This window comes from Culex quinquefasciatus, chromosome 3, assembly GCF_015732765.1.
Source record: "Culex quinquefasciatus strain JHB chromosome 3, VPISU_Cqui_1.0_pri_paternal, whole genome shotgun sequence".
Lineage (NCBI taxonomy): Eukaryota > Metazoa > Arthropoda > Insecta > Diptera > Culicidae > Culex > Culex quinquefasciatus.
The window spans coordinates 22191383-22312134 of record NC_051863.1 but is presented as its reverse complement, the minus strand read 5'-3'; the positions used below and the strand labels follow the sequence as shown (position 1 = coordinate 22312134).

The following is a 120752-nucleotide window of genomic DNA, read 5'->3' as shown; positions in this document are numbered from 1 at the left end:
GCGATTTTACTGAAAAAATGTAGAGAACTGATAAATCATCAATTTGATTTAATTTAATCATATAATAAAAAATTGTCCATGCATTCACCAAGAAAAACTTATTTTTTGAAAATCTTGTAAGTTTCAGAGCCAAATAAGTACTCATTTTTTTTAAATTTGCAATATGGGGCATATACAATTTGAATGTTCGCTACGTTTGATAATATTGCATTTTTTGAAAATTTGAGGTTTTCGAAAAAAATACGGAATTTGTGAAAAAGTTGAATTTTCCAAAAATGAAACTCTGATAAATTGAGAATGCATACGAAATTTCAATTCTTGTGAGTGATACCCATATAGCAAATTATGAAAATTTTAGTATTTTACAAAAATAAACTTCAATAAATTAATTTATTTTTTATTTGTTTTTTTTTGCAAATTTTCTAAATTTGAGTATTTTTTGAAATGTACGGAATTTTGTGAAAATTTTAGTATTTACCAAAACAAAAACTCTCTAAAAAAGCATACGTTCGTGTGACATCTATATTGCAAATTATGAAAATTTTAGTATTTTCGAAAAAATACGGAATTTTGTGAAAATTCCAATATTTTTCAATAACATTTTAACAAAGTGAATAAACATTCAAAACATCGCTTCATTGGACACCCACATTGCAATTTTTTGTTTAGTATTTCTCAAATTTTGAAATTTTTGAAAAAATACGATGTTTCGTGAAATTATGTTTAGGCCGTTGCAAATATTTTTCAAAGTTTATTTCACTCAGAACAAAATTTTAATTATAATTTTTTATGTTTTTGTTTTTGTTTTTGTTTTTGTTTTTGTTTTTGTTTTTGTTTTTGTTTTTGTTTTTGTTTTTGTTTTTGTTTTTGTTTTTGTTTTTGTTTTTGTTTTTGTTTTTGTTTTTGTTTTTGTTTTTGTTTTTGTTTTTGTTTTTGTTTTTGTTTTTGTTTTTGTTTTTGTTTTTGTTTTTGTTTTTGTTTTTGTTTTTGTTTTTGTTTTTGTTTTTGTTTTTGTTTTTGTTTTTGTTTTTGTTTTTGTTTTTGTTTTTGTTTTTGTTTTTGTTTTTGTTTTTGTTTTTGTTTTTGTTTTTGTTTTTGTTTTTGTTTTTGTTTTTGTTTTTGTTTTTGTTTTTGTTTTTGTTTTTGTTTTTGTTTTTGTTTTTGTTTTTGTTTTTGTTTTTGTTTTTGTTTTTGTTTTTGTTTTTGTTTTTGTTTTTGTTTTTGTTTTTGTTTTTGTTTTTGTTTTTGTTTTTGTTTTTGTTTTTGTTTTTGTTTTTGTTTTTGTTTTTGTTTTTGTTTTTGTTTTTGTTTTTGTTTTTGTTTTTGTTTTTGTTTTTGTTTTTGTTTTTGTTTTTGTTTTTGTTTTTGTTTTTGTTTTGTTTTTGTTTTTGTTTTTGTTTTTGTTTTTGTTTTTGTTTTTGTTTTTGTTTTTGTTTTTGTTTTTGTTTTTGTTTTTGTTTTTGTTTTTGTTTTTGTTTTTGTTTTTGTCTTTGTTTATTTCAGATCTATGTAATTTTGCACTTGAGGTTTCACGATACTGTAAAATGCATAGAGACTCAACCATTTTTATTCTTTATTTTTACAAGAACCAATTCATTAAGAGTAAATGTCTTTACTTGTAAAGATTTAAAATTTTGAATATTGGAGATTATGAATGAACTAACTTTTTCTCGTACTTATTTTTCCAGGAATAATTATTTTGAAATGGTAGGAAAAAAAAAACATTTGATGAATTCTAGTTAAAAAAATGTTAAGAATTGCACATAACATAGTTTCAACGCTTCGTTAGCTTGTCTGTGAAAGTGCGCACGAGTGGTGCCGATGAATACTAAACGAACCTCACTTAGGTTGGCAAACTTGAGCACTTTGCACTTTGGCCTTAGTTTCTTTCCCTTTTGTACACCGACGAGCTTTTCCCCGGAAGTTAACTTTAGAAACTGCATTTGCGTGTCCTCTACTCCTACGACGCAATTGCGGCAATATTTGGCTGAAATTAATTCCCAGAGCAAGTTGTTTGCACTGCATTAACGGAGGTTCACAACTGTTCTTAATTTATTGATCTTGCGCAGTTTGTTGCGTTTATTTATTTTAGCGTCATAAATCATGACTTGGAAACCGAATGGTTGTGATATTATAGCAAGTTAAACTTCTGGAATCATACTTTTTATTGTCTTAACTCAAATATGTACAAGTTCAATGTGAAAACCTCACCAGCGACGATCTGTACACACACACTTTAAAACTAATAAAAAGCGACTGCACGAAGCCATAGAGCAATATTCTTTGATTCAGCCTCGAGCACGATGAAAATTCAAAGAATATTTCCCTATGAATGTGAGATAAAAAAAAAAACACCCTCATCGTACATTTGGAAAACTGTTATACTCAAAACAGTCACGCGAGGTGATTTTTAAACTGGGACAGGGAGGGGATCAAACAGGGACAAATAAATTAGTACAGTTCTAGCGGCTAACCTAAAGTCTAACACTCTTGTCTGACGACATCTGCGTTTTACACGTGTGCAGTTCCCTAAGAAGAATTGAAAGTTTTGTTTTGTTCAACAGTTGAAGAGGAGAGAAACCTTGCATCACCCAAAATTTGCTTACGTTGCTAAGAATTTATTCTATACACATATGCTAAAACTTGCTTCCTTAAAACTTTTTGCCTTCGGCGAAACCTCACATTCTTATCACAATCAAAATGCGATTTTGAATTTCGCCTTTTAGGTTGAATTTGTCGTTTGACCAAATATCCAGTGCTTAAAAAATAACAATAAAAAAGTAGCTCAGTCCTGAAACTGAAACTAGCTCGGATTGCACCCAACTTTTCCAGCAACTTTTTCTCGCAAGTTCACCTGAAATGGAAAACTTTTCCTTTATTTTCTGCACACGACAGAAACCCTTTTTTTTCCTCGGAGTTGCGACTTCAACTTCAGTTTTGGCTTCGTGGTGGAGTTGTTTGGCGTTGGTAGATATCATGGTTCGAACGAGGTTTTTTTTTTTAAATGTTGTTCTAGTGTACTTTTTCCTTCGTGAGCTGCCGGATGATTTGCGGTCGAACTCCCCGTTTGAGCAGGTACCGGGCCAGGTAGCCGGCCGCCAGGAAGAAGCAGATCATGTCCAAACCGTAGTAGGTGAAGAAGCTGTAAAGAAGGGAAATTTTAAAGTGTTATAATTCTAGAGAAAATGCTGTTAAAGTTAATGATGATGAAAAAACTGTAAAAAAATCATTGAAACAAATTAAACCAAATCGACCAATATTTGATTGGTTTTCTAGTTCAAAGGTTCAACCGTTTTGTTTCTGCCCGCAATCAGTAATCATTCGTTGTTGGCAGGTAATCTAATTAGAATTCAACTATAATGCAGAATTATAATCAATAATTTAATCATTTTAGTCCTTTGTGGCTCAATTGTTTTATTTTCTTTCAATTTTAGTATGTTATTAGCTTTTCATTGCATCATTATTGCAAACTTATTTTCACTTAAAATGTAACACAAAACCAAGATGTTCTTTGCTATGCTTCTTTTTAGACCAAAAACATTGTTAGAAAATGTATTAAGACGGATTTGTTGATTAAATAAAGTTCGTACAGGGTTAACAGCAAACACCAATTTTAATCACCAAATTATGCAACAAATAGGCTCAACCTCTTAAAATTCGATATCCCTGGCCAGGGGCGCCGACTCTGGGGGGGCACGGTACTGTTTGCCCCCCTTAAAATTAGGCAGGGGGGGCAGCCCATACATTGTGCCCCCCAGAAATTTTGGAAGAAAAATATTCTTATTTTAAATATTACAAAAAAATCACAGGAATAATTGAAAATAATATTTAAAACTGAATTGGAATTGGATAGAATTCTTGTAAGCAATCTGTAAAATAGTTCAAAAACATTTGTTGTTTTCTAAATCGACAACGTTTCATCTATACTACTGCGCTCTCTTATGCTAACTAGGAAGGAAAACCAGCAAGCTTAGTATACAAGAGCAAACTTACGCAAACTCTTGCCAAAACAATCATCAAGTTTTCAGACGCAACATTCTGCGATTTGCCATTGTAGATCAGGATTTAGCGAAAATGAACTGAAACACTTTTCAAAATGGTCATTTGATGACAGCTTTATATTAAAAAATGCTGATAAATTCGATATTTCTTTGAGTAATTTTAGGTAATTTTTTCTTGATTTCATTTTTAAAAAATGCAAATTTTTGGTAGTATCAAATTGTCATAATGCTTTTTTTGATTTTATTAAAAACCGTATGTGTATCTTTTTGGTTATTCGTAAATTCTTAAATTCTTAAATTCTTTAATTCTTAAATTCTTAAATTCTTAAATTCTTAAATTCTTAAATTCTTAAATTCTTAAATTCTTAAATTCTTAAATTCTTAAATTCTTAAATTCTTAAATTCTTAAATTCTTAAATTCTTAAATTCTTAAATTTAAATTCTTAAATTCTTAAATTTAAATTCTTAAATTCTTAAATTCTTAAATTCTTAAATTCTTAAATTCTTAAATTCTTAAATTCTTAAATTCTTAAATTCTTAAATTCTTAAATTCTTAAATTCTTAAATTCTTAAATTCTTAAATTCTTAAATTCTTAAATTCTTAAATTCTTAAATTCTTAAATTCTTAAATTCTTAAATTCTTAAATTCTTAAATTCTTAAATTCTTAAATTCTTAAATTCTTAAATTCTTAAATTCTTAAATTCTTAAATTCTTAAATTCTTAAATTCTTAAATTCTTAAATTCTTAAATTCTTAAATTCTTAAATTCTTAAATTCTTAAATTCTTAAATTCTTAAATTCTTAAATTCTTAAATTCTTAAATTCTTAAATTCTTAAATTCTTAAATTCTTAAATTCTTAAATTCTTAAATTCTTAAATTCCTAAATTCTTAACAAATAAATTGATGTTAAATTTTCGATTTTTTGAACATTGATTGTAATTTCCAAATTTCTGATTTTTTAAATTTCTGAATTTCAACTTTTGATTTCTTAACATTTTTAAGCCATGAGTTTTTTAACCCTAGGTTTTTTAAAAAAATAAAATTTTGGAATATTTATTTTTTTCTGTTATTTTTTCTAAATTGCAGATTTCAAAAAATGTTGTTTTTTAATGTGTATTTTCCAATTTCTAAAGTTCAAATTTTTGCTTTTTACTTTTGTTTTCATCTTCAGAATATTTGTGTTGTTGAATTTTAAATACCTGATCATTTTATTATTGACTGTTACTTCTGAAAAATAAGTGAGAATATGCCAATTAGAAGGAATTCGCCTTCCAAACATATAAAAATTACCCCAATAAACATTCTCAATCACGTTTTAATAAATTATCTTTTCAAGAAAAAAATGGATTCCGGATGAAAAAACTCTTATCACATCGTAATATTCAAATTGGTAAAATTCGTGATATACAATAAACTTAAACATCAAATCGCCACTCTCACCTAACGATTTCGGAAAAAAACCGAGCCCCCCCAACATTATGGACTAGTCGGCGCCTCTGTCCCTGGCTATAATGTAATGGAATTCCAAATAATGATTACGTGATGTTGAAAATTTGTCAAATATGCTGCTTGCTATATAAATCATTTGTTATTTTAATTGGTAGGGAATCCTCGACCTCTGATTAAAAAATTACGTAGGAAGTTGTGTTTCATCTCCCTGATGGAGAATATTATGATTCGGAAGATATAGAGTTTTCCGAGAAAAAGGATTTTATCATTAATGAATTCATAACAAAAACACATCATTAACAATTTGTACAATATGGTTTTGATCAAATGAATTTTATTTTTTGCCCTGTGTCTTGAGAAGAAATGTTGCAAATGAAGAAGGCAACTTTTGGTCTGGTTTAAAATAAGGGTGGTTCACGATTTTCAAAATCTATCTTTTCAGGAATATTTTTGAGATTTTTTTCGTCATCTAGAAAAATGTTGAGCTCGCCAATCCAAGCAACTTTGTCGAAAGCATCAATTTTATTTCGCAATCTACGCCTTCTACGACCAAATTTAGAGAAAGGATCTGAGAAAACCTTCAAAAATAAGTTTTTTGAACGTAGGAATTCAGGGTTAAGTTTTAGAGAAAAGTGATGTTTAAGACACTTTTAGAGCTCTGAAAATCGAACATTTTTATTTTTTTGACAAGTCAATTTGGACTTAAGGGTCAAAAGTTACAGCTATTGTTAGGTAAAAAAGATTCAGATTTAAAACTAAAATATCTCGAAAAGGCGCTAGTCAGATTTTAAGCGCCAGGTTGCATTCAAAAGAGGATATCTAGCGCTATAATTGCTGAAAAATCCCATGGGTGTTTTTCTTTAAACTCGAGATACCTTCATTTGAAAATGAATAATTTTCAAGGAGTATGGGACCACACTAACGAAATTCAGAAATTGTCCAACTATATGTTTTTTTGTGTAATTTTGCCCGCTGAATCAGAGCCTGTCTTCAGAATTGAATTTTGGGTTTTTATGATAATTTTTCATAGAAACCTGTACTCGGAAAAAATAAACATTATCGTTGTGAACAATACTATCACAAATTTCAGCTTAGTTTTTAAAACAAATTGGTTCACCAATACAAGGCTCCTTATAATTTTGGCAGCTGTCCATTCACAAATTTTACGTAAATATTCGATATTTTTATCTTTTAAAGGAATTTTCTGATCGGTTTGGTGTTTTCGGCAAAGTTGTAGGTATTGATGAGGACTATTTAGATATGAAATGTTACACGGAATTTTTTGTCCATTGTTTTAATAAACTTAAAAAAAATAAAAAAAAGGAAATTTATTTTGTTTTGTTGAAAAGCTTAAGGGGACAAAGACTGCTCCAATGTAACGATTTTGAAAACAATATACCTTTTGAAAAAAAAAAACAAATTGTACTTGAAATTTTGTTGAGTTTTGTTATTAAAGTCAAAGGATTTTTTGATAGAGAGAACCGTTTTCAAGATATAGCCTCTTAAAGTTAAATTTTAAACTAAATGTTCTTCGAAAGTTTTACCAATTTTTTTTTCGAAGTTGAGAAAATTTCCAATGAAATTTCTTAAGAGCCTTGAAGATTGGAACTCTGGGTGCTGAAATACAGCGAATAATACAAAAATAAACCAGAAAATTTAGGTTTTCTATGTCTCATACAAACAGTTTTTTATTTTTTAGTACCAACATCTCAAAAACTAATGGTCCTAATTTTAATGTGAAAAAATGAAATATTCGTAAAAATTTTCGATCGTTTTTTAAATAAATAGATCAAAAATTCAAATATAAGACGCACACATGAAAGGGCCTACCAAATTCGATAATTTAAATTACATTGAAACGGAGGTTAAAATTTTCACTTTTGAGCAATTCCAGCTCAAATCGGGATTTTTATTGGTAATTTTATACCCGACCCCCTTTCCGATTTCATTGAAACTATGTAGACATGTTATCTTAGGCCTTTATGAGCTATTTTTGTGTATATGGAGCCAGTTGTACTCGAAAATAACATTTGAGAAGGGCGTAAGTTATATATTTTTTTGTATTTTGAAATTTAAAAATTACTGTATCTCGAAGCCGTTGCATTGTATTAAAAAGTATTCAAAGACAGTTTTTTACGAAATTGGACGGGCTTTCTGGAAAAAAAATGCACTGCCCGTCCAATTTCCTACAAGTTTGTCTTTGACCACTTTTTGATACGGTGCAACGGCTTCGAGATACAGTAATTTTTAAATTACAAAATACAAAAATATTTAAATAACTTACGCCCTTCTCAAATGTTATTTTCGGATACAATTAGCTCTATATACACAAAAATGACTTATATGGGCCTAGGATAACATGTCTACAAAGTTTCAATGAAATTGGAAAGGGGGGTCGGGTAGAAAAGTACCAAAAAATTCCCCATTTGAGCTGGAATTGGCTTTTCTAAAAATTGTCCCTTTAAACATAGCAAATTGTTTTATTTTGTGAAAAAAGGTAATTCAAAAATTAGCACAAAAAAAAATTCCGCGTGCCTTTTTTTATTTTTTTTTTCATTTGTTTGGGTGAACCAATGCCAAAGACACAAAATGGCGTCTTTGGTCATAGGGAAGGTGCCCAAAAAGTTTGAGCCAATTCAAACAAAATAGATAAAATCCATTTCCGGTTTTGGTGGAGAACTGCTTATGGAGACCTGGATGGAAAATGATGTGAGTGGACGAACCTCTCCGCACTCTGCTCATGAGATTTTTGGAAATTTCAAAAATTGGAACGTATGCAAAAATGCCAACAACCTAAATGCACAGATTTCACGGGTTCATTATTGTTCCCTCTTAAAGCAAAGGAACTTTATAACTACACGGATATAAATCCTGCTAGCAAATCCGATTACTCTGAGTCGTCGAATTTGACAACATTGAAATGTTTCCATTTTTTTTCGATTTCGTTGCAAATGTTTTCAAAATCGACAACATTGTCGTTGAAAATCTGAAAAATGTAGACGACTTTGGAAACACTTCAATGTTGTCAAATTTGACGACACAGAGTTGCCGGATTTTCTTACAGGATTTCTTTCCGTGCAGTGATAGTTGTATTAATCAGAACAAAGTTGGAAACAGAATTGGAAATTACTGCTTATTTAGGATGTCACTTATAACACTTAATGGGCTTTTAATTTCAGTTTTGTAATTAAGGTGATGATCACAACGACATAAAACATGTTGTTTTGATAAATTTTCTGTCCAACTTACGTGAGATTTCTCGCTGGCGACTGCAGATGGTACGCTCCGTTGTGTCGTATCACGTACTCGGTCCAGTAGATGGCCGTCTCCAGCGGGGTATTTCTTTGGTCCTTTAGCAGCATTTGGCGGTACCTAAAAAAATGAGAAAAAATGCTCAAGGTCCTTTTGTTGTAAATTTTCAATAATCCTCACCTCGCATCATTCCGGTACTTGGGATCGTGGATCGCCCTGTGAATTGCCCGCACCAGCTGGTCACTGGTCAGCGTTTCCAGCTCCAGCACAATGGCGTAGCCGTCCCGTTCGGCCTTGGCCGCGTTCGCATCGTGGTCGCAAAACACCGGCATCGTGACCACCGGAACGCCGTGGTAGACCGTCTCGAACATGCTGAGCAGTCCTCCGTGGGTGACGAAAGCCCGCAGCTTCCGGTGGCCGAGGATGTCCTGCTGGGGCAGCCACCGGCCCAGCATCACGTTCGACGGCAGGTCGTTCAGCATGGACGCGTTCGCTTCGTACTTCCAGAGCACCCGGTAGGGCAGCCGGGCAAACGATTGGACCAGCAGTTGGCGCAACCGGTCCGGCATGTTGGCGACCTTCACGGACGATCCCATCGAGACATAGATGAAGCCGGACTCGCCCGCTCCGGCGATAAAATCCTCCAGGTCCTGGGGCAGCGGTCCGGCCGGCTTGCAGTGGATGCACGCGATTTCGGCCACGTTCGGAAGATTTGCCCGCGGGTAGCTCAGCACGGCGTGCCCGTTTTGCAGGATGAAGCTCACGTTCCGGGACATGTCCAGCAGGTTTGGGATGTCCGAACCGAGGTGGCGCCGAACGACGGCCTGCAGCACGGTCATGGCTGGCTGCAATGGGAGCAAAAAATACACACACTTGAACGTTTAAAGCACATCAGGTTGGCCTTGACCGTCGTCGACGACATCGTCACCGTGGTAACGAGCTTATCACACGACCGACATGACCGAAAAGGTGATCCATCCATCCAAGTCGGCGAAAAAGATTGCTTTTCGATAGTGCGAAACGATGCAATCTAGTGCGCACTGACCGGCGATGGAGGAGCATTCATCTAGTTCAAGTTTAACTGGCCGTCAAAGGCGGGGAAGCGACGAGGGGAGGCGTTTATGGTCATTACGATGCGGTAGTGCATGGTCGACATGCCGGTTGGGTCGGCCGGTCTGCAAAATTTCCATCTTGGTTAATTACATGTACATGGCCTGGCATCGGGGGACAAATCGACGCACGACACGACCGACCGGTCGAGATGAAAACATTAAAGGACAGGTCATTTACGCGTCGTGCCGTTTGGTTGGTCAGAGATAAGCGGATGAGTTGTGTCGGTTCTGATTATTAAACCTTGCTAGATAATTAATTCTTCTTAACTTTTTGAATCTTTTAAAGATTTTAAAACAACTATTATCGCGGGCGTTAATAATTAGAGTTCACGCGCGCTGATATGACCGCAGAAGAATGGCCGCATGACAGCCGCAGAACAAATTTTTGGCTATTGTCAAGGTTGCCTTGAGTTTTCTGCTGACTTTTGACGTACACTGAAAAAAACCAACATAGCAAAATCAAATGTTTTTTCACGTGAGCTACTCCAAAAACCAACACGATTACTTTACGTGATTTTCCTTTGACTCTCACATGCTTTTCATTTCAAATGAATGTGAAAATCATTCAGCTCCAGCTGATCATTAGGAAGAAAACATTCACTCATCTTTCGCATGGTGTTCACGCGGGATTCAAATGAATTTCACTTTGAATCAGCTTGTCCTTTGGTTTTGAAGTGGAAGTCACGTGAGATTCAAATAAATTTCATTCTGATTTGCCCTAATCGACTTGTTCGTTGATTTCCAAGTGAAATTCACGTTAGTTTCAAATGCCATCGATGATGAAAATTAATCCTAAAGCAAAATGGCAATTTTCAATGGGTACGAGTTGGAGCTCGCACTTTTGATTTTAATTAGCTCTCGAAAAAAGTGGTTTTAATATTTTAAGTATTTCAGGATTATGTGGTAAATATTTTCTTATTAATTCTTAGCAAAATTGAATACTAAGCAGACAATGTTATACAATTTTTTCCAGGAAATCCCGGATAGACTAATTTCCAGCGAAACTTAGAGATTTCCATGGAAGAGACTTTTCCAAGGCGACCAAGGAGTCACGGATCGCTGATCGTCCAGAATGTGCGTGAATCTTATTTTTAAGTGTGAATTGTAAAACAACTGTGAAAGTTAAATTTCTCGAAAAAGTTAAGTTTGTGTATACGTTTAGAAGTTTGTTAAGTGTTATTTATATTATAAAAATAAAAGGCCAAAATCAAAAATATATGAAACATATTTTAATAATATGCTACATAAAATTTTCACTTGAAACTGAACAGAAATTCATTTGATATTAATGTGCAATCCATTTCATTCTCATAAACATTTCATGTGATAATCATGTGCAATGACACGTGAGGTTAACGTGATTTGCATTTGAATCTGGTAGCTACCACGTCGCGCGATGAATTTTGCTCAAGTGATTTGCACATGACATTCCCATGTACAGTCGTATGGGGCAGAATCACGTGTAAAACATGTGATATTGCTATGTGTCTTTCTTTCAGTGTAGACTTACGTCTTTGTCGAAGGTACTGGGGTGTCATTCCAAAAAACCCGGGCCGATGGCCCTGGATTACTGCGTCATCCGTCATACCAAGGATGCCAGATACACAGATTTGTCTGTGTTTCACAGACTTTTGAGCTTGTGTCAGACATTTTTTGAGGTGCACAGACTTTTAAAAAACTTCATTAAATTAATATTTAGTAATCTTTTTTGTCGAAACCTATTTCGTTAGTCTTTAAATGCTTAAAAACGCAATTTCTGATGGATTTCAATGACTGTGAATTGATATATTTGAATTTTAGACAAATGCACAGACATACACAGACTTTTTTACAGACATTTTAAAAAAATAAGTGGCATCCCTGCGTCATACGCTTATATCTTCCTTCCCTCTAATCGAATCGACACGATTTATGCGCCATTCGATTCGAAAATTATTCAGCAATTTGCTATAAAACTTTCATTGTTGGCAAAATAGTTTAACTATTGAAACAATTGAATGTTTTAAAATGTTTTCAAAATGCACAGATTTTGCAAGCAAAATGAGCGCTTCCCACTCACGGACGGGAATGTCAAGTACCTATTTTGAAGGGAAAATCATCCGAGCAACGCGACCGAGTGTCGGTCGCGAAAAAGGAGGGGAAGTAGCGGGCCGAAAGGCTATATAAGAACGCGCGCCAGAGCCCATTCTATCATTCACGTCTCAGACGTCGGACCGGCAGCAGCAGCAGCAGCAGGAAAGCTCAGCCCAGAGCAGCAGGAGAGACCAGAGCAGCAGCAGCAGGAGAGAGGGACCAGAACTGGAAAAGAAGCGCGCATCGCCTTCTCGTCGTCACCGTCAGCCAGTTGCGCGTGGTTGTGAAACAATCAGGAAGGGGGTGAAGACATTCCAACTCTTCGGAGTTGCCTCACTCCCCGTCCCTCGTCCCACCCGGGACGAGGCATCAACGCGATGAGGCGCGCGCCTGCTGCCTTCTGCTGAAGAGCCTCTCGTGGGTCAAGCCGTGGTTGTGAAACAACAACTAGCTCGTCGCATTCGCGACGAGCACTTCTGAAAGAATTGCGTCGTGTCCAATTCCAAACTGTTTGCCTAACTCCCCGTCTCTCGTCCCACCCGTGATGAGTCGGTGAAATGCCTTTCAGGAACTAGTGTTGGTCTTCGGGGGTGACGGATTGCACAGCTTTCTGAACCCCTCTATCCCCCACATTATGGTACCAAATTTTCATTCGGTTCGCGAAAAAATCGTTTTTCGTTTTTCTCTCCTCCATTCAATGTTTCCATTGTTTAAATAAGGCTTTCTAGTCAAAGATTTACCAACACATTCAAAGTATGGTTACATAACAGTTGAGTTGACAGGAGTGTTAAGTTCTGTTTAGTCGGGGGGTATTCCGTTAATGTATTTCAAGTATCTAGCTAATTCTTCAAAATTAAGATATGGAAAACTCAATGTCCACATCTCAAAACTTTACGTAGTCTACGCCATTCCGGTTATGTCTGTGACATAACTACTTTGACTTTTTGGAAAATATTCAAAACAAATCAGGTTGACAACCAAATCAACGCTGAATTTCAGTTCAACCTACTGATTTTTACACAGCGGTAGTTTGGCGGCTGTATCCTTCTGTCAGTCACAGCGAAGGAGAAAAGTGATTTTATCTCGCAATAAGCAATATAATTATTCATAAAAAAAAAAAAAACAAAACAAAACGGTAATAACAATGACTTACAAAGAAAAAAAACATGGTAATATTACATATGGGTATGATGACAGATTTGTTGTCAGAAAAATTGTTGATTTTTACCTCTGGCATGCGTAAGGCTTTCAACTATACGGATTTTTTCCTTACCATACCTCTTCGCGGATTTTCAACAGGCCTAAATTTTTGTAGGGAATTTCACGCATAACACGGATTTGTATGGAATGTTAACAATTTTTGAACATTAAATTGCTTTTTTGATTTGGCCAAGGCTTTTGTTAATTAGACATTTTAATTTAACTGTGAGTTTGATTTAAAAAGGGAGAGTTTTCCGGGTTTTCCTCAATTCAAACTTGATTATTTTTTTTGTTTCATATGTTAATAGGACCGTTTAAAAACACTCTAGAATAGTTCTTTTAGACATTCCTAACTAAATATATTTATCCATTAAAAGATCCAAAGGCTTTCTAAAACTTGTGAAAACCTTTGAACATTTGAATTGACAAATCTAGAGTTTTTTTATAGGTCCTATAAACTGTTTTGTTTCACATGTTATAGGCCCTTTTCAAAAAAAAAAAATCTGGAAAAGTGTTCGTGAAAACACCGAGAACGATATCATTCGTAAAAGCTAACTTGACATTTCGTAAACTTTTAAACGTTTTACAAAAAAAAAAATAATAAAATAATAAGACCATAATGGTTTGATTCAAACCACGGTTTATTTTATGAATACTTTTAAACGTGCAAGTCATAAGCACTCTGATTTTGTGAAATTTGTTAGCTGTAAAAACGACACAGTTTTATATTTTTAATTCTCAAATTTATTAACTTTAATTTATCTAAATAATTCATTGACAGTTTTTCTTATACAATAGTTGTACGGTAACTGGGCGTTGTTTAACTGGGCTGCTTTTAAAACTGGGCGCTCGATAACTGGGCCTTAGCCCAGTTAAAAAGCAGACAAACGTCAAAAAACCAAAAAAAAAAACAAAATATGACTGAGGGGTTAATGGATGCAAAAATCATATTCAATAAATAAAAAAACTTTTTTCAAACTTTTGTTTAATTTCAAGTAACAATTAAAGAAATATGAAAAGTAAGCATTAGCATAGCATAGCATTGGTGTCTACCCGTAGCTGCTACTTCGTTATTGACCAGGACCCCCAAACATTGCTCCGTGGACCACAGATGAAAAGTAGGAACCAATCATCACCCCTTCGCAATTTTCAAAGGTCCCTATCGTGCTGATCAATTATTTTTTGTTCAGCCCAGTTAACGGGCAACATTCGGAGACTGGTCTACGTTCTCAGCCCAGTTATCGAACAACTACTGTACCAAGGTGTCATATCGGCAAAGTGTACGGATTTTTGCTCAGCAAGAGTTGGTAGCCTTAGGCATGCGCAAGAAAAAACAAACGTTTTGTCCCAAAATAATATCAAACACGTAATATTTATATGCAGCTTACTCAACCCGCGCCCCAACCCGCACGGCTAACTCATCGCATTAAAAACTGGACGATTTACGCCGATGTAGCTCTACGTACCTCGTACAAGATATGCTGTGTTTACTGCATATTCGGCTCATATACGATACATGGGGAAAGTTTTATTGAAAAAAGTTCATGTTTTTCCCAAAAACAGCGCGCGGTGGGTCGAAAAAAAATCATAACTTGGAATCCTGTTAATGAACCTCACCCACTTTTTGATATGTTTGGTAAAATTGTCCGAGAAATACGCAAAAAATATTTTCAAATATAGGCTCTTTGGTCCAGACACCGTCAAAATGGCATTTGAGGTTTTTATAAGACTTTCTTAAATGTTAGGCTAGATTTTTGAAACTCCAAACTATTTTATCGTGATAGAGGAGCGGCCGTGGCTGACTGGTTACGGTGTTCGCTTTCTAAGCGAATGATCCTGGGTTCGATTCCCATCTGCTCCCAACGAGAAAAGTATAGGAAATATTAATCTTAAAACACTGAACATGAACGAAAAATCAAAGTCGCCCTAGTCGGGGTTCGATCCCCCGTCCTTTGGATTGGTAAGCAAAAATGCTAACCACTAGGCCATCACGACTTGGTGAGCGACGCCTGGAATTAGGAATACTGTTACTATCAAACTATATACGCGCTGGGTCCTTGTCCATTTGACAAGGGTTCGGAAGTTCTAAATAACGTTTGAACCCGATTGGTGCAAACGTTCTTCAGGGCGGGGCTTGTCGATAAAAGCTGAGGGACCTCGCGCTCGGCTAGCCAGCGTAGAAATGGGTCACCGAAGCTCGGCAGAGCTAACACCTTCCAAATGCCTATGCGAGTTATTTGTATGTATTAAATGAAGATCTAAAAATACATGGAAACAACTCAATTTGTAAGAAGCGACCGCGTGGTCCCGTTTGGTCGGTTGCACACACACACAAAAAAAAAAAACTATTTTATCGTGATAGACAGCTTAACTTGGTTGAAATGGAAGTTATATTTTGGACCACCCTAACACGGCGTAGGTCACTCTAATGGCCAAACAAATAATACGGGTCTCATTTGTTTGACCAGGGAGCCCCCACTCCAATTTTGAGCCAAATCGAAGCACTTTTATTTTTATTTTTTAACTTTCATGTGGAACCGCTGTATATACTTTTCATAAAATTTTATAAAAAAAACCTAGTTCAGTTGTCTGTGACTGTTCGCTAGGCCACTAGAAGTTCAAAAGCTGACTGTGGAGGTCGTTCAATACACGTGTATTTGGGGCCTCATTTCGTGTGTGTTTGTGTTTGTGTGTCTGTTTATACCCTCGTATATCGGTGGTAGGTCATTGATTGGGTTAATTGATTGGAAATTACAGCGTGGGCTGAATGATAATATTAATTCAAGTGAAAACCCAGTTGAAAGTGACATTTCGTGTGTGAAGAGAACATAATGATATTTATTAAATTCTTTATCGTTTGCTAAGGAACAATCTTCATTTTCAGAAAACTTTTCCTGGAAAGTGATGATAAACTATAGTTACACAAATGAAATTTAAAACCCACTTCAAATTCAAAAAATATTCCTCAATGAAACAACCTTGTGAATAAAGCTTATTAGCATTTCAAAACAGGTAACCGAATATTTTCAATGTAATCAATGATTATAAATCGAAAAACAAAAAAACGAACTTCATGTAATTTCAACCTGACACCCCTCCCCTTTGTGTGTCATGTTACAAAGTGGATTGCGTGTCAGCAAAATCAGCCAATCCACCAGTTGCCGTCAGATTTGCGAAAACCCATGTCCTGCGTCGAAGGGGGAGAAGGAGGTTGCAAGAAAATTACATGCAAATTAAATTTAAAGCCCCTACTTTTGCAGTACACAGCACACACTCACTCACACGCTGATTACGCTTTATCACGAGCCAATCAGAACTCGGCGACCGTGGAAATGTCACGGTTCTCATCTTGTCAATTGCACCGGCCGGCTCTCCCTTGGACAGGGGGGGCTTTCCATAACCCCAAAAACGTGTGGCTGACCTTAACCACTAATCGCATGCTAAATTGAGCTGCGTATGTAGTTACGCACATATTTATGAAGTGCGGGAGTTTTGAACTTAAAATATTTTCAGAAATAATATTTCAGAAAATGTAATTTTGTAAATATTATCAATTTCATTCTCAAAATTATAAAAATAAACAATTTTCTTGAAACTTTTTGTACTTTTCCAAATTCAAGCCTCCCTTAGGCTACCCTCACAAATCCCGTAAACGGCAAATCGGCTGTCCAATTTCAGTAATGATTAGTGTGCGCGACGAAAATGGTCAGCTCTGATCGGTCAATTTTCTAGCCCACGGCTTTCCACTATTTTCCGTTTCGGTAAGTTATTTGATGCCCACGTGGAAGCATTTGCAGGTTGGCAGAGTCGCACGAGTCGCCTTAAGTGAGTGTAGATCGGAAATGGCGGATGTAATTTTACATAAAATGTGGACGAATGAATTTGAAAAAATTGAATTACAAAAGTTACAAAAATTATAAAAATTACAAAAATTACAAAAATTACAAAAAAAAACAAAAATTACAAAAATTACAAAAATTACAAAAATTACAAAAATTATAAAAATTACAAAAATTACAAAAAATTACAAAAATTACAAAAATTACAAAAATCACAAAAATTACAAAAATTACAAAAATTACAAAAATTACAAAAATTACAAAAATTACAAAAATTACAAAAATTACAAAAATTACAAAAATTACAAAAATTACAAAAATTACAAAAATTACAAAAATTACAAAAATTACAAAAATTACAAAAATTACAAAAAAATAAAAAAATTACAAAAATTACAAAAATTGTGGGTCTCGTGGCGCAGGGGTAGCGGCTTCGGCTGCCGATCCCGATGATGCTATGAGACGCGGGTTCGATTCCCGCCTTATCCACTGAGCTTCTATCGGATGGTGAAGTAAAACGTCGGTCCCGGTTTCTCCTGTCTCGTCAGAGGCGCTGGAGCAGAAATCCCACGTTAGAGGAAGGCCATGCCCCGGGGGGCGTAGTGCCAATAGTTTCGTTTTTTACAAAAATTACAAAAATTACAAAAATTACAAAAATTACAAAAAATACAAAAATTACAAAAATTACAAAAATTACAAAAATTACAAAAATTACAAAAATTACAAAAAATACAAAATTTTTCAAAAAATAAAAAAACGTTGTTAGAAGCCCGAAAAAATATTTTTCATTAAAAAAGTTTAAAAATCGTTGCCATTTCCCATTACTCAACTGTCAAAAATCCTAAGAACTGCCATTTTATGTGAAATCTAATGAACTTTTGAAATCTGAAATAACACAGAAGTGTCATTTTCAGTAAGAACAAACAGATCTACAATAGAATGTCCCTTTAGAGTTTTTTTTTCGTGGCGTGTGCATTGCTAGAATAAGGAGATTTTTGCCTGACATGTCTCCCCCCTCCCCTAAAGTGTCCACGTGGTTTATGGACACTCCCTTAGTAGTGTCTTTTCTGTCTTTTTTGTCTTTTTTGTCTTTTTTGTCTTTTTTGTCTTTTTTGTCTTTTTTGTCTTTTTTGTCTTTTTTGTCTTTTTTGTCTTTTTTGTCTTTTTTGTCTTTTTTGTCTTTTTTGTCTTTTTTGTCTTTTTGTTTTTTTGTCTTTTTGTCTTTTTGTCTTTTTGTCTTTTTGTCTTTTTGTCTTTTTGTCTTTTTGTCTTTTTGTCTTTTTGTCTTTTTGTCTTTTTGTCTTTTTGTCTTGTTTTTCTTGTTTGTCTTTTTGTCTTTTTTGTCTTTTTTGTCTTTTTTGTCTTTTTTGTCTTTTTTGTCTTTTTTGTCTTTTTTGTCTTTTTTGTCTTTTTTGTCTTTTTTGTCTTTTTTGTCTTTTTTGTCTTTTTTGTCTTTTTTGTTTTTTTTTTGTATTTTTTAAATATTATTTTGAAATGTTTTTAACCTCTACTCACCATGAACACCGACTGCAGCATCAGGTGGTAGCCCAGGTTCCCAATCCGATCGAAAAAGCCCATCTCGTCGGTGAACGGCCGGAAGAAGATCGGCGTCACGGAGTACGGTCCCGGATTTCCCGCCAAACTCAGCGTCCCGGTGTAGAACCCAACCGTGTTGATGTACATGTACGGCGCCCCCAGCCGGTACGCCAACCCGAGCGCACACTCCGGAAAGGCTCCGTCCAGGATGAGCAGGTCGAACTTCCGGCCCAGGATGTCCAGCGTTTCCTTGTCCTCGAGGGTGGCGTCACACAGCTGCCACGAGTACCGGAACGTGTCCCACATCGAGAGGGGCCACTCACCGCGCATCCGCGTCCCGATCAGGTCCCAGTTGGTGTAGTTGCGGACGTACTCAACCAGCCCGGACGGGGTGATCTCCTGGAGGCCCTCGAGGGCAAAGTCCGCCGGGAAGGCACTCATGAAGGTGATGTTGTGACCCCTTGGTTATGGGAGAAAAAAATGGGAGATGTATAATAGTCTACTACTTAGTTTTTGCAACAAGTTGCAAAATGAAGATTTGTTTTTAGCACGAGCACATTTATTCATCGAGGTTTTGGCGAGTAGGATAAATACGGAGAGTGTCGAAAAAATCGATCATTTGTGCAAAATGTGCAATAAAAAATAGAAATAAAAATGTCTTTACAAATTGCACATTTTTGAAAGATTTTTTTTTAATTTAACCGAGAATTTCAGCTGCACAGGAAACGTTACGTATTTGCCAATTTGCCAGTTCAGCAGAAGAATTTGCGTTGATTGAATCAACTTTGATCTTTTGCACCAGGAAATGCAACTAGTTGCCACGCTTTGACATTGACCGGGATTAGTCCACCCACGGATTGCGCACAATCTATTTTGTCCACGTGGAATAGTTTTTCACTCACATTCGAGTTTACAGGGCACAAGAAAAAAAGAGGACTAATCCCCGTACAACACAGTTGTAAATGCACTTTGGGGCGCGACATAGACTGCTATTCTAGACGAAATATTCTTTTTTAATTGTTTGCTAAGTCATGAATTTTGAATCAATTTATATTTGAGTTAACTTCAAATACAATTTTCTAAATTTCAATGTTAGTTTTCAAATAACTAACTGCAACTCTGCCACCGAACAAACCTCAATCCCGTTTTCAATTCTTTCATAACGAGCCACTTGACATTGCCGGGAGGGGTTTTTAATCCTTTCCCACAGGTGGCACTTTGAACGCATCACTCCGCTTGCAGCAGCGCACAGTTCAAGGCGACTTCCGTAACGAAGCTCACGTGGCGTGTGTCCACTACCAATAATTGGTGCCAGGGCAAAACTTTGTTGTTTTTTTTTCCAACGGTTTCAATGCCACCTGTGAGTGACAATGAACCTGACTGGCAACATTGTTACAGTCCGGTGTGCTCAGGAGGGAGCAAATCATCAAGTTGACACCCCAACTTTGGCGATAAGGCCCCATTATGTGCGAATTGGGATTGTCGATGCAAGTTAGTTTGATGGCAATCAGAAGGCTTATTTTGTGGCTTATTGAGTTGTTTGTTCAGGACATGTTTGCCAAACTATTAATAATTTGACACAAATTACTAATAAAACAAATTTAAATAAAACTGACCAGACGATTATTTTAGGAAGAAAATAAATCTCACCTCGGTATCAGGCCCTTGGCCAGCTCCCAGAACGGGATCTTGTGTGACTTGGTGCCGCCCATCGTGATCATCAGGATGTCGGCGGTGGAGACGAGGGATGCGAGGGACGCCACCAGCACCAGTGGCGCCCACCCCATGGACGGTCCTATCCGCATCCTAGCCCGGCGGCGGCGGTGGCCACGCAGCCAACTGTCTGTGAAAGAGGGGGAGAAAATAACGGGGAGTTAGTTTTGAAAAATCTAGTGAAGAAATAATTAAACAACGATTTTGATCCAGAAGCAGAAAATGATAAAACAAACTCGTGTGTGAATGAAACCGTAAACGGGCTTTTATTTAATTATGAAGAGCGATGTTTCAAAATGAAGGACTCTCGAGTCTTGTATGCACAGTTTGTAACTGATGAGAAATTCAATATTTACTCAATCAATTAAAAAAATGTAGCTGTAATGGTTTTTAGTTTGTTTTCCACTTTAGCTTCATTTATGTTTTGTGGGATTTTATCGTTCTGTTGGCAGTGCACTTCATTATGTTGCGATTAATTACTGCATGACCTTGCGAGCAGAAACATGGCCTTGTAATACTTATTTTCAATTAGTCCAGAATCGATTATCCGAATAAATCACTTTAGATAATCATCAGGTATTTTTTTTTTCATTTTCTAATTTTATTTTTTTTTATTTTAGTAGAATGAAAACACAGAACTCGGAAATAACGATTTGAGTAAGAAAATAAAAAAAATACGTTTTTTTTTGTTCGTGATTCGATTTTTCGAAGTCCCAAACAAACACTCGGATAATCGCACTTTGGATAATCGAAACTTCCGATTATCAAATCTGTAATGAGAGCATGAGCATGAGAGACCACCCATGGTTGTCCTTCTCCGTTGCTGAATAAAACCGTAATATCCTTTCAGCACTACTGATCATAGGCTTCGACTATCAAGTGGTATTTCCCTTATCAACAGCATGTATGAATGCGCACCATAATTTCCAGAACAAGATCAGTTGCGAATAGGTAACAGTCATTGGCCACCAACGGCGCCCGCCATGTCAGTTTGTAGATCTCGATTTTAAGGGACGGGAATGTTAGTTAGCGCAGGTTGCTACTAGGGCAGCTGAATCTGGACTGTTGTATCTGTAATGTACTATAACTGAGCAATTCTCTATTGAGTTGGCCGATTTCCCTTTGACCAAAGAATCCATGTTGTGCATTGTTTTAGCCTGATTCATGGTAAAAATAGGAATATTTTTGTTTTTTTAAGGTCGTAGAAGGAGTCTTTCACGTTAGGGGCAATAGTAAATTGAAATGGAAAAATAATCACTATATGTAAAACAATTTTACAAACAACACAAAGAAACCCGTTTTTTAATGATACATTCTGAATCAAGATTTCAATGGTTTCCTAAAACAAAGATGGCCGCCAAACGGGCAATTGGGAAAGATTGCCTTATCCATTTCTGAAATTTTTTTTTGCTTGTCTTTGACAATTCTCTGCAACTTCCGTTTTGTACTTTTGACCCGATCTTCGAACAATTAGTTGCTGAAATACAGATTTACAAAAGTAAAAATTGATAAAATTTCCGAAATGTTTGAAATGATCTGAAATACATATGAGAGACATTTTTTCAAAAATAATCAAGTATTGTGTAATATATTTTTTTCCGGATGGTTCGGAAAATTTCACAACTATTTAGAATTGTGTCATTGAAAATCCGATGATTGCCGAGCTATCTTCTATAGAAAAAATAAGGTACAACTGGATAACATTTAGAAAAACATTTGACACGTAGAATTTATAGGATCATTTTCTCAAGAATATCGAACACAATTTTTAAAGATTTTTTCAGCTTTTCAAATACAACAATACTTTTAGAAATGGACAAAATTGAAAAAGAGCTCAGATTTTAAAACTATTGTTGGTTGCATATTCGATTTGAAATTGAAATGATAAAGTCAAAAACTTATTAAGGCAAGATTTCTACAAAACAAAAAATCATATCTTTTTGACAAAAAAAAAGTCATCACGCTTTTAAAACCGTCTTAAATAAATTTTTTCAACATTCAACTGATTCAAAGAGTGAAATGTTTCATCGTTTTTTGTTTATAATTCTTACATAATTTAAAGCAAACTTTTTAAAAACAATTCAGAAAAATTGTCGAATGCTGTGTTTCATTATTTTTAAAAATGTGCAAAATAAATCAAGCATCAACTTTGTCGAAGGTTGCAAATCGCATAACATCATGAAACTATACTTTGATCAAGTTTTTAAACGAAAATTATAAAAAGCATTTTACCTAAGTTTTGAGTACAAATATTACCAGTGTGCACGGACTTTGCTTGTGAGAAATTCTTTGAGATTTCGGTCATTCAATTTTTTTGTATTTTTTAATCCGGCTGAAACTTTTTTGGTGCCTTCGGTATGCCCAAAGAAGCCATTTTGCATCATTAGTTTGTCCATAAAATTTTCCAAACAAACTTGGCAGCTGTCCATAAAAAAAGGATATGTGAAAATTAAAAAATCAGTATCTTTTGAAGGATTTTTTCATCGATTTGGTGTCTTCGGCAAAGTTGTAGGTATGGATAAGGACTACACTGAAAAAAATGAAACTCGTTAAAAAAATGATGTTTTTTTATTTAACTTTTTGTCACTTAAGAGCGAGTTTTTCACCAATGTGTAACAGGTCGTATCGAGGTGCTCCGATTTGGATGAAACTTTCAGCGTTAGTTTGTCTATACATGAGATGAACTCATGCCAAATATGAGCCCTCTACGACAAAGGGAAGAGGGGTAAAACGGGCATTGAAGTTTGAGGTCCAAAAAACCTTAAAAATCCTAAAATTGCTCGCATTTCCGTAAAACTTCATCAATTCCAACTCTCTTAGATGCATTCGAAAGGTCTTTTGAAGCACTTCAAAATGTGCCATAGACATCCAGGATTGGTTCGACTTTTTCTCTTAGCTTTTGCAAATTACTGTCAAAAATGGATTTTTTTAAAAACCTTAATATCTTTTTGCAACAGCCTCCAACACCCATATTCTCATAGGTCAAAAGATAGGTAATAATATGAACTATAAGCCTACGGTGTTAACTTTTTGGCCAATCGCAGTTTTTCTCATAGTTTTTCGATTTTTCTAGAACAAACATTTTACAACGTTAGTTTTTGCCCTGTAGGCCAAGAAGACGGCACTTTTTGGTCTCAATTTTGTCATATTCGGAATCCTCGGACAATTTCACGTAAGTTAGAAGTATTGGAGTTGTAAATTTGATTGTAAAAATTGCCATTTAGAATGAATTAAAATATTTTTTTACAATTTGTTGGATTAGGGGTAAAACAGGTTTTCGCCTACTTGATACAGCATTTGACGTATTGATCACAGGGCAAATAAGATTTATTTCAAAAATGTTTTATTTAATTATTTTTTAAATCAAATTTACAACTCCAATACTTCTAACTTACGTGAAATTGTCCGAGGATTTCGAATATGACAAAATTGATACCAAAAATTGCCGCTATGGCGGCCTACAGGGCAAAAACTAACGTTGTAAAATGTTTGTTCTAGAAAAATCGAAAAACTATGAGAAAAATTGCGATTGGCCAAAAAGTTAATACCATAGGCTTATAGTTCATATTATTACCTATCTTTTGACCTATGAGAGTATGGGTGTTGGAGGCTGTTGCAAAAAGATATTAGGGTTTTAAAAAAATCCATTTTTGACAGTAATTTGCAAAAGCTAAGAGAAAAAGTCGAACCAATCCTGGATGTCTATGGCACATTTTGAAGTGCTTCAAAAGACCTTTCGAATGCATCTAAGAGAGTTGGAATTGATGAAGTTTTACGGAAATGCGAGCACCTCGATACGACCTCTAGAACAAACCGAGCAATATATACAAATACTGCCTCTTAAACTTGATTTGCAAAAACACTGTTTTAATTTTTTTTTCATTTTCTGAAATGTTTTAGAGGACATTAAATGCTAACTTTTCAGAAATTTCAGAAATCTTTGACCGAGTTATGAATTTTTGAATCAATACTGATTTTTTCGTAAAATCGAAATAATGGTCGCAAAAATTTTTCAACTTCATTTTTCGATGCAAAATCGAATTTGCAATCAAAAAGTAATATTGAACGTTGGCCCTTTGCAAATGTTTGTCTTGATTTATTTTTCATTTAAAATATTTATTTCAAAGTTTTGGTGAGATTTAGAAAACTTCAATTTTCTGGTTTCTTTTTCTTAAAACGGATCTATCTCAGCGACCCGAGGTCCAATCTTCAATGTGTCTTAGACAATTTTATGGAAAATTTTCGGAACCATTTCAAAAAAAATATTTTTAGAAATGGTCACTCATGATTACTATTTTTTAAAATAGAAAAAATGCAAATATTTCTCTTTAATCAAACTTTCGTTGGCTATATCTTGGAAACGGAGCCCTTTACCAAAAACTCTCTTAAGCACTTTTCGATTGCAAATTCAATTTTGCATTAAAAAATAATGCCAAACTTGTTTTTGCATGAGACTTCGATTTTTTTTCTGCCGGATTTTTGTGCCCTAAAACATATAAAAAAATCTCGTTAATCAAAAATACATATTTTCGGAAATTGTTTTTTTTTGTGAAAAAAGTTGATTGCTTAAAAAATCTGCAATTTTTTTCCCGTTTCTTTCCTACTACTTTGCCGAAGACACCAAATTGATCAGAAAATTCACTCAAAAGTTACAGTTTTTTGGATATTTACGTACCATTTAGGTATGGACAGCAGCCAAAATTGTATGGAGACTTGTATGAGTGAACCAATGACACAAAATAGCTTCTTTGGTCATAGGGAACTCCCCCACAAAGATTGAGCCAAATAAAAAAATACAAATAAAATCCATTTCCGGTTTTGGTAAAATGAAAAAATCGAAAATAAAAATCAAAACTGGTTTTTCAATTGCTCAATTATTTCAAGAATCTGCTCATTTATCAAAAAATGCAAAAAACGTATGGAAATTATTTTGGAAAAACCATTTTTTTAAAGAAAAGTTTCAGCAATTCCCAAAAATGAATAAGTTTAAGATTAATAAATCGAAAGAACTGCTCATATTTGAAAGAATGTCAAAGCTTCGTGCTTCAAATGATTACAAATCTTCAAAACAATTGAGCATCAGTCAGCTGATCGAAGCAAAGAACAAATCAACCGTTCACCTTTTTACACGGTTGTTAAGAATTCCACAAACTCCCTGCCAGCGTCACGCGATGGGTGTCGGTGAGCTATGTAGCCGTAATTCTTACATTTTTTTTTGCTCCAATTCGCAACAACGAAAGAGAACAATACTGCTGCTGGAATCTGCTGAACCTGGGATGAAATGAAACGGTGTTTATCTGGAATTTCAAACGGAAACCTTTCTCACAGCTTTCGCAGAACTGCATTCCATTTAATGAAGGTCTTGGATATCAAAGGTTGTGGGGTGGTTCTTCCTGGGAGATTCATTCTCGTGAAGAATGACAATCGTTACAAATGAACTGCAAGGATGTTTGTGAAATGCTTAATATTGACCTTTTTCTTAACAACATTAAATTTTAGTTAAACAAAATTCATAAATTCACCTTCCCTTGGCTGTGAAATGAGCATTGACGTGCAGCTCAGTGGTGCTCAACCAGTAAATAAGTTTACCAAACACTTCAAACTGACACGTGTGTGTTGATCAAAACATCATCAAACCGGCAGCAATAACTCAGTGTCAGACACGGCCAGGGGGCGGAACTCTGTCAAAGAGAAGATGATTCCAATGTTTGGATTCATCTGGCGGAATTCGTGTCGTTGAGTTATGTTGACTTTGGCGGATTAAATATTGGCTCAACGAAGCGTTCTTTGGTGGAGACTGACTGAAGATGTACGGCATGTGACCATTAATTATCGCCTGTTAAAGAACGCGAGGTGGGATAGAAGGCCCCGGAAAGTGGCTATACAATTGGCTCGTTAATTGAAAGTTCAGACTTTGAATTTTATACGCAGATTTTTTATCCTATTCTCACTGGTGGTGTAAACTTTGAACGTATTTTACGCAATTAATGCGTACAAAATTTTGCATTACAATATTGCTATCTACCAATTTTTGATAATGTTGAAAGTGTAGTAAAATGCATTACTCAACAGTACAATTGTTTTACAATGATTAGTTGTCAATAAATAATAATTTGAACAACAATTTTTTTGGGCAAAAAACAAGCTTTTTACGGTACATTTTATTGAGAGCGTCCAATTTCCCGTCAGGGAAAAAAAACGGGAATTCTCGGGATTTCTAAAAAAAACAAATATTTACTGATATGTTCTTTAAAAATAGTAAATTGAATTGAAGAATTTACTGTTTTTATGGAACTTATCAGTTCGTCAAAAAATTCCATGTCAAGGTTTATTCCAGATGATATTAGTTTATTCCAGATGATTTTAAAATTACGATATTATGGAATGAAACATTTTTTGGTAAGATCTTTAAACAACATTTGTTGCTATACCATTTGATAATAAAGTACCCTTTCCCGCCAAGATCAAAATTGAATTTCTTGTATGAATTTATTACCATCACCAATTTGGATAAAAATTCAAAGAGGGTTATCCTAGAAAAAATGGGTTAATTTGAAATTAGAATGTTTAAAGTTGAACATTTATAGAACACTATAGCTACCAAGGGCTAAGAGGTTTAAATATGAAACTATTTAACTATTTTTTTGCTTTGACATCATTTTAACCGAAGTCATTTATGATTTATTTTTTTTAAATAATCGAAAAACTATTTCTTATCATGTAAAAGATGCACAACAATTTCAAGCAAATTTAAAAATAATTATAATATCAATAATATTAATTTTAATCATGTTCTTATTCATATTTAATTATATATAATTTAATTTATAATTGTAATGAATATAATTTCAAGACTGTTCTAGAAGATTTCAAAATCATGATTTTTACTTTAATTTACATTACTGCCTAATTATATTGCTTTTGCTTAAAAAAAGTATTTTTAGTATAAAAAGGTTGAAAATACTTCAATAGACCGATTCTTAGCACTTGTTTACCAAGCAGTCATTTTTTCAAGTTGACCTTTGGATGGTTCTGGTAATTTTCCGTGTTTTCCAACTATTTGAACCACATAAAAAACAGAAGTTGAAAAATGTATGAATGCTAGAAATGTTATATAATGCAAACTTTTCAAAATAATTACTTAAACTAATGATGGAATGCAGGTATTCAATCATTCTAAACGGAATTTTCAAGTAAAATAACTCTTTTATAATCCCTCTCCTTGATAAAAGCAGAATCTGTAGGTATAAAATTATACAGGACATTTGAAAAAGGGGGATATGGAAGCGTTGTCCCGTCACGAAAAATTACAATTGTTTCGTTTGCAATGGTTCGTGAAATCAGATTTGCATCAAATTTTGGATTCTCTTCGAAAAACCATTTAAAATGCTTATTAGAAATTGAAAATTGGTTAAAAGGAATCAGAGTTTCGACTGACGCAAGTTTGCGTTGTCCCGTCACGCCAATTTTTTTGTCAACGCCCGAATTCAAAAAACTCATTTCTCGTGTCTAAAAGCAAATCGTGTAACAGGTCAGTTTTTTGTAGATCTAGACTAAATCGACCCTCCTGAATCCAAATTTGCCTGTTGACATTCTTGAGTCTCAAAGGGAAGCGATATATTCAAGATGGCGTCTAATATGGCGGCTGAATGGAAAAACCACCATAAAAGGATTTTTAAGTTCAATAAACTCGTGCAATTTAACTAATTTGGGATCGCTGAACTCGGATACGACCTCTTGAATACTTCAAAAGATACTTACACATTCCCTAAATACTTCGGAGTATTTTAGGGGTCATATTCGAGCTCAGCGACCTCAAATTAGTTTAAGTTGACTAGTTAGTAGAGATTTTCACAATTGCTTCATTTCGTGACGGGACAACGCATAGCATAGCATAGCATTCGTGTCTACCCGTAGTTGCTACTCTGTTATTGACCAGGACCTCCAAGAATTGCTCCGTGGACCACAGACGAAGAGTAGGAACCAATCATCACCACTTCGCAACTTTCAAATGTCCCTATCATGTTGATCAATACCGGCGTTGGCCACGACCAGTGGTAAGACACGGGGAAGTGGATGGGAATTTTAGTTCGGTACTTGATTGATGAAGACCGCTAAATCGGCTGCGTCTTCAACAAAGTATCACGTAAGATGGGTGTGAAGCCAAGATTCACCGTGGTAAGTGATGTGGCCAGTCAAAGTTATTTATAGTCCTTAATTCTTCGTATGTTCTTGGATTCATTTTGAAAGCTTTCCACAATTCGGTTCATCAAGCTTTTTGTGGTGAATTCTGGTCGAGTTGAAAGTTCAATATTCGCCTAACAATTATGCAACCAGTTCTTGAATTCAACTTGCATTCAATATTGCATTTCCTGTTCTTAGGTACACAGATTAAAATCAAGTTTTTTGAATTCTTATAGCATTGTTAATCCTTCTAGTAAATTAAGCCTCGATGGTCTGCTGGTTAGCATTTTTATCTGTTAACCCAAAGGACGGGGAATTGAATCCCGCCGCGAACTAATGAATGTTTCGTTCTAATTCAAGTGTTCAGGATTCCTTCTTCCCATAATTTCTCGATAGGAGCAGATGGGAATCGAACCCAGATCCTTCCGTTTACAAAGCGAACAGCGTAACCATTCAGCCACGCCTACCCCCAATTGCTTCATTTCGTGACGCGAGCAAAACCCTCTATTGTAAAATATCTGCGTTGTTCCGTCACCAAAAGAAATACCTTTCAAATCAACAAAAAAAAATCTAAAAAAACTTATTCGGAGAGCAGAGTGTGTATAATAGTAAAAAATCTAAATGATTCAATTGTACGTTGTTGTCCCTTCACGCTACATTGCACAGTGGTCCGAAACCGAAATCTAGCGTGACAAAATTGATACCGGCCACACGTTAAGATTAAGAGCTTTGGTGTCTTCGGGACAAATGATCAGGGTCAATAGGGGCATCTTTTGGTATGGTGGACATTAGGGTGGTCCAAATTTCAGGGTGGTTCAGAATTTTTATTTTGACGGGATGACGAGATAGCGCTTTGGTGTCTTCAGAAAAGTGAAGAGCACAAAGCTCTATCTTCAAACGGGAAGTTCTTGAGCCATTTTTTTAATTTAGGTTGAAGTGTTTATGAAAAAATGAGTTTTTTGAATTTATCAACTCAGGCTTGTGTCGTAGCGAGTTGGTGTCTTCTAGACATTTGTAGAGCTTATCAAAACACACATTTATCTTTCAAGAGAGCAAAAATCGGACCTTTTAAACGAAATTTTGAAATGTAAATAACTCGAAAAGGTGGTGGAGTTTGACCTCGCTCTTAGAAGCATCTGAAAGTACACATTTTAGAGTACATTTGCTGAAAATATCTCGGGGGTCTTTTTTGTTTAACTTATTTAATCTCAATTTGAAAATGAGCATTTTTTAATCGTTTTTTGCCCATTACTTTTGATAGAATTGACCAAAATTCATTTTTCAAGAATGAAAATGTTCATTTTGACAAGCTCTACAATTGTCTAGAAGGGCTCAAAAATGTACAAAATGATCTTGTGGTTGTAAAAGAAGAAACCAGTTTTGGCTGAAATATTTCAGGAATAAATTTAATTATTTTGTTGATTCCTGAAATATTTGTATGAAAAACATTTTTTACACCATCTTTAGGCTCGGGTATCAATGGGTTAATCTCATCCAATGTCGCTCAAAATTTACACAGATGCTTAAAATAACCCAAAAAACCGTTTTCCGCTTGTGGAGCAGGGGGTCATTTTTTCTGGGCACCCTACTGTGCATTGGTATCTCTCATGAATCAAACTTTGTGTTTTTTAATGTTTGCTAGAGTGAATCTTATTGGAAATTTAATGTACTTGACAAATTTGTATCGATATTGGGACAGATTTTTAAGTTATCAGCAAAAAACTGAAAACATATGCGTACAAACGTTGTCCCGTCCCGAAAGAATCGGTCAATAAAATATCTCTTATTTAGTTTATATTGCCAACGATTTGATCAGAATTTGCCATTTTTTACTATCAACATAAATTTTTGCCAATTTCATAGGATTTCAGAGAAAAAAACGCGTTACTCAAGCATGAAAAATCTTGATTAAACTTCAGAACTGATTTAAAACTACGTGAGATGAATTTCAGAGAAACATATTTTGATAATGTGCCTTAAATGTAACACATTAAAGAATTTTTAGTAGGTATGCAGCAAATACGGAAAGAATGCTTGTATCATTCTGAACTTTCAAAGCTTCCGAGATAAGTGTTACTAAATAGAATTATTTTAATGCCACCAAAGTGTAATAATCTTTCCTTTGTAAATAAATTCGTATTTAAAACTGGACTGAATTTTCGGATCATTTGGATAATTTTCTTTATTGAGCAGTTCGAATAATTTTTTTAACACGAAGTTGAAGTGCTAGTCGCATCATCCCGTACATAAAAAACTGTCTGTAGAAACAATTTGTAATAATTATCAGTTTTTTTTTATTTAAATAATTCAACAAGTATAACACAAAATTTATAACGAATTTATGTTTAAATCATAGTCAAATTACCTTAAATTATTTTCAACCCAAATAGGAATCAAACAAAGTGAAAAAACTTTGTTTCAAGAAAAACAAAAGAAAAAGAAGATTTTGCATGGATTTTGATAACTCTGAAGGTATGAATTAGTGCCCAGAATTTTGATATTGAAAATTAATCAAGAGGGGATCTGAGTACAACTTGTTAAAATCTACTGTTTTAATCGGGCGAAACATCACTTTCGGCGTATAAGCTATTTGAGCAAAACTACTCCATACTATCATTCCCCCAAACAAAGACATTTCCACATAAGTCACCCCACAAGGTTGAATTTATTGACGTCAACGTTCCCTCTCCATGTGAGGAGGGGAAAACCACCTAACCACAATCGCAAAACGACCCTATTCTCCTACTCCGTGCGCAGCTTTAGCTTTTCCAGCTCTTTCCACCGGCTTCGGCCGACTGACGAGGACAACCTTGATGATAGATTTTGTTTTCCACCTGGCTGACCCCATTTCTAGATTTCCGCCTTTTCCACCTTTCCATGGCGCGCGCCAAAGGAAGACGACGACCCACCGCCAACATCATTATATCTCTGCTAGGAAAAGGAAAAAAAAGCGAACAAGTTGCGGAAAAAGCCGCCACCCATGAGTGAGCAGCACCAGCAGAGTGTCACTTGTCACTTGGCTGTGTGTCTATCGAGTGGAGAAGCCACCCACCCGCACACGAGACACCACACCACAAGATGTGGCTTTTCAAGACTATTTCCTCTTTGGCTTTTGGTCGTGGGGTGGTTTTGATTGTAGACTGTCGAGTTCAACAGACCGGCCAATTTAAACTGATAATCAGTTTTTGAGCTTGTCAGTGCTGCCATTTTTTGCTGAGTGTAAAGGGAGATTGGAATTTTATGAGTTCTGGATCGGTTAAACATTGGCCAATCTGTAAATGGACATTCTGTTGTTCAAGTGCACGGAAAATAATAGTTTGTTTTCAGCTTGACAAGTGATTGAAAATCTATTTGTTTTTTTTTTATTATTATTAGGCCATTGCAATTTGATTTCAAGGCAAAAATATTACTGACATAAATTTAAATTTTGATTGAAAAATGTTGTAAATTTATGTATTTTTAACAACCAACCAACCTACGATATTGGCCGATTTTGACCTTTTTTGTATTTTTTGATTTGGCTTAAACTTTGTGGGTGCTTTCCCTATGAGCAAAGAAGCTATTTTGTGTCGATGGTTCACCCATACAAGTCTCCATACAATTTTGGCAGCTGGCCATACAAAAATGATACGTAAATATTAGAAAATCTGTAACTTTTGAAAGTATTTTCTGATCAATTTGGTGTCTTACGCATATTTGTGGGTACTAACGAGAATTATTCAAAAAATAGGTACCGTAAAACCGACTTTGATAGCCGGGGTGACTTTGATGATTTTTTTTCGCAAAATGCAGAGTGCAAATAAAATACGTACGGAATTCTATGGAATCATAGTAACCGGGGTAAAGAAAGGTTCAAGGTAAAATATTTTGAAAGTTTAAAAAATAACTTTAATTAAGAAAACGTTGATGAATTGCATTCTTTTCATATTCTCAAAGTGTCATGATTTTCTCAATGAACAAGATTTCCAATCGGAAAACGGAATGCATTTTCGGATTCTACGGACAAATAATAAAATTATAAAAATTGTGTGTTTTTGAAAAATAATTAAATAAAATTTCCAAATTTGAAATCATTTGCAGCAGAACAAATGTCATACAAAATGGGAAAAAAAAATCCAGAATGGGCATAAAAGCTATGACCGAGTTATGAAGTTTTGAATCAAAATTGATATTGAAAGATCGGTTGCAAAAATTTCCACTTAATTTTTCCATGAAAAATCAAATTTGCAATCAAATAGTACTCCAGTGAAATATTGATAAAGTGCATCGTTTTCAAGTTATAGCCATTTTTAGGTAACTTTTTTGAAAATAATCTCAGTTTGTTTCAAAAATGCATAACTTGGTCAAAGATTTTTTGCCCATTCTGGAAATTTTTGAAAAGTTGGTGGATGTCTCCTAAAACATATTAGAAAAGGGTAAAATAAAGTTTTTGAAAGCCGGGCCAAATTTTAAGCTCAAAAGAGCTTGCGGGCCAACTGTACAAAACATATTATTTAATAATTTAACTACGTTTTTTTTATTTAAAATACAAAATAGATCTAATAAATATCAAAATAGGTGTTTTTTTTATAAAATAGATTGTTTTTTTTTAAATTACTGTTATTTATTGAACATTTTCGTTATTTAAAAATAATAGAATGACAATTACAGTTTCCCACAAGATTTATTGATTTTATTGTTTTAGATATTGGACAAAACAGTATTTAGTTGAATGTAGTTGTGTTTTCATAGAAATTTTGAAGCTTAATTTATTTTGAAGACATAAAATCTGAACAAATTATGCGACGGCGTTATTTTATCTCTTAATTATTTTCCAAAAACCGGGCCCTACGTAATTTTTTATGTACAACGGTAAATACCAGGGGGGCGACATCTATATCTCACTACAGGCAGCTCACCCGCAGCCAACACAAGCTGTCAACTTCGGCACCAGAACAAAAGGAAACTGTCGATTACGGCGCCAGCACAAAAGAACAGCTGTTCGTTACGGAACCAAAACAAAGCTACTGCGCACTGTAAAAAAAGTACAAAAACTGCAGGCATAAAATGAAAATAAAGTAATTAGTGTTTTATGTAAAATTTTACCGCAATGTACGTTTAAAAGTTAGTTAATGTTTTTGAGGTGATTTTTATCCATTTATTTGCAAAATAAACTACTAAAGTTATTAAGATATTAAGCACACATCGGGCCGATGACCTCATTAAAAGTTTTACTTTTATCACATGAAACGTTTAACTTAACTACTGTGTAATTTGACTTTTACTACAGTAATTCTTATAACAAAAGTTGAATTATTATTAAACAAAATATTTTTGTTTTAACTGTGCACAGTTAACGCACGTTATCAATCTCAATCACCCAAGATGGCGGCTTTTAGCATCCCCTGGTAAAAACATAATTAAAAACTATTGCTGATCACTTTGTTTTCATTTTCATGCAAATAATAAATTGACAAGACAACATTTTTTCAATTGATCAACCTGTCCTACTTGACAGCTCTTTTTCTGTCAAGAAGGGCCGCGAAGTTGATTTTTTTAAATTAAAATTTATATCTTTTCCAGCCGTACAAAGGGTCGTTGTACTCAGGAAAGTAAGTTTTATCGTATTGAACAATAATATCAGAAATTTAAGCTAATTTTAGGACCCAATTAGGCAATAATGGAAAATATTTTAAAAATGTTGTAAATTGATTTCAGCCGATTGCATTTAAATTTTCATTGAAAATTTGAAGTTTTTTGAAAAATATTGTTTGCTCTTATTTTTCGAACCAAAGCTTACGATGTTTACTAGTTTCACTCATATTGAAACGTGTGTAATTGTTTCAATTAGAAAGATTTTTGAAAGAAATATTTGTGTTGTAAAATGGGGATAAATGTTTAGTTCTATATTAGCAAAAAAAAAAAAAAAAAACGTTTAAAATTAACTTTCATTTTGAAAAACAATGACTCACTTTACAAATGGTCAACGGGCAATTGTACTTGACCATTCAAAATGGGTCCGCGGGCCACAAAAAACACACCTCGCGGGCCACGTTTGGTCCGCGGGCCATACTTTGGTCACCCCTGTATTAGAAAATTAAAAAAATAATAATAAAAATAGTGTTTTTTTTTTTGAAAATCAGATTTAAGTGACAAAAAGTGAAATTCAAAATCACTAAAGAAATTTTCACCGTGTATCATTTTTTCCGTTCTTATCCATACTTACAACTTTGCCGAAGACATTAATTCGATCAAAACATTCCTTGAAAAGATACAGATTTTCGATTTTTTTAAAATATCATTGTTGTATGGACAGCTGCCAAATTTGTATGGAAAATTATACGGACAAACTAATGATGCACAAAATGGTTTTTTTAGGTATACCGAAGGCACCAACAAAGTTTCAACCGGATTGAATATTTTGAAAATTTTGGAATCAAGGCTAATTTTACGAAAAAGACCCTTTTTTGGACCACTTTTTCACTATGTTGGGCACCATAATGTAAAAAATAAATAAATAAAAACGGGTCGGATGAGTTAGCATTATTTAAACTCTTTTATTTTTTTTCTCTAACTTTAAAATTAAACTGTTGTATATAAATTTTAAGATGCTTAGATTTTGGCAAATTATTTTGCGATTTTAAAATTTGTGTGTTTTAATTGAATGAAACTTTGTCTATGTTTTAATCCAATTTAATGGGCTGGTAATACATAATGGGTAGATTTTAATTATAATAATTTAGAAAAAAATTGTCACACTTTTAAAACAATAAACAATTTATTGTTTTTTTTTCTGAGAGTGGAATTCTTAAAATACGAGCAAAATTTGATGAATTGCACCGTTTTCGAGAGTCACTTTTAGGTTATAATTTTAGAAAATTCGATTGTTTGTTTTCGACTGGTAAGCAAAATTTGTAGATTTTTGGCTTTCTCAGTCAAATAAACAAAGTTCAAACGATTTGTTGTTTGAAAATGCCCGATGTTTCGGCTCGGGGTTTGAGCCTTTTTCAAGGGGATTATAGTCTAATCGTTTTCACTAAACACTTTTGTTGCAAACGGAAGGACGTGGAACTTATGGTTTGTTGGTGGTGTGCACAAAAACGAGATTTGTTCTGAAATCTCATGGTACGGTCACTACGCACTGTTACGGTAACTTGGCTACTAGTGGGGCATTTTCAAACAACAACTCGTTTAAACTTTGTTTATTTGACTGAAAAAGCCAAAAATCTACAAAATTTTAGGAAATTTAATCATTTTTCCTTTTGAAAAACTAAATTAAAAAAGTTCACAAGGAAAAAAAGTTTTGAAAATCTAAGTAAATTCTTACTGTTTTTTCTCTGAGAATAAGATAATTGGAGAATTAATTTTCAAGATACAGCCTGACAACGGATTCGAATAGATTAAAATGAGTTTTTTTATAAATAGCCTGTATTTTTCTGACCACTGAAAAGGTGGTCGAAGATGTTTTTTTATCGGAACGTCAAATATGTTCCAATATTTTTTTGTTTAATATCAGATAATTCTTCTCCGTGTCCTAATACCCCCAGTCTGCTAAAGTTGTTTGATCTTCAACGATGCACGTGACACAATCACTTTCGCTTTCGAATCATACAAAGAGGTATCAACTCAACTCAACGCAACGCAACTTCGTGAGCATGGAGGGCTTTGCCGAGCAATCTCTCCTTCTAATGACACTGTTGTGTGTGTGTGCGCCATTAGGAGACCTCTCATCTGCTCTGGTTTGTTGCTCGATGATGATGCTCTGGCTCTTGGAGTAGAACTGGTTCGCTTTCCTGTTTGGATGGAGTCACTTGGGGGATAACGATGTTTGCAAATTTGTTTTGAACCACACTTCGATTGCGTCTGAAGGACGGTTTCGGTGACCTGCAAATATTGAATCGAGTCCGAACGTTTGTAAATGGCCAAATGTGTGAGTTTTGATTGGTCAACATTGATTTTGTACTTTTGTAATCTAAATTTTATTAATTTCATAATTAGCTTTGATCCCCAAGCAAATCTCGTTACATTAATTAAATGTATCTGCTTTCATCTGATAAGTGAATGCAAAAAAAAAAAAAAAAATACTTAAATAATTACATTTATCCTCATTCATCCGCAAAAGGTCATGCTGCGTTGCGCGTGCAATCGATGGACCAGAAAATCAATTGCGGTCATCAGCAGTGGGTCATCAACCGCGGCTCCACGCGGGGGTCCCAAATTAACTTGCCACATGGAGCATAGAGAGCGAAATTAACTAAAGCACCCAACCGGTATCAAAGCTCAGAGACGAGCATTAGTTTGGTTTTTTTGTCGATTTCGTTTATCGTACTGATCTGTGGTTTTTCTGCAGTTGATTACTTAAATGGTAGGGTTGTCAATTTTTCATCATTAACATGAGGTTGGTTTTCAAAAAATATTAAATTCATTTTTTTTTACGTTTTATTCAAATATGTTTTTCAAATTTGTGACTTTAGCAGAGTTTTAAAGTTCACTATTTGAAATAAAGTAAATACACCCAGAACTGGGCATCGGCATACGAGAGGATAAAGAGCACGATTCGGTAGTAAAATGGTACTGTGTGCGGAGGGAGAGGATAAATCCCGAAAGAACCGAGAGTACTTTACTCATGGGTTCATCTTCAAAAAAAGTTCATCCATAAAAAAAAACGAACCGGTACCGAGACTCGAACCCAAGACCTTCGGCATATTGATCCGTGCCTTTGCCGTATGGGCCACCATGGTTTGGTGACTGAGTGGTGGTCATTTGTCCATATAAGCCATTCAGTTGGATGAACTATTCCAATGAGCGAATGAACACGCGAGAGGACTATACTCTCGCAAAATAGCACTTTCCTCACGTTTCTTTTCGTGAGGACTATCCCCTCGTTCTTTAACTTTGGGTGTACTAAGCTAAACATACCAAATTCAGAAAAAAAAAGATTGTTGCGATTCATCAGAATTTCAGTAAAATAGTAAATAATTAATAATGATCTTATGTCTAAAACTATGCTTCATTATTTTGAAGAAATTTTGGAAGGAAAAAAGGTGATATTGAAATTTTATGATTGACCAATTCCATGTCAAATAGGGGATTCCCTATCTGACTCTTTCCGATTTCAATAAAACTTTTTAGACATGTTATCCTACACTTATATAAGCCATTTTTGTGTATATGGAGCAAGTTTCACTCGATAATGACATTTGAGAAGGGCATAAGTGTTTTAAATATTTTTGTATTTCGTAATTCAAATATTGCTGTACCCTCGAAGCCGTTGAATCGTAACAAAAAGTGGTCCAAGACAAACTTGCAGGAAATCAGACGGGCTTCTTGAAAAAAAAAAAAAATACACTGAAAGAAATATAACACGCCACTTTTATGAGATTTTTTGATTTTTATGTTTAAAAGTCAAATTTGAAGGTGAGCTTACGATTTTTTTTCGTTTTTTTTTTGTGAAAATAGCCTAAGATGTTACAAAAAAAACTCACAAAAAATGAAGGATCCATCCTTCCCAAATTGCCAAATACCCCCAAAAAACCTATTTTTTCAACATTTTTATTTTTAAAACCGCTTTAACTCCACATGGATTGGACTTAGACCAATGGTCAATATGGTGATTTTTTTGTGAAGTTGTCTGGAGAATCGATTCCTGCATTTAGTTTTGAAAATTTTGACGCTTAGAGTACTCTTTAAAAAAAAACATTTTTTATAAATGATTTTTGTATTTTTTAGGAGAGTTGCTCAATTCTTCATTTTCGCGAGTTTATTTTTGTAACATCTTTGGCTATTTTCACAAAAAAATCGTGAGCTCACCTTCAAATTTGACTTTAAGACTAAAAAATCCAAAAATCTCATAGAAGTGGCGTGTTATTTTCTTTCTGTGTATTTTTTTCAGAAAGCCCGCCCAATTTCCTACAAGTTTGTCTTTAACCACGTTTTGAAACGATGCAACGGCTTCGAGACACAGCAATATTTAAATAACGAAATACAAAAAATATTAAAAACGCTTACGCCCTTCTCAAATGTCATTATCGAGTGAAACTGGCTCCATATACACAAAAATGGCTTATATAAGCGTAGGATAACATGTCTACATAGTTTCATTGAAATCGGAGAAGGTCGAGAAAAAAGTACTTAAAAAAATCCTGTTTTGGGCTGGAATTGCTCTTAAAATAAAACTTCAAGAAGATTTGACAAACAAATAGTAAATATTTTTTCTCTGAAATACTAAAAGAACTTAAGGAGCGACCTTCAAGTGAAGCAATTTGCTGTTTTTCGTATGTGTTAATCAGTTAATTCATTTTTCTTTTTTCATTGATTTTGTTTTTTCTTTCACATTTTTTTCCACAGAAGATCAGATAATTTCTTTGTTTCACTGTAAAATGTTCAAATGGCAAAATATAGTAAAAACTATTGAAAAATCATTTTTTTAGTTTTAAAATGCTATATTTTATTTTTTATTTTAAAAGATATTGTACGAAGTGATTTAAGATTTTTAAATGTTTAATTTATTTTTAAACTTTCGCATATTCTGTAGAAATGTATTTTTTTTAAAGTATCATTTACGACATTTTATTTTTTTAAGTTACTCAGGGGCTATACGACAGCTTAGCTGACATTGAATAATTTATGAAGGTTATGAAAGAAAATTAAGCATTTTTTAAGAACGGTTTAGTAGAAAGAAAGTGCTACCAAAAGCCAATTAAAATATGTTGATGAAAAAATGCAAAAAAAATAAAAGTTAAAAAACAAAAGTGTTTTATTGATGACTACTCTACTACTAATACTTCTAATGGCCTATCTACAATCACTTAGCTTAGAACATCTAAGTGAAGTAAAATAGATAAGTTAGTCAGGAAAGTACGCAACTTACAGCTGTTATCTACAATTTAATTAGAAAACTTGCTGGACTGTTACACGTTGTTATGCAGTTGTTTGTTTACCTTTGATATGGAAACGTCAACTTTGGTAGATTTTGATTTTTTCTAAATAATACGTTAAGTGTCTAATTTGATTACTTTTCTATTGTAGAAGATCAGGTTCATATCCATTCATTCAAATTCCTATGCTAAGTACTATTTTTTAAGCAAAGGCCAAAAGTCAACTGTTTCAACAAAATCGTGTTTTTGCAACGTTACAAAAATGATGCTTTTTCATAATTTTTTTGGAGGTAATCTCAGCAAGCGTAAATTTTTCTTCAAAAAAAAGTAAAGTAAGTAACTTATTTTATTTATTTTTTTTTAAATATAATTGTTAGGTAAAATTTATAGAAGCCTAAAACAAGTTTTGTTTATAAAAATATCGATTCATATTGCATTTTAAACTGAATACGAAGCACGAATCAAAAGTTTTCATCACATTTTATATGAAATTTGTTCTACTTAATATGCCAGCAAATTTTAAGGTAGTTTTCGGATTGTGTTTCAAAAACATATAAATTTTATTGTTTGGAATCTAGTTTTATCTTCATCTAGTGGAAAATTGTCCGTTTTCCAAATCGATCTCATCTTTATTGAGAAAATAATGACACTTTGAGAATATTTATAATAAAACAAATTTAAATATCCTTTGAATCAACATTTATGTAAACACAAGATCCTCTGTAATAACTGTCAGCACTAAGAAAAATGTAATTACAAAAGCCGACTTGGTCCTAGCCAGGTCCCTGTACCGAAAAGGACTTAATAAAAAAAATTAAGAAAAAAAGAAAATTTATTTTTGAGGTACATACTTTTAACACTTTTCTACAAAATTTTCATGACTAACTCTGGTTTACGGTACTTAAAACTGACATAAAGATTTTTCAACCACAGAAACTGACAAATAATTTAACAGTTGAATACAAGCCTAAATCTATTTCTTTACCCCGAGTTAAAATAGTTTTCCATTTGACAGATTCGCAAAACGGACCACCCCAACATTAATAACCAAATTGCCCGTGATGTTTGGACATGCTGCCTTTCCAAATCATCGTTGTCACGGCACAGTGACAAAGTTTGATTTAATGGCTTTGGCCACTACTCCGATATATGCATTGCCCAATTAGTGGGGTGATGGCTCTCCTCTCTCTCAACCGCCGGTAAACTCTCCGCGCCGAAATCACTCAGCCCCAGCGTGTTGTTGAGAAGCCCCATTATGCATGGATTTCGTCACACACATACATGACGCGTGGAGAAAGACCCAAGCATGCCATGAGTCAGCTGCTGCCGGTGAAGATCAGTTGGGTAGAATTGACCATAGTTATTTTTTTTAAAGAGATAATAATAAAAGAAATTTGATTAAAATAATTTATTTTTGTGCAGTATTTGTTTGAAATTCTGTATTTTTTTAACAAAAAAGGTTTAATATATTTTTTTTTGCTAGCGGTTTCAAAAACACTCAAAAGCTAAACATGAAAATTGTGTTTATTGGACCTTTAAAAAACACAAGAATTAATTTTTTAATTTTAAGAAAATATGTTTTGTTAATTCAAAAATCATTAAAGTATAAAACATGACATTTTGAAGATAATCTGGCAACATGGAAAGTCAAAAATAGGCTCACTCCCCCTAATACGTCAATGTGGGCCTCGCGACATCCAAAGAAATGTCAAGTTCAATGTTGACACCATTTCCTATGGCCAAGTGAAGAAATGTGGGGGCGGAAGGGGGGGCGGAGTTAAATTCCGTACCCAGTATGGTACCGCTGTGAGACTCCGGTCCGGTGGGCTCTCCGATATGATGGTCTGTGCGGATTGCATAACGCATTGGATTAGTGTGTGAGCTTCTTGCCGGTTTTAAGGGGGCGAGAAAAAAAAGTTATGCAGATGATTAAACGACGAATGACAAAGTTTGTCGGCTTTCAAGGTCCCCAGGTCTGGCCAGTCCACCGGTCAGAGCAATTTAAATTGACACGCGGTGTGGCGTGAAATCGAGAAATGAGAAAATATTGTTGCTTTAACAGAGTAACTAGAAATATTTATGAAAAATAAATCTTAAAAAAGAAGAAAACACTTACATTTGAAATGACCCAAATCGAGTGGTTTTGACCTTTTCAATATTGTAGAGTTAATTATTTAAAAAACATTGTTTACGACAAATTTCATAGAATCACCCACCCTTGATTGCATGGGTTTTCCGAGAAGTTTTTGCACAGTTCTACCCACTACACCGTTGGTAGGCACCATTAGTCGGGGGTCAAGCACGGAAAACAGGATTTAATTAATCCATCGGCTAAACAGTTTCCATGGCGGGCTCGTTATCGATGGTCACGTTGCATCTTTTTGAGGAGCAAGGACACAAAAAAAAACGAACCCACGTGACTGGGACTTGAGAAAGGCCTGCGCCTGCGATTCAGAGGTGAAACCCGTTACGAAAAGTCGGAACAGCCCGCTCTGCTTGATTAGCTGGTCCTTGGGGGAGATTTGCTGGTGTTGTAGCGAAACGGTGCTTAGCTTTTTGGTGGAACTGGGATTTTTTTGTCAAGGACGTGGCGATTAAAAGTTATTTGAACAATATTTTTGACGCTTTTAAACATGCGTGAATACCACCGTAGGGAGTTAACCAAGAATGTGTACTTTTTTGTTATTTAGTTAAATTTATAATTTTTAAGAAAAATCAAGTCAAATCAACATTAAAACCCTTTTTTTAATTCAGTGGTTTGATAATTTGTGTCAATGCTTTACAAAAAACACAAAAACAAATATTTCCATCATTTATGTCAAAATAAGTAATTTTTGTAATGTTCTTGGTTATATTTTGACTCAAATTGTTGCAACTTTTAAGTTATTAATTTAGGTTTATTTTATACATAATGTGAAAACACTCTAAACATGAAAAAATAACTAGAAAATTGTGAAAACCGAAGAACGGCAGAAGAAAATGATTAGAAGTTTAAAAAAGGACAAAAATTACTGATAAAAACAAGATGAAACATAGAGTTGGAGATGTTAAGTTTTGCGTAAAACAAAAGTTGCTTAAAATTACGTCATAATACGAGAAAAATAAAAAAAAATGGGCAGTAGAAGGTTAACTTCTCTTGTTTTATGTTTTCATTTATTTGAGTAATTATTTGCACCTCCACAAATTGGCAATTTTGGGAAAATATATTATTTTTTAATTTTTTATGCTCTCTCTCAAATTGTACCGTAACAAAAAAAATATTGGTAATTTTGCTGAAAAGTATTTTCTAAATCAAAGTGTTTGGACAGTAAAAATCTGAAATTTGTCTCAGTGGCCATTAAATTGAAATTAAAAAAAAACATGCAGAAATAATGATTTTCATGGCAAAAACTTATTTCAGAACAAGTATTTTCAACCAAGCGCTATTTGATTTGAAAAACCATTTCATTAAATCACAGCTCAACTTTTTAAAATATTTGAAGCGAGTTTTCAAAACATGGTTGCAATCTTTGGGTAAATTTTATATGATACGAAGTTTTTTTTTAATTATTTTTCATGGTTCCATCTATGGTATGATGTTAGTTATATTGTTGTATGGCCTAATAAATTAATTAGTATAAAATAACTTTCATAGTGTAAAAGAGGTTGAAATTTAACGACGTTTTATTCATTTTTAATCTTCTTACGCCCTCGGCTCACGTGTTTCAAAAATTTGTGATTTCAAACAGTAATTTCTCGAATACTTTTTAACAAATTCTTCTCGAAAAACCCTTTTGAAAAATGTAATTATACAGCCATTCCACGTCAAACAGGAAGTCTCCAAATCAAAAGTGCTCCGATTTGGCTCAAATTTGGAGTGGGGGTTCCTTGGCTCAAATAATTAGACCCGTATTTTTTTGTTAGGCGATTAGGGTGGTCCTATACGAAATAGGGTGGTCCAAAAAATTGCATTTTTCGTCGATTTTCGCCAAAACCACAATTTTCAAAAAATCATATCTCCGGAACGGCTGAACCAATTTTAGAGCGCCACAATTCAAAAGAAAGGTTATTAGTTGGGCTTTTAAGCAAAAATATGTTGAGGTCCAAAAAAACTAGCTGAATATTTGAAAAGGTCCTATGAAAATTTCATTTGCCGATTTCAACGTAACGGGACCAAAGAGCCCATGTCTGAAAATATTTTTCCCTGATTCCTTGTAATATTTTACATAACATATCAAAAATTTGCGGATGTCCATTAACACGTTTCGGAGATATGATTTTTTTAACATAAAAACTGGGTTTTTCGACGCGCCGCGCGCAAAAACCGGAAAATGACGAAATCGGCAAAAAATCAACTTTTTTCACTAAAACTGCGATAACTTCAAAATTTCAGCGATGACCTATACATGTCTGGGTACCAACATTTTCGTAATTGACGCAACTTTTGGTACCCAGACATGTATAGGTCTTCGCTGAAATTTTTATGTTATCGCAGTTTTAGTGAAAAAGTGGATTTTTACCCGTTATCGTCAGTTTTTATGTTAAAAAAATCATATCTCCGAAACGTGTTGATGGATATCCGCAAATTTTTGATATGTTATGCAAAATATTACAAGGAATCAGGGAAAAATATTTTCAGACATGGGCTCTTTGGCCCCGTGACCTTGAAATCGGCAAATGAAGTTTTCATAGGACCTTTTCAAATATTCAGCTAGTTTCTTTTGGACCTCAACATATTTTTGCTTAAAAGCCCAACTAATAACCTTTCTTTTGAATTGTGGCGCTCTAAAATTGGTTTAGCCGTTCCGGAGATATGATTTTTTTGAAAATTGTGGTTTTTGCGAAAATCGACGAAAAATGCCATATTTTGGACCACCCTATTTCGGATTGGACCATCCTAATCGCCAAACAAAAAAATACGGGTCTAATTATTTGGGCCAAGGAACGCCCACTCCAAATTTGAGCCAAATCAGAGCACTTTTGATTTGGAGACTTCCTGTTTGACGTGGAATGGCTGTATATCAATTCAATTTTCATCCAATTTGGTCAAAGTAAAAACAAATGTTAAATGAATTTCTTTTATGATCGTAACCGGGAGAGGTGAATATCTTATTTTCAAATGATATAACAAAAAATTTCGTTTAAATTGGTTGTTTAAAATGAAATAGTTTATATTCATTCCATAATAGCGTTATTTTTGTTGCCCAACGTATAAGCAAACAATATTCCTAGTTGTAAATGCTTCAAATTAATATATCTGAATTAAACCTTGACATGAAATTTACAGGCAAGCAGATTAGTTCAATATGAACAGTAGACTGAAATGAATAAAATCAAATAAGGTTCTCAAATTATTATTTTTTGTATGATTTCAAAACATTTGTTCCAAAACGGTAGGAAAATGTATACTTTCGCCTGAATTTCGCGGATTCCCGAGAAATTTACAAATTTCCCGGGTAACGGGAAGTATTTTTCCGGGAAATCTCGGGAATTCCCGGGACGGGAAATTGGACGCTCTAGAATAATCCAAAATTATGAGAAGGTTTCTTGATCAATTTGGTCTCTTTGGTAAAATTTAATTCTATGAATAAGGTTTTTTGAAAAAAATAGGTAAACGGAGAAAAAAAACTTTTTGTCGCAAAAAGTTGAATATTTTGATATGTTTTATGGTACTTCAAACGACATTTGTAGTGCTAGAGATTGGGCGTCATCCATAAAGTATGTCACGCTAAAATCGGCCAAAATTACCCCCCCCCCCCATGTCACACTTTGTCACGCTGGCTCCAACCCCCCTTCGAGAGGTACGTCACATTCTGTTGACTCCTCCCCCCTCCATATTGATTTTTTTGAATAATATTTACATTAGGATTCTTCATAAATTCGGAGTTCATTCGAGAAAGGTTGTGTTTAGGTTTTTATTTTAATTTTTTTGAATGTTGAAGTGTTAGAAATCACCACCAACAGTTTTTTTTTGAAAATCTAATTAATCATTAGCATATAAAATCTATCATCGAAAACTCTGTTTCTTAAAGCCTTGTGTCGTGTTTGATTTATGAGTAAATTTTATCAAAAAAAAAAAACTCAGTAAATAGTCTAGTGTGACGTCACGGTCTCACAGACCCCCCTCTCCCCCTTGTCATACTTTGTCCCCCCTAAAGCGTCACGTACTTTATGGATGACGCCTTGTTGCAAAATCTCGTAGGTACCGGAGATACGAATTCAAAATAAAATATTTCTGTTAAAAAAAATGAAAAAATCAGAAATCATTTTTGTAAAAAAAATGTCTTCTATTCAGAGTCACGAAATTAGTACTCAATTTTGATACATATCGATGATTTGCTCGGAAAATGAAACCTTTTTGAAATTCGATGTGTTTTCAATGAAAATAGTTTACAAGTTTTAGAATGAAAAGTAACTCTTTGAATGGCCCAAAAACACATGTTTTGTAATTTTTAAATTAATGGGCAAATGACGTTTCAACGGTTTGACGATCATTCTTTCAATTTGTTGGCTGTGTCTAAGAAGTTTAAAAGAAAACACCCCAATATTTTCATATTTTGAAGGTACGTTAAATGGTAAGAAACAACTTTGGATTTAAGATTTGAAGATTGCTGCTGAATCGAATGTCGTCTTTGGTTAAGCAATTTTTTGCTGCCCCTGCAGATTTCGTGACGTTACAACGCAGAATTTTACAAAAAAGGCCAATGCTGTATCTTTTTGAAAAATTGACAAATTTCGATCGATCCATTTACATTCGACGGGAAATTAATCCTTATTTAATTAATCCAGCTTTACAAAAATGATTTCTATCAACCAGAAATTTGTAGGTTTCCGAATTATTTTTATTAAAATAAGCCCAGCATTTTTTTAAAACCAAGTTCAATTTTTTTTTAATTTAAAAGAACAAGTATCACAATGTAATCAATGCAAAATTAATTAATGAAAATATTTATTTTCCTTAATTTTTATGTTTTGTACCGATCTGTGGTTTGAAAAAGATTTAAAAGTCTTTATTTGATATAAAAACCCGAGCAGACGGAAATAACTTGGGAATAACAGTTTTTGATATTTGAAAATACTAGGCCAATAACATTTTATGTTATTTATAACAAGATTTGTTACTCGCCGTTATGATTTTTTTTTGTTATTGGATCGTTATTATAAAACAGACTAATAACATTTTTTGTTATTCTTCGAACAAATCTTTGTTATTATTTTTTGTTATTTTAACAACTAATCCGATCATCCCAATAACAGTTTGAGGTATTCTTCCATAGCAAAAAATGATATTCCCAAGTTGTTCTGGTTTTCAATCAATATCAGACCGATAACAAATTTTGTTATGATAACATAAACTGGTATTGAACTCTTATGCAAAGATGGATTTTGCAAGAATATTCCATAACACTTTCTGTTATTTTAACAGTATTTGTTATTGAAATGGCATGAATTTAGTTATTACCGTCTGTTCGGGAAGCATCAAGAGTAATACAATGCATTCTGATTTATTTATCATCATTTTTAATAGATTGAATTCTAGTCAATTACATTGAACATGCAATTCAGAGAATTCAACTTTAAATGATGAAAAAGTCGTACAAAAAATCATTTGTTCGGGAATCATCAGTTGCCACAACATCCTCAGAAATGTGTCTAAAATGCGGTCACGGGGTGTCTATAAACGAGGAAATTTTCAAAACGCTCATATTGTTGCCCCACCTTCCTCGAGGATCTGGGTACGCTACACAGCAAACAAGATATAGTAAACCTGCTGCGTGTAAAAAGCCAAATTTTGCATTATTTTATGAAAATTTATGTAATATTGCACCCAGAAATATGTAAACTTTCAGTAAGGAGCAGTTCTCTACGGAATCGGTCTTTTTTTCTTTAATTTTAATTTTTGTATTTTTTAATCCGGCTGAAACTTTTTTGGTGCCTTCGGTATGCCCAAAGAAGCCATTTTGCATCATTAGTTTGTCCGTATAATTTTCCATACAAATTTGGCAGCTGTCCATACAAAAATAATATGTGAAAATTCAAAAATCTGTATCTTTTGAAGGAATTTTTTGATCGATTTGGTGTCTTCGGCAAAGTTATAGGTATGGATATGGACTACACCAAAAAAAAAAATGATACACGGTTAAAAAAATTTGATAATTTTTAATTTAACTTTTTGTCACTAAAACTTGATTTGCAAAAAAACACTATTTTAATTTTTTTTATTTTTTTGATATGTTTTAGGCGACATCAAATGCCAACTTTTCAGAAATTTCCAGAATGGGCAAAAAATCTTTGACCGAGTTATGATTTTTTGAACCAATACAGATTTTTTCAAAAAATCGAAATATCGGTCGCAAAAATTTTTCAGCTTCATTTTTCGATGTAAAATCGAATTTGCAATCAAAAAGTACTTAAGTGAATTTTTGATAAAGTGCACCGTTTCCAAGTTATAACCATTTCTAGGTAACTTTTATGAAAATAGTCGCTGTTTTTCATTTTTTAAAAATAGTGCCCATTTTTGCCCACCATTGAAATGTTAAAATATGAAACATTCGTGAAATTTTCCGGTCTTTTCGAAAAAAATATTTTCAAAAAATTTAAATCAAGACTAACATTTCAAATGGGCGTAATATTGAATGTTTGGCCCGACCTATAGTTGCTGAGATATCGACATTAGAAAATGGTGGGTTGTTTGGGTGAGACTAAGAAAAAAGCAATTTTTCTGTTTTTTAACCTTTGCATGGCTATATCTCAGCAACTAAGGGTCGTATCAACAAAGTCCGAAAAAGCAAAATATAGAGAAAATTCTCAGCTTTTCAAAAATATTTTTTTCAATTGTGGGCAAACATGGGCACTATTTTTAAAAAATGAAAAACAGCGACAATTTTCAAAAAAGTTACCTAAAAATGGTTATAACTTGGAAACGGTGCACTTTATCAAAAATGCACTTCAGTTCTTTTTGATTGCAAATTCGATTTTACATCGAAAAATGAAGTTGAAAAATTTTTGCGACCAATATATCGATTTTTTGAAAAAATCAGTATTGATTCAAAAAGTCATAACTCGGTCAAAGATTTTTTGCCCATTCTGGAAATTTCTGAAAAGTTGGCATTTTATGTCCTCTAAAACATATAAAAAAAATTAAAAATAGTGTTTTTTTGCAAATTAAGTTTTAGTAACAAAAAGTTACATTAAAAATCACCAATTTTTTTTTTACCGTGTATCATTTTTTTTTCAGTGTAGTCCATATCCATACCTATAACTTTGCCGAAGACACCAAATCGATCAAAAAATTCCTTCAAAAGATACAGATTTTTGAATTTTCACATATCATTTTTGTATGGACAGCTGCCAAATTTGTATGGAAAATTATATGGACAAACTAATGATGCAAAATGGCTTCTTTGGGCATACCGAAGGCACCAAAAAAGTTTCAGCCGGATTAAAAAATACAAAAAAAATCGAATGACCGAAATCTCAGAGAATTGCTCTAAGGGAAACGTACTTGACTGAAATGTCAGGCTAATATAGACGTAAATCCTTAACACTCTTCATCTGTCTGATAGCTGAGAAGACAAGTCAGTAGTTTTGTGAAAAAGTATATATCGACAACCAATTAGGCATTAAAATAGATTGTATTTTTTTTAGATTGTAAACCTTTTAAAGCTTGTACGTTTTTAAGACTATGCTTATTGACGTCAATGATTAAAAGACAGATCCCCTGCTTTTTGCTGGAATTAGATTACTATCAACGTTCATGCTAAGATATATGCGGCTTGGGTTTGAAAAAGTCAAGTAATTAATTAAACCTTTGTCACCACATTTTTGACCCACCTTTAAGGTCGGTTGACGTATTACTACAAAACACACTTTATAAGCTAAGCCCATGTATTTAATGGCGACACATGACTTAATTAGCAATGAAAAATCTACCCCATTAGTCTAACTTCATAGTACCCCCTGCGTTAGATAACATCGTCTTCAAGAAACATGTAGAAAATGATACTTTTTATTATCCTTCCCCCCCAATTAAGCCACAACAATTTCATGAACATACACGTCAGAGCCATTTCACAATTCATAATTGCGCAGAAGCGCGGCTTAAACGGAGAACCCAGCCTCCATTTCACCGTTACGGCAATCGGGATGACCCCCAAAAGTCTCGTGTTGATGGTCCGAGTGCGTAAACAACGAGGGGTCAACCACACGTGAAAGCGATTTGCGCAACAACTCGCCGCTGGAAGGACGTGCCCCCGCGACGTGACAAGTGGTCCCGCCCTAAAGGCCAGTGTTGTGACATAAACAAATGAGTCAAGGAGCTGCTGTCATGACCCGAAGAAGCGTCAGTACCTTTTTTTTGCCACAAACATGGCGGCAAGGCGCGACCTTGAGCGTACTTTACATTTAACGATGGCGAATTTTTGTTCGTTGTTGTCCTCTTCTTTTTGGCCAATTTCACGACGGCCGACACCTTGGCAGGCGAGAAGAAATTGCGAAAAAAAAGAAGCCGAAATTTACATCGCAGCAACCTTCGGGCGGATAAAGTGGTCGATCGCGAGCACAACAAACGCGTTGTTGTTATTGTTTTTGTTGTTGTGTCATGGTTTATTGACGGAGTTGGCGGTGATTTTGGCAACTCGAGCAACGCGAAACCATAGAGGTGTATTCAAGACAAAACAGTCGTTTTTTTCTTATTTGAACTCAACTGCTCACAAATTTTCTTTGCTTAGTCTTAGGTATAAGTCTATGGTGCGACCGTCAGGCTTTCCACGTGGAAATTGGTTGATGCGATGGCGTGTGCGTGAACAATTTGCGAATTGGTGGGCAAATTGCTCCGAGAAATAAAGAGATAATTGTGGGCTTGGCGGATGACAATCGTGTTGTGGAGAAATGTGCTTATTTTGCAATCAATATTCATGGGAGTTTCCAGCCCAGTAGCAGTACTAGGAACAACTGCATCAATAGCAAAGTAACATCGAGCAACAATATTTTTTGAGCAAATAAAATGCAATTTGATTCATCTGGTTTTATTTTAGAATTTATATTATTGAGCCTTTTTCAACCTTTGATAAAAAATAGAACCAATCTGTTTCGCATTATCTTACACGTCAAGTAATTTAGGATTTTAAAGATATTTGTTATTTGAGAAAACTGGATGATGGTTAAAAGTTCAATTTATAAGTTTAATTGTTAAACATTTATGTTTTCATATTTTTATATTCTCAAATCGGTATCATTAAAATATGAAAACAATCTGTTAACTTAATCAGTTTCATGTTAGACGAATTGCTTGCTCATTTTTGAAATCTACCAATTTTAAATAAAAATGAGCATTTTTTTATTTTCTATAAATGTTTAATCTCTAATAGATTCAAGCTTTGTAAACACATATTTTTAGAAACCAACTATGCTCAAAGTTTGTGTAATTGAACTTAAAAATAGTTAGCTCACTAGACCGAATTCATGACTGAAATCTATTACAGATCGTTACAAATCTAATCAAATCTAATCAAATCTAATCAAATCTAATCAAATCTAATCAAATCTAATCAAATCTAATAAAATCTAATAAAATCTAATAAAATCTAATGAAATCTAATCAAATCTAATCAAATCTAATCAAATCTAATCAAATCTAATCAAATCTAATCAAATCTAATCAAATATAATCAAATCTAATCAAATCTAATCAAATCTAATCAAATCTAATCAAATCTAATCAAACCTAATCAAACCTAATCAAACCTAATTAAATTAAATGCAATCAAATCTAATCAAATCTAATCAAATCTAATCAAATCTAATCAAATCTAATCAAATCTAATCAAATCTAATCAAATCTAATCAAATCTAATCAAATCTAATCAAATCTAATCAAATCTAATCAAATCTAATCAAATCTAATCAAATCTAATCAAATCTAATCAAATCTAATCAAATCTAATCAAATCTAATCAAATCTAGTCAAATCTAATCAAATCTAATCAAATCTAATCAAATCTAATCAAATCTAATCAAATCCAATCAAATCTAATCAAATCTAATCAAATCTAATCAAATCTAATCAAATCTAATCAAATCTAATCAAATCTAATCAAATCTAATCAAATCTAATCAAATCTAATCAAATCTAATCAAATCTAATCAAATCTAATCAAATCTAATCAAATCTAATCAAATCTAATCAAATCTAATCAAATCTAATCAAATCTAATCAAATCTAATCAAATCTAATCAAATCTAATCAAATCTAATCAAATCTAATCAAATCTAATCAAATCTAATCAAATCTAATCAAATCTAATCAAATCTAATCAAATCTAATCAAATCTAATCAAATCTTATCTAATCAAATCTAATCAAACAAAAAACAACGAATTGTTATCGAGAATTCATTGCCAGAAAAGATTTTTCTTCTTATGATTACTTTGTAAGTCTTTACCCTATCAGAAGTAAGTAAGTAAGTAAGTAAGTAAAGAATAATGTTTACACGTGTAGCCAAACAGAAAGAAAGTTTTCGCCTTGGCAAAATATTCCTCCAGACGTGCTTCATTCTCGTGCCATTAAATAAATTGTTTGAACAATTTCAGCAGAATGTTCAGTTCCCTCGATTGACTTAGTTTTTCCCTAGTATAGGATGCCGGAGATGACCCGACAATCTGTTGCCAAGGGGGTTCATTGGATTGTTCTAGGGGATTGTTTGCTGAGTGCTGCTTCCGGTGCGCTAGATGTACGATACGATGTTTTGTTAGCAAGTCGAGCAAAAGCATCCATTCTGAAAAATAACCCATTAGATGTGAGAATGTTGCACACTGTTCCTATACGCATGCTGGATACTGGAAGCATGCAGATATCATCCAGGGGAGCAATTTGGAAGTCAGGAAAAATGCAGACAACCACGTTTTATCGTTTGGAAAATGGAGTTTGCTGTGGGGGTGCAGGTGAGTGAGAAATTTATGCAGCGAGAAGGAAAGATCGTGAATATATTTCCCTCTTTTTTCCCGAGAAATGCATACCTTTGAGATAGTGTCTGCTGGTGAGTGGAAACGTTACATCTTACTTTCGTCATCACCATCATCAACGAGTGGAAATGTGATCCAGGTTGATTTATTGCGAATTGTTGCTTCTGCTGCACAGTGGACAGGATTCAATGAAATGATGTTCCTTTCGATGTTGAGTGCGTCCTTTGAGCTGCTGAGTTAATTTATTTGTTGACTTTTGGAATATCTCAATTTGATATGTAGTTACAAGGAACCATCCACGAATCAAGTTGCATTCCAGGGTGAAAGAAAGGCTAAATTTATGATCTTAGAATAAAATTTAAATGGAAAACACGTAGTTCCTCCATCATTTGTATCTCTTGACTCAAAATTGCATCAAAAAAAAAATGAGAAATTTCAACGAAGTAATATTGTTTCCCTGTATCGATTACGAATTTTAATGAACAACAGTAAAAAAAGGGGGCTATGTTTTTGTGAAACTCAGAAAACTGTCATTTTGCCTTTCTTACAAAAGAAAATTAAAGTATGCTTTTCGAAAAACGAGTCTTTGAAAATTCGGATGTAGGTTTGGTATCGTCCCAGAGTAAAATCCTAATATTTTTATGATTATATTTCAATGAGCTCTTCTAATTAAGCAAAGGCCTTTTGAGAAAAATATTCTTCCATCGTTCGAATACTTCTTGTGACACTCACAATTTAATTTTTTTTTCTATGGTCATGTGACGTTTTTCTTAGTGATTCACAATTATGGACAGAGAATCAAAATAGCTTTATAAAGCAAATTATTGAATTTTTCATAGAAACTTTCTATGCATTGCTCTATTTTAAGTGAATCATAGACTAGCTTTGAAGACTGAGTACCCTTATACTCTTACTTACCCATTAACATATGTCTAATATGTTTATCTTATTTTTTTGAGATTGTCTGCTCTGTAGAACATTTTTAAACTCTAAAAAATACCCTGCAAAGTTAGAAAAAACACGAAATTCTAAAATGAATTTTTTTGTTCTTAATGAAAAATGATCTTTCTGGGTTAATACTGATTTTAAAAGTACATTAAGTTTCCCTCAAAATGATTTGTTCCAAAATTTGTTACAGTTGAGTAACAAAAAATGACAAAGTTTTGAAACTTTTTCAGTATTTTTTTTCGATGAAAAGTACATTTTTACGGAGTTTTGAGTACGCCATCAAATTGGGCTTCCAATTTTACATAAAAGTCCCTTTGACTTCAAATTTCCATCTCATCACCATTTCAGGCTGCAAATGATTTAAAAACATGTGTTTTTTCTCATGTTCAAAAATGATAAGAGTCGTACCGCCCCGTCCGTCACGAGATATCGAAAAAACGGACCTCGGATTCGTGATCAGGGACCTAAGCTACCCCATAGGACAAAGTTTCACGCAAATCGAAGAGGAGTCGGGGCAACTTTTCCCGATTTCGTGCGAGTTGTTAGAGAATTACGCTAATGTTATAAAAAATCTGTAATTTTACCTCTGAAATGTGTAATTTTACCACTATTTCAGTGTTTAGTGGCACTTCTTCAAATGTTAAGCTAGATTTTTGAAACTTCTTTCTATTTTTCCCAAATATCCAAACTTATTATCTTTCTTTGCCTCTAAGACAGCAAAAATCGGATGAAATGGCGCGGAGATATGATTTTTTGAAAAATGTGGTTTTTGCGAAAAATGACGAAAATTGTCATTTTTTGAACCACCCTAGCACGATGTAGGTCACCTTAATGGGAAAATAAAAAAAAAATACGGCTCTAATATATTGGCTAAGGAACCCCCAAAAAAAATTTGAACTCGATCGGAGAACTTTTTTTCGGTTTAGGTTTTGTTTGCCTTCCTTACGTTACTGAGGAAAGGCTATAAAATCACTCGAAAAATGAATTTCTCAATTCTCTTCTTCGACTCGGAATCAAATTTTGAGCAAATGTCTGTGTGTGTGGTGGGATCTTGATAAAAAAATTGTCACTCGATTATCTCGACATTGGCTGAACCGATTTTGTCCGTTTTGGCGTCATTCGATCCGTCTTGGGGTCCCATAAGTCACTAGAGCAACTCTCTACGAAATCGGCCGATTTCAACCATTTTTTGATTTGACTCAAACTTTGTGGGGGCCTTCCCGATGACCAAATAAGCTATTTTGCGTCATTGGTTCACCCATACAAGTCTCCATACAATTTTGGCTGCTGTCCATTAGGGTGCCCAGAAAAAATGACCCCCTGCTGCACAAGCGGAAAACGGTTTTTTGGGTTATATTAAGCATCTGTGTACATTTTGAGCGAAATTGGATGCGATTAACCCATTGATACCCGAGCCTAAAGTTGGTGAAAAAAATGTTTTTCATACAAAAATGACTTTTTTAAATCGCTAATAACATTTCAGGATCGAGTTTTACAGCTTTGGTGTGTTCTACAAAGTTGTAGAGCATTAAATTTTCAATAAGAATCTCACTTTTGGTAATATTTGGATGGAAGTAGCGCACCGTGCTGACCAAACCGTAAGAAACTTGGGGTTTCCATACATTTTATCGATTTTTTCCATACAAACTTCACCTCCGAGTATCAATGGGTAAATGATGTCCGATTTTGCTCATATTTGGCCCAGAGTCCTAAAATAGGTCAAGGAACAATATTCTGCTTGTGGAGCGAGGTTTTGAAAAAAAGTCCCATATTCTGGGCACCCTACTGTCCATACAAAAATGATATGTAAATATTCAAACAGCTGAAACTTTTGAGTGAATTTTCTGATCAATTTGGTGTCTTCGGCAAAGTTGTAGGTATTGTTGAGAACTTTTGAGAAAAAAACAGGTACACGGGAAAAAAAATTTGCAGATTTTTTTATCAACTTTTTTTTCACTAAAACTCAATTTCCCAAAATACGTATTTTTTGATTTTCGAGATTTTTTGATATGTTTTAGGGGACAAAAATCCGCAACTTTTGAGCCATAGAGAAACATGGTCAAAAAATCTGCCGCCGAGTTATGAATTTTTGAAAAAATAGTGATTTTTGGAAAAAATCTAAGTTTCATGCAAAAACAAGCTTGACATTATTTTTTAATGCAAAATTGAATTTGCAATCGAAAAGTACTTTACAGATTTTTTGATTAAGGGCTCCGTTTTCAAGATATAGCCACCGAAAGTTTGATTTTAGCGAAATATTTGCAGTTTTTCAATTTTTAAAAATAGTGACCATGAGTGACCATTTCTAAAAATATTTTTTTTTTTGAAAAGTTCATAAAATTTGTTATAAAATTGTCTAAGAGGCAATAAAGATTGGACCTCTGGTTGCTGAGATACAGCGGCTTAAAGAAAAAGAAATACGAAAATTGAAGTTTTCCAAGTCTCACCCAAACAGCCCACCATTTTCTAATGACGATATCTCAGCAATTAATGGTCCGATTTTCAATGTTGATACTTGAAACATTCGTGAAATTTTCCGATCTTTTCGAAAAAAATATTTTGAATTTTTTTTAATCTTGACTAGCATTTAGAATTGCTCGCTATTAAAAATTATGCAGTTTAGTTAAGTACTTCAAAAGTTATGCTAAAAAAAACGATTTTAACAATAGCCCGGAAGATTGTAAAAAGGGTGGTTTTTGTAAGAAATCCCGTCATGCTATACATTATCAGAAAGGTATTTAAAAGACCTTTCCAACGCGCCCAAGACATTGAAGATCTGACAACCCTATCAAAAGTTATAAGCACTTAAGTGTTATTTACGCACATTTTGCATTTTGGATAGCACCCTTGAAATGTGACGAAGGCGCCAACCACCTGAGGGTGGATTAAGTAACGTTTTATCAAATGGAATTGCTGTATAAATTGAGGTAATATTAAATCTTTCAATAGGTAATTCTACACCTTCAAATTTTACACCTACAAATTTAATTTTTTTTAACTGTGTATGGGCATTAGGGTGGGTACGGATTTTAAAAAGTTCTCAGATCAAGTTCTGGTGTGGTTCCCTTTGTAGGGCATACCCAAAGGGACTCTCACACCAAATTTCAGCTCATTTGGTTGAAAACTGGCTTGTCTCAAGCGGGTTCAATTTTACATGGAAATTACTATGGGAAATTTTGAATTTTCGTTCATTCGCTCCTACAGGCCTGGGAAAACATGTAGAAACTTCTAGGATGGCCAGAAATGAGCGGAATCGTCTGGAGAACAACTTTTCCTAAGAGACCAGGTCGATTCGTTCAACCCCCATCGAGCTCAACGGCAATACATCCGGGGTTTTCGGAACCAACGGTTTTCCCCAGAAAAGCAACAAATTTTCCTTAGCATGCTATGAATGCTTGATGAACACCGCGACGCCACATGTCAAACAGTTACCACGTGATTGTAAAATTTGCACCATAACATTTTTTTTTCTTAGTTGAAGGTTTAGAATACAGTTAAATAGTATCAGGATCACCATAAATTTCAATTCTAAGGTTCAAAAAGTAATAAAAAGTATTTTTTATAGGCGATGCTAGTCCACGTGGTAACTGTTTGACATGTGGCGTCGCGGTGTTCATCAAGCATTCATAGCATGCTAAGGAAAATTTGTTGCTTTTCTGGGGAAAACCGTTGGTTCCGAAAACCCCGGATGTATTGCCGTTGAGCTCGATGGGGGTTGAACGAATCGACCTGGTCTCTTAGGGAAAGTTGTTCTCCAGACGATTCCGCTCATTTCTGGCCATCCTAGAAGTTTCTACATGTTTTCCCCAGGCCTGTAGGAGCAAAAGAACGAAAATTCAAAATTTCCCATAGTAATTTCCATGTAAAATTGGACCCGCTTGAGACAAGCCAGTTTTCAACCAAATGAGCTGAAATTTGGTGTGAGAGTCCCTTTGGGTATGCCCTACAAGGGGAACCACACCAGAACTTGATCTGAGAACTTTTCAAAATCCGTACCCACCCTAATGGGCATGTGAATGTCTCTGTAAAAATCTGTATCTCTAAAAGGGATTTTTAAATGGATTTGGAGTAATCAATAAAGTTGTAGGTTATGAATAGAAATAAAAAAAAAATGTTCATCAAAAAGTAATATTCCGATTTTATAATTTTGCTATTTATTTGCTATTTTTTCACTAACACTTGAATTCCCTAAAAAGTACAGTATTTCAAAAAGTATGTACACTCCTAAGGCACCCCCAGAGCATTGGGATAGACTGTTTGTTTACATCTACAGATTCGCTCTTTTTAAAATACACAGAATATTACTTCTTTGATGTTGAAATTTTTTCCTCAATACAGACAGAAAAAGTGGCATTACACCAGAAAAGTGGTAAATTTACACATTTTCAGAGTTAAAATAAAACGAAATTGGCATTTTTTTTATTTTTGTATTTTTTATTCGGCTGAGTTTTTTTATGTGCTTTTGGTATGCCCAAAGAAACCATTTGGCATCATTAGTTTGTACAAATAATTTTCCATACAATTTTGGCAGTTTTCCATACTAAAATGATGTATGAAAATTCACAAATCTGTATCTTTTGAAGGAATTTTTAGATCGATTTGGTGTCTTCGGCAAAGTTGTAGGTATGGATTAGGACTACACTGAAAAAATGATACACGGTAAAAAATGGTGAGTTTTAATTTCACTTCTTGTCACAAAAACTTGATTTGAATAAAAATTTTTATTTTTTTTTTATTTTTATTTTGTGATATGTTATAGGGGGCATCAAATGCCAAATCTTTGATCGAGTTATGATTTTTTTTTAATAAATACTGATTTTTCCAAAAATCGATGCAAAATCGAATTTGCAATCAAAATTAAGAATATTTTAAAATCAACAATATTTTAAATCAAGACTAACATTTCAAAAGGTTGTGATATTGAATGTTTTGCCCTTTTAAAAAGCTAGTCTTGATTTAAAAAATGTGTTCGGAAAGATCGGACAATTTAAGGAATGTTTCATATTTTAACATTGAGATATCTACATTAGAAAATGGTGGGTTGTTTAAGTGAGATTTGAAAACATCAATTTTCCTGTTTTTAAATCTTTGCATGGCAATACTTCAGCAACTAAGTGTCGTATCAACAATTTCCAAAAAAGCAAAATATAAAAAAATCAGCTCCTCAAAAATATTTTTTTCAAAAGTGAGCATGCACTAATTTAAAAAAAAATGAATAAATGCGACTATTTTCAAAAACGTTACCTAAAATGGCTTTAACTTTAAAACGGTGCACTTTATCAAAATTTCACTAAATGACTTTTTGATTGCAAATTCGATTTAACATTGAAAAATAAAGTTCAAAAATTTTGCCGACCAATATTTCGATTTTTTGAAAAAAATAAGTATTGATTCAAAAAATCATAACTCGGTCAAAAATGTTTTGCCCATTCTGGAAATTTCTGAAAAGTTGGCATTTGATGTCCTCTAAAACATATCAGAAAATAAAAAAAAATAAAAATATTGTTTTTTTTTGCAAATTAAGTTTGAGTAAAGAAAAGTTAAATTATTTTTTTTCAGTGTAGCCCATATCCATATCTACAACTTTGCCGAAGACACCAAATCGATCAAAAAATTCTTTCAAAAGATACAGATTTTTGAATTTTCATTTATCATTTTTGTATGGACAGCTGCCAAATTTGTATGGAAAATTATATGAACAAACTAATGATGCAAAATGGCTTCTTTGGGCATATCGAAGGAACCAATAAAGTTTCAGTCGGATTAAAAAATACAAATTGAATGACCGAAATCTCAGAGAATTGCTCATAGTCGATTGATGTGATATTTCGTTGTAATTACGTATCAATTGGTTAAAGGGACCTTAATTACAGCAACACTTTTTGTATCAATAATCTAATTATAATTAGTTTCCTCTTATCGACAAAATACCAATCTGTGCAAATTAATTACCTAATCAACATGAGTGCTCATTTCCAAGCTGTTAAATTAGTTTATTCATACATTAATTGAAGTTCGTTTGCTATTTTAGTTCCAGGAATTAGCCCTATGTTGCGTCATTGAATAAGGTGTATTTTTTGTTTTCGTTTGAAGTGATCTATTTTCAAACAGGGACGACGTAGTAAACTCGTATAAGTGAAGACAGATCTCTTCATGTACTAATTTCTAGGATGAATGAGTGAAAATGAAAATTAAATCAAGTCCTCACTTTGGTCCAACAAGTCTTCCCAGCTTCACCGTACGACCAAACAGTTCTGTTCCCATAGGGTCACATTTTCCAGTCCGAAAAAAAAAGAAATCCGCATCCCTTCCGGTTCCCGGGCAGACCGGAGAGACAACACCGTGGTCCCTTTTCAGCACGAAGCAAACACGATAAAAGTCAGCCCCAGTTAGGAGCATAAAGCATAGCGTTATAGTTAAGGGGGGCGCGGTTGGCTTTTTGCGTGTTGAGCTGAACGAAAGTAAGGATTTATTTAACTTCCTTGTGAAATTCCTGCAAATCGCACTTTCGGCTTTTTCGAGCTTGGTGGGTTTTGGCAGCTTTATGAAATTTGGTGCGCGCACTGGGGTTTCCCCGTTTCATTCAGGAATGCTGAAGGTTAATTGCATTTCTGGCAAGTTAAGGAACCGTTAGCATAGTTTCGATGAATCCTACTGGTGGATCAAAGTATGAGGGTGGGATTAAAAGAACTTTGACTGCAACATTCACTAAAATTGTGCCCCGTGGCACAGATTTGCGAGACCAGTTGAGCAATCTCCAGATGGTCCTTTATGGACTGGGTGTAATCCGATGGTTTAGGGCAGAAAAAGGGGATCCATAAAATGTAAAACTTTTCCTGAAGACTCACATCCATGAAGAGAAGTGAAGCAAGTGAGATTGACTTTAACTTCGGGCGTTCTTGATAACTTCAAGTGTTTTCATGATTGACTCTCTCAACTGTTTGCAAGAAAATGTCTTAAAGTGACAAAGAAGTCACAAGTTCATGCTAGCAAGAGCTCGAGGAAATCGTCATGTGAGCAGACTCCAATACGAAATCGTTCGAGATCGTCGTATTGTTGTTTTAAAAGTCGAAAAGGTAAAACTACTTTCAAAAATCTGCAGGTTCTCGCTCATGTTATTGACCGAGTGTATTCTTGCCACAGTAAAAAAAATATACTCAAACTCCGAAGGTTTGACACCAACTGTTTGTCAAACGAACGGGGTCACTTTTTAGTTTGACACCCCTTTTACACGGAGTTCACACACACTACTAAACGTTTGTATTGATAGTGTGCGTGAGCGCCGTGTAAAAGTGACAGTTCGTCACTTTTTAGTTTGACTTTGACCAACCAACGGGGTACAAACTAAAAATTTTGAGTGTAATATTTCAATCCTTGATTTTTCAATGTTTGTGGCATTTTTCAACAATTAAATCCTTTTTTTTTTTTGCTGTGATCCTAGTAGACCTTATACTTGGCTGCGTCTTCAAGTACATGGGCGCCGGAACCCAGACGGGTCCGCTGAAGGTTCCCTCCCCCCTCTCCCACAAAACCAAAATCGTAGTAGGTTGTGCAATGCAGACTCGCTGCAGCAGATTGCATTCGGGTGTTACCACGTTTACGTCAGCCTGCTTGGTTCCTTTCACCTCGCCGTAGCGGATGGTTCCTGGTTTCTTGTTTTTTTTTTTGTTTTGCAAAAAAACTTGATTCGTGTAGAAACAGCTGGGGGATGTGACCTTCGAAGGGGTCGAGAAAACAATGGTGTAATGAACTCGAAAAGGTTTTTCTCAAGATGGCTTTTTCCAAAAGATAGTCCTGATTGAATGGTAATTTTTGCAACAGATTTTCAACAGTTGAATTTGACTCGATTGGTAGGACGAAACCACTACTTCCTACTGTTGGTCGTAATATGCAAAAAACCGAATGCAATTTCTTGCTCCACTTCCTTGTTTGTGGGAAACTGGGTCAACAGGGTATGATCTAAACTTCTTCACTAGCCAGTCAAGTGGATGTCAGGAAGTGAGTTTCTGATTTGTTGAATCTCATCTTCTAAAGACGTAACAAGGCCCGGAAGGAGGTACGTTGTGACTTTTTAGAATGTTCTAGACAATGTTGCATAGAGGTAATGTTTGCAATTTAGAAGACTTAGAAAACTTAGAACATAGAGATATAGAGACATTTGGGGTGGATAGAGGCAGCAGTTTTGTTTTTGCTCAGTGTTTTTATTATCTGATTTGGTTTGTTGAATTTCAAAATCAACGGTTTGTAAATGTATGCAGCTTGATTATCTTTTCAACGAAGTTGGCTATATAACACAACTCCCCCCCATTTTTCAAGATGATGTCAGTAAATGCTTTAATTTCGTCAAAGTATGGTAGATTTGCGCTCTCTGAACACGCGCCATGCGACAAAATTGAATTTGAGTGGATTCCCTGCCATTTTTTATTGTTACCTTTTGGGCCGATGCAAATATGTTTAAAAGTTTTTGTCCCTCGGCTCTGGCCGGAGTCGAGGGTGGGGGCAAAAAATAAAAAAATATAAATATTAAAATAACATGCCATAGTTTCAACATTTGCATGGAAAAAGTGTTTTAAAATGTATTTTACACTAGTTCAGTTGTTTTGCAATAAAAGTTTTCAAAAAATGTAAAATTTGGCGAAAACAAAAATTTTAGCGAAAAAAAAAACTTTAGCGATAGTAGACATCGAAAATTTTCAAAAATTCAAAAGATTTTTAAATCAACCCAAACATGCTAAAAATGATTCTAAACGCAGGGGAATTCATTTTAAATTGATTTTAACTAATTGCACTTAAATTTTCATAAAAATATTGAAGTTTTTTGAAAAAATATTTTTTTGCCCCCTGATTTTTCGGGACAACATTGAAGGGGGGGGAGGGGGTACCAGCCTTAGAAACCCACATTTTTTATCAGAGGCTATATTTAGCAACATTTGGTCAAAGCTTGAATGTTCATAAAACAAATCCAGAGCAGATTTTTACAATTATTCCAAGGATGGTTAGTTTGGACTCCTACATCCTACAGTTTTCTTAAAGCGAAGAGAAATTTCAGAGGATCTTGTGTATATTTTTCATATTAATAATTCTCCCCCAAATCACTCAGCAGTTGCCTCGACCCCTCTTCAACTTTTATGAAAACATTTGGACACCCGATTTGATGGCGCACTTATAATTCCGAAAAAAAAACCTTTTTTTTTTCATCGAAATTTGTTTATGTCATTTTAAGGGCATCCAAGGAAGTTGTTGTCTTCTTATTCCAAAAAAGACAAACTTACGGACCCAATCCTGCAACAATCTGATTACAAAAATAAGCAACTTTTGTTGTAAAACGCTTAGTAGACACTACTTTAGGGGATAAACAAAAAAATATATCAATAGTTCCCGTATTTCCGAAAATGCTAAAATATCTGTAACAAAAATCTTTGTTCAGAAGCCCTGGTTGATGTGCACCGTTAAGGGAAATTTAATGATCTTTTGGAATCTGCAATAACCTAGAATGGTCATTTTATCGTTTAGAACAAAAAAATCACTATCAAATTTCGTATTTCTTGTAACTTTGCAGGGTTAAATCCGGCCTACCAACTCCAGCTTTCAACAAATGGTTGGCTCCGACTCCGACTCCACATGTTTTTGAATGTTTCAAAAGTTAGTTAACTATTATTAGTTAATTATTTTTAAAACATTGATAAATAGGATTATTTAAATACTCTCTAAGCGTCATGTTTTTCTCAAGAAAAATAAGTAAAGTAAAAGTAAAGTAAAGTAAATAAACGGAAGAAAGTGTCTAGGCTACAAGTTTAATTACGTTATGAAAACAGAAATCAAAAAATATCTTCAGTTTTAGAGGCATTTTGAGAAGAACAGTTTTGTAAGTAAATTTGGATTTACTTGCTTAACCTCAAATTTGAAAATATTTTTTCAAAGCTAATAAATTTAAATATTAAATTGTTATTTTGAAATGAATAACTAAAAGAAATCTGGCCTTAATGATCTATTGAACATTAAAATTCAATTTGCTCACTTTCAGGCTGACATTTGTTAGAAGCACAGTGACAGACAACTTGATTTTTAAATGGCAATTTTAAACGAAACTTTTTTTTGTTTTTTTTTTTTTAAGACGTACATGGACATCACGCCATGGCTGAAGGAGATTATTATTGCAAATCAATGTCCTTTTCAAATAACTGTTACATGGAAAATATTTTAACCTGGAAATTTTTAATTTATTTTAATTTTAAAATTTTATATGCTTTAAAAAGGAGGTGCACGACTTGTAGTTTTGTAGTTTTTTTTATTATACGTTGAGTTTATAACGTTTAGGGTTCGAAATATTGAACAAATTCTGATATTTTAAGAAAATATCCACCAACTAAATATGACGACTCAGCTCTCAAGATGTCGAGAAATCGTCGCTTGTGTGCTATAACGTCTACTGTAAAAACGTGTCACAAGATAGCACACAAGCGAGTAAATGACTGCTCTTAGACCTGCAGTTTTTTATCCTAAAATGCTGAAAAAAATCACCGTGTGACATTTTTGAGATTATTTTTTTTATCAGCATTGAAATTTATGAAATTGCATTTTCAACAATCAAAAACAAATTTGTGAATACAATTTGTTAGAAATTCTTTGAACTTTTTGCCATCCTCACCTCAATGAGGAAAGACTATAAAATCACTCGAAAAATGAACTTCTTTATTAGACCTCGTAGACCCACCTTCACGTATACCTATCGACTCAGAATCAAATTCTGAACAAATGTGTGTGCGTGTTTCTGGATGTGAGTCCGTGCACCGAAAAATATGCACACGAATATCTCCAGATAGGCTGAAAAAACCCGTCATATTTAAAAAGGTATTTAAAAGACCTTTCCAACGAGCGAGATCTGACGAGATCTGACAACCCTATCAAAAGTTATAATCACTTAAATGTTATTTATACACTTTTTTAGGCCGGAACTCAGATATTTTGATAAAAATAAGTCTTATTTATTCACTTTTTTGAGGCTCTGTAGTGTGTAAACTTTATGAATGTAAGGAAGGCACCACCCACCGAAAGGTGGATAAAGCAACGTTATTTTATAAACATAAAAATGGACAAGTTTTCAAAATCATTCCATATTGAAACGGTTCTTTCAAAAGACCGAAATTTCAAAAAGAGCCGCAGCTCTTATTTTGAGCCGGCTCTTTGAGCTGCTCACTTTTTTCTTGCCCACCTCTAGTAAAAAGCAAAAACGGCCCTTTAAGAGCACCTATGTTCGAAGTCTTGATTGTTTATTTTTTGCTCATTGGTCAGACAGTCTTGGTCTGACAGTTTTGGTCTGACAGGTCTATCATGGGTTTTGATCTGGACATGGCGAGGGATAGGACACAGCTCCCTTGTACGGGCAAATATATTATTCAAATTGTATTCTGAAGTCTTAGAAATGATTTCAACACTTTTTAAGCACACTTGCATGCCAAATGTGTTTCCCCAGGGATTCCAAAAATCACAAAATTGAATTGTTAATGTTCGCATTGCAACTCATCAACCACGACTTCTGCTAATTAACCTCGAGGCAACGCAGCTCAAACTTCCCGGTAGTCTCGTCCTCGCCAAACCCATAATCATGCTGCAATTATTACGGAGCATGTCCCGCCACGAGTCGACATTCCAAGCCCTCCCAGAATTCCCAGCCGCACTAATCACAGCCACTGCCAGTCGGTGCACGTGCGCTCGGTTCTGGCCGCAGGTTTCCCGTTACGGACTTTATGGTCACTAAGCAGGCCCCAAATCGGTCGCCCCGCGTTCCGATCGGGTTCACCGAATTGTGATTGCTGGTTTATTGTTTTCGTGTGCAAATTTATGGCAACTGTGAATCGCTTCCCTTCGTCTGCCCCTGACCCCTGGTTCGAGGGACAACAGTTTCCGAAACATTGGGCGGCGCGCGTGCCGAGCTTTTTGAGGTTAGAATAATAGTTGGATAATTATGATGGCCTGTGGCTTTCGTCAAAATTTTGATTGCGTACGGTCATACTTTGTGATTGACATTAGATTGTGATGATATAAAAGGCACTGGAAATCGTTTTAAAAAGTACACTTCAAAAAATAATATCGCCTAAAATTAAAAATAAACCTTTTAATAATCTTTGTGAACCAGGTTCTGGATGATGTGCTCTGTTAGTTCTGTCCTTATTCAAACATGATTTGAGGTCTTATTTTAGGTAACTTTAGGGATTTTTTTGTAATTTAATAAAAAAAATACATTTATTTGTATCAATATATTTGACTTTTAAGTTATTTACGGCACGTGATTGATCAAATCAAACCATCCCATGAACACATCATTAATTATAACGAAATCCTCAAAATGCACAGAGCCTATTATTTACGCACAAACATTTATTTATTTGCTTTCGGTTCAGCTGATGTTTGGCCTCTGCCGGGCGGCATAAATTGACCAAAAATAATGGAATCACACACCCACACCTCGAACTCGAACGATCGCATCGTTTTTTTTCGTTCGAGCTGAATCATACTGACCAACTGACCACAGACAAACACACGCATACAAAAAAATGGAGGATGAAGGTCATTTCGGAGAGGGGGTGTCGTGATGCAATTTCGAGTGCTTGGAGAGTTAAATGGACCCAAGTTTGGGAATGGTTTATGAAGGAAATTAATTCAAAAAGATGAAACTGTCAAGGGCATACACTCACTCACGTTTTGATCAATTTTGAATTGGCACAAATAAAAATCAGGTGGGAGTGAGAATTAAAGTGGTATCGCTCCGTGACCGTGATAAGTCAAGGTGTTTTCCTTTTTTGTAAGCTATTTGACTTTTTGCTCCATATAACCGAAAGTCACGAATTTTTGATATACAAATATGACGCGAAAACAAATGAATTTTCAGCATCAGAATTACTTGCCGGTTAATAAGTACACAATCGGTTAAAGTTAATTAAATCTTTAAAAAAGAACTTTTCAAATAAATGTCAAGCACGTCTCTGACACTTCGAAAAATTAAAACATTTTGCATTTTAAATATGAGCAACTCTCTACGAAATCGGCTGATTTCGACCATTTTTATTTTATGTATTTTTTGAATTGACTTAAACTTTGTGGGGGCCTTCCCTATGACCAAAGAAGCTATTTTGCGTCATTGGTTCACCCATACAAGTCTTCATACAATTTTGGCTGCTGTCCATACAAAAATGGTATGTAAATATTCAAACTAGAGGTGGGCAAAACCGTTCTTTTTTAGGAGCCGCTCATTTTCGTTCGTTCTTTAAAAAGAGCCGCTCTTTTGAACGGTTCTTTCGCTCTTTTTCAAAATTTGAATTAAATGGGTTTTTTTCAAGAATCGTGTGATTTTATAAGTTATTTCACATAAGACTTTTATAAATTAGGCCGTACCAAACACTTTTTGAATTTTATTATGCCTCTCAACTCTGGCCAAAGTAGCAAAAAAAAAAATAAATAACATGCCATGGTATAAATATTTTAATGAAAAAAGAGTTTAAAAATGCATCTTACACATCCCCAGTTGCATTGCAATCATTAGATTTAAAAATATCGAAGTATTGATGAACCGTTTTTTAAGCCAAAAAAAAAAACTTTTTGCATTAGGGGAAAGTGGGGAGACTTGATCCCCGGGGACACTTGATCCCAAGTCTGTATCTCGTCAGCATGTGGGTAAAACAATTAGCTTTGTTCTAGAAAGTTGTGCGAAATTGACTAAAACTCATTGTAGAAAACAAAGAAAAAAATTAAAAAATGTTTGGATTGAGTTACACACATTTTTCTAAGAAGTGCTGCTAAAAACTTCCAACAGATCTTTTTTCTTTGTTTTGATATGCATAGAAAACACTCAAAAAATATTCAAAAAAATATTTTTTATACATGAATTGTTTGATAAACATATCAACTCCAAAACCCATACGCATTTGACGTTAAATTTATCGTCATACTATTTTTACAATCAATTGTTTAAAAAAGTGCGTTAAGGGAGACTTGATCCCTGCATTTTTACAGTCACTGGAATCAGCCTCAAGATTAAATAATTTGGCTGGGTTTTCGTACATAGTTTCCTTTAGTATAGTTGTACATAACTAACTGCAGTTTGAACCATTTTTCAAAAGTTTTGTAAACAAAAATTACCAGCTTTTGTAAACATGCTCAATTTTGGTCTAAAAAAGAAAATTTTATGTTTTTAAATATTTTACATGCTAAACTTGTTATATTTTGAACACAAACGTACAGGTTTAATGTGAAATTGCTGTATCTTATAGAAAATTAAAAGTTTGGATGAATTAGAAACATTTTGCTTAAGATTTTTTCAAAATGTTGAAAGGGGGATCAAATTACCCCCAACATTTTGAAAATGCCGGTTTAAAATATTTTTTTAAAAGGCTTGGCATTATTCAAAGAGTTTATCTGATGAAATACCCTTATCAGCTAAACATAGTTGAATGTTTAAGCTTTCAATTCATGCAAAAAGATCATAGTTTTGTGAGAAATTGACAGAGTTATGTGTGATACAAAAAAAGGGGATCAAGTCTCCCCACTCTCCCCTACTGTGCAAACGGAGTTTCACAAAAATTCAAAATATTTTTGATCGATCCCAAAATGCTTTTTAATTTTTTCAGTTGATAAGACTTCTATTTCCATTAAAATTTGGAAGTGTTTTGAAAAAAATATTGTTTTGCCCCCTGAATTTTTGGACCGATTTTGAAGGGGAGGGGTGACAAAAAGTTTGAAAAAAGTTTGTAACGGCCATATTTGATGAATAAAATAAATAAATCTGAAAACGAGAAGATGCCCTTGAAAACCATATGTTTTGGTGGTCTCTATGTCAAGATTTCTACTCAAAACTAAACATTCGAGTAATTGAATGGCATCCAAACTGAAATCTAGGATGCTGGAAAAATTGATATTGATTTTAAAATTGCGTTTATTTCTGAAAGACTAATGCTGATATTTTATTTGGAGAAAATATTATGTGAACTCTTCTCTACATTCTGATTTAATAGATAAGGTCTATAAACGCTAACGTTTAATCGGACAAAATGATTATTTTTTTCCGAAATTTCTCAAATATTCAGTAGATTTTTGGTAATATTTGACAAATTATGCAATTTGAAATGCTCAAATTTGTATTCCGGTATTACTTTAATGTACAATCAGTTGTACAATGAAAAGTTTACTACATTTTGTTTAGAAATTCATTTACTTTTGGGATAAATTTTTCTAAGCATTGAAATTTTTGAAATTGCATTTTCAAGTTTCCAAAACAAACTTAATACTACATTTTTTGGAAATTCAATAATTTATATTTATAACAAAAATCATTCCATCATGAGCCGGTTCTTTCAAAAGACCGGAATTTGAAAAAGAACCGCGGTTCTTTTTTTGTGAGCCATGGTTCGTTCGCTCTTTTCAGTGAACCGGCTCTTTGAGCGGTTCGCTTTTTTTGCCCACCTCTAATTCAAACAGCTGTAACTTTTGAGTGAATTTTCTGATCAATTTGGTGTCTTCGGAAAAGTTGTAGGTATTGTTGAGGACTTTTGAGAAAAAATAGGTACACGGAAAAAAATAGCAGATTTTTTTATCAACTTTTTTTTCACTAAAACTCAATTTCCCAAAATACGTATTTATTGATATTCGAGATTTTTTGATGTGTTTTCGAGGACAAAAATCCGCAACTTTTGAGCCATAGAGAAACATGGTCAAAAAAACTGCCACCGAGTTATGAATTTAAAAAAAAACAGCGATTTTTGGAAATAATAGAAGTTTCATGCAAAAACAAGTTTGACATTATTTTTTAATGCAAAATTGAATTTTCAATCGAAAAGTACTTTACAGATTTTTTTGATAAAGGGCTCCGTTTTCAAGATTTGATTTTAGCGAAATATTTGCAGTTTTTCGATTTTTAAAAATAGTGACCAAGAGTGACCATCTCTAAAAATATCGGAAAATTTCACAAATTTTTCATGTATTAAAATTGAAAATCGGACCATTATTTGCTGATATATGGTCATTAGAAAATGGTGGGTTGTTTTGGTGAGATTAAGAAAACTTCAATTTTCGTGTTTCTTTTTCTTAAAGCGTCTCTATCTCAGCTACCCGAGGTCCAATCTTCAATGTCTCTTTGAAAATTTTATAGCGAATTCCCTGAACTTAATTTTTAGAAACGGTCACTCATGATCACTATTTTTAAAAATTGAAAAACTGCAAATATTTCGCTAAAATCAAACTTTCGGTGGCTATATCTTGCAAACGGAGCTCTTTATCAAAAATCTGTAAAGTACTTTTCGATTGCAAATTAAATTTTGCATTAAAAATAATTTTAAAACTTGTTTTTGCATGAAACTTTGATTTTTTTTTCCAAAAATCACTGTTTTTTTCAAAAATTTATAACTCGGCGGCAGATTTTTTGACCATGTTTTCTCTTTGGCTCAAAAGTTGCGGAAAAAAAACATATCATAAAATCTCGAAAATCAAAAAATACGTATTTTGGGAAATTGAGTTATAGTGAAAAAAAAAGTTGATAAAAAATCTGCAATTTTTTTCCGTGTACCTATTTTTTTCTCAAAAGTCCTCAGCAATACCTACAACTTTGCCGAAGACACCAAATTGATCAAAAAATTCATATATTTACATACCATTTTTGTATGGACAGCAGCCAAAACTGTATGGAGACTTGTATGGATGAACCAATCACACAAAATAGTGTATTTGGTCATAGGGAAGGCCCCCACAATGTTTGAGCCAAATAAAAAAAATACAAATAAAATCCATTTCCGGTTTTGGTAGAGAATTGCTCATATGAATGTTTGAAAATCTGTATCTTGAGAAGAGATTTTCTTATGGATTTTTTTTTTGTTTGTTTCGTAAAGTTGTAGATTGTGATTGCGAATTGTCAGAAAAAATAGGTTTTAAAAATGTTTAGTTTTTTTTTTTAAATTTATAAAATACTTGGAGCAAGAAAAGAACCCCTGATAAAGTATAATAGAATGCTGCGAATGATTTTTACAACTTTTTTGACTTTGTTGATCGGACTACTTGTAGTCGTTTAAATTTTGTGAAAGTTTAAATTTTGAGAAAGTAATTTTTTTTACTATCATCTAGTTAGAACTCATTTTTTTTAATTCGTGATATCTCGGAAACTATGGTTTCGATTTTCAATGCTAAAAAGAGAAACTTTCAATAACTAAGAATAGCTTTAGGAAGCAATTCTATTATTTTCAATAGTTTGACTTAATTTAAATTTTCATCGTCATTTTTTAGTTTATTCGAAAAACGAAAATATTATTCACAGAGGTTTTTTTTGCTTCATGAAATATTTTTATATTGCAAAAAAACTTGAAACTTAAATATTTCATTTTATTTAAAAAAATGATTTTTTTTTTTCTGAAATACTTTTGATAATTTTCTAGGATTTTTCTGAAATTGATAATTTTTTATTAAAAAAATGCTCAAAATAAAGATTTTTTAATATTATTATGCCCATTTTGTATGACAATACCGCTAAATTTTATGGAGGCTTGATGCAAAATGGCTACTTTTGACGAATTTTCATTCAAACAAAATACAGTTCAGACTTGATTATTCGAAGTTTCGATTATCCGAAGTTTCGTTTATCCGAAGTTTCGATTATCCAAAGGTTTGTATGGGACTTTGGATAATCGAATAACAATTTTTCTTCGTGATTTTTTTAAATTTTCTTGCATTTAACATCAAATTCAAGTTCTGTGACTCGTGTTTTGTCAAATTTCAATGGTTAATTGCCTATTTAATTAAAAAATGCTTTTTTTTTCAATACTCCATCACCGCCATTTACGTTTCCATCTTGGAAAAATAAAAATTAAATGACTTTAGAGTAGTTCAGGGGTCAAACTCAAGCTCGACAATCAAAAATAAGTAAAAAAAATGTGATTCGATTATCCGAAGAAACATTTTTTTTTATGGAGCCTTGATGCAAAATGGTTTCTTTTGTCAAAGTTTCATTCAAATAAAATACAGTTCAGACGTGATTATCCGAAGCATCGATTATCTGAAGTTTCGATTATCCGAAGGTTTGTATGGGACTTTAGATAGTTGAATAACAATTTTTCTTCCTTTTTTTATTTTTTTATATTTAACATCAAATTCAAGTTCTGTGACTCCAGTTTTGTAAAATTTCAATGGTTGATTGCCCATTTAATTAAAAAAATGCATTGTTTTTTCAATATTCCATCACCGCCATTTACGTTTCCATCTTGGAAAAACAAAAATTAAATGACTTTAGAGTAGTTCAGGGGTCAAACTCAAGCTCGACAATCAAAAATAAGTAAAAAAAATGTGATTCGATTATCCGAAGAAACATTTTGCCAAGGCCTTCGGGTAATCGAGTCTGGACTGTAATACAAAAAAAAGTCGATTTGTTGATGAAATTACACATTTACCATTGTGTGCAGCAATATTTTGAATTAATTTTTACTTCAAGATAAAAGTCTAAGCTTCAATTTGCGTACTACAAAAAAAAATAGTTCTGGAGTTTTTTTTTGAAATGGTCCAATAAACCATTTTTTTCATTTTTTGCGTTTTGGGTGTTTTTGAAACCGCCTTGAGTCAGGGGTATTAAAAAACACCCAAAAAGTAATATCTGAAAATTTGGTTTATTGGACCTTTTAAAAAAAAAACTCCAGAGTTTAACTTAATCATAACGAACAAAAACCATAAAAATTGATTTAATATCTCAGCAGCAAGTTTGTTTAGAACCGCAAGGAAACGATAGTGTCATCAAACCCAACCCTCATCGGCGTTTATTTACGCAACCGCAAAAAATAGCGATAAATCCCCCTCACCATAACCGATTTTTTTTTGTCAATTTCGCGATAGATTCGCGAGCGGTGGCGCGTTCGCTTGAGGAAACAAACACAATAGAGCACAATTGCGTCTAGGTTGTGTTGGTTTGGCTTGAATTAGCTGGCGCGTGTTTTGCTTAGAAATTAGCGCAAAGTCGAAGACCCGCTAAATGCTTTCTTCTGCCGGCCACACATTTGGCATCCGGAATCGGCTGAGGCATGGTGTGGTGTGGTAATAAAATGCATGTAGGTCCACCTCGTGGTGTTTGTTGTTGTGAGGACGTAGCAGATCGTAATCGTAATCGGATGGAATGGTTTGGTGATCACGTTTTGATGAGTTATTGTTATTGTTTAGCAAGTCGGGGAATGCGAAAAGAGGTGGGAGCTTCGGCTATGAATAGTTTCGGTTTTGAAACTAACATCTATTTTCTATCTACTTCCGCTGAAAAAATCTTTCTCCAAAACTTCTCAGAATCAAATGTTTACGAAATTATTCGACATTTCCACTTCATTCAGAGTGCTTCAATACCTCAGATGCTATGAGGTGATACTTTTCTCATCATAAAAAGAATGGCCCATCACCATCGCCATCAGCATTGCCATAATCACGAGATAAAAGCGCACACGTGTGTGGACGGCCCATCATCAGATGCGTGTACGAACAAACGTACGAAATCATAACCATCCGCGCCGCCAAGAGAGTAGAAACAACAACAACACACCAGGTTGCGCAACATAACATCACAGACAGTACACACTACACGCACTCGAATTGAATGAAACGCATAATTTCAAGAGAGAGAATCTCCAGTTGGCTGGCGCGGTGAAGTGCTAGCTTGTCGAAGATGGATTTTTTTTTCGCACGAGAAAAAAGTGAAGAAATATTTGAAATTATTTCAGTAAAATTTTATTCGAAATTGGAAAAACACGTTAAGGTGAAGCCGTTGATCATTTTCGAAGAAAATTGATCATCACTATAAAATATTCTGTGTTAAATTCAATTTTACGAATTTCAGCATCAAAAGGAATTAGCATGTGCCGGTTGTTGCCTTCTTGAAGCCACTGAAAGAATTTTTGATCTAAATCAAATGTGCTTCAAAATTTATATAATTTTGTGGCACAGTCATTGACGTCCTATTTGGCAATTATTGATTAATGACGATTTCCATAACTTTACAAGGAATGGGATAATCGTTACCAAAAGGAATCAGCATGTGTAGGGCACTATTCTAAACAACTTGTTGAAGGAATTTTGTCAAAATATTGAAAGCGACGCAACAATTATATCTTTGAACGAAAAATCATGGCAATGATGGAAGTCTTCACGTTAAAAATATTCATGTTTTATCATAAATAATCTGGCTTAGTGATTTTTCACGCTCGAAAATAGCAAATTTCACGGGGATTTCAATTTCAAAACACAAATTTAGCGCAAATATCACGGAACGTGAAAAATGTTAAAATAATTTTGAAATTTTTATGCTAAAATCACAGAAACTACTTTTTATGCTTCATGTATAATAAATTTGAACGTGACACAAAACAATCTCTCAATTTTCAAAAAAAAATCCACCTGGTTGATGGATGGGCTCTATTTATGTTTTGAAACAAAATGTAGGGTATGCGTATTCTCATTTATTGAACTGCTTTTTTTAAATTCCACTAATAAAGCGAAAAAAAATTCCATGATTTGCTTCTGTTTTAACTGTTTACATTTTATTGAATTTCATATCTAATCTAATCTAATCTAATCAGACCGCAGCCAATCTTTCGAAGGGATCCTGGAGAGTGCCTAGCACTCTTCTTGTCATTTATTAACATTTGTAGTGCGCCATTGCATTGAAATGCATTGAGACATCACAAGCGTTAAAGCGGCCAGGCCTACTGCGTAAAGCCGTATCGCAGAGATGACTCGTAATTGGGTTGAGTTTGAGCACTGAGTGTTCGAACAACAACACAATTCTGAATCGACAGGGGAGGAAGAAGCGTGGGGACACACCACCATACGCTCCGAGATTTTTGGTTGTATTCGTTGGGAGCACCATGCTGAGAAGGTTTGGTACTCCGGGACCCTCTGGGATGGGACACTGTATTTCCACGAATGCCCTGGACTCTATTTGCCGTGGTTATAGCGCCACAACTCGCTCATTACATTTTATTGAATTTTACATCAAAGCAAAATTCAACAATGTTGTCCAAACAAAACGAGTAAAATAGTTTGAATTTTCTCCGACATTTAGCCCATTCAAATTTTTTTTAAGGTTTTCATCTCTCTTTTCAAAAACTAAATATAAAATCAACAGGAAAAAATAATATAATTTGTTACGAAATCTAAATTTTTATTCAAAATAAGAACAGAAAACAAAAAAGGTGTTTTTTTTAACTTTTACGGGAATCATCAACTAGAGCGTCCAATTTCCCGGGGTTACAAAATTCCCGGGAAACGGGAAATTTTCAACAAATTTCCCGGGAAATCCCGGGAATTCCCGGGAAATTTGAAATTTAACGAAAATTATTCTAATCCTGTTTCTGATTAATCTTTTGCAAAGAAATTGTATAGAACAGCAACTTTAATGGTCAAAATGAGTGTGAGGATCAATTAATGGCTTGACTGCTTGTTAAAAATCATGCAACTTTGAGAAAATATATAAACTTTCTAATTATTAAATCTTTCAAATCGTTCTAAATGATAGAAAATATTATTAGTATTTTTGTTGAGAAGGATTTATTTAAATCAAAGTGTTTGGATAGTGAAAATCTATGCTCCACAACCATAAAATTGCTTTTAAATTTGTCTCTTGTTAAAATAAAAAACCAAAAAATTCAAGTTGTAAATAAATAAATAATCTTTAAAAATCTAATTCCTATCGCTTTTTAACTTGAAACACTATTTTCATGAAATCACAACTCAAAGTTTTCAAATATTTGGAGCGAGTTTTTGAAATAAAGTTCCATTCTTTGAGTAAATTTCATATGATATGAAGTTGTTTTTAAAAGTTTTTCATGGTTTTATGATATGATTTTAGTTATATGGTATTCAGTCTAATAAATTAATTAGATTAAAATAATTTTGAGTATTTAAAAGTGGTTGAAATTCAACGATATTTTTTCATATATAACCCTCTTACGCCCTTGGTATCTCACGTGCTTCATAAATTTATAACTTCAATCTGCAATTTCTCGAATACTTAGAAACGAATTCTTCTCACACAAAATTTTTTTAAATTTTATTATATCAGTTCAATTTCCATTCAACATGTTCAAGGTAAAAAAAAGTCAAGCAAATCTCAATGTTGATCTTGTTCAGAAGATGTAAATATCTTATTTTCAAAAGATATTACAAAAAAAACATTAAAAAAGGTTGTCAAAAATAAAATAGTTTATATTCATTCCATAACAGCGTAAGTTTTGTGGTCCAACATAAAAGCAAACAATATTCCTAGTGATGAATGCTTCAGAAATAAACATTATCTGAATTAAACCTTGACATGAAATTTACAGACAAGCTGATTAGTTCAATATGAACAGTAGATGGAAATAAATAAAATCAAATCAGGTTCTCCAATTATTATTTTTTGTTTAATTTCAAAACATTGGTGCCAAAAAGGTAGGAAAATGTAAACTTCTGCTTGTATTTCGGGAATTCCCGGGAAATTTACAAATTTCCCGGGAAACGGGAAATATTTTTTTCCAGGAAATCCCGAGAATTCCCGGGAATTTTTTTCCCGGGACGGGAAATTGGACGCTCTATCATCAACTCAAATAATCAAATCGTCGCTTGTGTGCTATCTTGTGACACGTCTGCTGTAAAGATATAGGACGTGTCACAAGATAGCACACACGCGACGAAATGTCGTTAAAATTAAACTGGACCCAGAAAATTAATTTGAAATGATGATTTGATTGATAAAAATATTCTTCATTTTATTTTGAATAAAACTAAGCATGATTCCTTTCAATTGTTCTGAAACTATACCTTTTGAATAACAGTAATAAATGTTTTACCACAGCGAATGAAAATATTACTAAATTTAGTTATTTTCTAAAAAAAACTGAAAAATCTGAACAATTCTTCAATAGGTTCATATCAAGCTTTTCAAATGAAAACTAATGAAATTTACTTAAAAAGTATTTATGGTTGAATTTTTATTATGATCTTATTTGAAAAAAAATATACATAAGAGAAAATTGATAATTTTCAAGAATTTCACGATATCATCAAAATTCACTAACCCTATATTAAAAATAGAACAAGAGTATTCATTCACTTAATTCTACAGATAATTTTTATTCCTATTTTAATTTAATAAAACACTTTGAAAAAAAGTTCACAGTTTCACACAAACATAAAATTTCATGAGTTTTCGCGGGAAAAGCCAACTTTCGCGGATTTCACGCTGTCCGCGAAATCGGGAAATTTCATTAATCCTGAAAATAAGGTTTCATAAATATTCAATTTTAACAGCAAATTGCTAAATTTCCTCAAGTCAACCAATCCCGGATCTTTATGGAACATTTTGAATTGATTCAATAATGAGCAAAAAAATTTTTTTTGAAATTAAATATCTTTATTGAACTTTCTTATAATAATTACATTTCTTTTACATGCTAAGTGGTATGGCCTAATGCTCTTCATCTTTGTTGTATTTTTCGTTTTATTATTAACTGATCACATTTATATTATTTATTTCAAATTGTTTTACATTTTTGCATTGAATTGAATACATTTGGGTAAAAATCACTTAAACAACTAATCCTAACCTAAAACTAAAAAAATAAATCCATTGAAATATTCAAAATCACTAGAACGAGTAAACTACGAACTGTATTTTAAGATGAATGCTCCAAGAGTTCTTACTTGTTCCTGGCGAGTTTTGCACCCACGCAGAGTTGTTGTCATCTCGATGAAAATGTTCAGAAGTTCTTGTGGTGAAAACAGGTCACTACTGCCTTCACCCGTTGATGTTGGTTGGTTTTCCTCGGTTGCTGACTGAAGCCAGGAGGTGTTGTATTCTCTGCAACTTTTGGCCGCTGATTCAACGGCAATGGCTGCAGATTTGGAACCACACGAGTAGATCCTGCTCCTGGTGACGCCAAAGCAGGAAAATCCACGTCCGTGTATGCTGGTGGTGTTTTGCGACGATTTGGTTGGTGCCTCGTCGTCGCTTGCTGCCGAATTTTTACAAACTCAGCACGTTTTGGGCAGCTTCGATTCTTGGTAGAATGGTCGCCGCCGCAATTGAAGCATTTCGCTTCGATGTTCTCGTTGATTGTTTCGCAAGCTTGAGTTTTGTGCTCACCTCCGCAGGTTGCACAACGACTCTTGATGAAACAGTTCCTTCCACCATGTCCAAACTGCAAGCAGTTCGAACATTGCGTCACGTCACGGTGCACTGGACGATAACGTTCCCAAGTCACGATGATGTTGAAAATTGCCCGAACTGCTTTCAGCTCAGACGGCGTTGTCGATCCTTTCTCGAAATGAACCAGGTACAGTTGATCACGATACTTGATGTCCTTGTTGTGTCTCGTCATCTTGAAGACTTCAATCACGTTCAACTTCAGAGATTTGAGCTCTTCTTTCAACACATTCACATCCATGTCGTACAGGCCTCTGAGGACCTGTTTCATAGGGCGTTTACCTGGATCGTCATGGCTGTAGTATTCAATCTTTGTGTTGTTCAGGAAATCCCGAACGTAGTTGTAATCCTTTCTGGTAGGTAGCAGAATTTTGAGTCCATCAGCACACAAGCGAATGGAAGCTCGTAAAGCACCAGATTTGATAAACCCGGTCAGCCACTTTCGCACCGAGTCCGATGACGATGTTTTCACGAAAATGGGTGGCAACTTTTCCCGTCGTTCAAATTCTTCCTTCTCGCTCACATCCACAGGGAGGGTAGCAAACTGGTTTCCAGACGAATTTTGAGCGTCCTTGCTCAAACTGCCTGGCTTTGCAGGTAGCGCTTCGGCATTCTTTAGCTTCTTCAAATCTGCCGATCCTGCTGGTGAGGACCGCCTCTTTTTCTTGCCGTGAGGCATTTTTGCACTTTTTAAGCACTTTTCAGGAGCTAATATCCAGGAGTACCTCACTGATCGGTGGTCCACAAGGGAATGATTCAATAATGAGCAAGATTTTAACAAACTGAACAAATTTCCAAATTATCTACTTGTAAAAAAATCAGAATTATATTTTTTTGAAGGTGTGTAAAGCTTGGATTTATTTTAAGATATTGATAAATGAACACTTATTTGCTGAGTTATCGTCATTTTATAAATCGACGTTATTTGGTTAAAAAAAATCACGTTTTTAACAATAAATTATTTTTTGTGGGTAATAACGGAGCCCGATACCAAATTTTAGGGAAATTATTTTTTGTGTGAGCATAAAAAATATCTGTGTATATATTTTGTAACTTTTTTCCACGTTTTTCAAAGAAATGATTTTTGGATAAAAAAAAGCAACAGTGCTAAACGAATTTTGATCAACATGGGTCATAGCTCAAAAGATGCATTTTTTTGAGGAGTGAGAGAGGGATCAACCACATAGGTAGATTGAGTTAGTTTTTATTCCTAAATCTACTTTGGGTTCCTTAAATAACTTCATCAAAAAAAAAATTCAGTTCTGATACGATTTCGTACATTTCGTTTGATTTGGTTTGATTGAAAAGATAAGATATGTTTTTGAATTTATTTAGAAGAAAAAATGTAAATTATCTGGATATCTGAGGTCCCACCTCTACTACAAATTGATATCTTGATGAATATTTACATCTCTGGCCTAAGTTACATTGAAATTTCGGAGATATTTTTGAGGTTTTAGGTGATATATTAGGTATTTTTTAACTTCAAATTGAGATGAAATCAATTATCACCGCCAGAATATTTTGAGAATTACTTTTTCTGACTTAGAGCAGTCTCTTCAACAACTTCCAGGTGGATTTTTCGAGGTGCATGCAAATTGCGTAATAATCCCCTTCTTACCCACCGTGTTTGACAATTTAACAACTTTGTCACTTTCGAATTGCAACAACTTTTGACTTACAAACTCAAATTCAAATGTTTGAAAACGTTCTCGTTCTTTTTTAAGAGTTTAAAAATTGCTTCTTACTTCAGCCCTGATATATCACAAATTTGAAAAATTCGATTTAGACCACTTTTAATGTTAGTGAAGTTTTGCCATATTTCATAAACAGCTTTAATTTTTTTTAAATCATGATCTACAGTATGTAAAAAAAGTATTTATACCCCTTGGGCACAATACACATTTTGTGATGAAACATGTTAACAATTTAAAGTTTGACAGAAAAAGATGGTTTCTTTGAAAAGTTATATAACAAATACTATTACAAATATCAAAACAGGTGCAAAAAAAGTTTGTACACCATTTGAAAAATTAACATAAGTTATTTGTTGACAAATTACCATAAATACAGTCTCCCAACTCCAAATAGGTATCCTTGACTGATTAAAAAAAATAACTTGGATTGAATATAAAGTTTACTAACTTCTTAGTATAAAAGTTTATTTAACTCTATAAATTCTATATAAAACTTATCCAAACTGAATTTTGCAAACCTTAAATTTAACTAAATGTCAATATATTGCCATAGAATTGCTTAATAAACATTTTGCAGTGGGTATAACACCGTTTTGGGGGTCTTTGTATCGATAGAATAGATTTTCGTTGGAATTCGGCATAAGTTTCTGAACAAAACGTAGTACTAGGTTTCTGTCAAACTTTAAATTGTTTACATGTTTCATCACAAAATGTGCATTGTGCCCAAGGGGTGTAAATACTTTTTTTACATACTGCATATGGGTGATTCTCTACCAACTCACACGAAATCGGGAAAAGTTGCCCCGACCCCTCTTCGATTTGCGTGAAACTTTGTCCTTAGGGGTAACTTTTGTCCCTGATCAAGAATCCGAGGTTCGTTTTTTGATATCTCGTGACGGAGGGGCGGTACGACCCGTTCCATTTTTGAACATGCGAAAAAAGAGGTGTTTTTCAATAATTTGCAGCCTGAAACGGTGATGAGATAGGAATTTGGTGTCAAAGGGACATTTATGTAAAATTAGACGTTCGATTTGATGGCGTACTCAGAATTCCGAAACATCGTATTTTTCATCGAAAAAAAAAAAACACTAAAAAAGTTGTAAAAATTCTCCCATTTTCCGTTACTCGACTGTAAAAAATTTTGGAACATGTTATTTTATGGGAAATTTAATGTTCTTTTCGAATCTACATTGACCCAGAAGGGTCATTTTTTCATTTAGAACAAAATTTTTCATTTTAAAATTTCGTGTTTTTTCTAACTTTGCAGGGTTATTTTTTAGAGTGTAACAATGTTCTACAAAGTTGTAGAGACAATTACAAAAAAATTGATATATAGACATAAGGGGTTTGCTTATAAACATCACGAGTTATCGCGATTTTACGAAAAAAGTTTTGAAAAAGTTACTTTTTGCGTTTTTCTTCGTTTCGTCGTCCGTGTCTGTCGCGGGTGACGATGAACGGCCATGATCAACGACGACCAACATTTTCAAAACTTTTTTTTCGTAAAATCGCGATAACTCGTGTTGTTTTCAAACAAACCCCTTATGTTTATATATCATTTTTGTTTTGTAATTGTTTGCTCTACAACTTTGTAGAACATTGTTACACTCTAAAAAATAATCCTGCAAAGTTAGAAAAAACACGAAATTTAAAATGAAAATTTTTGTTCTAAATGAAAAAATGACCCTTCTGGGTCAATGTAGATTCGAAAAGTACATTAAATTTCCCATAAAATAACATGTTCCAAAATTTTTTACAGTCGAGTAACGGAAAATGGGAGAATTTTTAAAACTTTTTTAGTGTTTTTTCGATGAAAAATACGTTTTTCGGAATTCTGAGTACGCCATTAAATCGGGCGTCTAATTTTACATAAAAATCCCTTTGACACCAAATTTCTATCTCATCACCGTTTCAGGCTGCAAATTATTGAAAAACACCTCTTTTTTCGCATGTACAAAAATGGAAGGGGTCGTACCGCCCCTCCGTCACGAGCTATCAAAAAACGGACCTCGGATTCATGATCAGGGACAAAAGTTACCCCATAGGACAAAGTTTCACGCAAATCGAAGAGGGGTCGGGGCAACTGCTGTGTGAGTTGGCGGAGAATTACCCTTATCATAGACTATTATTAAAGACTGAATTCCCTTTATTTTTTTTAAATAATGTCAAAGCAATATGTTTTTTTTTTAATAAAATATAATTATCATGCGACCCATAATGTACCTCTGAAATTAAAAAAATGGCATTCTAGGTTTAGCCTAAAAAGATTCGAAACATTAGGTCAAATTCTCACTGGGTGGTATCATTTTTCAACATTTGGTAAGAAAGGCTTTATTTCACCTTAAATCGGGTTTGGAAATGACAATCTTAGTTAAAAAAAAAATAAAAATATTATTTTTCAGATTTTTGCCCGTTCAGGAAATTTCTGAAAATTTGGCAACACATCAGAAAATAAAAAAAAATGTTTTTTTTTACTTATCCCGTTTTAGTAACAAAAAGTCAAATTAAAAATAACCGAAAATTTTTTACCGTGTATAATTTTTTTTCAGTGTAGTCCTTAACACTACCTACAACTTTGCCCAAGACACCAAGTAGATCAAAAAAATCCTTCAAAAGATACATATTTTTGAATTTTCATACATCATTTTTGTATTGACAAACTAATGATGCAAAATGGCTTCTTTGTGCATATTGAAGGCACCAAAAATATTTCAGCCGTATTCAAAATCAAAATATGGACAAAGTTTCATCCAAATAAAAAAATACAAATTCGAAAAATCGCAAAATAAATTGCGAAACGAAAAACGTCAAGTGACCACAACGGCAACTAAAGCTAGAGGTCGGTAAAGTCGCGGCGAGAGTGGTAATTTAATTACACTGTCCCGGCGTTCGTTGTCGGTGCGTGGCATCACCTGTGGCCGGCACTCGCTGGTCCCAGTGCTGCTGCTGCCGAGGGGGTAAGGGGCCTCCTCTCAACCAAGCAGACAACTGCCAGACAAATGTGGGCCCAACACGTTGAGAAGTCTCCGACTTGCCTCCGACGTGACTCCAACAGAGGGTTGGAGTTTTATTTTCAGCAAATTTTAGACTGATTAATGAAATTAAATTTGATTTTCCCAAGTTCCTAACGCGGTTCGAAATATTTGCCACAACACTTCAATTGAATCCATTTGCGGTGGTTTTCACCACCTGCTGGGACGATCACTTCGCCGTACTGGGTGTCTCGCATGGACCGCTTTTTGGGACAGATTCTCGCTAGCAGAAGCCTCCGAGAAACCCCCCAATGCCATGGAATTGAATTATGCTATTAACGGAACAAGCAGCGCGAAAAAAGGATTTTTTTTCAGCGCGCAATAAGAGGAAAAAGAAGAAGCCAAAAATTTAGGTCGATTTTGGGTCAAAATTAACTAGCAAAGTACCGCCACCGTAGTATCGTGTGGCTTTCAAGAACGAAAGGAACCCTCCTACTCTTGGTTGGTGTTCATTTTCACTCTTTCCAGCTCTAGGAAAAGTGCGGTCACGAGCGCGGCGGGGGCGTCAATGGACCTACTTCAAAATACAGTCCCAAAGTGCTTCTGGTGATGAAAGGACCAATTTTGTGGCACTACTCTCTGCTCGGAAGGTTCAACCTTGCTTAAAGGGTATTTTGAAGGCGCTAAGTTTCGGTCGAAAATTGTCTTACAACTTTACGCAGAAGTGCGTCTAATTGGAAAATCAAGACACTTAATAAAAAAAGTTAAATTCGGCTGCCGTCACCGGCCAGCAAAAAAATAAAATAAAATAAAACATTCTTCAAACCAAATTTTCTTTTTTTTGTGGCCAGTTGAAGGCGCGCACGTTGGTTGACGTCGGCGATAAACACGAGTTTTCTTGGAATCTGGGGGGCCCACGATGGAAAATGAACACGATACCGTCAGAAATAACGAGCAGAGCGCATCCAACAAGCATCTGGTCCCAGAGTAAACAGATTATTGTTTTTGGTACCGGCCGCCGTAAATTCACTGTAAACAAAAACGTGCGCGACGTCGTGGGTTGGAAATGTTCATTGATGGGGTTTTCCAGTTTTCGTGTTTTTTTTGTCTTCTCATTTGTGGCTTCTAGACTCACCTGAACAGAAAAATTTAATTTTTCAAGGGGCTGACTTCTCTTGCTTACCAAAGTGAGTGGATGTTGAATACCATGCAGAAAATATTTTCCAAAGGATCATCAATAAGCAATTTTTTTATGAAGATCTTGATTACAAACATACCCGAACAGACGGTAATAACTAAATTCATGCCATTTCAATAACAAATACTGTTAAAATAACAGAAAGTGTCATGGATTCTTCTTGAAAAATCAACTTTTGCATAAGAGTTGAATAACAGTTTATGTTATCATAACGAAATTTGTTATTGGTCTGATATTGGTTGAAAGCCAAAACAACTTTGGGATAACATTTTTTGTTATGGAAAAATAACTCCAAATGTTATTGGGATGATCGGATTAGTTGTTAAAATAACAATAAATAAAAACAATGATTTGTTCGAAGAATAACTTAAAATGTTATTAGTCTGTTATTACAATAACTATCCAATAACAAAAAATCATAACGCCGAATAATAAATCTTGTAAAAAAAAAACATAAAATGTTATTGGCCTAGTATTTTCCAATATCAAAAAATGTTATTCCCGCGTTATTTCCGTCTACTCGGGTAGTTAATAGTTCGGCTCTAAAAAGTGGCCCCGAGCAGACGGAAATAACATGGGAATAACATTTTGTGTTATTTGAAAATACTAGTTCAATAACATTTTATGTTATTTATAACAAGTTTTGTTATTCACCGTTATGACTTTTTTGTTATTAGATTGTTATTGTAATAACAGACTTATTACATCTTTAGTTATTCTTCGAACAAATCTTTGTTATTATTTTTTGTTATTTTAACAACTAATCCGATCATCCAAATAACAGTTGGAGGTATTCTTCCATAACAAAAAATGTTATTCCCAAGTTGTTTTGGCTTTCAACCAATATTAGATCAATAACAAATTTTGTTATGATAGCATAAACTGTTATTCAACCCTTATGCAAAAATGGATTTTTCAACAAGATTCCATAACACTTTCTGTTATTTTAACAGTATTTGTTATTGAAATGGCATGAATTTTGTTATTACCGTCTGCCCGGGGCAAGCCATTTGCAGAGTTCTAGATTCTCCCGATAATTACAAAATTATAAGCTGAAAGGGTTTTCAATAAATTTTGAAATCGTCAAAAAAACATTTGAATTTTCATTAATTGAAGTCAAGAGACAAATTTGAAGTAAAATGATTTCTGGAATAATCTTGCTAGCCATCTATGGAAAAAAATTAAATAAAGTAATACTATTATGGAAATAATTACAAACTTGAAATTTTTAAAGTTTTAATGCTTTAGTTTCGTCCAGGTATGATCAATTTGGGTTTCCTGAACACATTCCATTCGACATAGATGAATTTTAGTGAATTTGCCAACTTTTTTTTAAATTTCGGGTGTAACTGGTATGGAATCATCTTAAGCAGTTAGCTAAATATGGAGCTAAGATTGAATTTATTGGAACTAAAGGAAAAATGAGATATAATTTAATAGCAAAGAATTATTAAGTGAGGAAAAGAAATGGTTAAGCAAAGCTTTCAATCATTCTCTAAAATTAAATTAAAATGAAAAATTAATTGGTTTTGCAAAAATTAATTTCTGAGAGTTGGAAACAATTAAGATTAAAAACAAAATTTCAGTGTTATTTATAAATACATCATGTGATCTTGGTTTAAAATGTTTAAGTTTTTTTTGCATTATTTTTAAACGCTGGCAGTTTATTGAATGTAAATTTAGCTATTCAATTCTTGAGCAGTTGTTTTAAAATCAATAAGATTTTTTTTACCTTTTGGTTTTTTTTTCGAATATCTTATTTAATAATAAAAAAGATGTTTCAAAACATATTTTTAAAAGATTTTTTTTGTATTCTTTTAAACATGATCAATTCGTTAAATTATTTAAAGAGATCTCGGGTTCGTATTTTAAAGGTTCTAAACGCCATTTGTAAACAAGGCTGTTTTTCGATAGATTCTTTTGCAACCTAATTAGAGAGTTAGCTTTTATTTATTTTGATGTGTGCGATGCAATTATTTCTAGCATAAGCAGCCACTTCAACAAAAATGAGCAGCTTATAAAACAATTTGATTTTTTTTTTTGGATTTTATTAAACATCAACAGTTCTTGAAAGATATATGAAAAAAAGATTTTGTTTTCTAAACATTATTATTGTACTTTCTTTTGACATGAATTTTTTTTCCACTTAAAAAAAAAGTAATGATCATAAATTTCTGAAAGATTTTGTTAGTTCAAACATAAGCAACGATCCTTGGAGTCAAAGTTATAGCGTTATTAATAACGAGTTGTTAACTTTTTAAAACATTGGTAGATTTTTAATTAGGCCGTTGCAAATAATTTTCAAAATTTATGGTGCTCCACCTTTCAAAACTTAACCGAAAAATCAGGGGGCAAAAAATAACTTAAAAATTTTCATGAAAATAGAAGTTAAATCAACTGAAAACAATCTAAAATGCATTTTTTGCACTGATAATTTTTAAAAATGTTTTGAATTTTTATAAAATTCCAATCTACTGCACCGCAAAAAAAATCTCGGAAAATATTTTTTTTGTCAATACTTAAATATTTTGGAAACTTATAATTGCAAAACAACTGGACAGGTGTATGATGTATTTAGGGCCACTTTTTTCATTAAAATGTTGAAACCATGGCTTCTTTTTTTTAATTTTTATGCTTTTTATATACTTAGCAAGTATACACAAATCATTATTTTACTCGCTCAGAAGCGATATTTTTTTAACTTTTCATGTAAAAAACATGAACTTAACGTAAATGCGAATACTGAAAAATTAAAATTATTTTTATCAAGGTTCATATGGAACCATATGTTACCTAAGAGGGGGAGGGGAAGGGGTCAGCGATTATCCACGCTCCATAAAAAAAGATTTGTTTTGTATAGACGTTTTCCACGACGTGGGGGGGGGAGGGTGGTCGAAGCTTTCAAAAAGTGTCCACGTGGTTTATGGATGGTCCCATTTGAGTTTTATTTGTTCATATACAGAAGTTCAGAGAGCAGTACTACTGTCGTTAACGCCAAATTATGAGAAAACCTCATGTTTTTTCATGAAATGGTATAAAAAATATTGTTTTAGGGAGAAAAATTAAAATATCCAAAATATTTGCCGTTTTTAAACCTAGCAGCTAACGTGTTATGCTAAAATCACCAATGCACTAAGAATTTTGAAAATTCGTTACTTTTTGCTCCCCAAAATGCATAAAATCAGCTTTGTGTGGACATAAATTGAATGTTACAAAAATAAAAATCTTCTCCGTGAAATATTCTACAAGCTGCATACGTTAGTTTTGTGTGCAAAAATGTTCGACTCATTTTGTGGAGTGATTTTTGAATTTTTCCCACTTAAATTTTTTTTTGTGCCATGCCCAAACGAAAAATTAAAAATATAAACCCAAAATATGGCCAAAAAAATCGATTTGTTGACAATTTGGCTCAATTCAGAGGGCAGATTCAAGTTCAAATCGCATGAAAATACATCTATATAGCCAATTTTCGAATTTCGTTAGGGTGGTCTTCAAATTAAGGCATCTCGAGTTTAAAGATAAACACCCTTGAGATTTTTTTCAGCGTTTGGCGCTTAGAATTTGGCTTGCGCCTTTTCGAGATATTTAAGTTTTGAATTTGCATCTTTTTTTACCTTAAAATGGCTGTAACTTTTGATCCTTAAGTCCAAATTGACTTGTCAAAAAATTAAAATGTTTGTTTTTTTTCAGAGCTCTAAAAGTGGCACGAACTTTTCTCTTAAACTAAATTCTGAATTGCCACATTTAAAAACTAATTTTTGATGGTTTGCTCCGATGCTTTATTTAAAATTGTCCTAGAAGGCGTAGATTACGAGATAGAAAAATCACAAAAATATTCCTGAAAAGTTAAATCACCATAATTTTCAACCAAACAAAAAGTTGTCCTTTTCAACAAACCTTCCCAAGACACCAGAGCTCCAAAACTTCATCATTTTTCGGAAAAAAACAATTTTCCTCTTAATTTGCGATCTGGACCACTGTGCATTGTTCCTGAAATCATATTCTATCATTCTAGGGGTTTTTGACAACTTTTAATTTTTTGGGACGCTCTATTGTGGAGTCGGTGCCGAAATCAAAATCGCTTAATCTTCAGAAGCCGGAGTCAGAGTCGGAGCTGGAATAACTAAAAGATATATCCAACTCAGCAGCCCTTGTTAGAATTTCCAAGAATCAAGATATGAATGAATGGGAATTTTTTGATCATAAACAAAAAAAAATGATTAATTCTGAAAAATATTATACTGCAATCATTTGATCACAAACAGAAAACATTATTTGTCTCTTGATGTGTTCAAGTTGTTAAACAAATAGTGTTTATCACCTTGACATAATTGCAGATGCCATCTGTTAAAGTTGCGCAATTAGATAGATATAACTCTTTTCCCTGCCTTATTTTTTTACCCTCCGCGCCACTTTTGCTGAAAGCTTCAACAAAAAAAAAGTCCCCCAGAGTTCCATGCAATATAAGAAAGCACTTATGCTCTCTGTGTGTGGACAACTTTGTTTTATGGTCACTGACCAACATCAACCAAGTCACGACGGGGAAAAAGGGTGTGTCTCTTTCGGAGGAGGGAGGGGGATCAGGTGAAGTGAAAGAAGAAAATGACATTTATCACTGCGGCCAGACAAAACAAGAGCAAAGAGGGTATGGAAATGGTTGGTTTTTTCTACTTGGACCATTGGAATTACAAACACAATATAAAAAAAAGTGTCAAGTGGAGAGTGAAAGGGAGATTGAGTTAGAGGTTGATAATATAAACTGAGAGAAGGTTATTGAGATAAATTTAGTTTTTTTTTATGAACTTACCTTAAGAAAAGCAACAAGAATCTCGATCCCAAGTACGGAGCACAGCTCAATTTTTGTATTTGCGTCAGCAAATCAGTTTGCACTTTGTAAAAATCAGCTTTTCCAATAATTCAACACTAAACTGTTGTACACTTTGAAGAAATATATTCGTTATTTCGCTATTCGGAACTGCACAATTTCAATGAAATTCGTTTAAATCTTAACCGACAAGAAAATCAAACCAATGTGAAAAAAAAACAGATGATTAACAGTCTAGCGAAAAAACGAGTTAATTTCCACCCCGACCGTCATTAACTCTTCTTTTTGCAGTGTGGCGCCCCAACAAAGTTAATGTAATTTTCTTCGATTTGGTGTTTTTCCTCAATCTCTCTCTCTCAGTTCGGTTTCCGTTTCGTTGTTTTCCTCTGGTGCTTGATTGTTTCAATCAAACGGCCCATGATCATAAGGTCTTTCTTTGGCGGTGGCGGCCGTCGATAATTGAGGTGGGAAAAGTTTCGATTTTCTTCGCCCGATAACGATAAATTGCAAATCGCGATTGCGGAAGCCAACTGGGAAGGTGGAGATGGCAGGTTCGTCGCTTGACTCGACGCAAATCGACAAGTCTCCGGAGGGCAAAGTTGATCTGGGTTGCCCGGGAGGGAAAGCTTGGATCAGCAGAATCGATTATTCAACCAAATGGAGCAGCTAATTTTTATGCCGATTTTGTTATTACAAAAAGTGTCTTTTTAAGTGACAAATTCATGAATAAAACATTTTAATTTTAATATGAATTTTTATTCAAATGCACGATAAAAATGTCTACTTTCTGGCCATTTATATTTTTTGTATTTTTTTAAGGCTAATGCAAATATTTTTCAAAGGTTTTAACCTTCAATTCTAGCCTGGGATGGATCTAAAATATTTCCAATTTACGTGTAAATTCGTTGTACAGTCTGAAAAACATAATTTTTCTGCGACATTTTTTCATTCGAATGTTTGAACCATGGCTTGTGAATTCAATTTTTATTTTTTGCCTCTCTCCACGACTTTGACCAGAGTCGAGGGACATAAACTTCAAAAAGTATTTGCAACGACAAAACTCATAATTCAACATCTTTTATACTCTTTGATATATCAAAATTTCAATGAATTCAGACAAATATTGTTGTTCCCTTTGTTTTGCAAGTTTTTGTCCTGATTTGTTGTTTGAAAAATACTAAATGTGTGTACAATACACGGCGTATTTTCCAAAACAAACTTATCAAGAAAAAACAGTCATTGCTGCTTTCAAATGTGTCTTATAGGAAATTTTCTCAGCTTTTCAATGCTTGTAAGAGCGAAATGTTTCATTGAGAAATTTCTGAGCTATCATTTTTTTAGATTATTGTTTTAAATTCCTTCATCATTTATTTGAAACTTTTCAATAACAGTACAAGAAAACGTGTCAAATAATGTGTTGTGTGCGTCATTTACTCATCAAAATTTACTTAATAAGACAAGAAGCAATCGCTTAATCGCTTAAATTTTTTTTTACTGATTTTTTGAATTTGTGAGATTGATTCAGAAATTAAAATCATGGAACCGTATTAAAATATAAGCTTTCTTAAGCAAACCTAATCCAGGAACAAAGATACAAAGCAAGATTTTAAATTGAAATTAAAAATTACTGTTTTAAGCATCAAAAGTCATATTTTATAATAATTGAATGGTTTGTGTAAAACGTTTTAAAAATAGATGTGATTTTTAAAAATATAAGACTTCTATAATATAGCTGATTCCTTATAAATTTCTTGCAAACTACTGAAGAGCATTTCTCTTGAAGTTTGCAACATGTATTTGTAGTTAAATTTAGAGTTTAAAACATGTTTTGTATCCATACAACTTTTTAATGTTTTGCTAAGCAATCATAATATTTAATCATAAAAATCCAGAAAAACCCTTACCAATATCAAACCTGCAAAAATTTCGAAAAAAATCGATTGTATCAGCTGAATCAGAGCAGATGGGTGATATTTGTTTACAAAAGTTATTTGAAGATCAATTTAATATTGTAAAAAATATACGTTAATACTGTTTTATGGTTTTATTAGGGGAAAGTGGGGCAAGTGTAACAAGCTAATGAAATGCTCGTTATAACCCATTAAAAACGTTAAAAAATCTGTCAGATTTTTTTATAATCATCTTATTCCAGGTCTTGACTAAGACTTTGATAGAACAAGTTTTAAAAAAATCCTGTTTTTTAATGAAAAAAAAAATATTTTAATTTTTTTGATTTTCCGTACGTTCTGCTCAACTAGTGGGGCAAGACGAACAACGCTTTGGGGCAAGAGGAACAATGCAGGAAACAACATGTTAATTTGCTTACAATTGAACTGTTATCACTTAGATACATCAGATTAGAATGTATTTGAAACGTTTGTTTTATTTTTAGATTAAATAATAATATTTTACTAAAAATTGATCGTTTTTCCGAAAAAAAATATTACATAGATGATAAGTACAAAATTTTCATAATATCACTTTTTTTTGTATGGAAATTTTTTTAAATAATTGTTTATCAGTTTTTAAGTACTTTTTGTATTTATTTTCAATAAAATATGTTGTTGCAGCAATTCGTATTTTTTTCCATACTAAAAATCCATATGGTGCACTTGCCCCACCTGAACAGGATTTTTTAAAAGCTCTCAACAAAAATAACCAAAAGTTAAACCATACTTTGTAATAGGTGCAAGTCATTGGTAGGGACACTACTGATCTAGGAAAAATAGCATTTTGATAAAATGAGCCTTAAAACGAACCCTAGGCCTTATTTTGTACTTTCCAAATACTAAGAAAAAAAGGTTTTGAAAAAAACTTCATTAAATCTTATGCCCCGCGGCGTTTACGTCGTTTTGGCCGTTATGTGCTAGTAGAATCAGCTAATTGCATTGCTAGCAACAAAACCTCATACTGGAAATAATCAAAATTGTAAAAAATACGGCTGTACGAGCGATTGTTCCTCTTGCCCCAACTTCCCCTACCTGATTAAATTCCACATATTCCAAAAAGTAGGTAAAAACTTAATTTTTAAATTGTTTTGGCGGTTTTCAAACTTCTATAAAGTCGTTTCTTGTCTCATTTTACACATTTTAATGAGTAAACGACACAAACAACACATAATTTGACAAGTTCCCTGAATTATTAAATAAAAATTTCTAATAAATGAGGAAGGAATTCCAAGCAAAACCTCAAAACATAGATATCTCAGAATTTTTTCGATGAAACATTTTGCTCTTAGAAGCATTGCACAGTGGTTCAAAAGACTGTTTTGACGAACTTAATTGTTTAGAGCAAAAAGTTAGCATTTTCGTGCTTTGACATGTTCTACAACTTTGTTCAGCGTTGTCATGGCCTACTTTTGGTGAAATTTGTTTTTCAAAATACTCATCACAGCAGGCTATGGAATTTCTAACTTTTGACAGTTAAGAGATAGAGCTTTGGTGTCTTCGGCAAAGTTGTAGGGCTGAAAATTTTCACAAACTTTGTCCAAGACGCCAAAGCTCTATCTTTGCGTTGAATACCAGTTTTGGAACCTTTTTCATAAATACCTGCCAAAAAACAGTTTTTTGACTAAAACTATGTTAAACTTTGATTTTAGACGATTACAATGTTCAGAAGAGTTGTTAGTAATATCAAAACAAACATTTTGTCGAAGATGCCAAATTGATAGGAGCTATATGTTATGAGTTATAGCAAGATTTCGTGATAATTTAGCTAGTTTTCGAGCTCGGTATACAAAGCCTCGGGCAAATTTGGGCAAAAACCCATACAATAGGCTTCAAGTATGACTATTCCACTACAAAATGTCGGGTGAATCATCCGTCCGAAGGTTTACGGTCATAGATTTCCGAGCATTTTAATTTATTTTATTTTTGATGACTATTTAAATGCATTTAGGACACTTTTAAGGCACATAAGCCATTTTTGCGATTTATTCGGACACACGAGGCCAGACTCTTGTGAAAATTTTGATGTATTGGAAGTCTATTTTTGAGGCTATCCAGTGTATTTTTGGGAATATCTCTGAAAAAAAAATCCCTTCCAAAAGAGCTTATCGGCGAATCTAGACATCTAGTCATCGTCATAACGTTGGTGTTGCAAAGACAATAAATTATTTCAAACATTCATATTATTTATTAGCCAATAAGTTCCAAAGATAGACTTCCAATAAATCAAAATTTTCACAAGAGTCTGGCCTACTGGTCTGGTCTGGTCCGAATAAATCGCAAAAATGGCTTATGTGCCTTAAATGTGTCCTAAATGCATTAAAATAGTCATCAAAAATAAAATAAATTAAAATGCTCGGAAATCTATGACCGTAAACCTTCGGACGAATGATTCACCCGACATTTTGTAGTGGAATAGTCATACTTGAAGCCTATTGTATGGGTTTTTGCCCAAATTTGCCCGAGGCTTTGTATACCGAGCTCGAAAACTAGCTAAATTATCACGAAATCTTGCTATAACTCATAACATATAGCTCCTATCAATTTGGCATCTTCGACAAATTTGTTTGTTTTGATATTACTAACAACTCTTCTGAACATTGTAATCGTCTAAAATCAAAATTTAACATAGTTTTAGTCAAAAAACTGTTTTTTGGCAGGGATTTATGAAAAAGGTTCCAAAACTGGTATTCAACGCAAAGATAGAGCTTTGGCGTCTTCGACAAAGTTTGTGAAAATTTTCAGCCCTACAACTTTGCCGAAGACACCAAAGCTCTATCTCTTAACTGTCAAAAGTTAGAAATTCCATAGCCTGCTGTGATGAGTATTTTGAAAAACAAATTTCACCAAAAGTAGGCCATGACAACGCTGAACAAAGTTGTAGAACATGTCAAAGCACGAAAATGCTTACTTTTTGCTCTAATCAATTAAGTTCGTCAAAACAGCCTTTTGAACCACTGTGCATTGGAAAGCTGAAAATATTTCCTATAAGACACATTTGAGAGCAGCGATGATTATTTTTTCTTCTTAAGATTGTCAAGAAAACACGCCGTGAATATAATGTCTCATGAACAATTCAAAATCGATTGAAAATTATTATTATTTTTTTGCAACATTTCCAAATACAATTTTCCGACGACGGTGCGTATAATGTTTAAGTACCTTAACCATTTGTGCAAATTTTATTTCAAGTTTTTGTCCCTCGGCTCTGGTTGAGGTCAAGGGAGAAAAGGGTGATGGCAAACAAAAACAAATTATTTTGAATTTTAAAATTTTCAAAGCATCACAAAATTCTTTAAGCATCATTTCAGCTGCTTTGAAATTAAAATCCAAAATTTTACGGAATTTATAAAGCAACGACTAAGTTCACTTTTATGTTTTGAAGCGATCTGATCTCACACAGTTCAATTCTTGTTAAGAGATTAAAAAGTCTTCATTTGATTCAAAATGCAAGAGAACGTTGTGCAATGGGTTATGATTTTTTTTAATTTGATTTAAACTTTGGTCAAACATTATTTTATTTTGCAATCCCGTCGTGATACTACTTACTTTTCCATGAATTCTTGAACAGAACCGAAAAAAACTATTATTTACTATTAAAAACATCAACATTTCAGCACTGAAATGAGTGAGGGAAAGTCTGTTCAACGCAATGACACTTTTTGCTCCCAATTTTTTTTACTCACATCCGCTTTCAGAATTCTGCAACACTCCAAAATTACTGAAATAAAACAAATACAACTATGTTTGGTTCATTTCATACATCGTCCTTGTAAAATACTGAGCTATTTGATATTTGAGAGCCTGTCACTTTACAGTAGAAAAATATCAAAATGACTTGTACTTTTGTATAGATTTTCCTTTTCAAACATTTTTTGATAGGTTTGATTAAGTTTAAGCTGAGAGACAAAGTTTCATTTCAAATATGCAAGTTGTTATGGAAAAATCCCTAAGCAACATTTAAAGAACAGGTGACAAAAGGTGTCATTTTCGAAGAATTTAAACTTATTGGTCTTATACGGTTCAAAAACATAATGCAATATTACAAAAATATCAATACATTAAAACAGAATCTCTTGAAATTTTGACAAGTTGAAGCTTAACTGGTACTGATCAATAAGTTCAGTTTATCGATAGTACAAAATATTCCCATTGATTCTTTCGCCAAACATCCCGCGGCAAAGTTCACAACTGCAAAACGCAGCTTAAATCCTTATTTTGCTCATCACTTCACCCTTTCATCAATTTGATGCCAGTATTTCGTCCCCCGAAAGGACGAAAAACTGCCACAGACGACTTGCTTTCGCCGGGGAATGTTTTCTTGCCCAGCTCCCCCTCTGGCTAACGCAATCAACGGACTCGGAGGGTTTGGAAAATTCTCGTTCTTCGATCCCCGTGGACCTGGCTGGCTCATAAATGATTCAAGCGAAACTTTTCAATCTTCCTTTTTGCTGCTCCTCTTGATGATGGGTTTTGATGATGGGAATTGAATCCTTTTCGTGAAGAGTTTATGATTTATGCATTTAATTGATAAATTCTATTTGGTTTACGAGCTTTTTCATCAACTCGTCGTCTTCTTCTGGGGCGCTTGGTGTGACGTGATGATGGGGAGATGTTCACTTGAAGTTGTACTCCACTTCAATTAAACTCCGACGTGCGCGCACAGACACTCTCTGCGGTGATGGCGATGATTACCTCACACTTTGGCGCACTACACACAATATCTTCCAAACTGCCGATTCAACGTGGTCAACCTGACGTAAATAAAAACTGAAAAATTATCGCACAATACTCGTCAGAAACAGCAACAGCATCGAAATTGTCGAACGAGAAAGACAGCAAAAAATAAAAAAAACGCGACCGAAAATGATGTAAACTTGAGATTTAAAAAAAAAAGTCGAAAAACACAAAACCCCGAACAAAAATATGAAGAAAAAGTACCCACACACACACTGCACTCTCTTCTCCGAAAAAAAGCACTAAATTTCAGCTCTTTCTCTCTTTCTCTTGCAAGCTCTCCCCCCGAAACTAAACTTAAAAGTTCAATCCGAATCCTGTCCAGCACACCAACCGTACGGAGAATGGTTGGAAAAGCGCGTCTGAAACCGGCCGCGGCGTGGTCGAAACTGAAAGTTGTTTGCGCATAAGCAAATAAGCGCCGCCGACGATGAGGAGAGCAGGCGTGCGCGAACCCGAAACGATCGGCGACGACGACGCGTCAGGTTTAAGCGCATGATGGTCGTGTGAGCGCGCGCGCGCAAAAAAAAAAATTCAACGAAAAATAAGCACATGCAAAGTGAGGGTTGCGGGGTGTTGCTTTGGAAAAGGGTTGGAATAAGGGAGAGAAAAAACGAAAAGAGGGGTTGAAAATAAAAAAAAAAACACATTTATTCAAAGGAAAAAGCTTTAAAGATTAAAAATTAAATAAAAAACAACATGAAGAAAGTAAAGTGTAAAACTATGACCTTGCCAGCCTAAATGTGGTCAACTGTAAAAGTGTGTAAGCTCAACCCCCGTCGTAGTAAGCGGCGACTCGGATATATCAGTAGCTCGAAGGCAGGTTTGACCACAGCCAGCCAGGCTACCGAAGTGGAAATGCGCGCACGATTCTCCTGGAGGATTGATGCCGCAAATTGACACGGCAAATGACGACTTTATTATGGGAAAATGAGTGGAAATTGAGGGAGAAAAAGGTTGAAATCGTGCGCGTTTAGTACATAGGAGAAACTGCACAACAGTCGACTCTCTGGTTGTCGATCTGCACTATCTAAGAGCAATTCTAGCTCAAATCAGGATTTTTTCTGGTACTTTTGTACCCGACCCTCTCCGATTTCAATGAAACTTTGTAGACATGTTATCCTGGGCCTATATAAGCCATTTTTGTGTATATGGAGCCAATAGTACTCGAAAATAACATTTGAGAAGGGCGTAAGTTATTTAAATATTTTAGTATTTTGCAATATAAAAATTACTGTATCTCGAAGCCGTTGCATCATATCAAAATGTGGTCAAAGACAAACTTGTAGGAAATTGGACGGACTTTCTGAATAAAATACACTGAAACAAAAATACATGCCACATATATGATATTTTTTGATTTTTAAGTCTAAAACTTAAATTTAAAGGTGATGTCACTATTTTTTTTCGTTCAAAATTTTTGAGGAAATAGCCTAAAATGTTACCAAAAGGCTGACGAAAATGCAGAATGGTGTGTCTCTTCTAAAAAAATACAAAAATCATTTACTAAAACTGTTTTTTTTGAAAAGTGGTCTAAACGTCAATAGTTTTAAAAACCAGTAGTGAGGATCGATTTTGCAGACAATTTTACATAAAAGTCTCCATATTGACCATTGTCCTATGTCCAATCCTTGGGAAGATACAACGGTTTTAAAAATAAAAATGTTGAAAAAACGAGCTCGTCCAATTTCCCATAAGTTTGCCTTTGACAGCTTTTCATTTGGATGTATGAGCTTACAGATATAAGCTTAATTGCATTGCTAATAACTGAAAATAGAATATTTTTTTCAGTGTGGTAGAAACCAGGACAGTAAATTTGCTTACGTAAATATAAAAACGATTTTTGATTTATAGCTGTCAAAGGCAAACTTATGGGAAATTTGACGAGCTTTCCGATAAAAATATTTACGAGAATGAAAAACCAAGTCTGTCATATAGAAATTGCTGAAAACCACAAAAAAACCCGTTTTTTCAACATTTTTATTTTTTAAACCGCTGTGTCTTCCAAAGGATTGCACATAGGACAATGGTCAATATGGAGACTTTTATGTAAAATTGTCTGGAAAATCGATCCCCACTACTGGTTTTTAAAAATTTTGGCGTTTAGACCACTTTTCAAAAAAAAACAGTTTTAGTAAATGATTTTTTTATTTTTTTTAGAAGAGACATACCATCCTGCATTTTTCGTCAGTCTTTTGGTAACATTTTAGGCTATTTCCTCAAAAATTTTGAACGAAAAAAAATCGTGACGCCACCTTTAAATTTAAGTTTTAAACATAAAATTCAAAAAATGTCGTTGATGTGGCATGTATTTTTGTTTCAGTGTATTTTTTTTCAGAAAGCCCGTCCAATATCCTACAAGTTTGTCTTTGACCACTTTTTGATACGACGCAAGGGCTCTTCCAGGATAGTCCATTTGATTTCATCGCTTTAAAATATCTCTTCAATTTGTCAATATTTTCTATTTCTAATGGCATACATTGACATTAGTTTGAGAGCTCTGAACGGAGTTTGTGATCTGATTACTTTACGTTGCGGTTCTTTCCGGTTCTGGGTTGGTATGAAATTTCAACGAAAATAAAAATCATTTCTGTCGATATGAAGGCCCCCAAACTATGTTAAACTCCAAAATATTTAGTTGGCAATTCTATGGTAACATATTGACATTCAAAATGTTATATAAACTTTTAATTAAGTTGTTAGTACATTTTATATTTCATCAAAATCATTTCCTTGATCTATCAAGAGTGACTATTTTGGGTTTGACTCTCAAATTACGATGATGTACAAATAACATTATTTGCATTTCGTCACGTTCGTGAATTTTTCCGATCTTTTCGAAAAAAATATTTTGAAAATTTTAAAATCAAGACTATCATTTTAAAACGGCCAAACATTGAATATTACGCCCATTTAAAATGCTAGTCTTGATTTAAAAAAAACAAAATATTTTTTTCAAACAGATAGGAAAATTTCACGAATTTTTCATATTTTAACATTGAAAATCGGACCATTATTTGCTGAGATATGGTCATTAGAAAATGGTGGGTTATTTTGGTGACATAAAGAAAACTTCAATTTTCGTGTTTCTTTTTCTTAAAACGGCTCTATCTCAGCAACCCGATGTCCAATTTTCAATGTCTCTTAGACAATTTTATAGCAAATTTTCTGCACTTCTCAAAAAAATATTTTTAGAAACGGTCACTCATGGTCACTATTTTTAAAAATTGAAAAACTGCAAATATTTTGCTAAAATCAAACTTTCGGTGGCTATATTTTGAAAACGGAGCCCTTTATCAAAGAATCTGTAAAGTACTTTTCGATTTTTCAAACTTGTTTGTTTTAAAAAACTTCAATTTTTTCCAAAAATCACTATTTTTTCAAAAATTTATAACTCGGCGGCAGATTTTTTGACCATGTTTCTCTATGGATCAAAAGTTGCGGATTTTTGTCCCCTAAAACATATCAAAAAATCTCGAAAATCAAAAAATACGTATTTTGGGAAATTGAGTTTTAGTAAAAAAAAGTTGATTAAAAAATCTGCATTTTTTCCGTGTCCTCAACAATACCTACAACTTTGCCCAAGACACCAAATTGATCAGAAAATTCACTCAAAAGTTACAGCTGTTTGAATATTTACATTCCATTTTTGTATGGACAGCAGCCAAAATTGTATGGAGACTTGTATGGATGAACCAATCACACAAAATAGTTTATTTGGTCATAGGGAAGGCCCCCACAAAGTTTAAGTCAAATAAAAAAAAACAAAAAATAAAAATGGTCGAAATCGGCCGATTTCGTAGAGAGTTGCTCAACTGTAATTTGTTTTGGAACATGTCATTTTGAGGAAATTTAATGTTTTTTTTTTAAATTCGTATTCGCATTCGCATGGAGATGGTGATCTTAGCGGGTTGCAGACTGGATTTTGTCATGTATATGTGATGATTGTCCAGCCCAAGTTGCTTAGAAATTGATTAAAGGGAATTAAAACCAATTCTACCAGAACAGGACAGGCAGCACCATGAAAGCCATCCATTGCCGGCCGCTCCCATCTCCACCATTCACCGGGAGAGGAATAAGGATTAGGTGCACGGGAAGTGCTGACGCTGAACTTATTTAGAAAAAGGTATCGAAACCGCAGGCTCTTTTTCCCAACCTTATTGTCGAACTCGATCAAACTGACCGTTTGATCAAATTTAATAGAATTTAAACAACAAGGATACGCAATAGGGTGCCCAGAATATGGGACTTTTTCTCAAAACCTCGCTCCACAAGCTGAATATTGTTCCATGAGCTATTTTAGGACTCTGGGCCAAATATGAGCAAAATCGGTCATCATTTACCCATTGATACTCGGAGGTGAAGTTTGTATGGAAAAAACCGAAAAAATGTATGAAAAACCCAAGTTTCTAACGGTTTGGTCTGCACGGGGCGCTACTTCCATCCAAATATTCCCAAAAGTGAGATTCTTATTGAAAATTTAATGCTCTACAACTTTGTAGAACATGCCAAAGCTGTAAAACTCGATCCTGAAAAGTTATTAGCGATTAAAAAAAGTCAATTTTGTATGAAAAACATTTTTTTCGCCAACTTTAGGCTCGGGTATCAATGGGTTAATCTCATCCAATTTGGCTCAAAATTTACACAGATGCTTAAAATAACCCAAAAAACCGTTTTCCGCTTGTGGAGAAAGGGGGTCATTTTTTCTGGGCACCCTAATGCGCAAGTGTCACGTGGAGTTGGTAGTTGTGAAAGGTTAAGATCTGGGAGTCGCCCTAAGCAAGCGATACGACCATTGGTATAAGTGAGGTTAAAGGATATTTTTTTATTCTCAAGGCAGACGTTCGGAAGCTGCTGTTGAGACTGTTCCCGTTTAAATTTATTTGAATTTAGTATTTTAAAGATTTTAAACTCATACTTTTGCATTAAACACGGGCAAAATTCTACTAGGAACACATATAATCGTCTCAGAGACAAGAAACATTGGTTTTTTTGTTGATCTGATCTGATCTGATTATAATAGTAGTGATCTGATCTTGATTATAATAGTAGTACTACTATTTATTTCAAAAAGAAATCAGTTTTAGTGTGTTAAGTGTTAAGATTTCGTCTTTTTTGTGATGGTTGTGACAAAAGTTGAATTTGTCATTCTTTAAAGAACTCGAAAACTCTCTTGAATTATGTTAGTTGCTGCTCTTCTATTCAGAAGTGAAAGCTTTTTTGGACTGGCAAAAATTTAATTGGCTGAATGGCATCATACCAAATGGGAAACATAAATATTTCTAAGGAATAAGTCATTCTGGGGAATGGGATAGAACCGATTTTCGATTCTAAAAGTTTCTGTGACTTTCATCATCATATTCACACTAGAGTTCAAGGTTTTTATTTTTATTAAACAAGCCTTACCCGACAAACTTCGTCTTGACGATTAGCTTGTTTGCTTATTCAGCCTCCTTTGATCAAAATTTGATTTTACGCAACTTTTCCCATACAATCTGCAGATGCTCCAGAATCGGTCCCAGAGTGGCCAAAGTGGCAATTTTTCAGCGTATAAACCTTCCTTAGGCTTATACAAACCCAACGCAACAAAGATCACCTCGATCCGACGCTCCGTATTGAGCTGATTCGCGTTCGAACAAAACCGTCGAAATTTTTTATATTTTTATTAAATGATCCAATATACAATTTTTTTCATTTGCATTTCGGGTGATAAAAACAGTCCAAGTAACATTTTTCCAGGAGTTCTACAAGAGCTCTTCAAGATAGCTACAGCATAGCAGTTTGGACCGCGGTAGGATAAAGTTCTCTTCAAAACTTCTTCAGGAGTTTGGAAGAGTACTTGAAGAGAGTTTTATCCTACCGTGGTCCAAACTGCTATGCTGTAGCTTTCTTGAAGAGCTCTTGTAGAACTCCTGGAAAAAAATGTTACTTGGGAGGGGTAATCAGGAGTCAGGAGTTATCAAAAACACCCACAAGAAAAAAATAAAAATTTATTTACTTACAAAAAAATGTTTTTTGAGTCATTGGCATTTTTTCGTTTAAATTTTTATGAACATTGCAATATATAAAAAAATAATACCATATTTGTCTCCAAGGCGTCACTATAGCTTTTAAAGGTGTAACTAAGTAACAGATAGCTTCAGTTAAAAATGAGATAGCAACGCCCAAACATTCGCTTCGTGATAAATGTTGTTCGTCAGGGAAAAAGTGCATGTTCGCGTTTTTCTTCTAAGGTCATTTTCGAATTACCTTATTTAGCTAATGCTCGCAATTTAAGTGATGACTCGTCAACTTAATAGTGGGCAGGTGAGCTTATTCTAAATGAAATGAAGTTGTGGCTTGAAAAGCTTGTTAGCAACAATTTGTTTTGAACTCTCTCTGCCAAGGCTGTGGCAATTCAGAAATTCAAAATAAAATCACATGACATCTGCTGCAAGGGCAAATTGAAAACATGAAGACGAAAAGCTTTTCTCAAGTGGAAACGCTTGAAAGTTCCGCGCTAAACCCTCGGAGCGCGATGTTGATGTAGGTGCAATAAAACAGGTGAATGAATGCACTTTATTTCGTGAATGTTCAGGTGAGAGCCCAGCGCTAGACCTTCGGCTCAAAAGTGCAACAGCTTCTTTTTTTGTTTTTTGATTTGGGGTCGTCGGCAAGTCACGAGAGCGTACCCAACTGCAATGGGGCTGTCATGTATGTTGGGGAAGGTTGCGAATATTTTTTGAGAAGTTGTTTTGGCGAGACAGGCGGTCGTGAGCATAGCTTTTTAGCAATTTTCTTAACATCTGACAGTTGGTATTTTCAATGTTTGCCAACAATATGATAAGGATGATTTGATGACCTTAACGAATCATTTTTGACTATTTTGAAAAGAGTTTTTAGTGTTTAGTTTTTAGTTTTTAGTTTTTAGTTTTTAGTTTTTAGTTTTTAGTTTTTAGTTTTTAGTTTTTAGTTTTTAGTTTTTAGTTTTTAGTTTTTAGTTTTTAGTTTTTAGTTTTTAGTTTTTAGTTTTTAGTTTTTAGTTTTTAGTTTTAGTTTTAGTTTTTAGTTTTTAGTTTTTAGTTTTTAGTTTTTAGTTTTTAGTTTTTAGTTTTTAGTTTTTAGTTTTAGTTTTTAGTTTTTAGTTTTAGTTTTTAGTTTTAGTTTTTAGTTTTTAGTTTTTAGTTTTTAGTTTTTAGTTTTTAGTTTTTAGTTTTAGTTTTTAGTTTTAGTTTTTAGTTTTTAGTTTTAGTTTTTAGTTTTTAGTTTTAGTTTTTAGTTTTTAGTTTTTAGTTTTAGTTTTTAGTTTTTAGTTTTAGTTTTTAGTTTTTAGTTTTTAGTTTTAGTTTTTAGTTTTAGTTTTTAGTTTTTAGTTTTTAGTTTTTAGTTTTAGTTTTAGTTTTTAGTTTTAGTTTTTAGTTTTTAGTTTTTAGTTTTTAGTTTTAGTTTTAGTTTTTAGTTTTAGTTTTTAGTTTTAGTTTTTAGTTTTAGTTTTAGTTTTAGTTTTTAGTTTTTAGTTTTTAGTTTTTAGTTTTTAGTTTTTAGTTTTAGTTTTTAGTTTTTAGTTTTAGTTTTTAGTTTTTAGTTTTTAGTTTTTAGTTTTTAGTTTTTAGTTTTTAGTTTTTAGTTTTTAGTTTTTAGTTTTTAGTTTTAGTTTTTAGTTTTTAGTTTTTAGTTTTTAGTTTTAGTTTTTAGTTTTTAGTTTTTAGTTTTTAGTTTTTAGTTTTTAGTTTTTAGTTTTTAGTTTTTAGTTTTTAGTTTTTAGTTTTTAGTTTTTAGTTTTAGTTTTTAGTTTTTAGTTTTTAGTTTTAGTTTTAGTTTTTAGTTTTAGTTTTTAGTTTTTAGTTTTTAGTTTTTAGTTTTTAGTTTTTAGTTTTTAGTTTTTAGTTTTTAGTTTTTAGTTTTTAGTTTTTAGTTTTTAGTTTTTAGTTTTTAGTTTTTAGTTTTTAGTTTTTAGTTTTTAGTTTTTAGTTTTTAGTTTTTAGTTTTTAGTTTTTAGTTTTAGTTTTAGTTTTTAGTTTTAGTTTTAGTTTTAGTTTTTAGTTTTTAGTTTTTAGTTTTTAGTTTTTAGTTTTTAGTTTTAGTTTTTAGTTTTAGTTTTTAGTTTTTAGTTTTTAGTTTTTAGTTTTTAGTTTTTAGTTTTTAGTTTTTAGTTTTAGTTTTTAGTTTTAGTTTTAGTTTTTAGTTTTTAGTTTTTAGTTTTTAGTTTTTAGTTTTTAGTTTTTAGTTTTTAGTTTTTAGTTTTTAGTTTTTAGTTTTTAGTTTTTAGTTTTTAGTTTTTAGTTTTTAGTAGGCAAATAAAGGCAATAAGAAAAAAAAGTTGTTTATAAAACTAGCAAGAAAAAAGCACAAAATTGAGAAAGAAAAAATTGCCACTGAATTACAATTTTCATCACCATTTTTTGTTATTATTGCCGTCGGAAAGTGAATGCATGCATGTTTTGACCGAGAAACCGCCTTCCGTCCGTCCGTCCGAAACCGGCATCCAATGCATCGACAATTAGATTTTTCCTTCCAATATGCTCATGAATATATGAGCTATGCTGTCAAAGTCACCCAGTGCCGGTGGTTGTAGGTGAAACCATATAAAGTCACGCTACTACAACTGCTGCACTGCCGTTGCCGAGGTTGGTCAACCACATTAAGTTGCAAAATTCGCGCTCACGCTCGCAAACTTACCAAGATTTTCGCAAGTCCCCTCCCCCCCTCCTCGACTCGATTATCACTTTCGTTCGATCGGTTGGACACCCCTCCTCGACTGCTGTCTCTTTCAGAGCTTTAATAAATATCCAATTGCAAATACCAACCAACCTCTTCATGGCATGGCAGTGTTTTGCTGGCTGTGGAGGGCAATATTACACCTCTCCCCCTCCCCCGAGCCCCAATTCCTTTCTCGTATGCAAGTAGTAACGACTTCTAGCAGTAATTAAGCGCTCTAGAAGTTTCTCCAATCCAATCGAAATTGATAGTATGCTAGCGAGCAATTAGTGCAGCAATGAGATATGTTGGCACCCGATCACGTGTGGAGCGTATTCTAAGATCATTATCGAAAATATCGTTCAAGGTTGGATTTCTAGAACATCGCAACTAGGACGATTTGCATGGTTTCATAGTTTGGCTAATTGTAACTGCGTGCTGTTTAAAATATTCGATTACATTGGACGCTTGGGTTTGACTTGGGTGTCCAATACAGTCCAGACTCGATTATTCAAAGTTCTATTAAACTCGAGAAACTTCAATTGATCGAATCGTATCTTTTAGTGTCTTATGCTTAAGAGTTAGCGACCTTAATTAGAAAATTTTGAGTGATTGATCGTCTGTTACATTTTCAAATTAAAATTCACTACATTCTACCACCACCAGATTGGCTGCCAAATTGAATTACACCTCGGAACATTTTTGAATCCATGGAGGAGCTTTTCGACCTAAAATTAAACAATGATAAAAAAAATATTTTTTGTGATTTTATGTTTATAAGTCCTTTTGTTTTATATTTGTCACTTTTCATATGAAAGAAGTTTCAATCTTGTCGTGCTATCTTGACACAGCCTGAAAATGGTTGTAAATGCGACAACTGGCCAAAGGGATTTCAGGTCACAACGCGTTTGACACAAGTACGAGCTCGACTACCGTAAACTATTATAATTATAACTCTGGACTCCAGCAATCAAATTCAACTAAACTTCAGGACAATGCACAGAAGTGTCAACCAATTTAATCGTGTTTGTTATTGTTTACATTGCGTGCTACCGTTTTTGTTTTTTCACGGTCAAACATTAAAACGCGTTTTTCTCGGAACGTCAAAAAGCGACGTACGACAAGTTAGCACGACGGCGTCGAAATGCTGCATTTCAGTGACTAGTTGTCCAAAATGAAAAAATATGTTGGGATACTTAGAGCTCATAAAATATTTCTAAACTACATAATAAAAAACATTTTGCGAAAATTTCAACCTAAAAATGGCTTCAACTTAAAAACAGTGCACTGTATCAAAATTGCAGGAAAATTTGAAAAAATTATGTTTTTACAATTCGATTTGATCTGGATTTTTCAGTGCAAATTTTTATGAAAGCTTATTTAGGCCGTTGCAAATATTTTTCAAAGTTTATGTAACCCCCCCCCCCCCCTCAAAATTGTTCCGAAAAATCAGGGGGCAAAAAAAATATTTTTTCAACAAAATATCAAAATTTCAATGGAAATAGAAGTATAAACAACTGAGAACAATCTAAAATGCCTTTTTCTGCATTGACAATCTCATTTAACATGTTTGGACTCGCTTTAAAATATTTTGAACTTTTATGAAATTACAATGTACAGCACTGCAAAAACTTTTTTTTTTCTCGAAAAAATGAAATTTTCGTCAGTACTTAGAAATTTTGGAAACTAATGATTGCAAAACAACTGGACAGGTGTATGATGAATTTTGGCTTTGATCAGAGTCGAGGGACATAAACTTCAAAAAATATTAGCAACGACCTTGTAACCATAAAAAAATACTTGACCAGTGAATCGTTATCTTTTGATCCAATTTAATCGAACATTTTTGAAAACTTCTGACCTTCATTATAAATTAATGAAAATGAATTTTCACGATTTCGCGGACAACGTGAAATTAGTAACATTTGATTATGTCTGTGATATCCCGTGAAATTTAACAATTTTAATTATAATGATGTCAGCTATCCATTGCACTAATAATTACATGAACATTTTCACAAAAATACTCAAAATTATTTTTATTGCAATACAAGTATCAAATGACAGGATTTTTTTTCATATATTTCGAATGGAATACCATTTTTTAATGAAAATACTAAATATTTCACAAAACATTGTATTTAAAATAAAAAATACTCAAAATCCTAGTTTTTTACAATATGGGTAAAAAAAATCGTGGTTTTGTCATACATTTTTTATGTTAAAACACATTTTTTTGGAAAAATACTTAAAAAATTCACAAAACAACTATTTTCAAAAAAATACTCAAAATTTTAAGATATGAGTATCAAATGATAGCTACTTTTTCATACATTTAGAATATGATAACATTTTTTTTTGAAAATACTAACATTTTTCACAAAACTACGTATTTTCGATCAAATACTCAAAATTTCAGATTTTTAATATATTTATATCGAGTGATAGGGATTTTTTCATACATTTCTAAAGTTATAACATTTTTTTTTTTTTGAAAATGCTCAAAATTTCAGTATTTCACGATATTCGTATCAGTAACAATTTGGGTATTAAACGATCCGATTTTTTTTTTCATACATTTCGATAACAATTTTTTTTGAAAACACTTTAAAAATCACAAAATTGCACATTTTTGAAAAATATTCAAAATTTAAGTTTTTCAGGATTTTTATTATACCCACATTTTAAAAAACTGAAATTTTGAATATTTCTTAAAATACGTTGTTTTGTGGAAATTTTGATTATTTAAAAAAAAATTATCACATTCGAAATGTTTGCAAAAATCCCAATTATTTGATACCCATATTGTGAAAAACTGAAATATTGAGTATTATTTTTTCGAAAATACGTAGTTTTGTTGAAATTTTGAGTATTTTACAAAAATGTTGTTATTACATCCAAAATGTATGAAAACATTCCGATCGTTTGACACTCATATTATAAAAAACTGACACTTTGAGTAATTTTTAAATAATACGAAATTTTGTTATTTTTTTTTCAATAATATGGTATTAATGGTATGGTAAAATAGTATTACATTCGAAATGTTTGAAAAAAATTCCGATCATTCGACACTCTTATTGCAATAACAATACTTTGAATATTTTTCGAGAATCATGACATTTTCAAAATACAGGAAAAATACGTATTTTTGTGCAAATTTTCATGTAATTATAAGTGCAATGGAAAGCTGACATCATCCCGATTCTAAAACAATATAAGTTTTTGATGTTTGCATGATTTTTCATTCGATTAAAGCCAATGTCTCCCATATAGCCTAAATCCCATAAGCTCTATGCTTCAGTTAAGCACTGGACCGTGCTTAACCGAGGCCGCAGATCGAATCAAAACTGGGTTTTGACTGTATTTTATATGAATTAAAAGTTTTACAGTTTTGCCAATTATTTTTTTGGATGATGATTTTTTAGTTATTCTTTTACCATATCCTGATAACAATATAAGATCAGAAATGCCATTCTCCAAGAAAAGATTCCCTTGTATGAATCAATTACGACAATTGACATATTTGGCCGTCACAAAATTTGACCCAAATAAAAAAAACGTATTGCTTCCTGTATTTTTTTTATTGTATAGGGTGTTTGTAGAGATAACTTATTTTAAAATACTTAATTATTATATTTTTAAATGGTTTAAATGCGTAATAGAACTAAACTTAAAAGTGTTGTTGTACAGTGTTAGAAAAGTTTATTGCAAAATTAATGGCATGATAAATATGCGAAAATCATAAAAAAAAATAATTTGATTTAATAAGTAGTAAAAAGTACATAGGATGATGAGAACATTACTTGTTTGGACGTCACTTGACAGTGGCAGTCGAAGGTCGATGCAAACTCAAAACAAGTTGATGCGGATATTCCTTGTTTGAACCTTCAGTTTTGAACAAAAATAGTCGATACCATGTTTTTCCAAAAAGTTTCCACCCGTTCGGTTAACATCAAAGCATTTCTATAACAACATTTGTATCATTCTATACTTGATATGGAAGGCTTTTTACTGAGGAAAAGCTTCACTACACGTGTATCTACAGGCAGTAGCAAAGAGTAAACATGCCCGCAACATTTTTGTATCATCCAAATATGCCATCGACAAGACTCGTTTATGTTCTGTTAAGGGAAGCGATGCTTTATTGAAATCAATGACTTCCAAATCAATTCCACATTTTTCTTCTCTCATGTTTTGTTACGAAAAAGGCACAATCATTATCATTTGAAAATGAGATTTCAGACAAAGCTCTAACTTCAGCCTTGTAAACTTATCGAGTCAGGATCAAAAAGTAAACAAGGAAGCTAGATATCATTTTTAAAAAGGTTAAGAAATCGTTTTTTTTTTAAATAGCTCAATTTGTTTCTTTTTGATGAAACTTTGACAACCTGTTATTCCAAAGTGGATTTTTTGATTTATAGAAAAAAAGAACAGTGGTTATACAAGCATGACTGCGTGTTTTTTGAAATGGAGAAATAAAAAAAGTGAAACATAAACAAAAATCACCTCATTCGATTTACAACTTGTTGTGATTTAAAACACAATTTAGGCATTTATGCTGCTATGTTTACGGCCACCACCCCCATCGCCATCCACAAACACTACCACTGAGTGGTGCTCGTACACTCCAAAAGACGGTGAAAAAGAAACGCAAAATAAAAACATTAGGAAATTATACCGCAGGTACCTTTTCAAGTACCTACCAGTAGCAGCAGAAGCCTCGTTTTTACCTCTTTCTCACTCAGAGAATCGCTATTAGTGTGAAAATCTTTAAGCGTAGTGGGAGGACTTTTCCAAAAGTTCTGCACGAAGATGGTCAGAAATGTTTTTTGTTTGTTTTATGATAACGAATTTCAAATTAAACTATTGGATGGCAAATTTCAGCATTTTTTTCATATGACCAAACCATATGTTACTCTCCAAAACAGACAACCGTTCGCGACGGAGCCAGCTGCATGAGGCGTTCGATATCGCACGTTCATTGATGGCATTATTCAATTTGTTTGCGGTTTGAGGGGTGGGCTTCAACACAACTCGTTGCGACAGTAAAGATTATTTATTGTGATCATTGAAACATTTCAACTTTTTTTTTCGAATGTTTGTTTAAAACTTATTTTTTCCAAAACATTTGAGTTATTCCTTCAATTTTCATAGTATTTCAGTGTTATCAGTTTTAATAAATTTTGTCTATTATTTTTGGGTCCAAACTTTTTTTTCGTAAAATCGCAATAAATCGTGATGTATATAAGCAAACCCCTTATGTCCATATATTAAAATTTTAATTGTCTGCTCTACAACTTTGTAGAACATTGTTACACTCTAAAAAATAACCCTGCAAAGTTAGAAAAAACACGAAATTTTAAAATAAAAATCATTGTTCTAAATGATAAAATGACACTTCTGGGTCACTGTAGATTTGGAAAGTACATTAAATTTCCCATAAAATGACATGTTCCAAATTTTTTACAGTGGAGTAACGAAAAATGGGAGAATTTTCAAAACTTTTTTAGTGTTTTTTTTCGATGAAAAATATGTTTTTTTTTGGAATTCTGAGTACGCCATCAAATAGAGCGTCTAATTTTACATAAAAGTCCCTTTGACACCAAATTTCTATCCCATCACCGTTTCAGGCAGCAATTATTGAAAAACACCTCTTTTTTCGCATGTTCAAAATTCAAAAAACGGACCTCGGATTCGTGACCAGGGACAACATTTACCCCTTAGGATAAAGTTTCACACAAATCGTAGAGGAGTCGGGGCAACTGCTGTGTGAGTTGGCGGAGAATTACCCAATATGATTCAAATATATTCTGTTTCCTAATTTTTACGTCATTTACCGATCTGCGGTCCCTAAATTATTGTAAAATCAGACAAACAGTATGCAACAATAAGTATGCAACGAGGTTCACCGGGTTGGATAAACATCAAGTTTTGCAACGAGTTCCATACAACATTTTCTGCAATTCCAACAAACACCCTATGAATAGAATTGTAAGTTAAATGTCCAACTTTTCAACATCAATTTCAGTGCTGAAAAGTAGAACGTTTCAGCACTTGTTTTGAAAAGTGTTTCTATTCGATTCTGCTGTTTTTTGGTAGAGAAAAGTAGGCTGTGTTGTCGTTCGGTAATGACAGGAAATGTAAGTAGTTTCACGACGGAATAGCAAAAAATCATATTTTAAATTCAATATCGATCTTTTAATTACGGTTTTTCACAAAAATTCAGTTTCTAATATCAGTTTTTTTTTAATTTTTAATGTTTTTTTTATATAACGGGCCAAAACCCGCAACTTTTGAGTTTATAGAGAACAAATAAAAAATAAAAAATAAAAAATAGAGCAATTCCAGCCCAAAACAGGAATTTTTCTCGACCCCCTCCGACTTCTATGAAACTTTGTAGACATGTTATCCTACGCTTATGTAAGCCATTTTTGTGTATATGGAGCCAGTTTCACTCGATAATGGCATTTGAGAAGGGCGTAAGTGTTTTAAATATTTTTGTATTTCATAATTTAATTGTTGCTGTATCTCGAAGCCGTTGCATCGTATCAAAAAGTGGTCAAAGACAAACTTGTAAGAAATTTGACGGGTTTCTGAAAAAATACACTGAAAGAAAAAACCACGTCACTTTTTTGAGATTTTTAGATTTTGAAGTTTAAAAGTCATATTTGAATGTGAGTCTACGATTTTTTTCGTTATTTTTTTTTGTGAAAATGGCCTAAGATGTTACAAAAAGTCTCACAAAAATTGCAGGATGGAACAACTCATCTAAAAAAAATACAAAAATCATTTACTGAAACTTTTTTTTTGTTTAAAGGGTCCTAAGTCCAATCCTTGAGAAGTTACAGCGATATTAAAAATATTTTTTTTGAAAAATAAGGTTTTTTGTGGTTTTTGCCCATTTTTATATGACACTATTTTTTATATGACTTGATTTTTCAGTCTCGAAAATATTTTCATCGGAAAGCTCGTCCAATTTCTTATAAATACGTCTTAAACCACTTTTCAAATAACTGATTTTTTGATGATTTAAGCTAATTTACTTTTCAGGTTACAGCCATCCACTGAACTACACTGAAAAAAATATTCTGTTTTCAGTTATGAGCAATGTAATTAGCAATTGTAAACCCAAATATCCAATTGAAATGTGGTCAGAAACAATCTTATGGGAAATTGGATGAGCTTTCCGGTTAAAAATCTACACGAGACTGAAAAATAAAGTCTGTCATATAGAAATTGTCAAAAACAATAAAAAGACCATTTTTCCAAAAATTTTATTTTTAAAGACGCTGTAACTTTACATGGATTTGACTTTAAGAAGTGGTCAATATGGACAATTTTCTGTAAAATCGATTTCCGTATTTGGTTTTTGAAAATTTTGACGTTTTTGAAAAGTTTCGTAAAATGATTTTTTGCCATCCGGCTTTTTTCTTGAGCCTTTTTGTTGCATCTTAGGGCATTTTCACAAAAATTTTGATCGAAAAAAAATCGTGGGCTCACCTTCAAATTTGACTTTTAAACCTAAAAATCAAAATCGCATAAAAGTGGCGTGTTTTTTTTCTTTCAGTGTATTTTTTTCTTCTCCGAAAATCCGTCAAATTTCCTAAAAGTTTGTCTTTAACCACTTTTTGATACGATGCAACGGCTTCGAGATACAGCAACATTTAAATTACAAAAATATTGAAAACACTTACGCCCTTCTCAAATGCCATTATCGAGTGAAACTGGCTCCATATACACAAAAATGGCTTACATAAGCGTAGGATAACATGTCTATAAACTTTCAATGAAATCGGAGAGGGTTCGTTACAACCGATTACCTATTTGACAAGGAATTGCTCAAATAAAAATTGGAATTACTAGCCATGGTTTAAGAGCGAGTCCACGAACAAGGCATACCCCTTTGTATGGGACGTCGTTTGGACCTCACCAATCTGCTTGAAATTTTCAGGGGTTGTTTGTACATATAAAACTAGCATCTGTCCAAAATATGAGCACTCTAGGTCAATGGGAAGTGGGGCAAATTGGGACACAAAGTTTGATGGTACAAAAACGTCAAAAATCTTAAAAAGGCTATAACTTAGGCAAAATTCAATTCAATTTCAAAATTCAAAATGCATCTGAAAAGGGCTTAAAACATGCAACAAAATGCAGGTTAAAAAAATAATAAGAATCTGCCTTTTTTCTGGTGTCATCTAGTATCCTTGGAAACAAACTTGATTTTCAATAAATGTGAATCGATTTTTTTTTACTTTCATTTTTTAAAAGGTTAAAATTGATGTAAATAATAATTTTTATGCCTGTTTCTTATGTGAAATTGTCTCAGAAACACGAATATGTTAAAATAATCACCAGAAAATGGGATCTAAGGGGTCCCCCGAGCAAAAATTTACAACCCAAAAATTCACTAAAGGTAAAAGTGTTTATTTAATATGTTAAACTGCCTTACCCAAAGCGTTCTCAGTCTCAGATAGTAGTCCCAGATGTCCTCTACAAGCTACAGGTCGAAACGAGTTGATATCTGGATGGAACATTTTTTTATTTGAGTTTGAAAATTATGCTATTTTTTTACTAAAATGCCAATAACTCCCTTTAGATTCAACCAATTGGGATGCTTCTTTCTGCATTTTGTTGCATTTTTCAAGCCCTTTCAGATGCATTTTGAATTTTGAAATTAAATTGAATTTTGCCCAAGTTATAGCCTTTTTAAGATTTTTGACGTTTTTGTACCATCAAACTTTGTGTCCCAATTTGCCCCACTTCCCATTGACCTAGAGAGCTCATATTTTGGACAGATGCTAGTTTTATATGTACAAACGAATGTATGACAAAAGGTCGAAACACATAAGATCGAATGGACAAAAGGTCGAATGCCAAAAGGTCGAATGGACAAAACGTCGAAAGGGCAAAAGGTCGGACTAAAAAAAAAACATTTTACCAAACAAAACTTTTGATTTGAGCCTAAATACACAAATAATGATAAGGTGATTTAAAAAATTCTTTTTATATTTTTAAAAAATTAGAGGTCTTCTGAATAAAAACTTGCCCCCGGATTGTTGGAGGCGTTTTGTAAAAGGGGGGGATAGAGGGGGTTTTATATAAAAATATAAATAAATACGATTGTTTTTTTTTATTTATACAGCTATGTTTTTGAAGTCAGCTTTTTCTTAGGATCTATTGTGACCATGAAATAAAAATATTTTTTTAGAGGTTGAATTTTTAAAAAATAACCGAATATATTTGAAAAAATGAAAAAATTCACAAAATCATTGCGACAGTCAAAAATAGGTTTTTTAAAAATAAAATTGAACTTAAGAAATATTTTAGAAGTCGAACTTTTTATGAAAAACTGCTCTTACTTAAAAGAATGGAAAAACTCGCAAAAACATTACGGCAGTCAAGAGTAATTTGTTTTTAAAAATAAAAATAAACTTCCAAAATAGAAAGAATGAAAAAACTCACAAAAATATCACGACACACAAGAAAATTTTGTTTTTAAAAATAAAATAAAATAAAAGCATAAAATATTTTGGAAGTCAACCTTTTTTTGGAAGAACAGTTCATGTTTAAAAGAATGGACACTTACAAACATATTTTGACAGTCAAGAATTGATTGTTTTAAAAAAATACATACAAACTTTCAAAATATTTTGAAAAGACGAACTTTTGTTCTAAGGAATTGGTCATGTTTGAAAGAAGGGAAAAATTCATAAAAATATTTTGACAATCAAATATTTGTTGTTTTTAACAATAAAAATAAACTTCCAAAAGCAAAATCGGAGCACTTTTGATTTGGAGACTTCCTGTTTGACGTGGAATAGCTGTATATTCGTGACAAAAAGTCTGTAGGTAGCTTAATTTTTTTTTATTCATAACTTATTTTTATTGGGACATATTACGTTAGGGGGCATCCAGAAACCGTGTAGACACTTTTGGGGGAGGAGGGCGCCATCCACCTAAAGGTGGATTAGGTAACGTTTTTTGAGATATTTTAAAAATGATTACAGCATTGTTGTTTGTTCAAAAATCAATCTGCAATATTTCTTGAAACAGGAAATTAATATTTGCTTTATGTTTTTGGAGAAGTCCAAAAATGAAAGGGTCATTACGTGTTTAATCCACACAAAACACTCCAACTCTAACAGTATCGCTGAATGATGGATGTGTGACGTAGATTAGTGTGTGGTACACAGAAGCCAACAATGCGCTAAACATTGTGTTAATGCATGTCTAAAGTTTCTGTTGCAGTACGGTTGTGTTGGTGGGTGCATGTGTGCGCGTTCCCACTTCTCACGTGTTAATTTCTCCGTTTTGAATGCGACTAAACCGCTAAACTGGCAGCATAATTCAATTTTCAACTTCCCCGTGCATTACCTGATGTAATGTGATGTGCGTGCTAGTGTGTGTGTGTGTTGTGGCATATCAAACTATCTATAGCTATAAGCATTAACAAAATCGAACAACAAACACCCCCACGTTGCGTGTTCAGCATCGGGGGCACGTGTTCGGGCTTGGCACCTGGCGCTTTGGGTGGCACTCCAACTGACGTGGGAACGTTACTGCACTCTTCGACGACTTTTCGAATGCAGGGCAAGTTTTGGGAAGCAGTTGAAATGGTAATCTGGCATTTGGAGAGTAACGAAATATTATCAGAGAGCAGTTGGAGAACTTTTACCAACTTTTTTGTTGTTGTAACTTGTGGTGATGACTTGACGACTGGGAGTGTGGGCCACAAATTGAATACCTGATCGAAAAAAGTGTTCTAGAAGTGCCTCCATCCTTGCACTGATTTAAATTAAACTTTGCCAGAAATGCCAGGGTGAACAGTTACTTTCACAAAGTGACGCCGAATCAGCCTTTTCAAAATTGCACAACTTTTGAAATCTAGTAAAACACTAATTGAAAACTGACATGAATTTTTAGGAGGACCACAGGATTCAACACTAAAATCATTAAATCAGATTCAATGCAATTGCTCATAAACCAGCCACTTCCAGAAATTAGAACTTCAACAAGGCTCAAATTAACCGGAAGCATTCCCTCTATTAACAGTTTATTGAATGGTTTACCATGTTTCATGCTCAATAAACAGAAATGCAAATCATCACATCAACAATCCAACTCCATTGCCACCCTGGGTCGAACAAGTGGAAATGCAAATCCTTAACGTTCGGAGCCACGTATCCTTATGCTGATGACTATTCGAACGGAACGAGGGGTCGAATGGGGCATTTGCATACATTTATATCCGGATGATTGCCGTTGGCTTCAATGATAACGTCACTTCTGGGAGCACGTTATCTGTGAGCTTTTAGGGGAAATTAAAAACCATTTTTGTTTGGTTTTATTCTTTAAATAAAGGGTACAAAGTAAACATTCCCAACCAAACTTTTAATCAAATCTAAAAATGCATAATTCATGAAGTTTTAATTCTGCGACACAATTTTTACGCAATGCGAAATCAATTTAATTTACATACTAATATGAAAACTCATTACCAGGGACTCTGATCCTTCAACAGAGGCTGTAAAATGCGTAAATTAGTATTCAGAGCAATGATCATTGATTAAAATGAGTTCGTGGTCATGAAACTATAAATCGGGTAAATAAATTATACTTTTTGTTTTTACATCACCACTTTAAAGTTGCATCAAATTTTTAAAACCATTTGTCAACAACGACCTTCCCCAAAAAGCTCAGATTTCATATTATTTGCGCATCATCACAAACATCCTTGCTCGCTGGCTCGCACTCGTTCACTAACTTTAAAATTCAACAACGAAATCATCCCGAATGTAGACTGTCTCCAAAGCACTCACTCTTCTCTCTCTCTTATCCATGGAGAAAGCTGCGAGCAAAAATCTCAGCCACGTGCTGGGTGAATTTGCCAGAGAGAAAGAGCAGCTCACGTTTGTTGCTCGATTGCGGCAAAAAAAAAACAGCCTGCTGGTATGCAACAGTTGGTTTGCGTTGAGTGCTTGCTCTCCGACCACCCCATCCCACCCCACACCCACTTGTGGTGCTAAACTTGACGACGCGAAAACGTGAAAAGATAAACAGAAACCAGTGGCGGGACGTGAAAAACGGTTGGAGGAAAAGGCAAATAAAAGGTTTTTATTTTGAGTTTTTGCAAGATAAGGGATTTTTTTTTAAATTTACGATTACATTATTTCGTTGACAAAAATATTCTAGAGTTTTTATAAAAATGGTCCCATAATTATTTTCAAAGGACCCATTCAAAAATAAAACTCTATATAAATAATAAAATATTTGTCAAACTTTTTAAATTGCTTCAGGATTGGTATTCCAAAAAATATGGTTGTTGAGCTGAACTTGTTAAAACTCTTTTTGGTAACAATTAATTACAGTATTTTTTTTTGTAAATAATTGATCACAAAAGAAATCACATAGGTCACTGCAAAAACATCTTCAGCTAACCTTAAATTTTGACAAGACATATTCTGAATGATTTCAAAAAAAAGTTACTTAATCCAGCATTAGGTGGTTGGTGCCTTCCTCATATTTAGAGTGTAATGCTAAATAATATCTGAGATCCAGCCTCCACAAAGTTAAAAATAACACTTAAGTGCTTATAACTTTTGATAGGGTTGTCAGATCTACAATCTACTGAACTCGTTGAAAAGGTATTTTAATTACCTACCCAACGACAAGTCGCATGACAGATCCAGACAACGTTTTCATTGAAATATATGAGATCCGGCCTATAAAAAGTTCATAAATAACATTTAATTGCTTTTGTTAGGGTTGTCAGATCGACAATCTTTTGAACTCGTTGAAAAAGTCTTTCAAATACTTTTCAAAATATGTATAACATGACGAGGTTTCTTTCAAAAACCACCCTTTTCAAATCTTCGGGACTTTTGCTAAAATCGTTTTTTTAGCATAACTTTTGGAATACCTTACTAAACTTTGTCATTTTCAATAGCGACTTATGGGACCCCAAGACGGATCAAATGAGACCAAAACGGTCCAAATCGGGTTATTGCCGAGATAACTCAGTGCAATTTTTTTTTTGATCAACATCCCACCACACACACACAGACATTTGCTCAAAATTTGATTCTGAGTCGATATGTAGGTCAAATGTAGGTATGTAGGTGAGTCTAGGAGGTCAAATTAAGAATTTCGTTTTTCGAGTGGTTTTATAGCCTTTCCTCAGTAAGGTGAAGAAGGCAAAAAGCTGAGCATTTAAATTTTACATGAAAACTACTTCTCGAAATTTGTGTTAAGGGTGAGTCAAACTCATTTTTAAAATCTATATCATATCATGTTAAATTTTCAATGCTTTCACTAAGAATATATTTTTATGAAAATGTAGTAAGATTCAAAGTATGAAAATGTACTCATTATTGTTCAAAAAATACCACATTTATTCGAAAGTACTCAAAGTTTCATAATTTGCAATATGAGCATCAAACAAGTCGAAATTTTGTCTGCTGTTCTAATGTATTGATGTTTTTTTTAGAAAATGTAAATATTTTTACAGAATACTGTATTTTTTAGAAAATACTAAAATATTTCAAACGAATTGAAATTTTGTTTTTTTTAATGCTGAAATTTTCACAAATTACGGTATTTCTCGAAAAACTCAAATTTTCTAAACAAAAAATATGGGCATCAAACAAGGCGATTTTTTTTGGTTTTTCACTTTATTTGAGTTTTTTTAAACTGATCAGTAGTGCGGTGCCTGTGGGGACGCGCAGTCCTGTTTTTTCGTGTTATTTTCGTCTCTTTTGTTTCGCTATTTGTGTACATGGGGTGATTGGATTTCTTCTTCTTCTTTTTTCATTTTTTTTTAGTTCACGCGTTCGTTGGCCGATGAATATTATTTTTGTTCTCTTTATATAGTTTTCGATAGAAACGATCCGATTTTTGTTTTTTTTTAGACAAGCAAGTCGTATTGCTGGATTAAGTCCTTCCATATCATAGAAGATCGGAAGGCACGTCGAAGAATATGTTTTAAGGCTTATGATATAAAATAATTTTAATTAATGAAGCCCTTCCTACATCACCGTTGATCGGAAGGCACGCCGACGGAGCATTTCTGGAGAATCGCAGTCGAATTAATACTATATTTAAATCCTTAGATAGGTATCTTTCCGCAGCCGGCTGTCTGAGATTTTTAAAATTTCAACCGATAAACAAATTGCTTATGGTCGCATCACCTATCACAGTGAATCCTGACCTCATACCCATCTTACTAACCCCTCAAAACTCATGTGATACTTTGTCGGAGACGCAGTCGATTTGGCGGTCCCATCACTCAAGTATCGGACTAACATTCCCATCCACTTCCCCGTGTCTTACCTCTGGTCGTGGCCGGCGTCGGTATTGATCAGCACGATAGGGACCTTTGAAAATTGCGAAGGGGTGATGATTGGTTCCTACTTTTCATCTGTGGTCCACGGAGCAATGTTTGGGGATCCTGGTCTATAACGAAGTAGCAGCTACGGGTAGACAACAATGCTATTTAACTGAAATTTTCACAAAATACCGTATTTTTTTGAAAATACACACATTTAAAAATTTGCGATATGGGTATCAATCGAAGTGGAATTTGGAATGCTTTTTCTCTTTATTAGAGTTGGTTGAAAATACTAAAATTTTCACTCTAATCCAGTGAAGAAGCATTAAAAAATCGCTCCGTTTGATACCCTGCCGATTTAGGATTTTCGAAAATTTGATTATTTTCGCTTCTTTTGATACCCATGTTGCATATTTTGAAAACTTAAGTAATTTTAAAACAAAAAATACGGTAATTTGTGAAAATTTTAGTATTTTCAAAAAAATCAACATTCAACATGATATGGTTAAAACAAGTCGCTTTAAGAAAGATTTTAAAAATGAATTATCATCCGTTATATATTGAAAAATATCTGAAATTGGTTTTTAAATAAAATAACCAAAAGCTTTGAGACCTAAACATATTTCGAAAAGTTATCAAATTTCCAAACATTATGGGTAGGCTTAGTGATTTTTCACGCTTAAAATTGCAAATGTTACGAAGACCTTAATTTCAAAACATCAATTATCACGGAAATTTTGCGGAACGTGAAAACTGCTTGAATAACTTAAAAAACCTAGGTTAAAATTACATAAACAACTTTTTGTGCTTCATTATATATTGTTATTCAAAAAAACCAGAAAAAATCTACACAACGTTACGCAAAAAAACTATTCCTAATTTCCAAAAAAGTTTCCACGTGGTTTAAGCAGCTTAATTATTGGCCCAGTAGATATATTATGCCGGGACCGTTGTGTAGGGGTAAGCGTGATTGCCTCTCACCCAGTCGGCCTGGGTTCGATCCCAGAAGGTCCCGGTGGCAAATTTTGAGACGAGATTTGTCTGACCACGCCTTCCGTCGGACGGGAAGTAAATGTTGGCCCCGGACTAACCTAAAAAGGTTAGGTCGTTAGCTCAGTCCAGGTGTATTAGTCGTCGCCCTGGGTCCTGTCCTGGTGGAGTCGCTGGTAGGCAGTTGGACTCCCAATCCAAAGGTCGTCAGTTCGAATCCCGGGGTGGATGGAAGCTAAGGTGTAAAAAGAGGTTTGCAATTGCCTCAACAATCAAGCCTTCGGACACCTAGTTTTCGAGTAGGAATCTCGCAATCGAGAACGCCAAGGCAATGCTGTAGAGTGAATAATTTGATTTTTTTTTGACATATATTATGCAATGGTTTTCACCCGACTTTTGCAAAAACTTAAATAAAAATCAATAGAAATCTCTATTAATTTTATTATTTCCTTTGAAAAAATTGGTAAACTATCCTTGCAATAACTTGATGATTCCAAAAATATGCTTTTTACTTTGACTGATTTTTGATTTTTGTCGTGAAAATTCACCAACCCTAATTATGGGTCAATAGGGTGTAATATGGCTGCATGGAAAAAAAATAAAATTATTCAAGATGAGTGGGCACAGCTATTTTTCAGATCCTTTTAGTGTCCTATACATTTACCCAAAGTCAAGTCCTTATTTTGCACTAAGCGATCCAATTTTAAAAATTTAAAAAATCCACGTTTCACCCTATATCAAAACTGGAATCATATTCGATTGTTCTGGAATGTGCTCTACAACTCCGAAGAGAGTATGGTGCTAAATTGTTCTTAAAAAAAGATATAGCGTGTTCAAAAATCGTCTACAACGTGTTTTTTTTTTCGCTCGAAAATCAAAAAGACAAAAACTTTGAATAAAATCTGTACCAGCCTTAGAGAGGAGAAAATCAACTCGTGACAAAACTTTGAGGTTACAATAAAACACACGGTTACTCTCAAAATAAATTTTGAGTGGTTTTAGCTCATTGATTTGCAAAAAAAAAAACACTATTTTTATTCATTTATCTTTTTTGTTTTGTTTTTTTTTTTTTTCTTTGAGCGAGTTATGTATTTTTGAATCAATACTATTTTTTCAAAAAATCGAAAAATTGGCCGCAAAAATTTTTCAACTTCATTTTTCAATGTAAAATCAAATTTGCAATCAAAAAGTACTCTAGGGAAATATTGATAAAGTGCACCGTTTTCAAGTTAAATCAATTTTTAGGTGACTTTTTTGAATATAGTCGCAGTTATTCATTTTTTTAAATTAGTGCACGTTTTGCCCCGTGGGTCTCGTGGCGCATGGGTAGCGGCTTCGGCTGCCGATCCCGATGATGCTATGAGACGCGGGTTCGATTCCCGCCTTATCCACTGAGCTTCTATCGGATGGTGAAGTAAAACGTCGGTCCCGGTTTCTCCTGTCTCGTCAGAGGCGCTGGAGCAGAAATCCCACGTTAGAGGAAGGCCATGCCCCGGGGGGCGTAGTGCCAATAGTTTCGTTTTACGTTTTGCCCACTCTTGCAAAAAAAATTTTTTGAAAAGTTGAGAAAATTCTCTATATTTTGCATTTTTGAACTTTGTTGATACGACCCTAAGTTGCTGAGATATGGCCAAAGGTTTAAAAACAGGAAAATTGATGTTTTCTAAGTCCCGCCCAAACAACACACCATTTTCTAATGTCTAACATTTTAAAAGGGCGTAAAATTGAAAATCGAACCATTAGTTGCTGAGATATCGACATTCGTAAATGGTTGGCTGTTTGGGTGAGACTTAGAAAACTTCAATTTTCGTGTTTCTTTTTGTGTATCTCAGCAACCAGTGGTCCAATCTTCAATGCCTCTTAGACAATTTTATAGAAAATTTTCTGAACTTTTCAAAAAAAATATTTTTAAGAAATGGTCACTCATGATCACTATTTTTAAAAATCGAAAAACTGCAAATATTTCGCTAAAATCAAACTATCGGTGGCTATATTTTGAAAACAGAGCCTTTTATCAAAAAATCTGTCAAGTACTTTTCGATTGGAAATTCAATTTTACATTCAAAAATAATGAAAAATTGAGTTCGTTTCGC

General features: G+C 33.6%; 1 protein-coding gene across 9 annotated transcripts; it reads right to left on the bottom strand.

The window, feature by feature from the left end:
- Positions 1–2150: 2150 nt before the first annotated feature.
- Positions 2151–95043, bottom strand: LOC6047495 (UDP-glucosyltransferase 2). Of its 9 annotated transcripts, none has more exons than XM_038263777.1 (8): positions 94869–95043; positions 94623–94697; positions 87964–88161; positions 20114–20306; positions 18443–18923; positions 8884–9548; positions 8701–8823; positions 3013–3142 (listed from the first exon to the last, which is right to left on the bottom strand). In XM_038263777.1, exons 4-8 carry the CDS (start codon positions 20266–20268, stop codon positions 3013–3015), a joined length of 1554 nt encoding a protein of 517 aa, XP_038119705.1. In that variant the 5' UTR covers positions 20269–20306; positions 87964–88161; positions 94623–94697; positions 94869–95043. The 9 variants fall into 9 exon arrangements, with proteins under 9 accessions (XP_038119710.1, XP_038119705.1, XP_038119706.1 ...); XM_038263778.1 differs by having other exon boundaries at positions 87964–88094; positions 94623–94681; XM_038263775.1 differs by having other exon boundaries at positions 94873–95043.
- Between the last annotated feature and the right edge of the window lie 25709 nt (positions 95044–120752).

What these genes read in the sequence shown, in the direction of transcription:
- LOC6047495 (XM_038263777.1), bottom strand. Translation starts at nt 20,268, where the DNA reads ATGCGGATAGGACCGTCCATGGGGTGGGCGCCACTGGTGCTGGTGGCG. An exon ending in AAGTACCGGAATGATGCGAG is followed by an intron (nt 8,824 to 8,883) that starts GTGAGGATTATT and finishes TCATTTTTTTAG; the next exon opens with GTACCGCCAAATGCTGCTAA. An exon ending in TCGCCAGCGAGAAATCTCAC is followed by an intron (nt 3,143 to 8,700) that starts GTAAGTTGGACA and finishes CCTTCTTTACAG; the next exon opens with CTTCTTCACCTACTACGGTT.